The sequence below is a fragment of the Sarcophilus harrisii genome, chromosome 1 (genome assembly GCF_902635505.1).
Source record: "Sarcophilus harrisii chromosome 1, mSarHar1.11, whole genome shotgun sequence".
Lineage (NCBI taxonomy): Eukaryota > Metazoa > Chordata > Mammalia > Dasyuromorphia > Dasyuridae > Sarcophilus > Sarcophilus harrisii.
The window spans coordinates 673,529,103-673,662,937 of NC_045426.1; the positions used below are offsets into that span (position 1 = coordinate 673,529,103).

The 133,835-nt window shown below is 42.2% G+C and overlaps 3 protein-coding genes across 5 annotated transcripts; 2 read left to right on the plus strand and 1 right to left on the minus strand.

Annotated features, from left to right (window-relative positions):
• The first annotated feature begins 322 nt into the window (after positions 1-322).
• On the plus strand, positions 323-63,116 carry LOC111719250 (rho guanine nucleotide exchange factor 18). Its single transcript, XM_031956960.1, has 12 exons — positions 323-1,738; positions 10,601-10,710; positions 14,046-14,380; positions 15,252-15,459; positions 18,351-18,465; positions 23,029-23,086; positions 24,466-24,510; positions 27,811-27,891; positions 28,259-28,364; positions 28,914-29,067; positions 57,587-57,659; positions 62,982-63,116. The coding sequence occupies exons 1-11, from the start codon at positions 1,663-1,665 to the stop codon at positions 57,601-57,603; spliced, it is 1,305 nt and encodes a 434-aa protein (XP_031812820.1). The 5' UTR covers positions 323-1,662; the 3' UTR covers positions 57,604-57,659; positions 62,982-63,116.
• LOC100929463 (rho guanine nucleotide exchange factor 18) lies at positions 60,900-93,334 on the plus strand. The gene is made up of 19 exons (XM_023496935.2): positions 60,900-63,126; positions 63,823-63,932; positions 64,080-64,220; positions 68,720-68,970; positions 69,957-70,082; positions 70,864-70,981; positions 71,411-71,659; positions 72,702-72,778; positions 77,392-77,570; positions 78,439-78,524; positions 79,740-79,934; positions 80,778-80,924; positions 81,462-81,586; positions 82,350-82,406; positions 85,246-85,293; positions 85,467-85,934; positions 87,173-87,497; positions 89,010-89,132; positions 89,232-93,334. Exons 1-19 carry the CDS (start codon positions 62,744-62,746, stop codon positions 89,393-89,395), a joined length of 3,372 nt encoding a protein of 1,123 aa, XP_023352703.2. The 5' UTR covers positions 60,900-62,743; the 3' UTR covers positions 89,396-93,334.
• A 3,825-nt stretch (positions 93,335-97,159) lies between these two features.
• On the minus strand, positions 97,160-102,618 carry LOC100929715 (ectoderm-neural cortex protein 1). 3 transcript variants are annotated; one of them, XM_012542312.3, is made up of 3 exons: positions 102,515-102,618; positions 99,021-100,825; positions 97,160-97,885 (listed from the first exon to the last, which is right to left on the minus strand). In XM_012542312.3, the coding sequence occupies exon 2, from the start codon at positions 100,818-100,820 to the stop codon at positions 99,051-99,053; it is 1,770 nt and encodes a 589-aa protein (XP_012397766.1). In that variant the 5' UTR covers positions 100,821-100,825; positions 102,515-102,618; the 3' UTR covers positions 97,160-97,885; positions 99,021-99,050. The 3 variants fall into 3 exon arrangements, with proteins under 3 accessions (XP_012397766.1, XP_003760960.1, XP_031812479.1); XM_003760912.4 differs by having other exon boundaries at positions 102,452-102,608; XM_031956619.1 differs by lacking the exon at positions 102,515-102,618 and adding an exon at positions 102,206-102,307.
• Positions 102,619-133,835: the final 31,217 nt, after the last annotated feature.

Sequence of the window (133,835 nt, forward strand, 5' to 3'; positions counted from 1 at the left end):
CCATCCTGAGATTCAGGTCCTTCTCAAAATCTTCCAACAACTGCCCAGTGAGAAAGTAGCAGCCTAGATCTGTTTCTATTTTCCTAGATTTTTTTTCTCCTAACAATAAGAGTCTCCAACTCTCCCTAGTTAATCAACCACCTCACTGCCAAAAGCTGACAATTGTGCTTCATCAGTTTTCTGGAATTGTGATTCATCTTTGCATTGATAAGAGTTCTTAAGTCTTTTACAGTTTCTTCTCCTTTTCTCCTCCTCCTCTTCCTCTTCTTCTTCTTCTTCCTCCTTCTCTTCCTTCTTCTTCTGCTGCTGCTTCTCCTCCTCCTCCTCTTCCTCTTCCTCCTCCTTTCTTTTAAATAGCCTCAGTCTAGTGATCTCTACCTATGGGACTGTATGAGTCACTAATTCTCAGACAAAAATGTTCTAATTTTTTTGCATCATGGACCCCTCTGGCAACCTGGTGCAGTCCATGAACACCTTCTCAGATTCATGTTTTTAAATGCATAAAAATCAAATACAAGGGATTGCAAAGGAAATCTATTTCTACTGAAACACAGTTATTAGAGGATTTTTTAAAAACCCAATTCCATGAGCTCCAAATTAAGAACCTCAGTTCCCAGGGCACTTTGAGCTCTGATGTCCACTAGCCAGTGATACTCAATAATTTAATTATTGGTAATGAATCCCAGAGAACATCTTCCTTCCAAATGGGACTTTCATCACCTTAATTGACCGGGGCGGGGGTGGGACTAATGGTGGAATATGAGGCCTTCCTTTGATACCAACATGGGCAAGCACCTGTGCTTCCTCTCAGAGAGTTGGCCCTTCTCATAGGCCCTTGGCCAAATGACGGGGCTGAGTCCCTTAGAGCTGGGGAACGTTTTAGGGCTTTTCTGCCACCAGGTGGCAGGACTGGACCAAAATACGAGGTCTGCCTCTTGGCTTGGTCAATGGTAAGACTCTAGGGGCCTTGAAGCAGCCCCTGCTTGTCACTGCCCATTGGGTCCTTAGAAATGGTTTACTCTAACCATTGGGTCCACTCCCCTTTTTAGATAAATGGAGGCACGGGGAAGGAAATTGTTTGGCCGAGGCCACCCAGAAGGTTAACTGGGGTCTAAGTCTTGGCCTGTCTATTCCCTATTACCAACCCCCCTCAACCCCCTGAGAATGAGGGAAGGCTTTTTCTGGGCTCCATTCCCAGGGTGGGAGGTACTCCTGGCTCCTGCCTTCCCCTAGCCCCTGTTTCTCAAGTCAGAAGACCAAGTGTGGGAAGCTGAGGTTCAGAGTGAGTGGTAGGGAATCCAGGGCAGGGTTGATGGAGGGTCATCCTTTGAAGGTCACTGTTGGCAGATTGAGGAACACTGAGTAGCCCAGGGCTCAGGGCCAGCTGGGGCCTCAGAGTAGCTCAGGTGGGAGCGTTCCCTCCCCCAGCATCTATCTGCCTCTGGCTTTGACTCCCATCAGCTGATCCAGGCGGGCTGAGCAGGCGGTGGCGTCTCCACCCCCCTACCCCCCTCTTGGCAGCCCCTGTTACAGGGCTGCAGCCCGAGCTAGAGCAGCCACTGTCTAGAGCTAGAGCCGGCACTGTCTACCGAGTCCTTTCAGTTTCTGCAGGCAGAAGTTGCTCTTAGCCTGGCCCCATCCCAGTCCCCAGGGGGAAGCCTGATGGCGGACTCTATGCTCAATCACTCCTGGCCCTCTTTCTCAAAGCTGTGGATGAAGAGATGGACCTTCAAGAGAGGTACGGGTTGGGGGAAAGGAGCCTGGTACTTGGGGCGTGAAGGAACACCCCATTAGTTTTGGTACAGACGCCAGCCTAGTACCCATGGATGGCAACGAGCATCTATTTGCTTGAATTGTGATTTCTTGTTCAGTGGGAACTTTGGGCTCCTTCATCTCTGGAAAAAGACATTGAGAAGGAAGAGCTCGGAATAGGCTAAGATCATTTGCCAAAGCCAGGCCAGGGTTGGTACACTTTCCTGGGTCCTTGTGCCCCCTTTGGACTTGGGTGGAAGAGGGGGATGGAAGGAAGAGCCCACAGAAGATCATCCACACTATGCATGTGTCCTTATCCCTGGCTTCCGGGGCAGACTAACTCCCATGTTGTAGTCTGAGGACCTCATCTGCTCTTTTGAGCTTGAGACCAAGCCCTAAGTCTCCCTAGGACTCTCTAGGCCTGTCCTAGTTGTGGCTGAGGTCGCAGCCTACTCACCCGTGAGGGAGGGTAGCAGAAAGGGTTGGATTTAAGCCAGAGGAACTGGTTTCAAATTCAGATCCTTGCTCAGACTATTTGTGTTTCCTCCAACGAGCTCAGGGCCATATCTTTTTCATCTGTAAAATGAAGTCATCATACAAGGTCTTTTCCAACTCTACACCTATGATTCTATGACTTGAGTCTGGCCAACCCCATTCCTCCCTCAGCGACACTGTCTTTTCTGGATTTCTTTTCAAGGGGTGGTGACTACTTTCCAGAATTATTCCTGGGAGCCTGATCCCAGATGTCATTTGGGCAAGTCACCGAGGTGGGGCAAGAGAGTGCAGTGGAGAGATCATTAGTCTGACTTACTGTGTGACCTTGTCAAATCTGTTTCCCATATGTAAAATAAAGCTATTGGGCTAGGTGACCTCTTGAAATTTATAAAATCATAGGTTTGGGAGCTAGAAGGAGCTCTAGAAATTATCTAACCCAACCTCTCTTAACTCTGACATCCTGTCTGTGAATCTTCAGGCACAGGACTTGAGCCCCTCCCCTGGTGGCTCAGCCAGAGCTTTCAAAGTATGTGCTCTGAACCCACATCCCGGGATGAGCTTTTCTGTCTCTGATTTGTACAAGACTTTCTATTCTAGCACAGAGGAAGTGTTTTATGAGATCTCCCCCCTCCCTGGCCAAACACTGACAGTATAAATCAGCAGGAGAAAATGAGGCACCTCTTTGGAGGTGTCCTTCGTCTGAGAGTCACATTATCAGGGAAAGGGCATAAGAAGGGGTTAAATACCTACTGTGTGCTGGACATTGTGGGGATCAGTTGGAGCAGGAGACAGAGGGCAGCACAGAAGGAGATAAGACAAGACAAGCGTTAGTTGTAACAGGAGTGCGAATGGTCAGTGGGAATGGGACAGGATGGGATGAAGGGAGTTAGTGGCTGGTGGGAAGGGGGATGGGACAGGACAAGAACAAGGTCAGTCAGAATAAGGGTGAGAAGTCACTGAGGAAGGGTTTAGGCCAGGCCAGAAAGGGGTCAGTTAGAGATAGGTTAGGAAACCCAGGCTAAGGTAATGCAGAAATAAACAGAGCTTCCTGGCACATGTTTTCCTCCTTAGTAATGCATTCCTTCCCCCTGGAGCAGGTCAGTGACTAATGCTGAGTCCCCCTGCCCCCTCCCCTCCACTTCCCGACAGCACCTTCCATCAGGCCCCAAGCCTGGCACGTCTGGTCCCGTCAGACCTTGCTGCGTTTACACCACCCATCCAGTCCTGTGCCCTTGTGTGAGAAGGAGAGAGGGAGGAGCAAGACTGATGTCACTCAAGGCTGTGACTTCATGGGCTTGCCAGTCCAGCAAAGTCTAAATGGTCGATCACCTAACGTGCTTCATTCTTTCACCTTAAGTTTGATCCCACAAGTAGGTCCCTGAGAGCCCTCACAAAAATACCTCAGAGAACAGAGCTGGAGTTGGAGACACACACTAGTGTCTCGGAGAGCATGGCTTTGTCTTTCTGGGCCTCAGTTTCCCTTTTTAGCAAAATGAAAAGGTGGTCCATGAGCCTTCTGCTTCAGTTGTGACAGGCAAAAAAGGAATCCCAGCACTTCCTCTTCCAGACCTGAGGAGCAGCTAATGGGGCAGAGGGTGACCAGACTAGTGATCAGAATGGATCTGGGAACTGGAATTGCATGAAGGTTGGAGATTAGATTTGGTGATAGATGGCGATGGAGTTGAGATTAGGAATAAGAGAGACTGGGGACACAGAATAGGGGACTAGGGTGGGCTAAGAAATGGAGATCAGAGATAAGATCAGAGATTTAGAGCCAGAAGGGAAGCTAGTAAATCCAACCTCATAAATTTATGGATTTATAAATTTATGGATGAGGAAACAGGGTTAAATGACTTGCCTTGGACCACACAGCTAGTACTTTGATTTGAACTCTGCTTTTCCTGACTCCAGCACTTTATCCACTGGGCCACCCAGCTCCTTCTTGAGAATGGGTTCTGGGGTATGGGAATGGTGATTGAGCTGACATCAAATGAGGTTAAGAATCGAGATGGAGATTGGGTTGAAGAATTAGAGATTGGGGTTAGAATGAGAATTGGATTGAGAATTGGGGAGTAGATAGGAAAAAATCAGAAAAGCATAGATTTTATTGGAACAGACCTTAGAAGTCATAGAATGTCATCCCCTCTCTTTACAGATGAGGAAACTGAGGCATAAAGAGGTTAAGTAACACATCTAATAAGTCTTTGAATTGGGAATTGAATCCATATCTTCCTGATCCAAGTCCAGTACCCTATCAATTATATTGTGTTGATTAAAATGATGTGGAGATTTGGAAAAGGGATTAAGAATTAGAATGAATCTGACAAGGATGGAGTAGGTAGATTGAGGCAGGATTAAGAATGAAAATGGAGACTGCATTGGACACGTGGTAATGAGGATTGGGTTGGGATAGAGGTGGACAGAGATGGAATTGGGGATAAGGATGGCTATAAACCAGGAGTAGGAATCAAGTATCACCATAGAGATATATCTTGCCCAGCTGCCCCCTTGATCCACAGCCCCCTTATTGTGTGCCTAGTGTCAAAGAGGAATTGGAAAAACCTTGACAATCCCCTCAGAGAGCATCTATTTCAGATATCTGTGTCCTTGATCCCATTTTGGCTTTGGGACTCAGCCTAGGACCAGGAAAAAAAAGAGGGAAATTTCCTGATACTACGAATATAGAACTATAATATTCTCTTTAAAATGTAATATTCTCTGTTGAGGTTTTCTTGAGGTCCCTGGAGGCAGCCTTCGTTTCAGTTCAGAGTAATCACCACATGAGTAGCCAGGGGTTAAAGTCCAAATCCTTGTCTCTTTCAAAGTTTTGTCTCCTTTCCTGGGGCCCAGTTAGCTTTCTTAGAGGCCTATCTCTCTCCTTAGTTCCGAGAGCTTGAGTTCCCACCTGCCTTTTCTGGCTTCTGAATCTCCCTGAATCCAAAGGTTTGTTCTTCAGCCTCCAGCCACCACAAAGGTGGACGATGGAATGAATCCGTCTCAGCCTCCGGGGAGCTTCTAGTGTGCCTGTGTGTCTGGCCCTGAGAACTTCTAGCTTATATGCTCTACAATCCAGTGATTCTCAAAGTGTGGTGCAGTGAATCCTGGAGGGTCTCTGAAATCCTTTCAGAGGGTCTACAAATTCAAAATCAGTTTTTTTCTATTTATGATAAATATCTATTATATAATCCATATAAACAAAAACTCTTTAGATATATTTTCAATAGTTGTTAATACCGTAAAGATACTGAGAAAAAGAGTTTGAGAACCACTGCCTACACTGACTATACTCCAATCATTATATCATTTAGAAACTTTTATTTGTTGTAGGATTAAATCAATGCTAAACTAGATTTAACCATTGTCTCCTCAATTCCACTTAGTACCTTATTTCAAGTTCTGCCCCATAACTTCTCCTTGTAGGAGTAAATCAATCATACTGAACCATGCTAAATTAGATAACTATTGTCTCTATCAATTCCACTGAATTAGTACCTTGTAAGAATCCTTTGTTTCAAGTTCAGATTCTGGCCTATAACATAGAACCTTGTATCTTTTCATTAAATACTGTGTTCTAACCATTGACCAAACCCTAGGTTGAGTTAGCAGCGTGTTGCAAAGGATTGCTTTAATGAATAGATAATGCTTTGTGGTATTCAGAGTCTGCTTTCTAAAGGACTTGGCCTTGTTTTTCTTCCCTGTTGTATTCAACCAGCCCTTCTCTAGCAACCAAGTGGATGACTTCTGCCCTAATCAGTGATGGGCTTTTGGTGTTGCCTAATGTAGTCCCACGATGGGAGGAAAAGGACCGCAATGGCCTCCCCCCAGCTCATTCTCCCTATGGCCCATTCTCCTTGCAGCCCATCTGATCCCCACCCCCCAGGCCTATCTACATTAGGGATTTAAAAGAAGCTCCCTCTCCAGGCCGGGGAATAGTTGTGTTAATCATAGCCATTTATGGTTTCCAGCAGCAAGTACACGCAGGGAGGTTAGGAAGGAAGCCTCCGTGGGGTGGCAAGGCTCCCTGGACTTTGGGAAGGAGTGGTAGGGTGAGGACATGGGTTTACGAAAGACAATGAGGATACGGGGGATATCTTTGTGAAGCTGAGGGAACAAAGTGGAGAACGGAGAAAACTCGGAGTCTGTTGTGGGGACAGTGGGGCAGGAATCAAAGTTAACTGGGTATCCAATAGTTGTGTTTTTTTTTTCTCTCCAGGCTCTGTCTCCCCACACACACATACCCCCATATCCTTACTCATCCCACCCGGGAGAAATTCACTCCCAGAATTCTTGGCTTTAATAGTTCTCACTGATGCTAATTTGAAGCACCCTTTCCTCCTTCATTCGAGTTCAGGGAGTTCAGTCAAGAAAGATCACTGTGTCTCCTCCCACCATGGTTCTGCCAGTGACCCTCTGGAGTCTACTCAAAGAAGGAATTCTAATAGGAAATGTCATGCCCAGTATACCTTAGCCTTCGCATCATACTTTGGAAATAGCCATTATGGTAAAAGGAAGGAGACCTTGGCTCAAATACTGACTGTGTCACTAATCTGCTGTATGTTCTCTCCCTGCAAAGTGGAGATAATAATGCTGGCTCTGTCTACTTCCTACTTCCCCTTGATTTGGGGAGGATTAAAGGAGGAAATGTCTGTAAAGCAAATTGTAAACTCTGGAGCCGTGTTACACTGCAGACATTATGATGTTGTTAGCTAGGACGGCGCCTGCTGAAGAGGGGAGGCAGCAGCTGCTGATGGAGGCTTTGCTCATCTCTCCGGAGCTGACTGGGCTCAGGATTCTGGGGTACCATATATGGGGCTTAGGTTAACTGTGAAGTCTTAGGGATGAGTTCTGAATCCCTGTGTGGGATTTTCTGGGCTGGGCTGGCCAGGGACAGTGGCCTCTCTCCATGGTCCTGCCCTGGGGACATCCTGGCTCCTCCCTTTCCTTAAACTGCTGAATCCAGTCTCAAGTTCTGTCCCCTGCCTGAAATTTCTTTCTTTCCATTTTTCCTCTCCTTCCCCAAAGTTCGCCTCTCTTTTGTCTCAGTCTTCCCTCATTTTCCCTAGCTCCCATTCCACTTTGTCTTTTTCTTTGTCCCCCTCCTTCCTGAGAATATTTTCACTAGGATCAGAGATGACTGTAACTGGGGGAGAATAAAGGTTTCGGTTTGAATCCAGGATCAGGAGTAGCAATTCAGATGGAACTGAATTCGAGTTTGGAGACAAAGTAAAACTGATAACCTCTATTCCTGCTCCCCAACTTGGAGATTTAAAAGCACAGATTTAACCTGGATCTCCTCCTCTGACCTCCATGACCACAGGATGCTGTGGATTCAAAGTGAGGGAGAATCCTAAAATCAATTAAAACCTGTGGAAGGATACCTCAGGTTAAAAAAAAAATTATCGGGAACCTGGGATCACTCCTATCTGAAGTTTTCTTTAATGAACTTTAATTAGTCCATAGCTCCCAAGAATAAACATTCTGGTACTGATTGGAACAAATTTGTCATCTAATTTCAACTAGATCCTCCTTATTATTTTATTCCTTCCTGATTGATTATTTCGAACCTTCTTTCCTCAAACCCTCTCCTTTTCCTAACTCCCTCTCAGAAGAGGATCCCACCTGAAACTTATTAAAAAAAAAAAAGTAAATCCAGAAGGCAGCTGCGTGGTGCAGTAGATAGAGCACAGCCCTGAAGTCAGGAGGACCTGAGTTCAAATCTGATCTCACACTTAACACTTCCTAGTTGTGCAACCCTGGGCAAGTCATTTAACTCCAATTGCCTCAACAACAACAAAACAAAAAGTAAATCCTTTACTTGCAAGCACCCTCTTCACCCCGGTTCTACGCCTCAAATCCCAACAACATCACTCCACCTCATTTTCTCTTCTTTTGTTAAGAGGTGACCCTTTTCCTTGCCAAGGCTGACCCCTCTACATTTTCCCTTGATCCTCATTCCTTTCCACCTCCAGCAGCTTGTCTCTTTAATTATTCCCAATTATTCAGCCTCTCCCTATCTACTGATTGTTTTCCTATACCCTAAAACTTGCTTTTAAAAATCATCACATGACCCTACCACCTGAAAAAATTTATTTCCCCTTCCTCACTTCCCACTCACCAACTGGCTAGACTTCTCCATAACATCCCAGAAGCCTTCCCACCCTGAAACATCTCTCCATCCCTTGTTGCCCTCTCCTCCAATTGCTAAATTACTTCCTAATCCTTCATTTTGAAGAAGTACCCAGTCCAGCTAGTCTTACTTTTTTGTTCCTCTCTATAATTTCTGGATTTACCTAACTCCACTTGGGTGTCTTCTCCATTTCGTCCCTTTTCAGTTCCTTTTTATGTGTTGTCTTCCTCCCATTAAAAGGTAAGCTGCTTAAGGTTAGGGATTCTCTTTTTTGCTTATATTTATATTCCCAGTGCTTAGCACAGAGCCTGGCTCGTAGTAAATATTTCATAAATGTTTGTTGACTTGACATGTTTGTTGAAATTGCTTTTGTTGGCAAATAGTAAGTCGGGCAAATGTATGTCTCATTTTGCATTTTCAGTCCATCACCTCAGCCTTCTTCACCTCATGGTTATCATTATTTTGATCAAAGTTCTAAAGTCTTTCAAGCTTTTATTTTTCTTTTTCATGTCAGCAAAAGATCTCTTTATTACTAAAGCCAATGGTCTTTTCTTAATCCTCTCAATCTCTCAGTAGGGTTTAACACCACACACTCCTGCTTCCTAATGAATTCTCTTTCCTACTGGGTTTTTGGTGACACTTCTCTTTGCCAGTTCTTTTCCTAACTCTCTGTCTGGCTACTCCTCTCAATCTCTTTTGAAATAATAGCACCCCAGCATGATAATTATGGAAATATATGTAGAAAAATTGCACATGTTTAACATATTGGATTACTTGCTATCTAAGGGAGAGGAAAGGAGAAGGGAAGGAAAAAAAAATTTGGAACACAAGGTTTTACAAGAGTGAATGTTGAAAACTATGCATATATTTTGAAAATAAAAAACTAAAAAAAGAAATAATAGCACCTACATCACTGTGAGTACACACGAGATTCTAAACTCTTTTCTCATATCTCTTTCCACACTCCCTATTAGTGATATCATCTGCCATGGCTACAGATTTTGTCTCTATCTAGATAACTCTGAAATCTACAGATCCAGTCTTCACACATCTTTCTCCTGGGCTTTGGTCTTTCATATCCAAATGTCATGTCCCATAGGCATTTTAAGTTCAATGTATACCCAAAATCTTGTGGTTCAGTTGTATTGAACTATCCTTGGTCCCACTTGGGCTTATCTTGGCAAAGATACTGGAGGGGTTTGCCATTTGCTTCTCCAGATCATTTTACAGATGAGGGTGAAGTGATCTGTCCAGGATCCCACAACTAATAAGTATCTAAGGCCAGATTTGAACTCTGGTATTCCTGATTCTGGGACTGGCACTCTATCCACTGGATCACTTAGTTGCCCCCAAATTAGAACACATTATCTTTCCCCCACAAACTCGCTTGTCTCTATTTCTGTCTGTGGTCTGTGATATGAAATAGGGAGGCACGTGTGGGAATAGAAAGAAAAAGCTGTTAAAAAAAAAAAAAAGCACCAGTCAGCACAATTGAGTAAACATTATTAAAAACTTAGTGCAAATGAGGCACTCTGAAATATAAAGAAAGAGGAGACATGGGCCCCGCTCTCCAGGAATTGAGGATTTTTTTCTTGGAAAAGGGAAGACAAAGACCCAGGAGAAACTTGATGTGGAAGAAGGACCAGATAGAGTTCTTAGCTCCAGAGGCATAATCAGGAGAAGGGATTGTAGGGAGATAGACTTCATCCAGATTAAATAGAGAAAAACTAGAACTCTTCAATATCAGAATGAGTCCTGTCTTGAGGTAGTGAGTTCTCCATCACTAAAAGATTTCAGCAGAAATTGAGATTTCTGCTCAGTTATAAAATGGATTAGATATCTTGTGTGATCCCATCCAATCCTGTGATTCTGTGGTTCTGAGCTGATAACTGAATAGGAAGGGGAAGGAAGACATATATCCAAATAACTGCAAAAAAAAAAAAAAATGAAGCTGATGGGAAATAATCAAGAGAGATTATAGGCCGGCAAGGAAGGGAGGCTTCCTGGAGGAGGTGGTACCTGAACTGGTCCTTGAAAGGAAAAAGGTAGGAAGAAGTATAGTTTAAGTTTAGGGGACAAGCTGTGTCAATGCACAGAGGCATAAAGAGAAAGCAAAAGGATCATTGATTTTAGAACCGAAAAGAGTCCTTAGACCAGAATTCCCCACCCTCTGTAGCCGTTCTTTCCTATTACTGACAAATTTCTTCTCTCTTTCTCGATTCACAGGCTCTGAGTGCAAGGCCTGTGACCCACCCTCAGATGGCAGCCCCCATTCCCTCCCAGGGTCCCTAAAAGCTGACAGCCATGTTCTCTTCTCTGCCATGGCTGGGGAACAGGCAAGTACTGGAGGGCGGAGGCTGAGATGTTGGTGACTCTGGGTCTCAGGGGATAAGGAAAAAGGCACAGGGATGAGTCTGGAGATAACTAGGATTAGGCGGAGGCTCTGAAAAGTTAGAGCTGGAGGAGCCAGGGGCTGACATGGCTGGAAAAGACCTGGAGCGGCTGGTGGCTGACAGGATGGGCGGTGGATGGGGTGGAGGCTTTGGGGGAGCAGGAGAGCGGGAGAAGCAGAGCTGAGGTGACTCTGGGCACTGCTCTGGTTACCCTGGGCTCTCTCTCCAATAGGGGTCACCCATAAGCCCTTAGTGCTGACCAGCATTTGGTCTCCTCTGAACCTAGACAGTGCCCCAGGACTGATGCAGGTCTTAGGGGCCAGGGCTTCGGGCAGGACGGAACTAGTGAATCAATACAATTTATCTCAACAAAAGCTTACCAAGCACCACTATGTGCCAAGAGAGCATCTTGCTAGTTGCTGGGTATGCAATACAATACAACAATAGCTCTTACCCATTGTACTGGACAATCACAGTCTCCCAGTGTTGGGAGGATCTTAGATGGAGTCCAGCTCTCCATTGTGCAAATGGAGGAAACAGAACCCCAGAAAAAGGCAAGCATGTATTTAGAGTCACAGAACAATCAAGAAGTATTTTTCAACTGTTACTCAATCAGTCAAATATCAAAGGATATATTAAGTATTTCCTAAGTCAACAATCATCTCTCAGGCACCTACTATGTGCCAGACACTGTGCTAAGCACTGAGGATTCTCACAGCAGGTGGGATTTTAGCTGAGACTTGAAGGAAGCCAGGGAAGCGGGGGGGGGGGGGGGGGGGGGGGGGGGGGGCAGAGATGAGGAGCTAGAGCATTCCAGGCCAAAGAAAATACCCAGAAATGGGAGATGGAGTGCAAGGTTCTGTGCTTAGTGTAAGGGCACAAATGTGAGAGAGACCTAGAGGGGCTGGGGGATAACGGGATGGATGGATAGTGAACAGAGAAACAAGCAGATGTTCAAGCAAGTCAGTAGGAGATGAGATTGCAATCCAGGTGTTCCGAATGCCAGTGTGGAACTGCCCTCCATTTTATACCTAGACCTCTTCATTTGGGAAAATTAGAGGCTAAGTGAGGTCAGAGGACTTGAGCTCCGAGGGCTAGGCTGAGCACAGAGTACTGGATTCTGGTTCTGAGCTCAGGGCTCTGGTCTGGCTGGAGATCTGGGCTCCAGGCTCTAGGCTTGGCTCTGTAGTCTATAGCTGATGCAGCCCAGACTGGAGGGTGGGAGGGAACCTGGGTCTGTTTGCTGCCAAAATTCTGGCCTCCAGCGAGGAGTTCACAATGTCCTGACATGTTTATGTTTCCAAGAAAATGAAAACCAGAGTAGAGAGGATTTGGGAAATCAGGAAACTGCTTGAGCCTCTGGTAATAAAAACAACAGCTTTGCATGGATGCACAGATACCCAGATGCAAACAGACATACAGACCTCACAAACCCACACATGCAGCAACAGGACCATATGCAAGCTCACATGTATGCAAGCTATCAACACACCTACATGTATGTGAACATACATGTGCCATTGTCGTGGATAGATAGATGCATGTGTATGCAATCATATGTGCATATCATGCATCTGTATTAATAGCTCACATTTGTCTCAGTGTTGTACTATAATCGCCTACACACATGCTATGAATATATGAATAAAAAAAGGCACTATGTAATAATATACAGGACAGTTAAGCATACAGTGGCTAGAACACCAGGCTTCTGAGAATCAGGGAGATCTGAGTTCAAATATGACTTCCAAATATTTACTAGCTGTGAGAACTTGGGTAAATCACTTCATCCTGCTTGCCTCAATTTCCTCATCTGCCAAATGAGGGGGTTAGACTCAATGTCCTCAAAGTTTCCTTTTAATTTTAAATCTGTGATCCAAAGAATCTGTGGGAGCTACTGATAACAACAATAATAATTGTTGTTAAATATTAATAAAAATAGCAACTCATAATAACTAGCATTTATATAGAATTTGCAGTTTCATGTGCAATTATCTTTTTTATTATACTATGTTATGGAATTGCTTGTTTTATTTCATAAATTAAAAATGTTTAAAGACTTTTAAAGTATGAACAGACCTATCTATAGATTTTATCCTAACAAATCTTGAAGGTAGGTAGTATTCTTAGCCCCATTTTATAGATGAGGAAAATGGCAAAGGCGATGAGACACCATATAGTTGCCTCATCTGCTCCTTGAAGGGGAAAATAAGATAGAGAATTTTAGTCTGAAGCTTGGGTGCTGGGGGACCCTCAGATCTGATATCAAGAGCCTTGGCAAGCAATCTTTGAAGGAAGGAAAGACGATGGCAGTCGTCCCGGCTGTGACTCTCGTACTGAGACTCAGTTTCCTTTTCTGTGAAGTGATGAGGAAGGTCCCTTCCAGCTCAGATGTTTGGCAGTTTGAGGATTCTCTGTCGGTGTTCTCTTCTTGGACCCCCTGAGTGATTTCATAGCTTTTTCTCCTATATAGACTGAAGAGTCTCCATTGTCCTGTCTGATTCCTCAGGATCTTACTTTCCTTCCCAGAATGATCTCTGATCAGGGAGCTTTTACAGCGACCTGTGACCAGAGACCTTCCCTCTCTGTCAGCTCCCAGGTACTGGTGGGGAATCCAGACCTGCACAGACTTATTGGGCGATGTCTATGCCCCCGTCCCTGGAGTTGGCAGCTGCCGACATAGCCTTGTGTGATACAGGAAGACCTCTGGATTTGGAGACAGACAGTATCAGTTAAACTCCCAGCTCTGCAGCCTGAGACAATTTCCTTACACTTTCTGAACTTTGGTTCCCTCATTTACTTGTATGTCATGGCATAATCTCCCTGATGCCATAGTGCTTCTCTTCAGGGACAAAGGACAAACTACAATCTCTCTGAGTAGAACTTCCCACTGGGAACACAACTGGAACTGGTCAATTGAGAAACTCTTTCTTTTCTTCCTTCCCTTCCTCCCTCCTTCCTTCCCTCTTACCTTCGTTCCCGCCTTCCTTCCTTTCCTCCATCTCTCCTTCTTTTCTTCCTTCCCTCTCTCCTTCCTTCCATCCTTCTTTCCTTCCTTTCTTCCCTTTCCTCTTTTCCTCTTTCCTTTCTTCCTTCCATCTACATAAGATATCATACCCTTAAGTGTGTATGTTCTTACAAAAGTTTTCCCCCCCAAAACCCTAGAATCCAGTACTGCTTCCAGACCAGAGATGAGGGTCTAGAATGGCTGGGAGGCTTGCCATAGGGACTGAGGGGCCCGGATGGTTTGTAATGGGATTCCTCTCTTTCTCCGGCAGGAGGCTGGCTCTGGGCTGGAGCTGGAAGATACCCACAGCAGCACCGAGGACCTCCTCTTGATAGACGCGGCTCTCCAGGGCACAGAATACTACAGGGACTTGGGCTATGTTCCACCTATGGAGACGACATCATGGTTCTCTCCGACCTCCTGGTCACAGGAGAAGCTTTCAGGGGAACTTGTAGGCCCACAATGCCAGGAACCTGGCTATTTTCTCCAGAGCCCCGATGGCCTCGCTGACAGAGCCACTGAGCCCTTCCCTGTGCTGGCCCATTCAATGACTACTCGGAGACACAGCTGGGAGAGGCCTCTGCCTCCCTTAGACACCAAAAGAAGGTCAGCAATTGCCAGAGTGAGGTCAAGCTGGAAGGGAAACCTTCACCTGGACTTTAGACACTGCCACCAGGCAGGAAGGGACTGAGAACACCTTGACCAATAATCCCACTATTAATTTCTTCTCCTCTGTTTCCTCTCTTCTATTGCCCTATTCCTTCTCTTCTTATTTTTTCCTTTCTTCTCTTCTCTCATCTACTATTCTTCCTTTTCTCCTCTCCCCTTTCTTTCTCTCTTCTCTTCTTCTTTCTTTCCTCATCTTTGTCCTTCCTTTCCCTTTCTCTTCCTTCTTCCCTCCCCTTTTCTTCATTTCCTTTCCTTTTCTTTCTTCCCCCTTCTCCCTTGCCTTCATCTCTTCATTTTTCTTTTTCTCCATTTCAATCCCCCATAATGAGCTAAGGCCTAAGTTGCCTTGAAGAATTTTTTTATTTTATGATGGAGAGAAGTCCAGACTTTTGTCTACTACTGGACATGTTGTCTCCCTCATGACTTATTCCTCATCCTCCTTAATTGTGCATTCTCTCCAAATAAAAATCTCAACCCCAAATCCTTATCTAGCCAGGCTCTGGCCATATTTCTGCTCCTAAACTTGGTCACATATTCCCATATGGGGTCAAGATGGGAATAACCTGACAGAATGTTCATGGTATAAACCGTGTTCATTTCCAAAAGGGTAGTGAGTCCGTGGGCAATCTCCTCCCTCCTTTCCCCACCTCCTCCATTCTTGACAAAGGTCATTCTACTTGTCCTGGCTATGGTTTGTGAGGCTTACCCCAGAAATCCTTAGTTGTAGCTCTGAAGGTGATAGCTATGCAGATACAGAGTAAAGAGTGCATCCATGACCCACCACAACTCACTGCCTTCTCTCCACCAGACTCAGCCTTGACATCTCTGACATGGGTAGTGATGAAGGGCAGAGCTTGCCCAGAACATTTGCCAGCCACTCTTTGAATCTGTCTGGAGGGGGCCTGCAGGCCTGGGCAGAGAGGACAGGTCACCGGACAACCTTCAGGGGGAGAGCCTCCCCTGAGCTACCCTACATAGCTGTGGAAGAGGCAAGAAATGATCCAATGAGACAGCAGGTAAGGAACCATTTGCTGCAATGTGAGCAACAAATTCTAGACAACCTTTCCTAGTTCTGGGTCAGAGACAAGACACAAAGTCAGGCCGTGATGCTTATTTCTTTTATTATTAAAGCTTTTTACTTACAAAACATATGCATGGGTAATTTTTCAGCATTGACCCTTGCAAAACCTTCCGCTCCAAATTTTCCTCTCCTTCCTCCCACCCTCCCCCCAGATGGCAGGTAGTCCAATACGTGTTAAACATGTTAAAATATATGTTAAATCTAATATATGTATAAATATTTATATTTATCTTGCTGCACATGAAAAATCATATCAAGAAGGAAAAAAAACCTGAGAAAAAAATAAAACGCAAGCAAACAACAACAGAAAGAGTGAGAATACTATGTTGTTGTTCATACTCAGTTCTCACAGTCTTCTCTCTGGGTGTAGATAGTTCTCTTCATCACTGAACAATTGGAACTGGTTTGAATCGTGATGCTTATTTCTGTTTGAGGCTAGATTTTGCAATCAGTGGTACCTTGATCTAGCCCAGCCCTTTTCAAAAATCTTCAATGTCTCCCTATTGCCTCAAAGATAAAATTAACAAAACTTTCAGCTTGTCATTTAAAGCTCTCCACAATATAGTTCCCATTTTCCAGCCTTTTAAAATTAAAATTTAATTTATTTTCTTTTGAACTTAAGAAATAAAAGAAATATTTCCATAAAATAGCTAATAGAACCTGGCTAATTTCCTATTACTCCTTTTTCAGAACTTTAGATTCTAACCAAACTGGCTTGCTCCCTATTCCTTAACTGGCATTCCATCTTCCATCTCCATAATTACCTCCAATGTCCAAAAGTCCATCTTCCTCATCTCTTCCCTACGGAATCACTAACTGCATGAGATGCAGAAAATATCTCCATTCCCAAGAAATGGGCCATGCATGATCATTTGATACTAACAACATTTGTTATATTTAATAACAGAAAATAGGTAATGCAGTAGTTAGAGAGCTGAACTTAAAGTCAGGAATTCGTATCTGGCCTCCCTTACTAGTGATCCTGGGCAAGTAACTTGAGCATAGGCTTAAGATGTGAATCTGGAGGTCAGGAGAGAGACTGGGGCTGAATATATATATATATATATATATATATATATATATATTCATATATATATATATGAGAGCCCGCTACATGGAGAGAACAATGAATCTGTGGGAACCAATGAAATCGCCCAAGTGATTTCAAGTGATTTTAAGTGAGAGAGCATGAAGAGATGAGAAGGCAGAGGACAAAGCCTTGAGGAGTAACCACAATTAGGGTATGTGGTATGGGTGGAAATCTGGCAAGAAGGGAAATGGAACAGTCAGACAGATGGAGGAAATCCAAGAAAGGATCCATAAATGAGAGGCCCAAGATAACCAAGGGAAGTAGGTGGGTAGTGTGCGGGGCCATGGAGGGATCAAGAAGAATGAGAATTAGGAAGAAGTCATTAGATGTGGCAATTAAGAGATTACAGGTAAATTTGGAAAGAGCAGTTTCAGTTGGATTACCCCGGGTTTAGAAGAGAGGAAGAAGAGAGGAAGTGGAGGCAGAGCAGAGAGGCAGATTTTAAAACCTTCCTAATAATTAGAGCTGTTTAAAAGTGGTCTGGGATACCTCCAGAGGGATTGGATTTCTGCTTCATTGGAGGTCTTCAGGCAGAGGAGGGATGGCCATTTATCAATTAAGTTATAAGAGAGATTATTTAGTTCTGGGGTGGACCAGCTGGCCTCCAACTCCAACTGTGAGATTCTATGATTCCCATGGGAGCTGACAGATTGAATTAAGGGCTCTGATATCCCTTTCAGCACTGATTCCTTCATCTCTCTCCCTTTGGATGCTTCCTCAGACCTCCCACTTCATTATATTTATTCTCTAGACTGTCAGTGATCAAGGAAATGAACTATGAATCTTTGGGTAAAATAACTGTCCCATGATTCCCTCAACCATTGTCTCCTATAGCAAGCTAGACTAGGAACTCCAAGAGAGTAGGGATGTGACTGATTTAGACTTTACATCTCCCCTAGTTTCACAGTGCATATTCCTGATTTGTGATTTGGCTAGTGACAACTTCCACCGAGGAAATTCCCTCTACCAGAGTTCCTCTCTTCCCTCACCCCCATTTACAGTCTTGGGGAGTTACCAAAGGGTACTGAAGGGTGAAAGCTTGTCCACATAGCCAGTATCAGTCACAGGCAAGACTTGAATCTAAGGCTGCTGACTCTATTCACTGAACCACATAATCTCTCTGTATATAAAAGGTACATAATAAATATTTATTAATAAGTGTATATATGTTTATTAATGATTATAGTAATTATAATGATCATCACAAATTTTCATAATTAGAAGAGACATTGAAACCAAGCTTTTCTTTCAATACAATTCTATTAAGTGCATATGTTGCATATTTCTTATGCTGGGAGGCTGGGCCAGGGTACTGGTGTTCAGTTTGGGTCTGGATCTACCCTTTCAGCAGGCTCTGGGTCAGGTCGGATCCTCTTTCCCACAAGATCTCTCCAGGTGGGCACCAGTCATGGAATATCATTGAGATCTTATGAATCTTTTCTAGACTGTAGCTCTAAAATGAGCCAGAAAGGGGTCTTGGAGAGCACAGGACCCTGCTGAATCAGCTATCCTTCTAGGAGCCTGGGATTTTACTCCAAAGATATCTGACAGATCCTCCAAGTAGTCTGGCCCAACCAGGAGACTCTGAGCAATCTATTCCCATCTCTGTTGGCCCTCAGTAACTAGAAGTTTGGGCTGGGTGATCTCTAACATTCTCCCTCTCTAAAGGCATTTTCTGTCCCAAGATTCTTTTTTCAGTCCCTGATTCTTCTCACTGGGATGCCTAATTCCTGCAGGAATTTAACAACTCTTGGAAGAGGCTGAGGTCAAGATCTGTTCCTCAAACTGGTGATATGCTTTCTCCCTCAAGAATCTCTCAGAACCTGCAGATTTCCATCCCAGATGCCCAAGGTTCGTTTTTGCACGACTGGGATTGGGGAGGGAGGAGGTGAGTCCCTCAGGGGACATTCTCTGCCGCATGGCCTTAACTCAGGCTTCCTTCCCTTTATCCACCAATCTGCAAACTGTCCATTGTCCATGGGTAAGACCAGAACGGGGAGCCCAAGGGACTTGACAAAGAGTAACAGTAAGGGCCCAGGTTTGTCCACCTCCTAGATCACTATTTTAAATTTTTTTTCCTTTTCTTTTTGACTTTATTTCTCCCCAGTTACATACAAAAACAAATTTTAACATTCACTTTTAAAACTTTGAGTTCCAAATTCTCTCTCTTTCTCCCTCCTCATCCTCCCCTCAAGCAATTTGATATAGATTATACATGTGTAGTCATGCATAAAACATTTCCATATTACTCACGTTATGAAAGAAAATATAGACCAAAAGAGAAAATAAAGTTTAAAAAGTATGCTTCAATTTGCATCCAGATACCATTATTTCTTTCTCTGGGTATGGATATCATTTTTCATCCTAAATCCTTTAGAGTTGTCTTGTATAATTGCATTGCTGAGAATAGCTGTCATTCACAGCTGATTATTTTACAATATTCCTGTTACTTTTTACATAGTGCATTTCACTCTGCCTCAGCTCCTGGAAGTCTTTCCAGATTTTTCAAAGAATATCTTGCTCATCACTTTTTATAGCACAATAATATTCCATCATAAGCCCATGCCACAATTTGTTCAACCGCTTTCCAATTGATGGGCATCTTCTCAATGCCCAATTCTAGAAAAGAGCTTCTATAAATATTTTTGTACCTATAGGTCTTCTTCCTTTTAAAAAAAAATCTCTTTTGGCATACAGACCTAGTAGTGGTATTGCTACATCAAAGACTATGAATCACCATTAAAAAATGATCTACCCTAGAAGAATATAGGAGGATTTACCCTCCTCAGTCCTTCCAGGAAACATTTACTTGCATTAGAAGGAGTGGGGGAATCCCATTCAGGGGTTCCTGATCAGAATCATGGAGTGTCCAGGGATCAGGTGGAGGGACTACCGGCTTGCTCACAAAGGAAAAAGGGATTGCCTTTTCTACTACCGTTGCTCCATCTCCCAGTATCCCAGGGGCATCTTCTACTTCAGTTGTACTGTGTGTGTGGTTGTCTCTGGGCACATTTAATCACTTTAAATAATTAGTCTGTAATTCTGCTTTCTGTCTTTCCCCCTTTTTCTAGCTTTCTTCATCTACATTTGTTTCTCTCCTTCTCCCTTTCTTTCCCTGTCTCTCTCTCTACATGTATATCTCTCATTCTGTCTGTCCTTTATGTTTGTGTGTGTCCATGTTTATGTGTCTCTGGTTTCTTTCTATGTGTATATTACTCTGTGCTTGTTTTTTGAAGAATGAGTAGGGAGGGGTGTGTGTGTGTGAGACACTTGTAGCACAACAGCCCAAGCTTTCCATGGACTGGACTCCATCTTGGAGGCAACTTGAAATTCTCATTCTCTTTGGTTCATTTTGTCCCAGAGCTCCCTATGGAAAATCTTACAGTGTACCCTAAAAATAGCTCACCTCTAAGTGTTCATAGATTTGGGTCTCAGGACTTCTACCAATACTCAAAGTAGCAATGGTTATATCAGGAATAAGACAGCGCTATTTCAATCTCTACCAAAAAAAAAAAAAGTGAAGAAAATACATAGAGGAATCATAGCAACCCATAAAAAGAATTCCATTCTCTCAGAGCCCCACCTCTTCCTGAGGTCTCAAATCCTCCAGACTCAGGAATTGTAGTTTGGATTCCCATGGGGTTGAAAGAGTGGAAATTCTCTTACATTCAGTAACTGGGAAGCTGATGATGGAGTCAAGAAGACCTATGTAGAATATTTCGTGATATGACTCTAAGCAAGTCATTTGATCTTTCTTGGCCTTAGTTTTCTCATCTATAAAATAGGGATGATAACAGTACCTCTCTACATGGATTTCTGTAAGGATTAAATAAGATAATATTTATAAAATGCTTTTCAAACTTTAAAAGGCAATATAGATATTGGTTATTGTCATTAGTATTTCAAGGAATCCTACTTTGATGGAAAATTCCTTTTTTTATAAACCAGCAATAATGAACCAAACCAACTAGTTCATCTTTGATCACAAACCTATATGGGTATGTTTTTCATGAAACTAAGAGTCTAGGGGTTAGGACCTGGACCTTTGATTTCATTGGGCTTAGAAAACTCTCAGGTGAAGAAATTCCCTCTTCTAATGCAGGCAATGCAATTTATAGTTTTAGAAAGTTGCCTGGGGCATTAAGAAATTAAGTATTACATTAAAGGTTACATAACCCATCAGAGATGATAGGTAAGGTATCAAAGTTAAGACGAATCCAGGTCCAAGGAAGGCTTGATTTAAAAAAAAAATACATCTTTATTTCTAGATATTTGGTTTTCCTTGTAATCCTATATACTATATGCATTTTTTAAATTATAATAACTTTTTATTGACAGAATCCATGCCAGGGTAATTTTTTTTTTACATTATCCCTTGCACTCACTTCTGTTCCGATTTTTCCCTCCTACCCTCCACCCCCTCCCCTAGATGGCAAGCAGTCCTATATATGTTGAATATGTCGTAGTATATCCTAGATACAATGTATATGTGCAGAACCAAACAGTTTTCTTGTTGCACAGGGAGAATTGGATTCAGAAGGTAGAAATAACCCGGGAAGAAAAACAAAAATGCAAACAGTTTACATTCATTTCCCAGTGTTTTTTCTTTGGGGGTAGCTGCTTCTGTCCATCATTAATCATTGAAACTGAGTTAGATCTTCTCTTTGTCAAATCCACTTCCATCAGATTACATCTTCATACAGTATCGTTGTTGAAGTACATAATGATCTCTTGGTTCTGCTCATTTCACTTAGCATCAGTTCATGTAAGTCTCTCCAAGCCTCTCTGTATTCATCCTGCTCGTCATTTCTTACAGAACAATAATATTCCATAACATTCATATACCACAATTTACCCAACCATTTTCCAACTGATGGGCATCCATTCATTTTCCAGTTTCTAGCCATTACAAACAGGGCTGCCACAAACATTTTGTTACATACAGGTTCCTTTCCCTTCTTTAGTATCTCCTTGGGGTATAAGCCCAGTAGTAGCACTGCTGGGTCAAAGGGTATGCACAGTTTGATAACTTTTTGGGCATAATTCCAGATTGCTCTCCAGAATGGTTGGATTCGTTCACAACTCCACCAACAATGCATCAGTGTCCCAGTTTTCCCGCATCCCCTCCAACAATCATCATTATTTTTTCCTGTCATCTTAGCCAATCTGACAGGTGTGTAGTGGTATCTCAGAGTTGTCTTAATTTGCATTTCTCTGATCAATAGTGATTTGGAACACTCTTTCATATGAGTGGTAATAGTTTCAATTTCATCATCTGAAAATTGTCTGTTCATATCCTTTGACCATTTGTTAACTGGAGAATGGCTTGGTTTCTTATAAATTAGAGCCAGTTCTCTATATATTTTGGAAATGAGGCCTTTATCAGAACCTTTAACTGTGAAGATATTTTCCCAGTTTGTTGCTTCCCTTCTAATCTTGTTTGTGTTAGTTTTGTTTGTACAGAAGCTTTTTAATTTGATGTAATCAAAATTTTCTATTTTGTGATCAATAATGGTCTCTAGTTTGTCTTTGGTCACAAATTTCTTCCTCCTCCACAAGTCTGAGAGATAAACTATCCTATGTTCCTCCAATTTATTTAAAATCTCGTTCTTTATGTCTAAATCATAGACCCATTTTGATGTTATCTTGGTATACGGTGTTAAGTGTGGGTCCATGCCTAATTTACTATGTGCATTTTTAAAAGCATGATTCTGCAAAGGGTGGCATAGATTTTACCAGACTGTCCATGGGGTCCATGACAAAAAAGAGAACTATCCTTTCTGGATAGGAAGGTCATAGGAAAAACTCCTAAACAAAGGTTCTCTGGTCTTATCAGATTGATCAGGGGACTCTCCTATATTCATCCACTGAGGTGCTCTGTCTCCCTCCTTAATTCATTTTGGGTCCCTTCCTTTTTCTCTGTCATTCCATCTGGTTCTGACTCTATACATCTTCTCTTCCTTTCCCACATGCCTCTGTTTCTCTGATTCCCCTCTCTCCTATTTGCTCTCATGTTTCACTTTTTCTCTTGGCTGGGACCCTTCAGATCACTGATCACTTATTTTCCCCCAATCTCATGACAAGAGTTGCTAAGCAGCCATCCCCTCTCCCAGGTGTTAGTGCTCCCTCACCTTGTATTTATTTACAAAAGCCTTAGAGTTAGGGCAGCTAGATGATAAAATGGAAATTGAATCAGGAACTCATCTTCAAGAGTTCAAATCCGGCTTCAGAGGTAAAATGTATCTATCCCTGCTGAAAGGGTAGAAAGGCACCCTTACCAAGAGCCAGCAACATTCAGTATTAGCACTACTTTGGCGGGTGGGAGGGAATGAGTGGTTCTGATGAGGTCTTGATCTTGGGAGCCTGAATCTTATTTTTTAATATTTGTCTCTATTTTTGTGGGGGTGCATCTAGGTATTGAACCCCCTACGCTGGAAAGAGCAGAAAAAGATCACGTATCCCCAGATCACGTGTGAGTACCCCTGATTTTGCAATAGTCCAAAGACAAGAAGGGAAAAGGAAGGTTGAACTGTGTGTTCTGCCTGCCAGAATGACAAGATAATTTGAGATGGGGAGAAAGGAGGTGGTGATATGATCAACCACTTATTGAGCAGTGAGCCTTCATAGCTATTCTTCCATTTTCTAATATGGTCACCTCTCTCATCATTCAGTCAGTCAACAAGCATTTTTGGTTTGTTTAATCTTCCATAAAGAAAGAATACTGCACTTGATAATCCCTATGGCTCTTTCCAATTCTAATATACCATGTACCATGAATCCCTGTCCTTTCCCTTATCACTCCACAGAGGAAGAAGCTTTTTTTTTTTAAACAGTCAAATATGGTGCTATACCAAAACCAGAAGAGCCAAAACGGTGAAAGGAAACTACGAACCAATTTCTCTAATGAATATTACTGCAAAATGTGGTAGTGTGGGAGGCTCAGGCAGACACCAGGGCAGTCCTAATGAAGTTAATGAAACCTGGCCCCTGAGACTTTAGACTCCAAGGATATGGGGGAAGAGACCATGAACACAGATACAAAGACAGGGATCCAGACACACATCCCTCACACCTGGTTCTCCAGCTCCTGTCTCTATGCCTTTGCACAAATAGTCTCCCATGCCTAGAATGCCCTCCCTGTTTTCTGGCAAAGCTCAACTCAAGGACTTTCTTGATGTCTTCATCCCCTCTTCCAGGTGTTAGTGCTCTCTCACCTTGTATTTATTTACAAAAGCTTTAGAGTTAGGGTTTCAAATCTGGTTTCAAACACTAGCTAGGTGACCTTAAGCAAGTCACTTAACCCTGAGGAAACAGGTCACCTGAGACCTGCACAGTGCAGCTCAGCTCAGTTTCTTTTATCTGCAAAATGAGCTAGAAAAAGAACTAGCAAACCATTCTAATATCTTTGCAAAAAAAAAAAAAAAAAAAAGATGATGGAGACAACTGAAATGACTCAACAATAACAACGTATTTTGCAAATATTCTTATTCCTCTGATAAAATGTAAGCTCTCTGAGGGTAGGGAGTGTTTCGTTATTTTTTTCTTTGTGTCTCCATCACCAGTACATAATCAATATCCATTGAATAGGTCAAGCAGAGGCAGTTAGGTGACCTACAGGATAACCAGTGGTGAAGTCAGGTCCTTCTGGACCTGAGTTCAAGTCTAGCCTCAGATACTTATTATCTGTGTGACCCCGGAGGCAAGTCAGTTGGCCCCAATTGCCTCAACAAAAAAGGGCAAGTGATATGATATCAATCAGATATGTGAAGTCATGCAAACAAACTGCCACATTAGACATGGGGGCATTATTTGGGATAAATGCTGTCACATTCTATCTCTATCTCCTTCTAGCTTGATTGTCCAGCAAGTCCTTCAGGAGCTCAAGCAGTATCATGGGTGAGTATGTCAATAATCTTAATCCCACAGACACTGGGCTAGTGCCCTGCTAGGTTTCTCCAAGGAGAAGATGACCTAGAATTTGGAGGTGACTTGACCATAGTTGGGACTTAGGACTTTTGGGGTTTTTTTGCTTTCTGAGCCATGGTTAGCAGAATGTAATGGAAAGGATGCTAAGGTTTGTTAGCCAAGAGACTTGAGGTTAAGTCTCATCTTCTTAGATCACCTACTAGTTCACTGTGTATACATGTGTGAGACAGAGAGAGAGAAAGTGTGTGTTTTTGTGTTCGTACATGAGTGTCCCTGAGCCCGCCTTGGTGCCTGGAGCCGCAGGGATCCAGACCAGGCTGGCCTTCTCACCACTGGCCACGGCACTCTGTGCTTCTGCTCACGCCTGTCACCCCACCTGGGATCTCTCCCTCGGTCCTCTCTCCCTCTTCAGAACTGCTCTCCTGCGCAGTGGAGCTCAGCTTTCCAGTCTCCCCTCCTCCACAAAGCCTTCCCAGAATGACTCCAGCTCAGCAACTGTCTTCCTAGGACCTACTGATACCACTTATTTAGAACTCACAGAGAACCTTGTAATATTCAGGTTTCTATAGATGTGTCTCCTGTCCTCAAACTACACTGTGAAGGTCATGAGAACAGATTTTGATTCTTCTACAGTCCTGGACCCCCAGGAAGCCCCTGGCATCTAATATGTGCCAGTCAATGTTTGTAAATGAGTGTCATTGGGTTCTAACCTCAGCTCTGAGCCTATCTCAATTCCTTCCTCTGGGCCTCACTCAGTTTTCCCATCTGCAAAATGGGAATGATCTCTACAGTCCCTTCCAGTTCTAAATTATTGTAATCCTATACAAAACAATTAGAGATCATTTGTAATGTACAATCAGAACTTAAGCTCTATGGGGTAGACTCAGAGATTTCAGAGAAGGGGGAAATGACTCCCTGCAGAATGAAGTCACAAGTCACATAGAAAGTCCTGGTAGGAAAGGCAGATTGAGGCAGAAAAGATCTTAGCCATCATCTGGCCCCATCCCTTCTTTTTACAGTTGAGCAAACTGAGGACCCTGCAGGTGAAGGGCAATAATGAGGATGATACATGTAGTAAGCAAGTGACAGAGCTGGAATCTGAACCCAGCATACCAACTCCAGTACTCTTTCAATAGCTCTAGAATAGCAAAACTGGAATTCAGTTCTATTCAACAATTTTCCTTTTTGAAAAAATATCTTTATTAATATCTTTTGTTTTTCTCTCTCCATAATTTTCCCAGTTATTGCCCCCTCCCACGTAGTCATGCCATATAATAAATAGTGTGAGGGTTTTTTTTGTTTGTTTGTTTGCTGAGGTAATTGGGGTTAAGTGACTCACCCAGAGTCACACAGCTAGGAAATATTTAAATGTCTGAGATCACATTTGAACTCAGGTCCTCCTGACTTCAGGACTGGTGCTCTATCTACTGCACTAACTAGCTGCCCCCAAATAGTGTTTTTAAAGAGAAAAAGAAAGAGGAAAATCAATATAACTGATCAATGCATCAAGAAAGTCCAAAAATTGTACAACATACAAGCTCTGTGGACCTCTTTCTACTGCTAAAGGGTAGATAGAAGTATCTTTTCATATTTTCATTTCTGAGTCATGCTTTTTCATTAGGGGATTTTTAAAGATGTTATTTTTTTATTTCCCTCCAATTATATGTAAAAACAATTAACATTTATTTTTCAAAATATTTTGAGTTCCAAATTCTCTCCCTCCCTCCCACATCTATCCCCAATTGAAAAGCAAGCAACTTGAAATAGATTATACATGTATAGTCATGCAAAACATATTTCCATGATAGTTCATTATGATATTGTCACATCCATTTTCAATTTTTAAATTTTCATTTCCATCTCAATAAATTTTTATTAAGTGCTACCTCTATACCCAAGCTTCTTGGCAGGTACTTGGGATATAGGGATGCCTTCTATGAGCTTAAGTTCCTTATGGGAGAAAGTCTGGCCCAAGGGAAAGTATACTGGGAACCAAGGAGAGATCCAAAGGACTGGGAACATTTGAGGAGAGAAAAAATTTGTCTTTAGCTGGCAAGAATCAGGGAAGGCTTCATGGAGGACATGGTACTCGAGCTGGGCCTTGAAGGAAGAGGGGCTTGGGTGGATAGGGGATTGGGAGATGAGGATGGAGTCCACAGCATGCATGGAACACAGCTTGAACAAATGCATGGGGTCTGGAAAAGGCAGAAAGAGATCCAGCCTGCCCAGAAGTCTCATATGGTGGAGAGATTTAGAGCTTTCCTGGAATGTAAGCCTAGAGAATTTAGAGTTTATCTAGCCCTAGGATTAAGAAGGAGGAAATAGGAGGAGCTGATGGGTCTGGAAGAATGAGTGGGGTCTTTTTAGGGGACTATCCCAGATAAAGGATCCTAGCGAACAGAACCATCTAGGGGATCTTAAAGGTCACTTGGTCCAACCTGGTCAATTTTACATCTGAGGAAATCAAGGGCCAGAAAAGTTGAACTACTTCCCTTAAAATCACATAGGTAGTATGTATCAAAACTGAAATTTGAACTCAGGCTACAATTCTGAGTTGCTTTCTCAGTTAGTGGCAGTCCAGATGCTGCATCAAAGGCATGGCAAGGCAAGGCAATAAGCATTTATTAAATGCTTACTGTGTGCCAGGTACTGAGCTAAGTAAGTGCTGGAGATAGAAATAGAAGCAAAAGGAAAGACCTCAAGGAGCTTACATTCTAATGGGAGAAAACACAGGATTGGGAGCTGACAAGGTGGGGAAAGTACCCCTCCATGGGGGCATGATATAGAAATCCAGAAAATCAGAAGTAGAGCTAGGAGGAGAATAAACATTGGCCAGTCTGGGCTCCTTCCCAAGATGGCAGCTTCTGGAAGGAATTCACCCATGGAAGAAAGAGCAGAGGGATGTTCAAGAGCAGAGAAATTCCTGGGCATTGAAGGATGTTCCAGGGTGAAAGACAGCAAAGTGAAAAGGGGCATGGTGATAAAGTCCAAGAGTCAGAAGCCGAGGTGGGAGGGTAAAGAAGGGCCCAGGCAGGGTGTCTCCAAATGGGGGAGTGGAGGAAGTATCAGAAAGCCCAGACCCAGACAAATTGCTTTATCTACTGGAAAGAGGTGGGCATCCCACCTGCTGGCAAAGGTTGCTGAAGATCTCGGAGGAAGTCTGTGTTTGGGCAGACAGGCAGCAGATCCAGAGAAATGCTGACCAGGGCCACACTGCCCAGGCTTTCCTTAAAAGGTGCTGAGATGAGCTATTCTATCTGACCTGCACAGGGCGAAGCAAAGGGCTCACTTAGGGGATGGCCCCAGGGATTCCCAGCAGAACATAACTTGGTTTGAGTTCCTGTCTAATGAGTGAGTATGTGCGGGGGTAGGGGGGAGCACCTGGCTTGGAAAGGACTCCAAGGAGGAGACCAGTGCTAATGGCTGGAGTTCACAGCTGGCTTTGCAGCATGGGGGGTCTGGGGGAGAATGTTCTTGGGGATGAGCCTGGTATTACAAGAAGTTCCAACCAAGGACAGGGGAAGTGGGAGTGAGACATCCACCAGCTCTAGGGAATAGGAATGTGCTGTTCTAATGGGCTCCAGTCCCAGAAGTTGGAAGTGGAGGAACTGACCCAGGCAAAGGTCTGAGAGGCAGAACTGACCCAAATCTCCCTGATCTGAGCCTTCTGGGCCTTTCTGATGCCCTAACCTGAATTCTGTTGGGGATCCCGCTTCAGGAAGGAAGATGATGGGAAGAATGAAAAAAGTGAAAAGGGAACCAAAGTGAAACGAACGCTGAGCTCCCTGAGAAATCGAGTGACTGGCTCCTGGCAGAAGGATAAGGTAAGGATGGGGGAGCCTGATTCCATCATTCTGGAACTGGGAGTCAGCTGGCGGTGTGCTGGCCAGGACTGGGCATGAGCCGTCCAGGTTCTGATGGGAGCTGGCCGGGATCAGGGAGGGCTGCCCAGGTCCTCACAAACCCTCACCCCAGGCCCCCTAGGTACCCCTATCCTCTCCAAAAAGCACCTCTGTCCTGTATTCTGCTAAGATATAAAGAGCTCTGGATTCAAATCCTGACTGCATTTTTAGACAAACCACAATCTCTGACTTTGTTTCCTCATCTGTAAAATGAAAGGGTAAAATGCAAGCCCCTCCTGATTAGCAATCTATGACACAACATGAAATTATATGGTATATATATGACTCAGGATGACATAAAAGGGCTCTTTCCATAAACTTGACCCAGGTCTTCCTGACTCCAGACTCAGTCCTCTCTCTCTGCTGCTCCATGGGCTTCCCTAGTTTTCCTCATCCATACATGGAAGATAGCTCAGCTCTAAAACTGTACTCCTATGACCAGTTCTAAGATCTTCCTTCCTTCTTTCTCAGGGTAAGAACAAAGAACAACAGAAAGGGATAGAGCCAAGGGAAAAAAGGAAAAGCATAAATGATGACGAGTTAGTGCCAGGGACTTTATCCAGCTGCATCAACTGCTCCCTGTGTGGCAAACCCCTGCTCAGGTGGAATGGGCTGCAGTGCTTAAGTGAGTACGGCTGGCTGGCTGGCCTTTCCTGACACAGGCTGCTTGCTTAGTGCCTTCCCTTGTCTGGGTCCCCACGCTCATCTCCTTGCCCCCAACTTGGGCAGCCCTTCCACGCTGCTCTCACTCCCTTCCCCTCCTATTTGTCCTTCTAACTTGTTCTCCACCACTCACCTTTCTGGCTGCTTTTCCCACCTGCCTTCTCTACCTGTGGGACCACCATTTGTACCACGGCCTGGGTGCTCCAGCTCACCGTTTTTCCCCTACAGTAGCCAACTCCCTCTTGCTTGTTGACCTGGGCACATCCTCTTTGTTTTCTCTAAAGGACTGACTTTGTGAGCTTCAAATGTCAGGGATAGGAGCTTAGTGAGAGAAGGCTGGATTTATAGAGATCTGTTTTGGATCCCAGATTAGCTCCTCACTCCCTTAGTAACCTTGGGCTGTTGGGTGGTACCATAGTGCATAAAGTGCTGGCCTGGAGTCAAGGAGACTTCCCGAGTTCAAATGCAGCCGCAGACACTTTGTAGCTGGGTTACCCTCTCCAAGTCACTTAACCCTGTTGCCTCAGTTCCCCCATCTATAAAATGAGTTGGAGAAGGAAATGGCAAACCGATCAGTATTTCTGCCAAAAAGACCCTAAATGGGGCCATGGATACAACTGAAAAATGACTGAAGACCATGTGTAGATCTGTAATACTTGTCCCTGAGGCACATTTTCATGGGTAAAACATGTGTCTCTGAGGGTCCGTCTAAGACCCCTGCCAGCTCTTGATCTGTCATGTCTGAATGTGATTACTTATGGAAATTTTGGTTGAGGGGTGGGGAGGAGATGTACTTTGGCAAATTTTCCCTAGTAGGGTAGGAAGCTAAGTACTGTGTGAGCTTGGAGCCCTAGAGGGCACGAGGCTGCAGGAGCTCCCAAACTCTTAGTTACTAAGTCTCAACCTGACCCTAGCTCCCAGACCAGGGATGATGGGACCTCATAGGCTCAGTCTGATGGATGGAAAGAGAAAGGGAGAACAGACAAGACAATTGCTTGGGTTCTGCCTTACATGTCCCTCCCTGGTTGCCCCAATGGCTGACAGCCACAGGTCATGTCCGACATTTCAAACATCCTTCCTGGCTGCCCCGGACTGGGTGTATAGCCCACCAGGTGAAGCCTGGGGCTAAGTTGATTGGATAGTTGGTTGGGGTTCAAAGTGAAGTTGTTTTCTGGTGCTAATGGAAAACATTGCCAGCTTGGAGGGCCCACAGCAGTTTTTGTTCTACCAGAACACTGGGCTCGCTTGGGCCATACAAACAATCTCTTGTCAATTTGATTCGGTGTTTTTGGCTCTGGAGGCTTATGGGAATTGGAGGTGAAAGGGTGTGTGTGTGTGTGTGTGTGTGTGTAGGAACAAGGCAATGAGAGAGGTAGAAAAAAGGGGAAATAGATCTGGTCCTAAGGGAGAGATGGAAGGAAGGTCCTACCGTTTTAGCGAGACCCATCACTGGAGCCTGAGAGGCCAAGTTATATGGGTGTTTATCTGCCTCGAGAGGCAGTGTGGTGTACTGGATAGAGCTTTTTAGTTGGGTGTTAAGAATTTCTGAATGCAAATCCTGTCTCAGCTCCTGGTTAGCCATGTAACTGCAGAAAAGTCATTTAACTCCTTTTTTAAAGGCTCACTTTCTACCTATCTCTTTTGAATTCATTCCCCTCCAGCTGCTTCTAGCCCCTCCCACTGGGGCCTGCCCTAGGTGCTATACTTAAATTAAATTAAGTCCTTGACATATGAACTAGCTTCTCCTATTTACATAAAGGCACGAGATGAATCCCAGGGCGTGCAGGTGGTGCTATTATCCCGGGCTCTCAACTGCGGGTATCACCAAAGAGTGAGCAGTAATTCCTTAAACAGACTTGTTGGAGGAGAGAGCAGCCTCCTGTCTTAGATCAAGCCTAGGCTCTGTCGGCGTGGGCTGGGGCTTTGTAGACAGACAGATCAAAGGGGCCTGCCCCTGAAAGGCAGCCCTGTTCCGTTACCAGGGTCCGGTACAGTGAGTTTGGAAAGCTCAAATCTGGACTCTAACACTAACTGGGTGACCCCATAGGCCACTCGGCCACACTCTGCCTCAGTTTCCTTATCTATAAAATAGGAATAATAATAGCACTTAAGTGCCAGGAGGGTGGGGGGAGGGAGGAAGGAAATAAATATTTATATAGCATCTACTATGAGCCAGACTCTTCTCCCCTCTTCTCCTTCCTTTTTTTCTTCCTTTCTCCCCTCCTTTCTTTCCTTTCCTTCCTTTTTCTTTTTCTTCTTTCTTTTTTTCCTCTTTTCCTTCCTTCATTTCTTCCTTTCTCTTTCCCTCCTTCCCTTCCTTTTTTTATTCCTTCATTCTCTCTTCATTCCTTCCTTCCTACCTCCCTTTTTCCCTTTCTTTCTCTTTTTTCTTTCCTTTCTTCCTTCTTTCTTTCCTTCTTTATCTTTTTCTCTCTTCCTTTTTTCTCTTTCTTACTTCTTTCCTTTTATTACTGTGAATTGCATCTGATCTGATTTTCGCAACAACCCTGGGAAAAAGGTGCTATTATTGCCTCATTTTCCATTTGAAGAAGCTAAAGCAGGCAGGGTTAAATGCCTGACCCAGGATCACACAGCCAGTAAATATCTGAGATCACATTTGAACTCAGGCTTTCCAGACTTCAGGCTGCATGCTCTAGCTTATGTTCGAGTCCATTAACTTGTTTTGTTTTAATATTTTGAGAACTGTATTTCAGTATAATTGGTTTTCTTTGTAATTCTATTTTATTTGATTCATTTAATATATGATACTGAGAGGGTTATAAGGTGCCATAAGGCAGACAGTCACCAGACTGACTGGCAAAGGGAGAGGCTGCATTTGATGATGTCTAAGGTCACTTCTGGCTCTAAATTGATGTTCCCATGACCTATCAGGTTCCTTCTCACTTTGGGACAACAGTAATCCAAAGGAAAAAAAAACCTGAATGGATTAAAAAAACAAAAACAAAAACAAAAAAAAAAACATGAGATTGGCTTGGAACTTTCTGAAATTCAAAGCTCTGGGTCATCTCTCTGAAAAATGAAGAGGAAGCTTTGACAATTTAACTGGGATAGCAGTGATAAACAAAACAGGAATTCCAGCTAGAATGGGAAATTGTGGGAAGGCCTCCAGGAAAGGAGAGGAGAAAACCTACAGAAGGTTTTGGACAGACTCCCAGGAAAGCCACCGGGATTCGTGGACAAGCAGTCCTGAAAAGGGAGCTGTCTTCAAGTCTGGCCCAGACCGCCTCCTACTTCTGTGAAGGCAGCCAGCTCTAGGTTTGGCTGTCTCCTTCTCATCCTTCCTCCCTTGTCATCCTCATTTCATTCTGGGCTTCCTCCGAACTTGGCTCAGCCCCTACCTGCCTCCAGGTGGGCTTTCTTGGCAAGCAGATGACTGTTTTTTTCCTACTATGAACCATTTTTTTTCTTGTGCAGCAGCTGGTGCATTACAAGAGAACCAACCAGTAGTTCCTCTTTAAGACATAGGATGTCACCTTCTCTTGGAAGGCCCTTTTCATGCCCAGTGGCCAGAGAACACAGCTCTAGACTTGGAAAGGACCTCAGAGTTCATTTAGACCAACCCCCTCATTTTATAAATGAGGAGACTAAACCCCAGGAAGGGAACTGAAGGGGACCTCAGAGGCTATCAGACATGGGCCAGTCCTTTACTATTGCCTTGGGGATTTGTCAGCGTTATGGGCCAGAAACAATATTTTCACACACACAAAAAAATCTGTTATGTTTTATTTAGCAAAGAATTGCCTGGAGTAGCTGCAAACATGTTTCAACTCCTTGTGTCAATAGGTGGCAGGCACAGCTCTATGTAAAACTATACCAGCCTGGTTGGTTTTATTATTGTTGCCCAGGATTGTCAAGGGAAGAAGGGAGGGGGAAGGGGAGCATAGAAAGAGAGGGGACAGAGGGAAGGGAGGAGAGAAAAGGGAGAGAGAAGACAAAAGAGAGAGGGAAAGAAGAGGAGAGGGCAGAGAAGGGAGGGAAAGAGGGAGAGAGGCAGAGACAGGAGGAGGAGGGAAGGGAGAAAGGAGTGAAACAGGGAGGGAGGGTGGTAAGAGAGACAGAGACTGAGACCCAAAGAGAGAGAGATACAAAAATAGAGAGAGAGAAGGGGGAGGAAGAGGGGGAGAGGAAAGAGAGGAAAGAAGGAAAAGGGGGAAGAAAAATGGAGGATATTCCCTCTCTTAGACATAACTATGGTCCAGGACCTAGTGGGAATGAGTTTTCATTCAGTTTAGTTTCAATTTCATTCAATCAATTTGAGAACCAGGCCAAAATCATTTAACCTCCTTATCTACAAAACAATAAAGTAGTGCCTAGATGGCTTCTGATGTCCCTTCCTGTGCTAAATCTAGACAATGAGATGGCACAGTGGATTAGATTCAGAAAGTTCTGTGTTTGGCTCCTGTCTCAGAGCCATACTAGCTGGGTGATTCTGGGCAAGGCCTTTAAACTCTGCCTCAGTTTTTCCATCTGTAAAATGAGAATAATAGTAGCACTTCCCTCCCAGAGTTGCTGTGAGATCAAAGGAAATGATATATGCAAAGGACATTTTCTAAATCTTAAAGTGTTACATAGATACTAGCTATTATGGCTCTAAGAATATTTCTTAAACATATACTATGTGTAAGTGCTATGCTATCCTGGGGGATACAAAAACAATGATGAAAGAGTCCTTGTCTCCAGAGGGCTTCCATTCTACTAGAATATAGATATATACTCAGCCAATCAACAGGCATTCATTAAGCTCCTGCTGTGTGCTAAACATCAGGATACAAATACAAAAATAAAACCAGCTGCCTTCATGGAGCTTACATTCTATTTTGGCAAAGTATTTTCAAGAGGGTGAAAAGTCCTAACAGCTCTGGGAATCAGAAAAAGCCTTGCAGAGCAGGTCTCCTTGATGGGTGCCTTCAGGAAGCTAGATAGAGATGAGAGATGAGGCCATTGGGGGTGGAGGTCATTTGGACATGAGTGCAAAGACACACAGGGTGGAGATGGAACGTGGTGCACGGGGAGTAGCCAGCAGGCCAGTTGGACTGGAATCGCACAGGGTATGAAGGGGCATACATAGTATGAAATAAGACTGGAAAAGCCAGATCATACACAGGCTTATAGTTGTGATAGCCCTAGGGCACAGGGCAGGGGAAAGTCCCCTGCAGAGTCAGCCTTCCTGCCTGCTTAGCTTTAGGAAGAAAAGGCAGCCTGATCCTGACTTCCAATAGAGTTGAGTTTTGTTGGTTTTTTAACTTCTTTTGGGTAATGGATGCTATTACTGGCAATCTACAAAAGAATGCTGTTTATCACAAAGAAAACCACCTATTAAAATATATTTATAAAAATAAGTTTGTGGGCCCCATTTAAAAAACCCAGGCTTGGAGAAATCTGTTATCTCTTATTAGATAGCAAAGGGTTGCTGCCTTCCTTCCAAAAAAGACTCCCCCAAAACAAACAAAACCCAAAGCAAGTTAATGACTGGTATATTCTTGTACACAAGCTTGAACGCTCATTTTGTGACTGAAGAAAATGCTTCCCTTTTGTGGGCCTCAGTTTCCCCAGAGTCACAGACTTCTTACTGGAAAGGATGTCAGAGGCCATAATGCATCCATGAAAGAAATTCCTATTGTAATATACCAAACAAATGGTCCATGAGTCTCTGCTTTCTTTTGACTTGGAAAATACTTCAAGGTCCCTATTGTATCTCCCCTGAGTCTTGTCTTCTTCAGGCTAAATATTTCTATTTCCTTCAACCGAGCCTCATATGAAATGGACTCAAGACCCTTGGTCATCTTTGTGGCCCTCCTGTTGATCCTCTCTAGCTTATCAACTTCCTTCTTAAATTGTATGCACAGAAATAAACATGAAATTCTTGCTGAGGCTTGAGAGCGTAACACAGTGGGACCGGCGTTCCCGTACTCTGGCATTCCTAGAAACTATACTTCCCAATGCAGCCCAAGCCCCAATTGAATGTTTCTGCATCACATTGATACTTTATGTTGAGCCTGAAGTCCACTGAGACCCCTAGATCTTTTAGACTAGTCATTGTCTAACTATGTCTCTCCAATCTTGTATTGTGAAGCTGATTTTTATACCCATTTACAAGACTTTATTTATATTTATGTCTTCTGAATGTCATTTTATTAGATTCAATTCAATGCTCTAGTTTGTTAATATCTTTTTGGATCCTATCATCCAATGTATTTGCTTTTCCCTCCCAGCTCTGGATTATCTGTAAATTTGATGAGTATAACATCTATGTTTTTACCTATATCACTGAACTATTAAAAAGCACCATTCGCTGGGGCACTCCACTGAAGAACTTCTGTCCGTTGGTTCATTAACAACTACTTGGCTATCTGGTCAGTTCTGGATCCATTTAATTATCATCTAGTCTAATTATCATCTAGTCTATCTTTTCATTTTCTCCACAAGAATAGAATGAGATCTTATTAAAAACTTTGCTGAAAATCTAGGTAAGCTCTATCAGGGATATAAGAGTTTTCACTTCATTTAGTATATTAAAAATTACACCATAAAAAATGAAATCAGGTTAATTTTACCTGGTCTTTGCTTGCATCTACCATCCTGGCTCTCCATAATTACTGCTTCCCTTTCTAGATGTTTCCAACCTTGTCTGTGATATTCAATTCTAGAATTTCCCCAGAAATTGAAGTCAAACTTAAAAGATTCTCTTTGCTATTTCTCTCCCTCTCTCTCCCTCTTTCTCCCTCTCTCTCCCTCTCTCTCCCTTTCTCTCCCTGTCATATTGGTACCTTTGCCCTTCTCCAATCTTGTGATTCCTCTCTCCATTTTCTAGATCTTCAGATGTCACCGTCAATGGCTCAGTTATCAGATCTACTCATTCTTTCCCGACATAAGGTTGGAGTATATCTGGGCTAGGTTCATCAAAGGTAGCTCAATTACCTCCTTACTCACCTCAGTAATCACCTTTCCTGTTGGTCATTTTCTAGTACAAAGGTCATATACGCTCCTTTGTGAAAAAATAGAAACACTGTAAAAGCAGAACAACTTTACATTCTTTCAGTTGAGTTATTATCCTCCTGCCCTCCTCAAGCAAAAATCCTATTTCTTTTTTGATCTTCTGTCCCTCACTTTTCTCTTTCCCTTTTTGTAATGTTCTCTCTAAAATGTAATGAGGATCTGAGAATCCAGGGTTCAAGTCCCTGTTTGGGCGCCAAAATGTAATGTTCTCTCTAAAATGTAATGGTCTCTATTGAGATTTTCTTGGGGTCTCTGGAGGCAGCCTTTGTTTCAGTTCAGTAATCACCACAAGACAGCCAGGTGTTAAAGCCCAAATCCTTTATTGTCTCCTTCAAAGTCTTATTAACTCCTTCACTTGGGGCTTGGCTAGTTTTCTGGGGGCCTTCTGGAGTCTTGGTTTCAGTGGAAAAGCAAAGGAGCAGAGCCTGCCACTAAGGTGGTGTGAGATGGGATGAATCTGTCTGAGTCCAAGGGCTTATGCTTCAGCCTCCAGCCTTCTGTCTGCTTGTCTGAATCTCTGAATCTCCCTGGCTGAGGCTTCTAGCTTATATGCTACACACTGAGTACAAACTAATCATTATATCACTAGGAAACCATTATTTGTTGTAGGATTAAATCCATGCTAAACTAGATTTAACCATTGTCTCCTTAATTCCACTTAATACCTTGTTTCAAGTTCTGGCCCATAACATCTCCTTGTAGGATTAAATCAACCATACTGAACCATGCTAAATTAGATAACTATTGTCTCTATCAATTCCCTTGACTTAGTATCTTGTTAGAATGCTTTGTTTCAAATTCAGAATTCTGGCCCATAATACCTCTTCTGTAAAATGGGAATTGGGAATGAAACTTTTTTTTTTCTATGCATAGCTCTGCTATTAGGACTGGGGATAATCATTATCACTGACATTTATGGCAAAATTGGCAAAAGTATCTTGCATTTATGATTTCATCTGAGCCTTGTATTACAGGTGAGGAAACTGAAAATCCTACAACTTAATCCATTTAACTTGGGAATTATAGTTGGATAGTAGTCTTTTTGAAAAACATTTGAAGATGTCTATAGACTACTTGCTAAATATGAGTACCATCTAGGAGATACGAAATCTGTGAAATCTGATGTCATCTTGGACTGCTTTAAGAGAGGAATGACATCAAGGTTTAAGGAAGTGATCATCCTGGTATTTTGTGCTATGGTCACAGCACATCTGAAATATCATGTTTAATTCTAAATATTAGAGGAAGGCAAACAGGACAATAAAGAATCTTGATGAGTCCCTCTTGTATAAATGCCAAATGAAGGAAATGTTTAATGTGTAGAGGAAAATACTTAGTGGGAGCAGATATCTATGAATTATTTGAAGGCTCTCATATAAAGCAAAGTCTCTTAAATTGTGGATTGTGACCCCTTATGTAATTGTGTAACTGAATGTAGGGATCTAAAAATTATGATTTATCATCAGTAACTGTTTGATTTGTATACTTATATGCCAGGATCTGCATGAAAATTTTTTGGGACAAAAAGGGGTCATGAGTGGAAAAAGTTTAAGAAGTTCTGATATAAAGGAGGTATTTAATTTGACTATTTAGAGGGCAGAAATAGGAGCAATGGGGAGAATTTTCAAAGATACTAATTTAGGGTTGATTGGGGGTGGGGAGGAAGCTTCTCAACCATTTCTATTTCAATCATGTCCAACTCCTTGTGACACCATCTGGAGTTTTCTTGGCAAAAATTCTGGAGAGGTTTGGCATTTCCTTCTCCCACTCATTTTACAGATGAGGAAACTGAGGCAAAAGGGTTTAAGTGACCTGCCCAGGGTCAAAAAAGCATGTTTGAGGCCAAATTTGTGCTCAGTTCTTCCTGAATCCAGGCCTAGAGTTCTATTAGCTATACTATGGAGCTGGCCAGGTCATAAAAGAGTGGATTTGCCTGGGAAGGTAGTGGATCTCCTTCCCTGTTGCATTAGTAATGAACTTCCCTTCATCTTAATTTTTTTCCTTTCCCACTTCTTCCATCTTCTTTTATTGAAATTTGGCTTGCCCAGATGACACTGCCTCTCTGGCCACCCTTTTCCAATACTGGTTGCATTTTTGCCCATATTTTGGACCCACTGGTCAAGATAGCGGAGTTAGAGTATTCTTTGTTCCCTGTTGTCACTTCCAGGTACTCTTCCTGGCCCTTCCTCCCTTTCCTGTCCTTTTATACTTTCTTGCCATGTTCTCTTCCATCCAATAACTCTGGCTGTTTGGCTGTTCCACAAACAAGACCCTCCATCTCTCAGCTCTGGGCATTTTCTCTGGCTGTCCCCCATGCCTGGAATGCTCTCTCTCCTGAATTCTGATTTCTGTGTTCCCTGGCTTCCTATGAATCCCATCTTTTACAGGAAGCTTTCCCCAACTCCTCTTAATTTTAGTGTCTTCTCTCTGTTATCTCTTGTTTGTACCTATTTGCTGGTTGTCTTCCACTTTAGATTGTAAGTTCCTTGAGGGCAAGAACTGTCTTTTGCCTGTTTTGGTAAGTATCCCTAGTGCTTAGACAGTGTCTACCACATAGTAGGTACTTATTGTTTACTGATTGACTGATTGCCCTGCCCAGTCTATTCTGCTACCCACTAGTTCATTAGAGATAGATCCTCATCTCAAATTACTAGATATGTACCTTGTATTTATTCATTTGTCTAAATATACCTTCCTTAGTTTTAATTTCCACAGATGAGAAGTCGGTAGGAATTTTAGAAGTCATTTTTTTTTTTTTTTTTTTTTACATTTTAGAGCTGAGTAAACTGAGGTCCAAGGGAGTGAAGTAACTTGTCCAATATAATGCAGCTAGTGGAGAGTTGAGTTTTGAACTTGGGTCCTCCAACTCCAAATCCAGAACTCTTTCTACCACAAAACACTTCCTCATTTCCTTCTTAGTTAAAATAAGCCCATTGATCCCCTCCAGCTCTAACATTCTGAGATCCAGTTCTAATCAATTCAATAAATATTGATGATGTGTTTATTGGGCACAAGGCTCTGTGCTAAGCTTGAGTTGAAAGAGATGGAAACACAGGGTACTCCACATATATGCACAGATGAGTAAATACCAGATAAATGCCAGGTAATTTGGGATGGGAATCTAGGACCTGTGATCTACTCTTAGTGGCAGACATTTCTCTCCCCATAGAACCCTGTCTGGGGCTGGGGGCTGGCATTGCCTCTAGTACTGAAGCCGCAACAGCAGCTCCTCCCTCTGACCTTTCAGCAAAGACGGTTCAGCCCAATTTATTACCATCTGCTACAGACAGAACATCATCAAATAGCCAGTTAAACTTAATATATAATTAATTAGTCACACGCAATGCCCCAAAGGATAATTCCCACAGATATGCAGCCACACTTATTGACATTCTTGTCTGGCACCTCATACCTATCATTAAGAGAGTGCCCAAGGCCCCACTTCACCACTGGGGGCATGGTGAGGTATTAATGAGTTAATAAATGAAAAACCATCTATTAAGTTTTAATTATGTGCTAAGGACTAGAGAGAGCATCAATGGAAAAGTGAGTCAATCCTTGCTCTTAAGGAGGTCATATTCTAATTGAAGAAGACCATAGGTATAGGAGGGTTTGGCTATAGAGCAGATGACGCCTGTAGATAGATGTTTCTTCCATACCATGAGGAAGCTATGATTCAATTCCACTTGTATGGCTACTCCCTCTACCTGTGCTGACCACAACCCCTCCATACCTCCTCATCCTAGGAGATTTCTGTTCTTTTTCTTATGTAAACCTGGCTTAGAGGAGGTCACCCAGACACTGAAAGCTCTCCTTGCTCTTTCATAATTTCATGGACACCAAGGGAGTACTTGGGAATGTCCATCCATGACTCCTTACTCTTGATAAATGAGTAGCCTATCTCCTTTTCTGTGCAGATATGTCTCTGCTGATACCTTTTATGCTACTTCTTGCTCCAGGTTAATTGTGTGTGTGTGTGTATGGAGTGTGTGTGTATACCTGCATCCATACACACACACACACACACACACACACACACTGCAACCTACTGACATGAATCTTTTCACTGACCTTTGAGTAACTGTTCACCTATGAGGACATGATTTCTCTAAACCTGATTCTTTCTCCAGCACCAAGCTCCATGCGCTGCACTGAATAAATATTAGATTGAATCAAAGAGGCAACTAGACGAAAGACTCATTTTCCTGAGTTCAAACCAGCCTCAGACACTATTTGTGTGACCCTGGTAAGTCACAATCCCATTTGCCTCAATTTCCTATCTGTGAAATGATTTGGAGAAGGAATGGCAAATTGCTCCAATCTCTTTGCCAAGAAAACCCCAAATGGAATCATGAAGAGTCAGGCATGACTAAACAACAAAAAAAGTTTAATCAAAAGCATTTCATTCCAAATACACAACTTTGATTCTAGATTAGCACAATGGCTAGAACACTTGAGATAGGGAGGACTGATTTCAAGTCCTGCCAAAGAGACTCACTCCTACTACATAAATAGCTAGCTTTTAGGCAGCACTTCAAGGGGCTCATACAAAGTGTTTTTATTCATATTAGCTCATTTCATCCTCAAAGTAATCCTGAAAGGGATGTGCTATAATATTCTCATTTTATTAAGAAAACTGAGATTAAGTGACTTACGCAAATGATAGAGCAGATGAGTGTCTGAGGCTGGATTTGGATTCTTCTCTCTTAACCCAAGTAAGTGCTCTATCCTCTGTGTCAGTTTACTCTCACAGTTCTAGATGCCCTAAAGGACAATGGAAATATTGATGTCAGTAGGATACAGAACATATGACACATATGTGCATGTGTGGATAATATGCTACATACGGTGTATCATGTGATCACATGCATGCTTTGCAATGTCAAAATAAGTTATATTGCAATACACATCAATGCATTGTGACGTGTGTGCACACATGACACATACATACAATGAATATACATGACGTGTTAATGTGTGTGATGCTGACACATATGTATGTGTATATGCGTGTATACATGTATTTTTAGATGTAACTTATACACAGGAAGTGGCACAAAAGAAGCCAGTAGGGACATTTCTGACCAGAAAAGAAGGTGGGCTGGTCACTTGCCAAAAGTTTGATCATAAATGGACATCCCAAGCAATTTCTTAGTCAATCAACCAATAGTTATAAGGGGCTATTATGCACCAGGATACAGAAAGAGGCAAAAGAGCTTCTTCTCTCAAAGAGCTCACAGTCTAAAGGGTCTCTCTGGGATCTATGAAATGGTGAAAGAGGAAGAGCAGAGGATTTTTTCTCTTTATCTCCACAAGGTGCCATTCCAGACCCCCTTTAATACCGATGCTTTCCCTCAATCCTAATTTAGTCAGTTATCTATTTTTGCTGTCCATGGCAGTTTGTATAGCCCCCTACCGCTACCCCTTAGGATTGTGGGAATTTAATTAGATGGTCAGCTCCTTTAAAGATATATATATATATATATATATATATATTTTTTTTTTTTTTTCCCTTTTGGCTTTTCTTTGCATCTCTAGCACATAGCGCCTGGGTCTTGGTAGGGGCTTAATAAATGTTGACTAATAACAGTAGAGTTCAACGTAAAACTTTTCCTTTAAAAATAGAGCTTCAAAGGTTTGAAAAATGCTTTATTTAGATAAAATATCTCATTGAAGGCTCGGCACAAATTCATCTTTACTCTTTTCTCCACCACTCTGGGCTCTGGGTGCTTGGGCCCCCCCTCCCCCTACCTTGGCTACCCCTCCCCCAACCTTGGCTACCCCTCCCCCAACCTTGGCTGTGCCCCTCCCCCCGGTTTAGTCTTCGCGTTCTGGAGCCTTCTGGGGGCCGGCTTCCGGAGTGAGAGTGTAAGCGCCCTGAGGGCAGGGTCCCCCGGCCGGGATTGCCTCGGCTCCGCCCGCTCCTCCCCAGCCCAGTCCGTGGTTCTGTCCGGGTCCGACTCCTCCCGACTCGGCCTTTGGGGTCTCTGGGCAGAGGGCTCCGAGGGCTCCGCTCCCTCCTTCCGCGGGCCAAGGCGGAGATTACGGGAAGGTCCTACGGCTGGGGAGGCTCGAATCCGAACCCGGGTCCGGGGCTCTGGTGCTTTACAGTGTGCAAAGGAATGGATGCGGCCCGTTCCCTCGCGGGGCCGCAGGGGGCGTCGGGGGCGCCCGAGCGCGGGGCCGCGGGACTCACTTCCTCGCCCTGTCTCCGCGTCGGGAGGGGGAAGGGAAGGGGGCCCAAACTCGGACCTCGTGTCCGGTCCCGGGAAGGGAGCGCGCGCGGGGGGGGAGGGGAGCGCGCGGGGGGGGGCGGGCCTGGAAGACTCGGTGGGCGTTCCCTCCCCTCCCCTCCCCTCGAAGGGGCGGCTCCGAGCTCTCTGACCCGGGGCTACGGACTGGCGCGAGCCTGCCTCCCCCGCCCCAGGGCGCCGGGACTCCGGAGGTCACGTGGGGCGGGTCCCGCCCCCCCTCCGCGGGGCGGGCGCCTGCGCAGAGCGCGCGGCTCAGCGTCCCCTTCCGGCTCCGAGCCCACAGGCGCTCAGTGTACCGAGTTTTGCGGCGCTTGCGGCTCCTTGGGGCGCTTAAGGGACGCGGCGGCGGCGTGGCCCGGTGAGTCCCTCTGGGTGACCAGCGGCGGCGGCCGGGAGGCGGCGGCCCGGGACTCGCGGCGCGCAGGGGACTGCGGGTGCGGAGGGGCTGGGGCCTAAGGTTAGGGGGCTGGGGTGCAGAGGGGCTGGGCCCGAGGTCCAGGGGATGCTCAGAGGCCGGAGCTCGAGGGGCTGGGGCGCACAGGGCCTGGGGCCCGGATTTAGGGGGCCGGGGCCCAAGTTCCTGAGGGGCTGGGGCCCCCGGGATGCAGGAGCGCTGGGGCCCAGGTTCACGGAGGTTAGGGGCGCACAGGGGCTGGGGCCCGGATTTAGGGGGCCGGGGCGCACGGGGGCCGGGGCCCAAGTTCCTGAGGGGCTGGGGCCCCCGGGATGCAGAAGCGCTGGGGCCCAGGTTCACGGAGTTAGGGGCGCACAGGGGCTGGGGCCCGGATTTAGGGGGCCGGGGCGCACGGGGGCCGGGGCCCAAGTTCCTGAGGGGCTGGGGCCCCCGGGATGCAGGAGCGCTGGGGCCCAGGTTCACGGAGTTAGGGGCGCACAGGGGCTGGGGCGCTGGGTTTGGGGGCGCACAGGGGCTGGGGCCCGGATTTAGGGGGCCGGGGCCCAAGTTCCTGAGGGGCTGGGGCCCCCGGGATGCAGGAGCGCTGGGGCCCAGGTTCACGGAGGTTAGGGGCGCACAGGGGCTGGGGCCCTGGGTTTGGGGGCGCACAGGGGCCGGGGCGCTGGTCAGAGCGCTAGGCCATGGGGTTTCGGGGAGCTGGGGTGCAGGGGCTGCAGAAAGGGGAGCGCACCAAGCCCGCAGTGCAGGCCCAGGTGAGCAGGGGCAGTGGGAGGGGTGGTACCTGCGCTCCAGGCTCAGGGAGGCGTTGGAGCCGAAGCCCCTCGGAGCCGGCTGGGCAAGAGCCCGGACGCTCCGGGCCCGGGAGGTGGCGAGGGCCAGGCTGGCGGCAGGGAGCAGGGATGTGGAGGGCGCTCTGAGGAATCGGGCAAACGGGTTACGTCCGGGACGCCCGGGAAGGCTGAAGCCCGAGTCCTGTTGCGGCCTGGGAGGAGGGGCAAGCGCACCCTTGCAGAAGGTGGGCGCTGAGGGAGGCGTCCCAGGCCCGGGGCGTCCCGAGGTGGAGCTTGTGCAGTTGTGGAGGGGCTGAGACTGGGCAAGTAGCTTCCGAGAGAGACAGGGGTGTGGACAGAAGAGATAAGCGAGGCGGCCTGTCTGGGACTTCTGGGGCTTTAAGAGCGGAAGAGGACGGGAAGTCTCTGCCTGCGAGGTGAGCATGCAGAGCCCTGGGAAGCTGGGGTGAGACCGCGGGCCCCGAGCGCTCTGGGTGGAGGACAGGATTCCCGGGGCTGTGGAATAAGGAAGGGGGCGGGCGGGGCCGCCCAGAAAGAAAGGGTGAAAAGTTGGGGGAGGAGTTCGGGGGGAGAATGTGGGTCTGTCATCCCAGAAGTATTTATTAAGCACCTACTGAGTGTGTGACACTGATAAAAAGGAAACAGTCCTTACCCTCAAAGAGCTTAGATTGGATCTGGAAAAGCAGCTTGTATGCCCACAAGTAAGTGCAGATCATCCGGGTGGGGAGAGATCCTGAGAGGCCGCCCTGGAGTGGAGCCGGGGATGGATGCTTGGGGTGAAGGGGAGGGGAGCCAGACAGTCCCTGGGTCTAAGGGGGATGGGGAGAGCCATGTTCCACTCACCTGAGTACAATTTTCTCTGCATCAAGGAGTTTTGGGTGAATGAAAAAAAATGGCCTCAAGGTTAATTAGAACCTCTCATTGAAATGTTTGGTTTGAAAAGTAGGGAGAAATAGTGAATGTGGTCTGTGTGATGTTGGGATTGGGAAAAAATGAGGGAAAAAAATAGGATTGCTCCTATCTGCCCTCTCCTTTCTCCCTCATAGTCTTTCAGTCAATATTTTATAGACATATATTTTTTCCCTCATTTTTATTTCCTCCCTCTGAATGTTGGCAGGGAAGTTTAACAGTCTTTAATATGAATAGTGAGTCTTCTGCCTGAAGGTACAGTATTTAGAAGTGGGTCGGATGTGTTACTGCTACTGCTTCCACTAGTTTGGTCACAGCAGTGGGAGCTGCCCCTTCTGTCCTTTCCTCTTTCCTCCTCCCCACACCGAGCTGGCTGTTTGGCGCACAGTTTATCCTGTGTCAGCACCACCTGTTTGGGACTCTGATATGTTTTGATGTATTTGGTGGAGACTTGAAAAATGAATGTGGGGCTAGCTGGTTGTCCCTGGTTTTGAGGAAACTAGGCAGTTTAGGATTAATCTGCTGTTTTGACAGATTAGTTTGATTAGGAAGAACTTGTAATTAAAAAAAAAAACCCAACTCCATCAGAAGAAACTTGGAAAGTTTCAAAACAAATTCCTGTGCCAGGCAGGAGGTTGAAACAAGTGACCTCTAAAGTACTTTCCACAATCTTGGATTCAAGGACTTTTTTTTTAAGTTAAGGTGTGTGTGTGTGTGTGTGTGTGTGTGTTTGAAAGTTGCATTGGTTTTTCCAGGAATATATTTGATTCTCAGAATGATGGAATCCATAGTTTTGTTACTAGAACTACCTCTGCAGGGAAAAAAATGTCAGTTCCTAGGGCCTACTGAGTGATCTAAGCAACAGTGACAGACTTAGATGCCTCCACGTACTATAGAGTGAACAAAGAGGGCATTTTCAGTCTTGACTAAAAGATTTCTGAATATGTAATGGGACTTTGACAGATTCTTTGGATTTTTCAACCTGGGTTTCCCCCAATCTCAAATTTAGACAATTTACACTTGAACCTAGGATTCCTGACTCCCTGGTCAATGTACTTTCTGCTGTATTCTGTTCTTTCTTATCTAAGGTCATAAGATTTAGAAACCTGACATATCCTCTATTTTATTACTTTCATTTTAAATATGAGGAAACTGAAGCTCAGAGAGGTTTAAAATGGCTTGTTATGATGCCATATAATTAGCAAAATCGAACTAAAGTCTCAATCCAGGTGCTCTAACTATATATTGCAGTTATTTTTGTGATTTCTTCCTAGTCTGTCCCCCTCCTTTTAATGAGTTCCTAATAAAATCTTTCCTTGTAACATGGTAACCACAGTTATCCCATCCACATCAGGACTGTGCCCATCCTGGTTTTGATATATTTCAGATTGGCATTAAAAATTAAATAGAAGTTTTTGGGAGAGTTTCATGGAAGCTGCAACATGAGACAGCCAGCAAACAGATGTAGAAAAAGTTTAGAAACTAAGAAATGCTCAAAATATATGCATAGCATTATAAAGTGTAAGCATTTTATCTTCTAATGCCATAACAGTTCAGATTTCCCTGCTATGAAGGGAAGGCCAGAACATTGTACTTGGATTTTCCAGATACCATTAGCTCCTTGCCCCAAGCTCAAGATGTGAAGGGATAGCTATAGTCAGGTGAAGCAAGCCTTCCCCTCCCATCTTGGCTATGTAGGAAAGTGTGCGCTTCCTTCTGCTGCCTCTGGCAGGATGATTCAGAGATAGGGACACCAGGGCTTCACTCTCACCTCAGTTCCCAGCTGTGATCCTGGGCAGGTAGCTAGGTCCTGCTCTTCTGTCCTTTAGATCCCACTCCAGGGTCAGGTATTCTTCCAATCTTCTGGCCATTCCAAGAGTCTCTAGGCTCTGGACAGTTTCTCTGCCTTTACCCCTTGCTTGCAAGGCTCTCCCTTTTTTTTTTTTTTCCTGAGACAATTGGGGTCAAGTGACTTGCCCAGGGTCACACAGCTAGGAAAGTATTAAGTGTCTGAGACCAGACTTGAATTCAGGTCCTCCTGACTTCTAGGGTTCTCCTTTCTTATCTCTGCCTTTTGGCTTCCATGGTTTCCTTCCAAGTTTGTGCTAAGATGAGTGTTACCTATACAGGAAGCCTTTCCCAGCCACTCTGGTACCTCCCATCTCTCATTTACTTCCTATTTATCTTGTATTCTGCTTCTCTAAACATAATTGTTTGCTTGTTTTCTCATTAGATTGGAAATTTTGGAAGAGCAGGGACTCCCTGTCTTTGCCTCTTGTACCCAGAGCTTTGCCTAGTGCCTGACCTGTAGTGCACTTAATGTTATGGAGTGACTTAACATCTCTGTGCCTCAGTTTACTTATCTAAGAGAGTTGGACTTGGTGGCCAATGATGTGCTTTCCCAGCTTTAATACCTATGATTCTGTGATCTTTCTGCCAGAACATGAAAGACATACTTCACAATCAAGTCCTTGGAAGCCTTGGTTTGTTGTGTCTATCATAATCTCAGGTCTTTGTTTTGCATCACTAATGGCCTTAGGTAAATGGTACTCCTGTTCTGCTCTAATGAAGGTCAGATCTCCCCAAGTTTAAGGTATGATAGTATACGATTACATTTATATCGACGGTTTATTTTCAGCTGTTAGCCAAGTCAGCAAGTACTCATTTTGTTTCTAGTTCTGGCTGTAACAGAAATGCTACCACAAATATTTTTGCCTATGTGCTGGAGCTTCCTGGGAGTCATGCTCCCCAGTGGAAGAGCATTTGCGCATAAGTGACTCTTGTTAGTTTGGGTCTGTGGCTCTGAAGTCCAAGGGCCTAGGTTCAGCTCCTGGCTCCACCGCTTTCCAAATTGTTATCCAGAACAACTGGACCGATTCCATTGATGGGGGAGCTGATCTCTGTGTCCTCTGACCCATCCAACCTTTGTCTAGCCTCTTTAGTATTTGATAGGCATGAACCCCCCTTGCTCCTTCTGTCCTGCTGCCCTGCCTTTTCCTTTGCTCTGTTCTCATATGGGTTTTGTGGTGGTGGTTTGGTTGGGAAGTGACTTGTCCATTGTCAAGTCTCAAGAATACAAGAGGCTGAATTTTAACCCAGGTCCTCCTGACTCTGGGGTAGTTTTCTATCACTGTGCCACCAAGGATGAGACTAGATGAGTAATGGGCTGTGGGGGTTGTCGGGCTTCTAAGTGCAGGGTTAATGCATCCGGTCCATTTTTCCTGAGCTCCTGTGTACTTGGCACAGAGCTTTGAAGGCATCTTTCTGATTTATCCTTTCCCCTTTATGTGATTGGGCACCAGGGACTTGGTGCTTTTCTTGGCAGTAGAGAGGGACCATGGCTTATGTTGGCATGATTTTGCAGATAATGGTAAATGTTTCCTTGGTAAGCAGCGGTCCCTTAGCTAGCATTGTAGCAGTAAGTCACTTTGCAGCAGCATCAACTCATGCCCATTCTACAGATGAGGTTTCTGAGATGGTTGGAGGGGGGCAGTGGTGTTGGGGGTTTTATTTCCTCATTAGAGGGTCATGTGAGCTTCTGCCCAGGAAGCCCACCTGCGTCCAATTCTGCGGGCATATGTGCTAGTGGCATTTTCTTTCTGAGTGAGGAATGGCAGTTTTGGCTAGGACAGCGTCAACAGTTGTCAGGACAAGAGCCATCCAACTGCGTGCTGCACAGGCCTGGAATGTTCACCCGTCACATGGCTGGCGTGCCTTTGGTACTGACGCACAGCTGCGACTTCAGTGCTTGGGGGAATCTCTCTTTTCTTGGTTTTCAGTGCAGTTTTTGCAGCTCTCATGTTCTCTCTCATGTTTGTGAATTAGATATTTTGATTTGTGTCTTAAGTGATAAAAATGGGGAAGCCATTGTTATTTCAGATCAAATGAGCTAGTGTGTGTAAAATACCGTATATGTGTGAGTTATATTTAAGAAAAGGAGCAACTAGGAGGGACGGTGGATAGTGCCAGGCCTGGAGTCAGGGAGATAAATCTTGTGATCCTGACACTTGTGATCCTGGTCAGCTCACTTAACCCTGTTTCCCACAGTTAGGAAACTAAAACGAGCTGGAGAAGAAAATGGCAAACTTCAGTATCTTTGCCAAGATAGGGGTCATGAAGAGTCAGACATGCCTGAAGTGACTGAACAGTAACAACGTGATTAAGAAAAACCTCTGAGAATGTCAGCTTTGCTGCTTTGTTGTGAAAGCTGGGTTGTTTCCAGGAATTAGCGAAGAGCAGCGCTATTGAATTGGAACCCAATTTTCTTTTACAGAACAATTTGGTAGCAGCTCTAGGTCTACCAGGTGGAATATGGTAGGTAAAGGGCAGCTATCCCTGGACTTGAGAGATTTTAGTGAAGCATCTCCCACTTCCTCCATGCCCTGGGGCCAAGCCATCTCTTGCAGGAGTTCACTTTCCTCTCGTCAATCTAAATGAGGTTTAATTCTTTGTCTTGAAGGTCCCTGAATAATATTTTCTATGACTGCTTCTTTCAGACTTATTTGCATTTCATACAATCGCATCAAAATATAAAAGTTGGAACCCATTATCAGGCCAGGTTATGTTTCTGGTTTTGTTCATAGTTAGAGTAGGAAACGTAAGACTCTCCAGAGCATGGTTTAAAGCCAGAAGCAACCTTAGAGGTTATCTAGGTCAGGGGTCAGATTTTCTTAAGGGTGGAGGACCATGTTCTATAACATTCTTAGAATACAACTTTTTGCAAAGCCCCATTATGTATGCTTTCCTGGATATGTAATTTCATTGTTGTTGGTACTTTCATTTGGTTAAGATTGCAACACTTCTGCACCTTCCTATCTTATTTTTTTGGTCCATGTTGTTCCATAAGATCATTGAGCCACTTTGAAAGATCAGAGACCAGAAGGGATGACCCAAGACATATTTCCCCAAAAGGCAAGAGTGGAATCTACAAAATAGCTTTACTGTGTTACTAAAATGGTTAGTGAACTTCAAGGAAAGGAAGTAGTAATGATCCTAGAGTCGGCGTGGCTTCGTCAGGAACAGGTCATGCCAGATGAACCTCATTTTCTTTTTGCATGGTTGCTAGGCTAGTTGAATTGCTGTAGAAATGCTATAGATAACAGTTTATTTTTGCAAAGCATTTGATAATCTCATGCTGCACTTGTGGAAACATTTGAAAGGACAGGGCTAAACAGTATTTAGGCAAGGGCTGTCCAGAACAGAATGAAAGACCATATCCAAAGAGAAGGCTTCAGTGGTTAGCTATCATCCGCTCTCAGCTGCAGAACCAGCAGATTTAGTGGTCACCAAGTCTCCAGTGAGCAGATAGGGAAATCAGGCCTAGAGAGATTGGCCTAAAGGTTTGAAGTCCTCTGACGCTAAGCCAGTGATGTGGTTGTCATCTCTGAAAGAGCTGCTGAAGGCTCTGTGCTTGTCCCTGTGACTGGCTCAGTGCAGTTGGGGTGCTTCCCAGGCTTGTAAATGAGACCGAGCTGGGAAGGGGAGAGAACAGGCTAGATGGCCGATCCAGAAAGGTCTTTGCAAATTAGAACATTCGAGGGACCAAGCAGTTGGAATGTTGAGATCATGGCGGATCAGCTGGAGCATTAGGGAGATTTGGTACAGAGTGAAGACTGAGAGGATGGGAGTGTTAAAGAAAGAGACTGACACATCTGAGAGGGATAACAAATGTTCTCTTTGGCCCCTGAAGTCAGACCAAGGGACAGTGGTTAGAGGTTGCAAAGATGCAGATTGATCACACACTGGGCTCACTGAGCTCACTGTCCACTAATCCACAGGTCTTTTTTCACACAAACTGTCCAGTGAGGAATTTGAGTAGGGCTAGATTGTGGAGGGGCCTAGGGAGAATGTGGATTCTCATAGGAAAGAGGGAGCTATTGATAGTATTTGAGTAGAAGAACTATATGATAAAAGTACTCTGTACTAATACTAGATTAACTTTTGTTAAGATTTGGAGAGAGTTAATACTAGAATCAGGGAATATTAAAAAAAGGGGGGGGGAGGAGATTTATAGCAATTTAGGTGTGGAATGGTAATTTTTGAGCCAAGGTGCCAACTATGCCCCCAAAGCTAACAACACTGGGGAGTTGGGGAGAAACCAGTTAAAATGTAATTGGAAATTAAAATAAAAATTCAATAAAACCGACTATGGACCACTGATCTTTATGTATGAATTCGTAGCCCCTTTTTTATGAGAATTTGACAGCATTGGGGCAGAGTGATGGTTAGAGAAAATGAAATGTGAGAGATGTAAAAAGAACTGGAGTCTTCCACTTTATTCCACCCTCCACACTGCTACTAATTCATTTAAATTTTTCAACATTGCTTTCGTCACATTCTCCACATTGACTGCAGTAGTTCCCCAGGTTAATTAATTGCTTTTGAATTTGAAATCTTGATGAGGCCAATAAGTATGGTTTCTTGATGTTGAAAGCCAGAGGTGGACAATAGATGATATCCTCCATTGGATAAAAGTTGGGTTGAGAAAATGTTGGATCAGAATAGAGGAAATAGGTATTTTTATTTCACCAAAATACTTTGACTGTTTAATTCCATATTGAATATTTTAGGGCAGAGTGTCAAAATTCCCTGAGGCCCAAATAGAACTCTCTGGCTTTTACATTTTAAATGACAATAAAATGGTCAATATTGACAATAAAATAAATTAAATGGCAATAAAACATGCGTGGGGGGCCCGAGTTTACGATCCCTATTTTAGGAGGCCCCAAACTGCTAGCATCAAATTTCTTACAGAAATCTTATTAAAGTTTTGTCTTATAGTTGTGTCTTTGGATATCTCCCCAGTTGTAATTGCAAGGCTTTTGGGCAGGCTCTGGGCTAAATTTATCTTTGATCCCCAACATCAAATGAAGTCACTTTGGCTTTAGTAAGTGGTTAGTAAATGTTGCATTAGGTTGTGTTTGCATCCTTCTGATGCATATTCTACCAAGTTAGCCCGGGAAATCCGGGACTAGTGGGGAAAGTTCTTATTCTTCTGCCTGGCCTGGAAGGGCCCCTGCACACTGGCCCCAGGCCCTACCCTAATTGAGCTATCTGCAGGCCTCTGCTTCCCTTCCCTTGGTTGCCCTGCCTTGCCCTTTGCCCTTGGCCCTTCCTTGAAGTCTTCACCTGCCAGCCAGTAAGGAGTGTTTTCTTCCTCCTCTGAGCTCAGGCATTCTTTGTATAACTCCACTTGAGAGGTAACCTTGAAGAGTTTATAAGTTAAAGAAATAAAATAATAAGTTAAATAAGGAAAGAAAGAAACAAACATTGCTGGACTTGGAATCTGAGGTTAAAAACCTGCCTCTTCTAACCAGCTTTGTGACTCCAGGAATATCATTTAATCTTCTAAACCTCAGTTTCTTCATCGGTGAAATGAGGATAGTATCAGTATCTCCTTCCCTGGGCTTTGTTAGGATCGAATGAGAATGTGCAGAGCAATATGTAAATGTCTTCCAGAACTGCTGCATTATTTGACAGATTAAGCCTACTCTAATAGAGATTGAAATGACTTGCTGTGGGTTACATGTTGATTTTTATCACTTTGTGCTTTTGTCTCTGAGGCCGTTAGAATCAAGGACTATTTATCCCCACAGCCCCTAGGATAGTGTTCTTATTTTTATTTTAAATTATTTGTGGAGTCGTCAGACTCAATTTTTTTTTTAATTTATAATAATTTTTTATTGACAGAACTGTCAGACTCAATTTAAACCAGAACAAAAGAAAATGGGCTAAATTCTCGGCAAGGAAAAGTTTAGACTAGATACCAGTAATTTTCTCAGTGATAATAGTGTATTTCTATTGCTTGACTAGGTAAGCTGAATTCTCTATTTCTAAAGATGTTTTTGTTTTGTTTTTTTAAATAAATAGAATTGGTTTTTCTGGGCTGTTTTTATTGTTGAAAATACCTTCTCATCTTCACTATCTTCTCACCGAACTATCTTTTCTAGTTCTATAATTTGGTGACATTACAGCTGCCTTAGACCATAAATGTGAGACTTGTGTGAAAGCAATTTGAAAGGTATAAATTTTATTAAAATAAAAGTTGGTAGCATTAAAGTATTGACAAGTTCTATGTCTGGAGAACCTTCAGTGTCTGGAAGGAGAGAACAATTTAATACCCAGATTATTAAAGTACATTTTAACAAATGGTTTAAAATATTTGAAAGCAAATCTTTGTTGAAGGGTGTATAATTATTTGATTTCATCTCCATCTTGGGGAATGAGGACAGTGTCATGCATTGAAAGTTGATATTGGTTTTAAACTGGCTGTTAGAAACTCTTAAAAATTCAAAGGTATATTCTAACTGTATTGTAATGTAAGTGGTTTTCCACTAGCCATGGAGATGAAGTAGTTTAAACATATTTATACTCAAAAATAATACCATTTCAGAAGGAATACTGGCAAATTTTGGAAAATTCTCATTTTCTTTGTACAGAAACATGCTGACTTCTTTAAATTAGAGCCAGTATTGCTTGGAAGCATTGAAAACTTGAGATAATCTAAGAATAGGCTTTACACAGTTAACATACTCGATTAAAGTTGTAAGCTTTGTTTTCCTCACTGGAAAGAGCACTACTGACAGGCATGCTTTATTTACATTCTGGGCCTACCTGTGGAATGGGGTCTAAAAGAGTCGGGTTGCTCTGGCAAGTGATCCCCATTAATAGGGTTCAGATTTGTTTGGAATACAGGAGGGAATAGTCAATAGTCAGGTCTAATGTTCTGTAAAAGAACTAAAGTTTATTTTCTATTGTAGCTTGATGTTTTAGAAAAATTAATGTCTATCCTTGGGCAGGAATTTTCAGACATTGCCTTCCGTTAGTAGGTCTTTGTTGATTTCACTGACCTTAATACCATTTCAGGTTTCCTTTTACACAAATGCAGTGTCCTTGAATAATTTCCCTAATACATTTAAGACAAACAGGTTTTCTTCTGGCTTTGTATATATGTGTTTTCCTCTTCTAACTTGGTTTTTTAACAATGTGCTTTTGTTGTTGGAAAAGAAATTAGTTTCTGTTTGGTATTTTCTGGGAGATTTTTGTAGATATGGAAAGGCTGGCTATAAGAATTATTCTTTACCAGTAATCTCTTCAATTGAGGTAGACTGTAAGAGATTGAGTACAATTGAATTCAAACTGGATGTTTTTCAGTAAAATCACTTATTTTTTTACCTATCATAATGCCTAATTATTTTAAATTATGTCGATCATTTAATTGATGCAAATAGTTCAAAGTTCTGGGTCTTTTTCTTCTATACTTGATATATACAGACTCTGATATTAAAAAAGGACATTTTAATCCAGTGGCCTATCCCTCAGAGCACAAAGTATATATGCCACTCCACTTTGAAGTGATCTCTTTGCTGCCCTAGGAACTATTGTGAACATATTTAGAACCAAAAGTAGAAAAAGCAGGAGTGATTTCATGGAGCTTCCCTGGCTTGCAGGATATGTGTCTTTCCCTAAATGCCTCCCTGTGTCCAGAATTTTACCTGTGAAGGGTTCATTTGATGGGAGGAGTCTTCTCATATTCAAGCCTGAATGTGAGTGATTTACTTGAAGTGTTTTCCTCTTAACCTTTAGTTGAGCTCACTTCTGGAAGAAGTGTTTTGATTGTAATGGAAGAAATGAAATAGGAAGAAATAAAAAAGTGATTTTAGAGTTTTAGAGCAGAGTCCTTTACTCCCCCAAGAATTCTTGGTTAATAAGATTTTCATAGAGTTGATGTTTATGCCCAATCATATGATTCTTGTCTGTGTTGGGGGAAATATTGTTATCTTTATTCCTTGACCCTCAGAGGAAAATGTGTCAGAAAATCTTAATCTTTTGGGGGGAAGGGTAAAAGAGCAATCTTAAATAATATAATACAGAGGTAACCTTTTGGAAAAGAGATTTGTGATCTTGCACAAGGGTCATTATTTTTATCACCTAGGAATCCTTGTATGTGAAGAATGAGTTTGTACCTGATTTGTACTTTGGGGTCATGTTATATGACGGGTTTCCTGCCAAGAATGTTGTTCTTTGTTCTTTGAGTGGCCCAGCCAGTAACATTGCTTTATAAATCCTTATCTTTGGTGAATAAGATTGTGGGGTTTGACTTAAAACTCGACTTTTCTTTCTCTTAATTTTGAAGAATACCATCTGTTTCCTTTATGGACTGATATTATGGAATAATTTAGACTTTTTTAAAAATTTCAGACTGTGCAGTGAATGTTCATAAGAATTGTAAGAATTTACTGGCCGACTGCAGTTATAGCAATAAACTCAAGGTAGGTTTTTAAACCCAGCTTTCTTTTCCCAAGAAAGTAATTGACAAGAGATTCTCAGTTTAAACATTGCATGTAACTTAAACTGTTAGAATAATACATGGGAATTAGAATAGGATTTGATGTCTGGTTCCATCATTTTTTCCTGTCTTTAAAATTTGAAGCATATTCTCTAGCTAGCATCTCAGTTGTAAGAGATTTTGGGACTGTTTTACTCAATATCTGAGAAATGGCCATCTAAGCTCCATTTGAAGACCATTGTTGATGGGGAATAGCCCATTCTACTGTTGAGACAGATCTGATTATTAGGAAGTATATCCTTAAATGTAGTCCAAATCTGTTTTTTTCTGCAACTCTTGTTTCTTAGTTTCTGTAACCACTTGCTCTAATTATGGTTTTGATCTCTGAAGTCAGTCAGTCCCTCTTCCTATACAAAGTCAGAGCTATCCCATCTCCCCCTTAAGTTTCTCTTCCTTCATTTGACCCATCAAATTAGAGGATACAGTCTTCTATATACCCTTATTATTCTGCTTGTTCTGCAATCCAGCTTGTCAGTGGCCTTCCCTAAGATTTGATTCTGAGACCTGATAGCAGGACTCTAGATGTGGTCTGACTAGGACAGCTTAAAGTGTTCCTTAGGTCCAAGGTTGTTATTGTCTCACCCTGATGACTCTGGGAGCTTACAGGGCTCTTTAAGATCACCAGATAATTTTCACGGGGAACAAATCAGCTGGTTATCTACTATCTTAAGCTTGTACTGCTGCTTCTTCCCCCCTCTCCACACACATACACTTAATAGTATTTTATTTTTTTCCAATTACATATAAAGATACTTTTTAACGTTCATTTTTCTGTAAGATTTTGAATTCCAATTTTTTTCCCCTCCTTTCCTAAGATAGCAAACAGTCTCATACAGGTTGTGCGTGTGCAGTCATTTTAAAATCTACTTCCATATTATTCATATTGTGAAAGAAAAATCAGAACAAAAGGGAAAAACTACAAGAAAGAAAAAGCAAACCAAAAAAAAGATGAAAATGGTATGCTTCAATCCACATTCGGTCTCCTTAGTTTATGCTGGATGCTGATGGTGTTTTCCTTTCCAACTCTATTGGAATTGTCTTGAATCACTGTATTGCGGAGAAGAACTAAATCTGTTATAGCTGATCATCACAAAATCTTGCTGCTACTGTGTACAGTGTTCTTTTTATGCTCACTTTACTCGGCATCAGTTCATGGAAGTCTTTCCAGGCTTTTCTGAAATCAGCCTGCTCATCATTTCTTATAGCACAGTATTATTCTATTACATTCATATAATACCTCAGTTTGAGCCATTCCCCAATTAATGAGCATTCCCTGAATTTTCATTTCCTTGCCACTACAAAAAGAGCTACAGCTGATTCTTTCAACTTGAATGTAGAATTTTATGATCATCTCTTATTTGATTTGTCTCCTCATCCTAACCTGTCCAGATGAATACTTGGAGATCTTGCTTTTATCATCCAGTGTGTTGGCTTAACACACTGAAAATGAGGTAGCCCTCATTTCTGTGTCACTCAGATCTGGTGAGAATGCCATCGATGTCTTTATCCAAGATGAAGAATATAGGATCTCTAGAGCACTCCCGTAGCACCTTCCCTTTAAGTTAAGATTGATCCATTAATGACTGCTTATGTAAAGAATGATATTAAGATGAATGAGTAAATATTTAAAAAGATATTTCAATTCCTGATCTAAAATAAGACTTATCTTTAATCAAAGCATTTTATCACAGTTTCCACTAGTGGTGTTCCATGTCATGAAATGGAACATGTCATGTTCTATGTCATGAAATAGACCTATATTTTATTTATCTATTTTAGGATGTTCATCCCTAAAAGAAGTGGGTTCTGATGTCAAGCATGGATCATTCCTACCTTAGGCTTGGATTGTAAATCCTCCATATTCACCAGAATAGCAAGAGGTGGCTGTTAAAAAACAGCATTTACTTGTACAAAGCAACATTTGGTGTTTCTTTGGTTTGCAGTTTTATAAGTACACTTACTTTTAACTAGTGAGAGTAAGATTTTGAATTTTCAGTTTAATTTTTTAAAAAGAGTGCTTGTTATACACAAACTTCTGTAGGAGATAACAGGTACTCTTAGGATAGCCCCTGCTGTTTTTACTACTTTCAGCCGGGAAAATTGAAATTAAAATTATTTTTCTGGCTAAATCCAAATTAGCCATAACATTCAGTTGTTGTGAAATTCCCCAACTATTTCTCTTGTTAAATTTTGGGTTTTAATTTTTTTCAGGCCTTTTTCCAAGCTATGATTTTTTTTCTTCCAACAAAGATTAGTGTTCTTGGTGTACTTTTGGCTTCATTTGAAATGATTATCTAGTTGGGATAAATCAGTGATTCAAATACTTAGAAATCAATTTCAACTCTTTACTTGCGGAAGCAACTATGTATGAAGTTTATATGGGATTGCTTTCACTAGTAAACTCAGGTACTTGGGGGGAAGAGTGAAGAGTCTTTGTAGCTCCTCCATTACTGCAAATGTTATCAGTGGTGTCTTGACTAGTTATTTGAATTCAGTTTTTTTGAATTCAAATACTGGTTGGCAAATGATAAATGTGAAGAAAGTGAAATTTTAAAACAAACTAGCTTGAAACTGGTTTAAATATCATTGAAGTTGGGGAAAAGGTATGGAGCTTTGAACCTTTACATTTTGAGCTTCAAAAATATTTGTAGAAAATGATGCAATGATGATACATGGTAATAGGATAAAACTCAAAATTTGTGCCCAAAGTAATTTCTGTTCTTACTTGTCTTCTTTTTCGATAACAGAAAGATTTCCAGCATAAACCTCAAGGATCTCCACAGAATTCAGCACAAAATTCAGTCCAGAGTCTTTATCAAGGTTTGTTCTTAAAATATCATTTCTCAGTTTTAAAAGTTTTAAAAAGTCAAATTTAACTTTTAAAATTTCAGTTGTGTTTCAGAAGGGGCAGTGTTTCTGGTTTACAAATTACAAATTAAAAGCAAGGTACCATTTTCTTCCTGTAGCAAGGATGAAGAATGGATGGGATTTTTGATTTTTACTTTTTCACTTGGTTATTTTTTTTCTATGACGCCTTCTTGCTGTGTAACATCAAAATGAGGTAGTTAAGAGAAATCAATGTTTTAGCTTCTCATTGATTACATCTATTCTCAGACCTTGGAAAAGACTAGAACTGTGAGCTGAAAATTTCTTTTTACATCATTTTCCTGATTGTCTATTTAAAACTTATTTGTAACTGAAGCTTGCTAGAATTCTCCAGAGACAATAGATATTCTCAGTCTGATAGAAAAATCTTCATTGAAATGAAGAATGATCTGGAAGGATTAGAAATTGTACAAAGTGACAGCGGGACAGTTCTTTCTGAAGGGGAGATAGTGCTTCTAAAGTGGCTTCTTGCTGCCATGTCCAGGATGATCCTGCTTTCAGAGGCAGCACTCCAATAGGCTATTTTTGGGAGGACTTTTTGATGAGATGGACACAGTGGAGAAATTTTTGCCATCAGTGCAAATGAGCACATTTAATGCGTGCGTGCATGTGTGTGTGTTTTTCATATCTGTTGGGAGTCTGTGCATTTAGTATGTAAAATGCTTTCTTTAGAATTGGTATTTTGCAGAGCTAACATAAAAATGATTTATTTAGAAATATGTGTGACAAACTGTTTATAGTTTATCAAAGAGCTTGCTTCATATTTTTCCTTTTTGGAAGTAGGCTTTCTCCAAGTTTACCTTTAAGTATAGGTTAATGACACCAGTGACCTTTATTAATGTTTTGTCTTTTTACATGTGAGTCTCTCAAGATTTAACATGTAAAATGAGATTCTGTAAAGAGTTCATTATAAATTGTCTTCAAGTGGATAAAATCAGGTTGCTTGTTAGAGTGCCATTGTATTTGTTTGGGGCCAGGTAAGGTACTGAGCTGAGGTTATGGCGAGGCAACTAGTACTTCGGCTATAACTGTCAGATAGTCTCACCTGAGACCTTTTTAATAAGCAAGGAAACTGAGGTAACACCCAGGGCATTTGTTGTGATTGAGACAAGACTGCTGCTATTGCCAAGAGCCGTCTCGTCACTTTTGCCTTAAGGCAGACAACTTCTTCCATTTTCACTGTTCTTCACTTGTTATTTTAGTATCTGTTCCTTCCCTAAGACTCCCATAAAACAGCTCTGTGGTACGCACAGTCTAGTTGTCTGTGATAGGTTGACAGCAATCAATATGAAATCTCAGCAGTGTGCAGACGGTGCTAATTAAACGCCAGAGATGTCGTTTGTGTTAGGGAAGATACTGTTTGGCAGTCATGGTGTACTTCACCTTGTGACCAATAGAGCACAACTCCAAGAAATAAATTACTTCTGACTCCTTGGATTTTTGTTTTAGAGAAACATCTGATTCTGAATATGTGTTTTTATTACTTCTCTTGGAGCCAAAAGCCCATCTTTACAGATTAAATTTGTCATCTTTTAGATGGGGGGTAGCACTTTCTAAGAAATTCTGTTTTGTGTGGTTATCCTCAATTTGAGCTAGGAAAAAATTCTACCTGACATTTGGAGGCTTAGAAGCCCAGATTGGCAGTCTGCTGCGGAGGCATGCCCTCTGCTCTCTTTATATTACTGGAAATATTTGCCTATTCCTGATAGTTTTAATTTTAAAAGTTAAAATAAAGTAGAATGGTCCTGATAAAAATTTTTTATTAGATTACATTGAAGGATTTTGGTTGGTAAACTTTTTTCTAGGAAATAAATGTTTGAAAGAGAAGTAGTACATATCTGTTGTGTACCTTTTGTTTACAAAAGCAACAGCTTATGTTTATATCTGTTAAGATTTATATAGCACTTTCCGCCGTAATCATATGAGACAGTCAAATCAGCAAGTATTTGTTAAGTGCCTACTGTGTGCCAGACATTGGGTTAAATTTGGGGATAAAAGCAAGGCAGTCTCTGTTCTCAAGGACTTCACAGTCTGGTGCAGATAGTATTAAAGAAAAATGTCTATGATCATGGGGTAAGGAAATGTGAGGGGTGAAATACTAACTCCTATCTCCTGACTGTCAAGCCTTATGTTCTTTCACTAAGCCATAGTAATTTTTACATGTGTTTATTCTAATTAATCTTTTCTGGGGGGTGGAGGAAGGAGGCAGTCATGATTAAGTAACTTGTACATGGTCAATCAGCTAAATATTTACGGTCGATTTTGAATTCAGGTCCTCCTGATTCCTAATATTTACGGTCGATTTTGAATTCAGGTCCTCCTGATTCCAAAGCTCTATCCACTGAGCCACCTAGTTTATTCTGGTCCTAATAATCTTGAGATTCAACGAAATCTTGAAATGCCATTTTAATTATTAGAGGCAGATGCAATGATTTCACTTATAGATTTAATGTAGTATTGTAGTTCATTATGGATAAAATAATTCATGTATGGTAACTTTTTATTGACTGGAGTGTTTGGTCATTTGAAAGTTCAATCAATGAATATTTGTTGGTTGCTTTTTCTGGGCATGACAGTTCAAAAACCATTTTATTCAGTATCTCTGACATACAAAAATACAAAAATAAAAACATTTTATGTTGTGCAGGATGGCACAGATAAGTAAATGCAAGAAAATTTGGGGAAGCAAGCACAAAAAACTGGGGAGAGAAGTCCTGAAGGGGTGGCATCTGAACCAACCTTAAAAGGCTAGTAAGACAGGCTGGACAAATGTGTGGCATTGGAAGCTGGAGTCCCAACAGTGAAAAACAGCACTACTTTGACAAAGGGAATATATTAAACAAAAAGGAAAACATTAAACTGGAGAAGTAGTAGCAAAATCTGCATTGTTACTATTGTTTTTGGGGGGGGGAGGAATGAAAGGGGGGGGGAAAGAATAAAGTAAAAAGTGCGCAGCAGAGAGCAAAAGAATAACCTGCAAGGAAGCAAAGAAGAGATGGACAGAGGTGAATATATAATCTCTTCTATTATATGCTTTCTTGAAGTGGAAATTTGTTAAATCTTTTGAATTCTCCCTGATACTCTGCTGGGCACATGACAATGTTTTGTTTTTTATTTGTCTTTTCTATTTTTTTCTATTTTGCTTTTTCTTATTTTGTATTTAGTTTTAAATATATGACTAAAAGAAAAGAGAGAGAAAAGCAGTTAAGAGTCAGAGATGGTAGGCTTACAAATGTCAGTCTGAGGAGTTTGTATTTTATTGTAGAGTTTATAAGAAAACAAGTAAAGTGCTTTTTTGTTTGTTTTAAGCAGGTGGAAGAGTTTGAATTCTGACTGGGTTTATGATCTCTAATCTAGCGGGAGCTCCATGAGGCCAGACATTGTTGCTTTTTTGCCTCTGTGTCCTCAGTGCCCGCCTGTGTAGTCAGGCACACAGTGGAAATTTAATAAGTACTAAGTGATTGGCTGTGACATCATTTAACCTCTCTGGGCTTCTCTGTAAAATGAAGGGCTTGGATTAGATTTTTAAAGGACCTCTTCTAGCTTAAAATCTGTGATCCTTCAAACTCCCTCATCTTTCTTAATGTCATAGGCTTGATATCAATTCTGGCTGTTTTATTTCCTTATGGACATATTGAATCCAAATTTAATGAGATTGTTGCCTCTGTAGACCTTGGACTCGGGTGACATTTTGAGTCACCTCCCACCTCTGATCCTCACTTGCATGGCACCTACCATCCCCTGTCAAATAGATGTTATTACCAGTAGTCCTTAGCTCATTGTGCTGTATTGTGTATAAACTGACAGATAAAGATGAGTTACTTTTGTGGCCATTGCTCCATTATTTTTTTAAGCCATGGTTTAGGTATTATGTCACTTCACCTGAATCATAGACTTTAAATGCTAATATTACTTGCAAACTCTTTTATTCTTCATCACTGCTCTATCAGAAATTTTATGTTTGGAATACCCTGTGTCTTTATCTCTCTATAAAAGAAGTACAGCTATGATTACTCTTAAATGCTAATCCATATTAATCTTGCCCTAGGACCTGAATTCTAATCTCAGTTTGGAAATGAAGTAGTCTTAAATATAGATTAGCTAACTCTTCCTTTTCTGGAATTGCTTCATGCTAAAAGTACCAGTTTGTAGATAGACTGCTGAGAACTAATGGATTTACTGCTTTCCCTTCAGCTGACCTGTAGGTGGATTTTCCAGTTTAAGGCAAATGGTAGCAGACAGCCTGCTAAAGCCAGCCACTGGACAGATTTATTTTAATCCTTCGTATATATGCCTCCTTGTATGGAACAAGCTCTAAAATGCTTTATTTTTATTTATTTAATTGTTTTTATGGTAAGAACCAAATTAATTCTCAAGCCTTTTTTAGTCAGGTTTTGCTTGGAGACAGTATTTTGACTGGAGAGAAAATTTTTAGCATAATTTCATCATATCATTTGAATCTATAAATTAACTAACATGGAACGAACTGTTAATATCTATTGCATTTTAATTGAGTATATATCATTTAATACTAATGACTATTAACTTTTAATACTAAAGTTTTAATATGAAAGTTCTGTTTGTTGTGTTTGACCATGATGTAGCCAAATATTATACTTTGCAATCCCTTCAAGTTCAAAAATTATCCTGATTTCATGTAATTAAGCACTAGATATGATTGTTAGTCACTGTTGTGCTAATATAATGTAATTTGCATCATAGGAAAAAGCACTGGCTTTTCTGATCTGGTTACTTGCATTGGATGTAAAATGATCCTTTGCTTTCTATCATCTGTGAACAGTGATGGGCTCTGGTGTTTCATAAATGGAGAAAATACTTTTCAGTTTCCACACTAAATGGGCACAGTAGGGACCAATTTCCTGCCCTTCAGACCTGCTGATTTAGCCAATACAGTAAGTTAAGTGGAGCTTTACATTTCTAGAAGGATCACACGGTACTATAAAGCCAGTGCCTCTCTGATCCTCACACTGCTTGGTTGGAGAGACCCAGGTGTCAACATGGGCAATGCAAACTCCAAAAGCAGCAGCCGAAACAGCTCCATCCCGGGTCATCCCGAGCTGTCTTTGTATGGCTCTTTTTCTAGGAAATGGAATGAGAATGTCTTTTTGGATAATGAACTCCTAACATCCAAGATTTTGTCAGCGCTTCGACCACATTCTAAAAGGGGCTTAAGGACGGGAAATCTTCAATGTCCTGCTCGTTTTCTGAGTACCAACTCTGTGTTTGCATCCGTAGCATCCTCTTTGAAGGAGCAGCCTCGCAGCACCCTCTTGGGATCTAATGGCACCCCAGTTCTACCCAGGAATGTAGGGATGACTATCTCCACCAAGGCAAGTCTTCAGGCAGCATTAAACACGGCTGGAACTCTGAATAGATTTGGGTAAGTTGGCCTTTTTCATAAAGCATCTTGATTTCCTGTCTGTTTAAATGTGATTAATTAGGTGTATTTTGTGCTAAATTTTTACTTCATTTTAAAATGTTCTGTAGAAAGATGATTCCGATACTGAAATTTGTAAGACTGCCAGCTGCCTTTTCTTCAGTTAATGAACGAAATCCTAAGTAACACCTGGCTTTTAGCTCCCCAGCTTGTTCATTGTCTTTCTGAAAATTCTTAGGACTCTGTGGTTTCTTGCTGTGTTCACCTTTTTTCTTATTCATTATGCTAATGCTTATCTTTATCTTATCAAGTCTTTTGATTCAGATTCCCCAGACAGTTGCTGGGAGTATTTACATTTGTGTTCATAGGATGAGAGGTCTATCATTCCACTCTTTACTTCAAGGAGTGCTAAAAGTGTGGGACTAATACTAGATTGATCCTACAGATTAGAATAAGTTCCAAAGGATCACACATGACTTATCATCAAGATTTGGTTTTTCCCCCCATTTGTTGTAATGAAATATGTCTTGGTGATTCAAATTGACCGACGAATTTGAGTCAGTGTTCCGTAATTTTTATCCTTATGATAAAGAGAAAGTGTATGTGGAAATCCTATAAAAAGGAGAGCACCACACATCTCTAATTAGTTACTAATCTAATTGGCCAGATGAGAATGATATTTTTTTTTCCCCTATTTAGACCAGGTACAGGAGAGATGGATGAAACCGATGCTGGATTAGTAAAATTCAAGCAGTTAACAGATGATTCTCTTTCACTTGCATCAACTACTGAATCTATTTTCGTGGAAGGTATAAAAGTCTTTTTTATTCTTGTAAAGATTTCAAATTTCTTTGCAGCAAATGCTTTTGTTAGCATATTAAAAGACATAAAAAAGGGTGATTATGGAGTAGGACATGTCATTTAATGAGTCAGAATATTTGTGCTTTTTAAATTAGATTCCTACTCTGCCTCACTAAAAAGTGAAATAGAAGCTGATGGCCAGGAGTTTGAGGCTGAGTCCTGGAGTCTTTCTGTGGAACTGCCATATGCAAAGAAACAAAAAAAGGAAGTACTGAAGAGGCAAGATGTCATCTATGGTAAGATCTGTTGCTTTCCAGTTGTTCTTTAGCAGTATCCTCCAGTTACTGATTTTTCCGGGTGTTAGGAAAGAGCTTATTTTTAGTAAAGTGTTAGTCATCATGTGCCATTTCTTCCAGGCTGAATCTGGAGCCGGAAACAGTAGACCAGGTGTTGTCCCAGCTCTAGCCCTTTTTTATTTCATTGCCTATCAATTCACGAAGCTGTTTCCTCTGCTATAAAATGGAAATTCTACCTCTCTAGTCTTATCTCATTATTGTTTTTATATTGTAAATATAAATTGATAGTGATATTTGGTTTGGACCCGAGTGCATTGATGTAGGGCATTGCTGGCACTAAAACTCCTTCCATTGATACAGAGGAACAACTTTTTGCTAATGTGGTAGCTTAGAGTTCTGAGAGGGTCATATAACTAGTGGATTGATAGTGATAGGTCTATGCCTGGGAATAAATGTATATATCTCTACATCAGAGGCAGAGAGGATCTGAACCAAGGCCTTCTTTCCTCTTCCAAGGCTAACCTTTCTGCATCCACAGTGCCACCCTAAAAGCATTTTTATTGCCAGGGTACAGTGTTTTCTGCAGAATAGCCATTTAAGAAATGCTTGATGAATTGAAGAATCAATTTTATTTTCACAGAAAGCCAGCCAGCTCATTATTTCTTATTGGACTCCAGGCCTAAAGAGGTGTGCAGTCACTTAGGGTCTCGATGGCCAGTCTGTTGATTTAAACTGTGAGCTGTATTTTGGTGGAGACTTGGATCCTTTCCAGGATCTCATATGAATATTATTTTTACTAATCATTGGCATACAGAAGCATGTGTTTTTTTCTCAGATGTGAGACAAGATCCCTCTAATGCAGCTGGTGAGACAGTTGGGGCAAAGGGAGAGAACCATATTAGTAATCTTACTTGTCAGATTATTTGCTACTTTCAGGTATGTTGTTTATATTGTCTGTGTCTACTAGTTACTTACTTCAGCAGAATAGAATGAGCTGAATTGATATAGGTATGCCTGTGAAGTTATTATATCTTGGGCTGGCAAGGGCAGACCTGGCCTACTGTCTCCAGGGATTTGTCATCTTTAGTTTACAAAATTTTAAAGGCCACGGCAACAGCTGCCTGTACTTTGTGTATCACCCCCACCCTGAGGTGACCTAACCATAAGTGTGAGATGAACTGTTCCCAGAACTTAGGTCGTTCCAAGTTTTGTTATTCCATGGGTTGAGAAAAATCAGTCTTTTTTTTTTTTTTTTTTTTTTAACCTTTACCCATTTTTCAGGGCACAGCTCCAGACCAGCCACCTCTATCAATCATTCCATGACTGCTACAGTCCACTATCAAACTTTCCTCTTCTGCAGTATTTCCTATTTACCATGCAAGAGCAAATTTGCATTGTTAATAGTATCTTGTCCATTCATTACCTAGCTATTTCTTATAAAGGTACTCAGAAAATTGAGTTTAAAAAGTATTATTACCTTTTAGTTTTATATCACTTTTGTTTCCAAATATATTCTTCACTATCTAGGGATGGCTTCATCCCTCATGATAAAAAAAATTTTTTTTTAAAAAGCAGGTTAGCAAAACTCACTAAGACTTCAGGTCTCAGTTTATATATGCTTCCGTGCCCATACTTCCCAATACTACAAGCAAAGGAGGGAGTCATGTTTTCTTACCTTTTCTTTTGAGCCGTACTTAGTCATTGAAATTGCAATGTTCAGTTTTGATTTTTTGTTCTTTCTGGTTACGATATTGTCATATTTTTTCTGGTTTTGCTTGCTTCATACTTTGTATCCATTTAGATGAGTCTTCTGAATTCATAATCATTGTTTCTTAGACTATAATATTTCATTACATTCTTGTACCATAATAGGCATTTACTTTTTTTCAGTTCTTTGCTACCACAAAACAAATTTACTATATATATTTTGGTGTATGTGGAACCTTTATTTAACCTCCTTAAATAAGGTATATGCTTGTCAGTGGGATCTCTAGGTTTAACAGATTATGAATTTTTTAGTCAATTTTTTGCATAATTCCAAATTGCTTTTTCGATTGGTTTACCAATTCTGTCAAGAGCTAGCTGTCTTATCTTCTCTGTGTCTTCAATATAGTCAACAAAATGTAGTTGATTGAGAATGAGTTCTTAATTACTTTTTCTGAGTTCAAGAACATTGCCTTTGCTATTACTGTTGTGGAAGAACCTACTAGTATAGCTTTCTCTGTTGATTACTTCAAAAAATACAGCAACCCGTCAGTTTTCTTCATATTGTATTTTCTTTTAGAGAGAGTCTTGTGTACTAAAGGCCTATAAATTCCTGATAGGAAAATACTTTTTTTAAAAGTTGAAATTATGTATAGCAGGGTAGAATCCTCCCCCCCCCCCCTCACCCCCACCCCGCAAAAAAAAAAAAAATGTCTTAAAAGTTTGCTTGTGCAATTAACTGATATTCAACTTTTATAGAAATTGTTACAGCTGTCATATATAATAAATCTATATAATTGCCCTGAACAGTAGGTAGCATTTTAAAGCATATTATATATCAAACCAAGGCAATAGGATGATCGTGAATTCTATCTAGTATCATGCAACCTTTGTTTTGAGACCTTAGATCATCTGATACTTCAATAGGATTTTCCCCCTTTTACAATGTCCCCAACTTCTTTGAAGACCTATAGTGATTTTTTTTTCCTTTTCCACATCCTGTGCTTAATTATCATTTACACTGCTATTGTCATTTTCCTTTTCTTTTAAAAATAAATGTAAGATTTACCTTTCTCACTTTTGTATTTCCTTTTGGTAGATCCAGAACATCTTTTTAGTCTATTAAGATCTATTAGAATCTAGATTTTTTTAATTTTTTAATTGTTTGTTATCCTTCCCAGCTTTGTGATATCCCAAAAAACCAAGAACATGTTCTCTTTCTCTATTCAGTTTATTATTTTAAAAAAAGTTGAATATTCATAGGACCAAAGACAGACCCATAAGGGCACTCATCTTGAGACTGACCACAGTCCTTTCAACAGTCTTTGGCTGGATTTTAGTGAGTTTAACTTCATGTTCCCTTACTTAACTCTGTTATGTCCAGACTGGCCCTTATTAATGCCTTTTTGCCTTTTTAAATACTCAAAAACTGCGTTGATTAAGGTATTCTGAGACTTTGATGTGAATTGTTCTTCTCTCTCTCCCCACCTCCACAGCATTCATTGCACAAGTGCTGGAATTCACTGTGGATGTCTTGCCCCAAACACTTTTGGGCACCTTTTTTAGGAATCACCTTTGGAGCTAGCAAACCAGCTGCAAGAAAAGCCAGTTTGTTGTAGGATTTAAGAGTTAAAAAGGACTGGAAAGATGATCTAGACCAGCCTCTGTCCTTTTTCTACATGAGGAAAGTGAGGTCCTGAGAGGTGGAATCTCTTGTCTGGGGCCTTGCAGATAATATATAAGAGAGCTAGAATTTGAACCCAAGTATTTGGATTCCAGATTGTTTTTCCACCATCTCACTCTAATCAGACTCTTCCGCCCTCATTCTGCTTCTCTTGCCTTCACTGTGGGGTGGGGTTGGTCAAATAAGGCCTGAAAAAATCAATCAACTGCAGGTAATGATGAGGTGAAAGCTGGCACAACAAGCTCCTGCTGCTTGAGTTCTATAAGTTGATAATTTTGTATGGCTCACAAATGATGTTAGAAATGTCCAATGACCCTGGGCAGAAAAAAGATTCCCTAGCCCTGGTCTATATCAAGAGGATTAGTGCGGTGGCCTGACAGGCAATAGATTGCTGGGATATCTGTAAATAATTCTTGTGATTTTTGCTTAGGATTATTCTTTGGGGAACCCTCAGCAAACATCCTTCCCAGGCTTATTGGGCTCCATGAGCCAATTCACATATAGGAAGCATTTTGAAAACTGTATTAACTAGTGGTTAGAATCATGAACAGGCATTTAATAAGCACCCAGCTGGGTATAAGGCACTGTGCTAAACAGAGAATAGAAAAACAAAAACCAAAAAAAAAAAAGCATTCCCTACTCATAAGAACCTTTTAGTATGTTGAAAAGTTGTAATCTGGACACAGATAAGTACATTTTATTGTTTTTCGATTGTGTCTGACTCTTCACCCTATTTAGGGTTTTCTTAGTAGTGATAGTGGAGAGGTTTGACATTTCCTTCTCCAGCTCATTTCACAGATGAGGAAACTGAGGCACACAGGTCACCCAGCTAGTAAGTGTCTGAGGCCAGGTTTGAACTCAGAAGATGAGTCTTCCTGCCCCCAGGCCTGGCCCTCTCTCTACTGACCTATATAGCATCCCTGAAGAGGAAGAAAATACTGATCATTGGGATTTATCATCTTTAAGGAGGTGGTACCAGAGCCGCTGCACCTGGAAGAAAGCAGGATTCTGAGAGATGGAGACATGGGGTCCTGGACAGGTGTGTGGGCACCTGAGTTGGATTGTGATTTTGCTGCTTCTTCTAAGTGTCAGCGCTTTGTGTCCCCTCCAGAGTTAATGCAGACTGAAGTGCATCATGTCCGAACCCTAAAAATAATGTTGAAAGTCTACTCCAAAGCACTGAAGGAAGAGATGCAGTTTAGTAGCAGAATCATCAACCGCATCTTCCCATGTGTGGATGACTTGTTGGAGATGCACGGGCAGTTTTTGCACCGCTTGAAGGAGCGACGCAGAGAATCCCTGGCAGAAGGCAGTGATCAGAATTATGTGATCCAGAAAATTGGAGACCTCTTGGTACAACAGGTGAGAACTCTAGAAATTGGGGAGGCTCAGTATAAAGTAGGCATCCCAGTATCTTTGAGTAGAGTGACTTGTGGTCTGAGACCACACAGCCCATTGGACATAACAGAGCCATTACGCGGCTGTTTTGGTCTCAGGCTTCTGGATAGGTTTGTTCTCCTCAGAGAAATTCATGTGAGGGGGGCTGAGAACTACCAGGGGTACAGGTGATTTGGGTCACTTGTAAAATGACAAGCAGAATCCAGAAAGAGCATTATGGGACTGAATGTGGATCATAACATATAATTTTCACCTTTTTTTAATTGCTGTTTGCTTTTTTTTCTTTCTCATTTTTTCTCATTTTTTTTTTCCTTTTTGATCTAAGTTTTCTTTTTATCATGATAGATATGGAAATATGTATAGAAGAATTGCACATGCTAAACCTATATTGGATTGTTTGCTGACTGGGGGAGGAAGAGAAATTTGGAACACAAGATTTTGAAGGGGTTGATGTTGAAAACTTATCTTTGCATGTATTTTGAAAATAAAAAGCTTTTTTTTTTTAAGGAAAAGTAAAGTGAAAAAAGTTTTAATCTGAAAGAAATAAAATGACTAGCATAAACTTCTGAGCAGAGCAGCAAATCTCTTGATCCTAGAATTCATTCTTGAATCAGTTTCTAAACTGTTATTTTGTACTCTTGATAAGAAGAATGTTTATTACAGCAATCCTCATTACATATTTTCTGAATTTTAAAAATGTGTTATCACTCTGGCTTAAGGGTTATCAAATTATTAACTTCTGCAGCTTGTTAAAGCCCTTGGCTTAGTATATTGTAAATCTGAGCATTGTGCCTCCAAGTTTCTTTCTCTCTCTCTCTCTCTCTTTTTAAGAGGAGAAACTGAAAACATAAGTAAACAGGACAGTCTGAAGCCTGAAGAAATGAATTCAGATAGATTCTGGTGGTTGCAAACAGACTTTCCATGATTGTTTTCTGTGTCTTCTATATTAGTTTTCAGGTGAAAATGGAGAAAGAATGAAAGAAAAATATGGTATCTTCTGTTGTGGTCACAATGAAGCTGTCAGTCACTATAAAGAACTGCTTCAGCAAAACAAGAAATTCCAAAATATGATTAAGGTAAAAAGAAGTAAGACCCTTCTAGCTGTAAGAACTGGAAGCCCTTCTATGTTCCCTGACGCTTTTGTTCTTGAGCAGGAGAAGCATAAATGGTTTACAAGGAGGATTTATTTTTAAAAGTACAACAATCTAGTTTAGTCTAGAAGGAAGCAAACTGAATTGGAAAGGAAAGGGGAGAACACCTGGAGGACATGTGCCCTGTCTGATAAGCTGTGCTGGACGCTGTCTCATGCTTAGAGAACCAGAACAATGTCCAAGAGAAAAATTTTGACCAAATTGGGGGAGGGGTAAGCTAATGTGCAACATTGTCATATGGGTTGTCCAGAACCAGAGGTCAAGGCCACATTCTCAGCTGTTTTTTGAATTGGTGACTTTGGAGTTCTGCCAGCTTTTTTTTTTTTTTTTTTTGAAACAATTTCAAGCTTTGGAAGCATAAAAGGATAACTGACACTATGCTCAGAAGAATAAAACTTGTTCTCTCTCCCTCCCAGTGGCAAGGATGGGCTAGTTTCCAACCTGGCTTAGTTACTACTCCTTTGTCCTGCCTAAGAGGTGTACTGTCCCTTCTCTCCTCCCTCCCCTCTCCCCTCCCCCTTGGCTTTTACAAATTGAAAATTATATTTCCAAAGGCACAGGCAACCTGGTATCCAAGGCCAGGTATTTCTGATCAGAAAATGGAGACATAAAAAGCAGATTGATTTGTTAATTGGTCTGGGTAGAGGACTGCAATCTAGTTGGTCAAGAGTTAATATGTGTAAGCTTTGGTTTTTTCTTCCCATAGAAAATTGGCAACTTCTCCATTGTTAGACGGCTTGGTGTTCAGGAGTGCATCCTTCTCGTTACTCAGCGTATTACCAAGTACCCTGTGCTGGTCGAGCGCATTATTCAGAATACTGAAGGTACTTAAGTCTTTCTCTATGGTCATCAAAGTACTGCTTGATAAATAAAATACTGTGGATCATTTAACTTTTGTCTCACATACTGTCTTCCTGTTATCCAAATATGATCCTCTTTTTGCCCTTGAGTTGTATACTTGTAAATTCCATACAGGATTCCCCCTCCCCCCCAAGACTTGATCCATGAAGAGTATTTTGGGGTCACTTTAGCTGCACTTATTTTGATGCATTAAAAATGAGAATCTTTACATTGGCACAAAAAGTAGTTTTGTTTTGGGGAGCCATATGAGATTTTAAAATTTGATCGAGAATCCCTGGGTTGCTGTACTTATAGCAGCTGGGGGTAAGACCATCCATTTCTTGTGTTTACTGAGCTTTAAAAAAAAAAAAAAAAAAAAAAAAAAAAGCAACTAATTCTGCTGTCCATGGTAGCTGGTACTGAAGATTATGAAGACTTGAACCAGGCTCTAGGACTCATAAAAGACATCATCATGCAAGTTGATGCCAAAGTGAATGAATGTGAGAAGGGGCAACGCCTCAAAGAGATTGTTGGCAAGATGGACCTCAAGTCCTCCGGCAAGCTCAAAAATGGGCTGACCTTCCGGAAAGAGGATATGCTCCACAGGCAGCTCTATGTCGATGGAATGCTTTGCTGGAAAACTGCATCAGGGCGTCTGAAAGGTAAGCCTCTCCACAAGAGAAAGGAGGTGGAAGGGGGGGTGCCTTTGGTTTGTCATAGAAAGCTATATTATGACCAGCTATGCACCTAGGAACAAAGCACTTGGGTACAAAGAAAGGCAACTACGAGTTTGACTGCTTATATAAGCTAAGTTTGGAACATTATGGTTCAGAAAGATGATGTGAGATAACTGTACAAATCATTTCTTTCTCTGATTTGCTATTCTATTTGGGAATATATTTAGGCTACTTATAGTATGTTCCATTCTTTTGTGAGTGCTTCATGGGCTCTCTTCCATGAAAATACATTATTCTGAGAGACTCGTGCTTTGCAGTCGAGAAAATAACATCAACCCATGTCATGTCAATCCCATGACACTTTTTTGTCCACAAAAGATCAGGGCAAGAAGCAAGGCTGTCTTAAAAAGCTGACATTCTTCAGGTTTCCATAACAAGCCTACCTTCAAGCCAGCTCCTTTCCTTCCAGTGTCCGCAACTTGGAGTCCCTGTATTCTTGGTGTTACTGTAGTGAATCTTTATAGATGTGCTCCTTTCAGGGCACGTTATCTATTGTGCAGAAATTTTTCTTGTCAAATTTGTACAAAAATGTCACAAAAATGACATTTTCATGTCAAAGATTATAATGGGTCTTTTCTTTGTTTCAAGACTGTATAGCATATTCATTAGCTTATTGCTGGGTTTACTTGTGATTGAAATGGGAAAGCACCCCACTTCCTTTTTCTCAAATACAAAAATCAAGGAAGGTTAGGAATTTATCTTCCTCAGGCCAAGGGTTTTAGATTCTGGAGAATATAATTATGGCACTTAAAAGTCTGTCTCCATACTATGTGAACAGACTTAGGAGATTTCTGGGACCCAGAGATCATTTCATTCAGTTCCTTCAATTACAGTCCTAATGACGTAAAATGACTTGTCTGGGATGATATGGGCAGAAAGTGGCATTGAGGACCAGGCCTCTCTGACTCAGATCCTTCTCAGTCATCTACTGATAGCATTTGATGTTTTCATTCTTCTTTCTTGATAGATGTTCTTGCTGTCCTACTGACTGATGTGCTTCTGCTGCTACAAGAAAAGGACCAGAAATATGTCTTTGCATCTGTGGTAGGTACTTTGTGTACTCCTCCCTATAAGTGACACTTTGGCCAGGCCTTCCTTGACAGAGCCTGGCATTAGGGTCCTGGGCTGCTGCCTATGTGCAGACATGTGTGCACACAAGGGTATCAAGGCATCTATGCTGCTCGTGTTTGAGTGAACTTGCCAGGAGTTGGCCAGGAGGTGAAGGATGTGAGGCTCTGAACTTTTTTTAAAGGATAGGTTTGAGAAAGAAGAGAGAAGGCATAAATATCTGAGAGGGGAATAGTAGTGGTTAATAACTTTGAGCTATACTAACAGACAAATTATTAGTGTCCAGAGCAGCGAGTCCTGATAAGGACTTCAGAAGGGTGAGAAGAATGTTAGAAAGAATAAAGAGCGGGCCCTTGGACAGACTGACCCACTGAGCTTGTGCAGAGTGAAAGCCTAGCATGCTGATGTACATTAAGGAGGTCTGTTGTGGGAAGGAATAACTTTGTTTCTGCCTTTTATGGTTGCCATATTTTGTATGCACTCACCTATGGTTCCAAGATAGAAAATGGAAGTTTGACAATTATTGATGGCAACTTTTGTCTGGAAACTTCTGGGGCACTCCTGGCTTAATCTGATAAAGCTCCTCTCATTTGTATTCAGGACAGCACAGAGAGCAGGTCTGTTTTTAAAGCAAAGATCTTTGCTTGGTGCTGTTTGTTAGCAATGGGGCCTACATAGGGACTCAAATTGTTCCAGAAGCCATTTTTCCCAGGTTTAATCCATTTCCTATCAGTGCTAATCAGTGAGATTGAAGATGAATTGATTAGTGTAGTATTGTGTAATAAATTGTATATAGGATTACCATATACACATTGAGAAAATTGCATTTGCTTTTGAATTTTATTTTTATTTTGATATATATACATATTTTTAATAGTATTTTTCCTGTTAGATTTTTATACTATTTTTGAGTTTCAAATTTTGTTTGTACCCTCCTCTCTCCTGAAAATGATAGGTAATTATTGTACATGTATAATCATGTACATTGTTCCATATTAGTCACAGTTGTGAAAAGATCAAAAGGAGAATAAAAAAACATGAAAACTAAGTGGGGGGGAAATGCAAATTACAAAGTAATATGTATTTTTGTAAATATTCATCAAATTTGCTTGGATTGTCAGATTTATTGACACATAACTGCAAAATATTTCCTAATTAAGGCTTTAATTTCTTCATTGATGGTAATTTTAATTACTTTTTACGTTTGATACTGAATATTTGGTTTTCTTTATTTTAATCAAATTAACCAGTGGTTTAGCTTATTGATTTTTTTTTTCCATAAAACCATCCCCTAAATTTATTGATTAGCTGAAGTTTTTTTTACTCTATCAGTCTTATTAATTTCTCCTTTAATTTTTCAGGATTTCTAATTTGGTACTCAATTGAAGATTTTTTTTTTCTGCTAGTTTTTTTTAGTGGCATTCCCAATGTTTCAATCTGTTCTTTTTCTATTTTGTTGATGTAATAATTTAGAGAAATGCATTTTCCCCTAAGTACTACTTTGGCTGCATCCCATAAATTTTGATGTATTGTTGAAGTGCATTTTAAAAAACTTCACTCAGCAAATGAGGCAAGTGACACAGTTCAATATTAATGCAGAGGTAAAAATAGAAAACAAAGTGAAGTTTCAATGAGTTCAGGAGTTTAGTACCTTTAAAATGTGAAGAGTTTTGTTAACTGCAAAAGGAATCGGCCCTTCTTTTTTCAGTATTTTTGTTTACTGCATTTTTCCATTTCACGAGCATGGAGAATGCATAGCCTCAGATATTGATCCTGGAATCCTGTTTCATGAACTCTCTTATTAGTAGCATGTTAATTCGGGGGCCTGATTGGGAGGAGGGGGATTAGACCAACTATTTCACCCTGGAAAACAGTACACTACATTCTGCCTTTAATCTGTGGCCATGGTAACCAAGAACCAACTTGATGTTGGAAGATCAGGAGAGCTTTCTTCGAGCAGTTTTAAGGAACTACAAATCCAAATGGAATTGCTGTAGGACACTTAACTGTTGGACTTCCAGGTGCAAGGCCCATCTTTATTTTGGATTCCATTTAGTGACTGCTTGGCTCAGTAGAATTACTTGCTGGTTGGTACTGTCCTTCTGAATGGCACTGAAAGGCCCAGCTGCTTGCTTTACTGTGCAGATTGGGGGTGGGGGTGGGGGTGGGGGTGGGAGAGATAGGGGTAGATTTTGGTGCTCTCTGACAAAGCAGGTGCCTATTACTTTTCTCAGAGATTCAGAAGGATTCCCTACATCGGGATTTGCATCAGCTTCTATCTGTAGGCTATTCTAACCATATACTGAGTTGTCTGTGATAGGAACCTATCCTTTCCACACCATCACATCTAAAGAGACTCTTCCAGTGGAGCCCAGCCCCAGGGTAGAGCTTAGAGAGTTGGCTCCTTCACCAGTCTTGCCCACAGCATCCTGGGGTGGACCTGCCACTCTCTGGGAGTGGAAGGGACCCTCGGTCTTGGTCTAAGCCTCATCTCGGAATGGCACCAGAAACACAGATGAGGGAGTGTGATATGGCAGTAACCCCAAAGGCCGTCGGGGCCATCCCATCATGCTGACTGCAGGGCGAGGTCACATAGTCAATAGGGAAATAGAATAAAACAGATTTTGGCCATGTCTGGAACTGAGAGCTAGACGAGACTTCCCTTTGAATGAGGGAAGAAAGAGAGAACCAGAAGGGGAACACGTGTGGTCCTGTAGGCAGGAAGTATTAGAACTGATGTTTGAACCTGGAGCCTTTGGCTCTGGACTTGATGTCCACTGAAGCTGAATTGGTGATGCCAGCAAGAAGTTAATTTCCACAAAATTTTATTAAATGCCTTCTTTGGGCACTTTCAGGATGGAAGGGCTAGGGAGAGTTGCGGGGATGGTGGCGCTTGAGCTGGGAGATGGAAGTATGTGGAGAACCTGAACCAAGATGAGAAGTAGATCAATAAGGAGAAAGGGGATGGATGAGTATAAGACATGAAGTAAAGTTGGTGGCCAGTTCTGGCAGCTTGTTGAAAATAGGGGGCGAAAATGAAAAGCCGAGTATATACCAAGGATCTGAACCGTCATGATGGTAGACTCAGTAGTTCTCTTGACAAAAATTGGGCCCTCACTGCAATGAGGTGTCTCTGTACTTTCCCCAACTCACCCCCATCAGCTTTATTAGGCCTTTGCATCCCTCCTTAGACTTCCTTCCCAACCTCTCGGTTGAGGTATTTAGCTGAAAAATTTGAAGCCATTTACAGGGAACTTTTGTTTTTTTCCCCATTCCACATCTCACATCACTCAGATACCTTCTGCTACTATCTTCTTAATCTTTATTTTCACAGGAAGAGATGAAAAAGGGCAATGGAAATAGGCATTTCTATAAAGATCTGTCATGTGCTCTTGGTCCCATTTCATTTGAGGAAACTTAAGACAAATAAGTGACTTGTCCAGAATCACAAAGCAGTGTCTGAAGCCAAATTTGAATTCAGGTCTTCCTCCTCCAGGCTCAGTGTTCTATCCACTGTATTACCTAGCTAGTTGCTAGTTAAGTGACCTTTCTTGCTAGAGCAAACCTCTCTATTGTACAAGGGATCCCATTCCATTCTTTCTTTTTCAGACAATTATTTCCCCCACATAATTCTAACTCATCAGCCTCTCCCTTTCTGCTGGCTGCTTTGTCCGTATCTTCCCCATCCTCAAAATATACTCCCTTGATTCATCCATCCATTCCTGCTAATAAGGTTCAGGACAGAAGAATGGGAATGAATGGGAGGGAATGGAAGTAAGGACTTTTTTTATTAGCATATCACTAGGTATATTGAAATTCCTAAATGTGAGGACAAGAGTTGGAGTGACAGGAAGACGAAGACTGTCTTAGACACTGAACTCCTTAACAGGAGGATAAACTAGAGATTAGTAAGGGATGGCCACAAGGATCTAAACAGAGTATTGGGGATAGAGGGAATCAATCTCAGAGAAGAAAAGGTGGCTGCTAATGTCAGCAGAGCATGAGATGTTCAACTTAGTAAATTTAGTAAACATTTATTGAATTGAATTGAATCCAGTCCCTCAAAGTGGTTAGAGGGGATTGAGCAAAGGCTGGTGATGAGGTCCAGAGGAGTTGTGAGCACAGTTGCCTGATGGGAGGACTCTGGGGACAGGCTGGTGCCGGCAGCATCTGCTACAGATGAGCTTTTATGAAGACACTTTCCTCAGAAGGTCAGCTATGAAGGAGCAAGGAGATAGATGGTAGTTTGGGTACTGTGATTGGCCAAATGCAAATAACTAAAAACTGGGAAATATATCTTCTTTGTCTCATTCTTGCATTAGCCAGTGAAAATAGTGTCCCCATGGTGTTAAAAAACATTCATTGCTTTGCCATTACCTTTCCTGTACAAGCTTGCTGGCAGCATTTAATTCTGTGTATAATTGGTTTCTTATAACTTAGGTTGAAAATGCACAGGGGCACATTCCTTCCTCCTTTAAATAGGCTGCTGCTAAGGAGAGGAATACTCAGTTGGTGTGTGAGGAGGTGATGGCAAAAAAATAATAATAATACTAACACCTTCCTCTCCCCCATCTGGTTTTGTTTTTCAGGACTCAAAACCACCTGTTATTTCATTACAAAAGCTAATTGTGAGGGAGGTAGCAAATGAGGAAAAAGCAATGTTTCTGATCAGTGCCTCCCTGAAAGGCCCAGAAATGTATGAAATTTATACCTGCTCCAAAGAAGAGAGAAATTCATGGATGGACCAGATCCGCAGAGCTGTGGAGAGGTAAATAAAAACTTTGGAAGGATTTTCTTTCCCATTTGTACATTTACATTCAGGGTAAATATTTTACCTTCATGATCAAAAGAAAGTTAACTTTCTTCTAGTTCTTAGTAGCACTACATAGAGATTATTTAATAAAAACTAAACCACTGATGTGGGTTCTGTAAGGAGGGAGTATGGAGAGTTAATTCTCTTGTGGTAGATTCTAGATTTCCATATTCCAGACAGAACAAGTTGTTTGCACACTTCTTATCTGCTTTTACTTGGGGGCCCTTCAGTCCTGTTATGTACAACCTGGCTTTTAGCTAGCTTTGGATGGGCAGACCTACATTGTGCCCTAGAAAAACTTGGCTTCCTTGGAGGGTTTCTGAGTCCTGTTCCCTCTTTGCGGAATGCTTTTCCTTTTCTCTCTGCCAAAAGGTTTCCTAGGCTAATCTTGTCCAGATTTTCTCATTCCAGCAATCCATCAGTGTTGCATATGGTTGGGGCTAAGTGTCGATAGTCTGGAGCCTTCAGATAAATGTTGACTGACTTTCTTTCTGTTGTGTTCTTATATAGCCTGCCTATGTTGTCCCCTTCTTAAATTGTGAGTTCTCTGTTGTTACAGGTTGTGAACATGCTTTCCTTTTTGACTGATACACTCTGTGCAGATAATCTTCCCCAGATGTCGGCTCATTTATTTCTTCCAGCTCCTCCTGCCTTTTTTTTTTTTTTAAACTAGTGATAAACAAATTTTATTCAATTAAAAAATTCTTAGCGTCCCTCTCTGTCAGATGACTCAGAAGAGCAGTGTCTTTTTTTAAGAAACCAGAGAATGGTGCAGGAAAAGCACAAAGTCAGCTCACAGCAGTGTCCTCCCTTCTTCCCCCAGCTGCCCTGATAGGGAGGAGGAGCCATTCAGTGAGGCTGAAGAAAAAATGGCCGAAGCCCGAGCTGCCAGATTAAAAGAATTCCAAGGTAAACGGACCGGAAACAAATTCTGAACCTCCTAGGATGTGTAAATGTGTGTGTGTGTGTGTCTGTCTGTCTGTATGTATCTGTGTTTATTGTGTGTGTCTGTGTGTGAATTCTTGACCATGTCCTGGGAGAGCCGCCAGCAGCAGAAAACCCCTGGAGGGACGTGGGGCCAGGGCACAGAGGCTGGCAGGTCTGGTCCAGTTCCCCCAGCAGCTTGGGGTTTAGTTTCAGTTCAGAACATGAGGAAAGAGATAGACATGGTTGTTCCTCTCCCAGGGTCCTCAGACAGTTTGGTGGGAGTCAGGGAGAAGGAGGAAGGGTTCAGAGAAGCCAGGAATCAGAAAGGACCAGGTAGCTGTCACCAGTAGTGAAGCTGGGCCCATTACTTTGTAGCACCAAGTAAACTCGCCAGTGTCCTGGGGCTGTGAATGCGCCTCTCCAGTGAGCTGGGGAAGTAGTTCCTGCTCTAAGTGGAAGGGCCGCTATCTGCACAGTGAGGAGATCACATGGTGTTCTGGTGTGGAATGTCAGGGAGGATGCTGCATGTGGGTTGGACCCATGTGTCCTGACTCTGAGAGCCTTGCCACTAGGACAGCATAGCTAGTACAGCATGGTAGAAAGAACTAATTGTTTCATTGTCGTTTGAAGAGATTGTTTAGATTTTTGTACTCCTTAGGGACTGGGACCCTTGGCCCTTTAGGGAGACAACTTGGTGTAGTAAAAGTAGAGTGCCAAACTGGGCCTCAATCCAGCCTCAGAAATTTGTTACTTCACTTCTAAAACAAACATAATATTTGGCAAGCTTGAGCTCCGTACATGTGAGTGGTTCTCCCTGACCTAAATCACAAGTCGGCTCTTTAGGCGGCCAGCCTATGAGTTCAGTCATATGCTATTCTCAAAGATGAATCATTGACTGGCGCATGGGAAGTCAGTTAATAGAACTGGACACAAAGCTAGATTTTTGGAGTGTCCTAAAGATTTTAAAAACAGTAATGCTTTTTAATTAAGTATTCCAGCCTAGCCTCATGCTTGTGTCTGAAACATTCTCTTGTCAGAAAAACCTAGTCTAGCCTAGGTAACTTTAATGTTGACACTTACTCATTTTGGCCCCAGCACCAATGGCACTTGAGAGGTTTCTATTCTAAAAGTCATAAATTAACATAGAAGAGACTGACACATTTTTAATTTGACTCCCTTTTTTTTTTCCCCCTTTAGAACGTTTAAGCAAGAAAGATGAGCTGATTGCTCAAAGTCTCAGTGAGAAACAGCAGATTTATTTGGAAATGTTTGAGATTAACAGCTTTGAAGATCTTCCTCCCGGCTCCCAGTCCAGGTTCTTTTTCCGAGGAGGGGAACCCTCAGAGAACAGCCTGCAAGGCGAGATGATTCTGAAGTCGGCAGTATCTGAAGGTAGGTGGCACAAAACCCTTTCAGATGGTCACATGATGACCCCTTGTGACTAGGAAAATATTCCTTAGAAACACAGGACATAGTACTTGACAGGGAGTCATTGACCACCTAGTTCAAAGCCTTCATTATCCAGAAGGTCACAGCTGTGAGGTGGTAGTGCTAGATTGAGAATATTATAAATCTGACACACTGACTCATCCCACAAACGTGCACTTATTGCAACCATGTGAATGAGCCCCTTTTATCTGAGTTAAAAAGTGGAAGAGACCTGCCTTATCTGTCCTTTGGCAAGGGGGCTGGCCGTTGGGGATGCCTTCGCTTTTAGGTTCACTTGACAAAGTTATTTCTCCTTGATTATTCTCTCTGAATTCATATTTCAGAAAATGTAACTTGCTTGCATTGATAGATGGAATCTATGGCTAATTGGCACTGTGTTCATGGAGATATCCCTGGATCAGATTTCATTGTGGATTATTTTGCTTTGTCTCTTCCATGGTCACAGCCTGAACCTTGGCCTGCCACCTTGCCAGTGTGTGCTCTTAAGCATTGAGCAAGAGAGCTTGGCTTATTTCAGTGTAAATCTGTCAGCACTACTCTAAACACAGCTCAGGATATGGAATATCCTGGTGATAGTTAGTGGTCATCTTCAAAGGGAAACAAATTAGAGAGTACATGAGGTGACTCCTCCTTGCTGAGACATTGGCAGAATTAGCAGGGACGGGTTTCATCAGATGCCCAAATTAAAGTCCCTGCATCAGCGTGAGGTTGCAAGTTTCTTTCCTAATAGCTGACCACCTTGTTCTATGGCAGCAATAATTCTGTGCTCTCTCTTCCTTTCGCTAGTTGAGAATATGCTTCACCTGGTGCATGCACATATGTATAAACAGCTGAGAAATGACAGCGAAGACGGTGGGGCTGGGGATGATCTCTCATTGCCCAGGAGAGCAGAGACCTTCGGGGGCTTTGACAACAATACAAACCCAAACAAAAGTAAGCAGCTGGACGTGGTTGGGGGCAGGGGGGGAGAACTGGTCCACTCTAAAGATGATCCGGTATGCCCCTGGTCCTTACTCTGTCTGATCGTTAAACCGCATCCTTGAGAATACTCTACTCCCCAGAGTACATGGGCTTTTATCTTTTGGCTCCTTTGTTCTACTGGTGTTCTCCAAGCTTCCTGATCGGGCAAAGTGCTGCCACACTTTCAGACCCAGGAAAGCCCTTTCATGGTAACTTTTCCTCTTATGCACTTCCCAGGAGCTGTTTCCAAAAGGATTCTCAGATCCATCTCCAGTTGTCTTCTCCATTCTGTCCCTCCTTAGCCCATCTTGACGGGGCTCTTCTCAGTGTTAATGCCATTGTCTTGACTGACAGACGCTTCAGCCCCTGTGCCCTGTAAAAGTAAAAGCGGAAACTCCAAAAACTAAACTCACACTCTTGGCGTTCAGAATTCTGCTTAATCACTGGTTTTGTCCTGTGTGCTTATTGAGCCTGTCTTAGGAAGGACTCTTTTTCTGGTCTGTTTTTAAGATGCTAGCTTTAAGAAGAAGGCCTGCAATTGCGATGCCTGGCTTAAAGACCGGAGAATTCCTTTTGCCAGTTCGGACTCACAGCTTGGTGACCTTTCAGGAGACTCTGAAGAAGGATCACAGACAGTAGGTTTTTCTTCATTATAATTCTATGTTTTAAAATTGAGTTTATAATGATGGAGCATATAATCCTCATTCAGAGAAAGAACTAATTTTGTTTGAATATAGACTAAAGCGTAAGTCCAGCAACATGGGAATGGGGAGCATAGAGTATACAAACCACTGTGTCATCACCCTCACCTCCAACTCCCTCAAGACCAGCACATCACCTGGTGGGAGTGAAGGTATAACTAGTAATGGAAAGGGGACCAGGTCTCAATGAAAGCCTGCAATGGAAAGAGTGAGGAAGGAAAAGCTTTAAGATGAAAGCAAGCTTCTTAACTGAGGAGCAGATCCTGCAGAAAGTACAGGGAAGGAGTGGGACATTGGAAGAGATAGAAGTGAGGGATGAGGGAAAGGAAGGGAGTAAATAGGATTGGATAGGAGATTGAGTCTACTCAAGGGCCTCCCTCAAAGTCCGGCCTTGTGGCCAGTGATGATGAGTCTAGGAGACCTACCTACCAGTGCGACCTCAGACTTCGGCATTTTTAACCTCAAATTCCTTAGCAGCTAAGGCCAGGACTTTTTCAATTACCCTGTGCTTCTTAATTATAAATTTAAAATTATGTGATGTCATTTACTCTATAATCACTTAATGATATTAACTGTAAAATAAGATATTCTCTACTAAATATAATTATATATTATGTATAATGCTACATTTTTATTAACAATGTGATTATTTTCTATGTAATAGAAACTAATTTGTATCCTTCTGTGGTTCTTTCAGGCTGAGTTAACCCACATGGACTGGAACAACAGTGCACCAGCCACAATGGAATCTGAGGTGCTCCCCCTGAGCAAAGACCCTCTTTGCTTTCTCAGGCTCACTCTGTTGGGTTCAGCTCAGCCCAGTATTTACTGGGCTGCTTGACGTCCTTTCCTAATTCTGCAGTTGATTTTTTCCACCTTCACCACCCAGGGTCTCCCCCAGCCCTAGTGAAGCTGCTTTCTCAGAGGTCACGGCCATCTCACTGACAAAGAATGGCTTTTTCTCTTCCTAGCCACCTTGTCTTTTTTGTAGTCCCTACCTGGCTGCTTTTTGGTTAGGGTTAACCTGATTCCTGGTCTTTTTTCTGAGTTGTGGATGCGAATTTTCACACAAAAGCCTTTTTTTCTATGTTCTCTCCTTAAACAGTCTTTTTAAATCTCAGGACTTTAACTTCTAGCTCTGTGGCCATAATTTCTATACCTTTCTCATCTTGACCCTTCTTCTGAATTCCAACCTTCATTTCATCTCCTGACAGAAAACTGAGAAGTATTTTGGATGTAGCCAATGTGTACCTCTGCTTTGCTTTACTATGTTGTTTCTCAGTCATGTCCAACTCTTCTTGACCCCATTTGGGATTTTCTTGGCAAAGGTACTGGAGTGGTTTGCGATTTCCTTCTCCAGCTTATTTTATAGATGAGGAATCTGAGGCAGACAGGGTTAAGTGCCTTGCCCTTAGTAAGTGTCTAAGGCCAGATTTAAAGTTAGGAAGATGTCGCCTTAGAGGCTGCCCTTGCTTCATTATTCATGTTTGTCATAAGGTTTTTTCTTTTTGTAGAGAAGGAGAGTGAGTAGGAAAAAATAAATGTTAATTTAAAAGGGTTTTAAAACAATATTTTTTTTTCTAGCTCTATAAAGTAAAAATCTTGACATTTTGATATGGCACTGAATAAGTAGATTAATTTAGGTAGAATTGCCTTTTTTAAATATTAGCTCAGCCTACCCATGAGCACTTGATATTCTTCCATTTGTTTAAATCTAACTTTATTTGTGTGAAAAGTGTTTTTTAATTGTGTTTTTACAGTTGCTGGTTTTGTCTTGGCTGATAGACTCCCAAATATTTTATGCTATCTACAGTTACTTTAAATGGGATTTCTCTATTTCTTACAGCTGGACTTTGTCAGTAATATATAGAAATGCTGATGCTAATGAAGATTTATATCTTGCAACTTTGCTAAAATTGTTGTTTCTGGTAGTTTTTTAGTTGATTCTCTAGGATTCTCTAAATATATCATTTCATTTTCAAAGAGTAATAGGTTGTTTCTTTATTACCTACTTTAATTCCTTTCATTTCTTTTTCTTCTCTTATTGCTAAAGCTAACATTTCTTTTTTATTATCAGAGCTTTTTATTGACAAAACATATGCATGGGTAATTTTTCAACATTGATCCTTGCAGACACTTCTGTTCTAAATTTTCCCCTCCTTCCCTCCACCCCTTCCCCTAGATGGCAGGCAGCCCCATAGGTGTTAAAACATGTTAAAGTATATATTAAGTACAATATATGTATACATATTTATACAGTTACTTGTTGCACAAGAAAAATTGGATTTAGAAAGAAGGTAAAAATAACCTGGGAAGAAAAACAAAAATGCAAGCAAACAACAACAGAAAGAGTGCAGATGCTATGTTGTGGTCCACACTCATTTCCCCGTGTTCTTATGCTGGGTGTAGCTGCTTCTATTCATCACTGATCAATTGGAACTGATTTGGATCCTCTCATTGTTGAAGAGAGCCACTTCCATCAGAATTGATCATCATGTAGTATTATTGTTGAAGTATATAAATGATCTCCTGGTTCTGCTCATTTCACTTAGCATCAGTTCATGTAAGTCTCTCCAAGCCTCTCTGTATTCATCCTGTAAAGCTAACATTTCTAGTACAATATTGAATAATAGTGGTGATAGTGGGCAATCTGGTTTCATCCCTGATCTTACTGGGAACGCTTCTAAGCTGTTCCCCATTACCTATAATGCTTGCTGATGATTTTAGATAGACACTACTTATCAATTTTAAGAAAAACTCCATTTATTCCTATGCTCTCTCTAGTGTTGGTTTAAAAATTTCTTGTAAGATTTTTCTTCATCTACTAGGATGTTCTAAACCAAACTTAAATTTATTTCTCCCTCCTATCACCGTTTCTGTTAGATACGTCTGTTCACCCAGTTTCCCATTTTTTTGCCTTCTGATTTCATTGCCACAGCATGCTCGGCATCATCCCTGTGCTCCCACCCTAGTTAGTACAAGTCCTTATTATCAGCCACCTGAGCTACTACTTCCCATCTCCCCTTCATCTGTGCTACAGCCCAGCCTTTCTCCATATCCCAGAAGCATCTCCTTATGCCCAAATCTCATTACTCTGATAATGGCTGCACTCGGTTCCAGCTTTTGTGCCGAATAAGCAAAGCTTTCTATCCTGTAGCATCCACCATTCTCTCTTTCCAGCTTTGCTTTCTATTACTCTTTCTCACACTCTGCTTCCCCTTAAAACTGGACTTGAGTCTAAATATGAAAATATGCATAGTACTCTCCCAGGTGCCTCGAGTTCTTGTACCTGTAATGCTTGCCATCTTCATCTGGCCCATGTCAACTGCCACCTCTTTTATATACCTTCCCTGATCCCTTTGATCAGTGATGACTTCACCATATCACTAAGGGTACTTAGACTTTCATGGGGCAGTGGATGACTTATTTTTCTGCTAGACTTAGCTCCATTAGCTAAATTTTGTAGCGTCACCAACAGCTAGCAATAGTGACTTGATAAATGTTCATTGTTGTTTCTCCTCCCCTACTTAAATACAGATTCAAGCCAATGACGTTTTCTTCTAAAAACCTTTCTTTTCTTCTTTTTTCCGCAGCTTTTAAAGAGAATACACACACTATCAAAGCTGCTTTCCAATCTTCAGGTAAACATAGATATTTTAAAAAGGCATAATTAACTGCTTGTTTTTATATAACTTGTAATCTAAGAGAGGCCATAGTTTTCCATCGTTTTTTGGTGACAGAAACCCTATCTTGTTTAGCGGAGGCCCCTATGGTCCTGAGTCTCTCTAACAGTACTTTGTGCTGGGTCTTTCAGGCAGTGGTTGCTCAGCAGGACAGCTACATTGAAATGCAGAGGGCCACGATCCTTGACCGAGAAAAGCAATGTAGATTGCAGTCAACACGTGGAAACTTCCTGTTAGAACAAGAGAAACAGCGAAACTTTGAGAAGCAGAGAGAAGAACTGGCCAATGTACAGAAGCTTCAGAACCAACTCAAGCAGGAACAGCAACGCTGGGAGCGTGAGCGCAGCCGACAGCAGAAAGAACTGGAATACACTGAAGCCCGGCTGCAGGAGAGGGAGAGTGAGTCCCAGCAATTCAGGGAGCGGCTGACCCAGGACAAAGAAGAGCTGGACCGGCAGCGCGAGGCCTACCAGCATGACCTGGAGAGGCTCCGTGAGTCCCAGCGAGCTGTGGAGAAGGAAAAGGAGAGGCTTGAACTTCTGAAAAAATTAAAGAAGCAGAACACCTTGCCTGGCACAGTACTTCCCGAAGGGCTGGAGGTGAGGCACTCATGTTCTTTTAGAGGGTTTGGTTTTGAGAGGACTTGGGAAGAGGTAATTCTTCATACTATTCTTTGGCTGAATTTGAACTTTTTCTCATCAGGTACAGATAGAAATTTCTGGTTTTGACAATAGATCTGGTAGAAGGAAGTACTAAAACTGAATCTATTATGAAATTCAAAAAGGATAACTGAAAAATCATACTAAATGTATATTTAAAAAGGCCAATTGCACAACTTCAAGATAGACTAATTGCTATTTCCCATTGTTGACTCATTGATCTTTTGATGTAGGCTAGTTTTTAATTCCTTACCCTGTCATCCAGTGTGTCAGCCAATCCTTCCAGCTTTTTGTCATGTATATATATATCTGATGTGACTTTGTTCAAATTGTTGATAAAAATATTAAATAGCATATATCCTTGGGCCACACCACTGGAAACCACCTTCCAATAAAACTCTTTGGGCCTAGCCACTCAGCCAATTCCAAATCCATATACTTGTATCATCATTTACTTTGCTAAATGTCCAATCATACTGTAACTGCTACATTCCCTTGTTTTATCACTTTAATAACAGTGGGATACAAGGAAGTAGGTTGTTCTGCTCTAAGGGGAAACACTTGGCTGCCCACCTTTCTTTCAGGAGCAGAGCAAGCTTAGTGGGGATCTGCCACACTGCTTCTTTGTGACCACACTTTCCTTTTCTAAATGTATACTAACTGTCAAATTAATGTGATGTAGAATTTTATCATTGATTTTGTTGTTTGGCAGACTTTTTTTAACATGTTAAGGCCCTTTCTAGCTCAGGATCAGTATGGTTTCATGATTGAAAATCTGGCTTAAGAAAGAAGTTCTAAGTAATAAGAGATTTAGAAAATTAATCACAGTCTTAAAGTTTGTTAGTCAACAATTATTGAAGTGAACCAGAGCATAATCTGGATGTCCTGAAGAATCCTAGGGGAAAATTCTCTTATCCAAAATTTTGGAGTGTCTAGGCTCTGGAAGATAAGGAAGGGTACAAATCTTGATCCCTGCCCATTGTTCCATTTAGTACAGAAAAGAGGCCATATACTCTAGAAGCTGTACTACCAGGTATTAGATGGAGAGGTTAACTGCCACTTGGAAGAGCTGCAGGGCTTTGGGGTTCTGCCTCGAGGCAGCCTTCCCTGATGGGCTGGGGAGGCAGCGGGGATGGCCCTGATTGCTCAGGCTGAGTCAGCAGACTTTTCTCTTGTAGGGCCACACCCTTAGTACCTCCTCGAGTTTCAACGGCGAGGGCCTCGAGGGGGCCGTGCAGCTGGCCAAGCCCCTGGTGAGGACCAGCACCCTGCTGTGCGGCCCTGACTACGCGGAGCGCCCCGAGGTGGCTCGTCGGGACAGCACGGCCACGGAGGGCCGCCTGGTGAAGAGCGACGTGCCCATCCAGCTCCTGAGCGCCACCAACCAGATCCAGAAGCAAGCTGCCGTCCAGCAGCAGATCCCCACCAAGCTGGCCGTGCTCACAAAAGGGAGCAAGGAGAAGGGAGGGAAGAGCAAAGCCTCCCAGCGCTCTGACAGCTCCAGTGAGTGTTGGTTCCCCCTCAGTGCTCTCAGAATGTACAGAGCACAAAGCCCTTTGGACAGTCTGGGCAGCCAGGGGGGAGGGCGGTTGGGCTCCCTGTTGGTGACCCCAGCTAGTGACTAATGCCCTGTGACCACTTCCCTCACTGAACCTGAGGAGGCTCATTGGCCATTTTCCTGGGATAGAAGAGGAACCAGTCACTAGTGGGCAGGGAAGTAGCCTGGAGAGGAATTGAAAGTCATTGTGGTTGTTGAATATAGTTAATTGGGGAATTCGATCAGTAAAGATTGAAACAGGCTTATTCTTTAAAAGAAGAGCTTTGAAGAAAAAGGGAATCTTTTAACCTGGAACCCTCCTAGGTCACTCATTTAGAGACATCTCTTTTTTCTGTCTTGGTCACTGAGAAGGAGGGGGAGATATCTGTAAGAGTGGGAAGTCCTCAGATGAGTTAACCTAAGTCTCAGGCACTGAATCAGCTTTTACAGTTGTAAAAATAAAAACTAAAGCTATATTTGTCCCTGGGATTTAATTTAAGGTTGTGATCTCTGCCAGTGAGAGGCAAGACTAAAGCCACAATGTGGCTTTCACAATGTGAAAGCCTCTTCTTAGAATTCCTCCTTAGCTGTGCTACAGACAGGCCGGCTCGGGGGGCCGCCCTCTCTGTGGCCGCAGAGCCGAGTGACGCCTCGGCTCCCGGCCGCGGTCGCGCCCTAAGTGTGGCTGGGCAGCTGCAGCCCTTGTTTTGTGGTTCCCCGAGCAGACCCGGATTTAGTGAGTCCGGCTCACAGCCTGAGCTTCCCTCCCCTCAGGAGCCAGGCTTGAAGCTGTGGTGGAGGGGAGGGGTATCCTGCGGAGGAAGCCCAGCTCATACCTTCTTGTTCCTAAGGCTTTTATCTCGTTTGAGACACGCATAGGGTAGATTGTCAGGTACAGTTACTGCTGGGAGGGAGGAGAGTCATGGCGGGACCGTGTCCCACAGAAGTCAGTATTGAAAGACTACAACAGGCAAGCCAGGGGGAGCAGTGGGTAGAGCACCAGACCTGAAGTTGGGAGGACCCGAGTTCAAATGTGACCTCAGACACTTAACATGGCCAGGAACTTAGGTCTCAGACACTTAATACTTCCTGGCTGTGTGACCCTGGGCAAGTCACTTAAGCCTGATTGCTTGGGGGGGGGGAGGGAGGGGAAGAGACTACAACAGCCACCGGTAGGTTCCAGCACAGAACTCTAGACCAGGGAGCCTCTGTATGCTTTGTCTTACTTGCATGTGAATTTGCGATGGAGACAGATTCAGGAGGGGCTTCCAAGGTGGGGAAGTGACTCCTGACTTGGCCTGGTGGCATATGGCCACATGTGCTCCCTCTCTCCCATCTCGGCTTGGGTATTGGCAGAGTCATTGAAAGGGTTTCTGTCCAGAAACTGGTGTCTTCATGGAGCCCCGGCCATGGGAGGCCAGGGAGGGCAGAGATCATCTGAAAGAGCCCCTGCAAATCCCTCTCCTTTTTCCCCCCAGCCTCCTTTGACCTAAAACAGCAGCTGATGCTCAGCAAGTTTATGGGCAAAGACGAAAACACTATGAAAGCCCGCCAGGCCCCGGGTCCTGCCCTGACAGGCCAGAGCATCATTGTGCATCAGGGTAAGGCCTTGGCAGGGAGCGGCCGAGGGCTGATGAAGGTTTTCGGGGGGGGCTCCTGGGACAGAGGTGACTGCTGACTCGGGATCCGGTGTTTTTCAGAGTCGTGTGTCCCAGCAGACATCCAGACCTCAGAGATCTCTCCTCTGGGCTCAGGAAACATGTTCAGGCCGAGCAGCGCCCCGCACCTCTCGCCCCCGGCCCAGCCGCCCCTGCGGCCCGCTTCTGAAGACGACGCCAACAAGGAAGATGTTATCTTTTTCTGAACTGCTGTTGTGCAGGATGCACCTGGTGCCAATTCCCTTGGAGAAGGTTTCCATGGAGTCTCCAGGAAAACAGAGGGCCAGTGCTGATTGCCATCTCTTGTCTCTTCCAGAATGACATCCCCTTCAGATGGGCTCTTCAGATGGAGCTAGGTTTTCCTTCACATGGTCAGCGCCCTCCTGGGGACTCCAAGGGGTCATTGAGACAATGTGGGCACCCGCTTGTCTCTTTTTCAGGCATAACCACTATGGACTCAAACATGGCCTGGGTGTCTCAATTCCAAATCTATGGATATGTTGCCATCTACCATAATATGCTCTTTTTGGTGAATTTGCAGTGATTCCCTGATAAAGTTTTTAATATCTTTTTAGAAAAAAGTTTTAATTGGAAGTTGAACTATAAATGAACTAAGGAGCTATTCTAAATAATAGGACCCCGTTTGGGTAAGAGAGAAATCTATTTTCAATCTGGTTTTACAGAGCTGTGGCCGTTAGATGTAGTTTGAGAAAGCAGTTAGGTCCTGGGGTTCTCGGCCTGTGTGTGAGCTGGCAGGCGGACTTGGAATACAGGAGGCCAAGTAATAGTTTTAAGGCCCAGAGGCCAACTTAGGAAATGTGTCCATTCTGGGGGAGGTGGTGCTAGCAGCCCACCTTGGCTGTCCAGACTGGCCATCAGTGCTGTCCATCTTCAGAAAAGGAGCCTTAAGCTCATCTCCGCTTCTGAGGCTTTGCTGGGTGTGGTGCAGATTCCCAAAGCAAATTATTTGTTGGTTCATAGTGAACCTAAGATTGGGATATTTTCCTGATCATTGATGAAGATGCTAAATCTAAAAAAAGTTATTAGCAAGGTTGAGAGTGCAATAGGTTACCGTCTTCGATAATCCTTCTGTAACGTAGTCCAGGTTGTTACAGCGGGCGCCCTGCCAGCGGAGGCATTTATTATCATGCAGGTGGCTGTCGAGGTCCTGATGTCTCCACAGATGAGCATGGAGACACATGTAACAAAATGGAGTTCTCATTGGCAAACCGTTGTATTATTACTTTGGAATCTCCTCTTTCTGAATTTGATATGGTGAAGAAAATGAACTTGGCTGTTCAGACAGAAGTATCTTTATGTGACTTTATGGCAGCTTTGTGCCCAATCCTTGTGGGGGCTTCTTATTATCACGGACCCCACGGTAGGGGAAAGTGCTTCTGCAGATGAATGCCTGGGGGTTTACCTGAGGCGGAGCTTGATGTTGTCGGGGGATCTGTAGAAACTGCAGGCCCTCAGCAGGTGGCATAAGGCAACCTGGGGAAACCAAACTATCGGGCCATGAAGCTGCTTCTTAGCAACAGCAACTTCCTCTTTGTGTGCCCCATTCCCTGCCATTGCCCCCTGGAGAAGCAGAATGTTGGGTTGTATACCGGGCTAGTCACCCTCAGGAAGTGACCCGGTGTGGCTCTGAAAGGGGGACAAATGCTTTTTTTTTTTTTTTTTTTTAGGTATTAGTCTTAGAATATTGTCATTAAAAATTAATATTTAGTAATAGCTAAACAAAGCAGCAGAAACTGAAGAAACATTTTGTGTTGATTCTCAGTGGTTAAGGAGCATGTAACCAATACATACTCTCATCTGTCTAAAAGAGCTGGCAAATGATTTGAAGTTTCCTGTAGAGAGAATCACCTGGGTGGTTGGGTGCCAGGAAAGTGTTAGTGGCTAGCACAAAACAGAAGCTATTGGGAAAGGTGATTTACAGTAAAGTGTTGTTGGTGTGAAGTTTTCTCCTCTCTCCTCCCTTCAGTTTGGGGGTAGTTTTGTAGTTTATAACTGGAAGTGACCAGAGACACATTAGCTCAATAACCTCACCAGTGAGGAAACTGCAGCCAACATTGGGAGGAAATAGCAGAGGCTAGATTTGAATCAAGTCTTTCTCTAAATTAATCCCAGCCCAGTGTCATGGAAATGAAGTTGTTTGCCTATGGTTCTTTTGGACACCTGGGGGGAAAATAACTTTAAAATCCAATGTTAGGGGGGTGGTTAAACATCATTTCTGTCTGCTTCCATCTATAGCCATATCACAGCTTTGGCTCAAACTCTGGACTTGCAGATGCCTCCTTGGAGGGTTCTGGTGTGGGACTTATTGGGCTGATGGCCGGCTGTTCCAAGTTTGGGGGGTTTGGACTGTAACCTGTCATACCCAGGGAAGAATCCCAACTCATTTCCCCAAACCTCCAATTTAAGGACAACTGAAGAGTTTAAGCACTGTAATCATCAGCCCACAATAAAAGTTATAGGCCCTATCGCAGGAACTCAATTCATCTCTGGAATAGGTATGTTTCCAGCAAGTCCACAGTCTGCAGGCCACGTAAAAGTCTCCTGTCTCCTTATTATCAACCCATACTCACAGGGAAATCCAGCCCCAAACACACATGCACATGGGTTCCACAATAGATTTGTCAGTGGAGCTGGGAGAGATTTTTTAGTTCTTTGAATCAAAATCGGATTCAGTAGTTCAGTTGTTCAAAGCCAGACAGGCAAGACAATAGGAAAGGAAGTTGCTTCCAAAAGGGGCTCCTTCCAGGGCCTATGCGGGGACCTCTGTCTCCTTACTACAAGGGGGACGTGGCCAGGTGCCTGCTTTCCAAGTCCTGTCCTGATTGAGAGGTTCTGCCATTGATGCTGCATCTAGGCCCAGTGGAAGGTGGGGAGAGAATGGGCCAGAGAAAGGAGAGCTCGAGCTCTTGGTGCCAGAGTGAGGTAGTCTGTCTTTCTTAAAGCGTCCTGTGATCGGAGTCCCTTTTGTAGTCCCTTTTGTTCCCTGTGGTTCTGTGGACATGTCTTCCATCCCCCATCCCCCCACATAAAGACTGATGGCCCTTGTCTTGCTGCATCCGCCAGCATGGCACCTGGTGAAGAGATCTTCCCACAGCACACCTGAGCTTTACTTGAGTGGGCAGGACAGGCCAGGTTCTGCTTTTGCTAAAACTTTTCCCATATGAACTTGCAGAAGGGACCAAAAGCAGAAACCTTCCTTCTCACCTTCACTCTAATAAGGGAAACCTTTCTGGCACTTGGAACATTGTTTGCTGTCAGCCCAGAAACGAGTCCCTAACACTTGGGACCTTGTGTCTCCCTATCTCCTCTCTCCCCACCCCCATCCTCTCCTTGAAGGAACGATTATACAATCATGAGTCAGCATTGATTTCAGTTTCTGTTATGGTGGTAGGTCCTGCCCAGCAAGCAAAGTTCTGAGAGAAAAACTGTTTTTACCATTTTTAAAAACCCTTTCCATCAGTGATTCTCGTTGCCCTTTGAAATACATGTACTACACATTAAATTTCATTGTGCCATGTTTATAATCAGTGTTTTATATTTTTGTACTGAAGTATCGGAGCACTTTAGAAATGTTTACTTTAAATTTGTTTGATTTTGGAAGGAAAATGACTTGTCTGTAATTCTATTGCTGCGCTCACGTAATAATTCTTTACTGAGCTGTGATAGTTTGATGCTGTTTAGTTTTAGTTCTAGTCCAGTGACTTTGTGATCTCGTGAATAATCATGATAGGAGGTTCAGGGGATTTCAATCCAAACCTCCAAGAGGATTGTCTTCTTCCCTGAAGTTGAGGAGATTTCTCAGTTCTGCTAGAAGGCACGGTTGTAAATAGTCATGTCCCTGCCAATGGTATCCCCATCACTTCTTGTTAGTATCTAATTTTATTTGTAAAATTGATGGATAAGCACATGTTAATACATCTGTTGACTCGTGCACTTCGTTAATTGTATTGTGATCTTAGGTTCACTTCCTGGTTTGTTGTTTTGTTTTGGGGTTTTTGTGGTTTTTTTGGTTTTGTTTGTTTTTTTTTTAATAATTTTTTTATGCTGGCTCTCGACAGCACGATTTCAGAACAACCTTGGAACCCAAGTACTGATTTCTAGCAATAAAAAAATTACTAAAATAAGCTCTGTGTCTCAAGTTAAATTGTGTCTGAGTATCAGTTTCATATTGCTCTGAAAGACTAGCTTTGCCAAGGGATGGTTGGTCTTGTGGTCTCAACTGGATTTAGCTGGGTAGAGAGCTGACTGCTCACTCTCATGGTGCTGTGTGCTGCCTCCAGCTTGTCCATCCTCCATTCCCTCCCTGTCTGGAGGGGGATGCATTTATGATCAGTGTAGTTTTCTTTTGAGAGGCTATTTTAAGGTAGAATGCTGCACCTCCGAACTTGGACAAACTTATTTCAGCTTTAGGCTTTTTTTTTTTAATTTGGTTGGTTTTAATTTTTTCTCCTTTTCGATTAACAAAAAATTCTTTCATCTACACACACCCCAGGGGGGAAAAAAAAACTTAAGAAAGCAGGCAAAACAAATTTCCACCTTGAGCCTCATTCTGTGTTATGGGTGTGTCTATGACCTGTGTCGGGAGGTGAGCAGCAGACTTCTTCAGTTCTCTGAAAACACTTGATTGTTGTATTGATTAGAGTTCTTAAGTCTTTCAAATTTGTTTTTCTTTGCACTGCTATTTTCTAAATGTTCTTTAAAAATCATTTATTGATCGCCTTCTGTTGGGACTGTACAGGGAACCCTAAGGTATGACCTCTGCTACCATACATGTGACAATTACATAATGGGATACTTAAATAGATCCATGAATTTGGGGACTGGGAATTTCTTCACCACCCACCCATATTTTATTCTGTGAAGTTTGTCCTTCCAAAACCTCTTCCCAGTTTAGTGGCACTGAAAGTCTCCGGGGCTTTATGATGAATATGAATATTCCATGAGCCATCACTGTGCTATTCAAGCCTGATTGAATTCTAATGGTGCTCCCACGTTAGGCCACTTTGATGGGAAGATTTTATCTTGGATTAGGTGAAATTCAATAAAAGTGAAATAACTACTGTACTATGATAATAAAAGCTGGTGTTTGTGTTTTACAAACTGCTTGATATTCACTCATTAATTGATGTATGTACATCAATTATGCTCTGGCAATATTTGAGCATCATGGTCCCCATTTTCTTTAGTATTCGGCATCATTTATTTAAATATCTTTTTTATGCTTTTATAAACTTTAGTACTGCTCATTTTGTAAGTCTGCTTTCAGTTCATTTTAAAGCGTTTCAAACATTTAAACATCAAACATTTTTACAAGTACATTTATAAAGAAATCATTTTAAAATGAGATTCATATGCAAAACTCGGCCATCAAGAAAAATAAATGACAAAACCAAAACACTGTGGCTCATTCACAAGTAGTACATGTCAGTGCTCAATTACAGTTCCTAGTAGGATATAGTTCATAGTTCAGTTGGTATGTCTTGTTTAAAACTTCTAATTGGTTCAGTGTGTCACGTGATGAAATAATAAGAAAAATCAATGTTGCGTTTGGATTTGTGATTCTAGAAACGATCACTTATTTACTTGCCCTTCTAGCATTCTTTGACACTTCAAGCCTCTCAGCTTTAAAGAAGGAAAATAAGACTCGGGGCCCTGACCTCAATTGGGGGATTGCCACACATAAGCACAACTACATAATAAAATCAATGACAGCATTGGATGGGAAGTAGCTAAAATGAAAGCAGTTTGTTTAGGGAAGGAAGGCTAATAAATTGAAGAAACACTTTTCGGAAAGCCAGCCCAGCACCTTTAAATGGGAAGGACAGGTTGAGTAATGTATTTATTTCTGTCGTGTGGGGCTCAGCAAGGGGTGTTAGATCTTACATCTTAGCCAGATGTTAATGACCTCGTGAGGGAAAGCATGAGGGACCGGGCATAAAAGGCAAAAGGAAGGTACCATGCCCGTGACTCTTGCTAGTGGGTCCTTTTAAGGGGGGAAGACTTTAATTGGTCTTTATGCTATAAAGGAAGCTTGTGTGAGCCAGAGAGGACCAATCTTCCCAGGGAAGATGGTTTGTTCAGGCCAGGAACAAAGCACAGAACCCACCAAAAGGCCCAGGAACCCCTGCATTACCCTCTCAGGGAAGCAGCCCATCCATTGTGTTCTGGAATGACCCGTAGGCTGGACCAGGTCCGAGAAGCCATTTAGTGCTCTCCTGTTTGAGACAAGGTTCTGATAAAACATGGGAGTTTATAACATGAAGCACAGCCTCACTTTCCCCCTCTGTAGAGTGGAGGGGGTTAGAGCTGTATGTGTAAATGTCGGCTGATGATTAAGGAAGGCGACTAGGAACATGTGGCCCCTGTGTGGGCAGCAGGCTGGGCCCAGTGCCTTCAGCCATGGGGACTGCTCTGAAGTGCCTCCCCTCTAAAACCAGGAGCTTGTTATTACCTTTTGATTGCAGGTAGTGCTTTCAGCACCATTCTTCTCCCTGGAATATTTAAGGTTTACAAAGCATCTCGGTGTCAGATGCTGCAATTATCCCCATTTCTACAGGTTTGATAACTGAGAATCAAAACATGTATAACCTCTCTGTGATTACTTATTGTCTCAGAGAGGGGGGTTTGGAGGGAAGATAGAATTAGAAATTCAAAATCTGGATTTCAGAGAGGCCCGGAGAAAGTTATATGAACTGATGTTAAGTGAAATGAGCAGAACCAGGAGTGAAATGAGCAGAACCAGGAGATCATCATACATGGCAACAGAATTATACAATGATCAATTCTGCTGGACATGGCTCTCTTCAACAATGATGATTCAGACCAGTTCCAGTAATCTTGTGATAGAGAGCCATCTGCACCCAGAGAGAGGATGAGGGAACTGAGCGTGGATCACAACAGCATTTTCACTTTTTGTTGTTTGCTTGAATTTTATTTTTTCTCTCATTTCCTTTTTGATCTGATTCTTCTTGTGCAGCAAGATAATTGCATACATATGCCTATATTGGATTTACAAATATTTTTTGCCATATTTAACACATATAGAAAAAATATTGGGAAAAAAAATAACTGAGTGCTCAGAGGTTGTTTGTCCTGGGGACCCAAAGTTATCAAGTTGTGAGGTGAGATTCAAACCCAGGACCAGGCCTCCGATTCCCTATGCCATTACACTTGCTGGGAGTTGAGTTTCTTAAGAGCAGTGGTTGTGGACTGAAGCACATTTAGTTTCTAAATGGGCATCGTGCGCACACAGGAATGGCTGAGGTGTCTTCACACTGCCCTCACCTATCCATCTATACCAGGAGAGGAAGGGCCGTCTCCAAGACACATTCCAGCTTTAAAAGTCTTTACACCAACCAGAGTGGAGTGACTGTCACTTTATCATAGAAACGTCTTTCCTTCTGAGCTGTGGGTGTGCCAATCTGACCAGCTTTGCTGAGTGATCTCAGGTGAGTCCATGTATGTTTGTCTGCAAATCTCAGAGAAGAGTGTGAAAGTCCTAGGGATTTTAAGACTGACTCTTGGAGAACTAGTTAGGCCTCTCATTCCAATCAGTTGAGTGAGTTCACTTGGGACTCGGTCCTCGACAGCCATGTTGTGCTGAAAGGCGGTCGGGACTAAGGGAACATGAAGAGAAGTGCCAGCCCTCTTTTTCTCTTAAGACTTAAGGCAACTTTGAACTTGATAAAAAGATAAAAAAAAACAACTACAGACTAAAAACAGATGTTTTAAAATTTTAAATAAATGACAAAAATTTTTGACAAAAATTTTTGACAAAAATTTTTAAATAAATGATGCAATTAATAATTAAATGTTAATACTAAATGATGCAATTAATAATTAAATGTTAATACAAGAATAAAAACTCCACAAATTAAAGAAAATATTACAAGTCAAAGAATTAAAGATAGAAGATTGTCAGGGAAGACTTCTTTTTTCTTAAACAATGCCTGATCTTGGAAAGCCACACAGATTCTAAAGATGCTTCTAGTGGAGATCTCTGGGAACTGCTGCTAATTTTCATGTCCCTGAAGTCAGCTGTCATTTCACAGCCCCGTCTCATTTTGGGTCTAAAATGGGACTCTTCAGCCTTGTCATTCACCACATTGACCAGGAGGCTCGATGCTGGTTGGCATTCTTCACTGTCCAAAATCCACCAACGTGGATAATAAACATGTCACAACTGGCAAAGCAGATTGTGAAAAGGCCAGGGCGGGCCCCTGAGAGCAGAACTGTAATCAGGACAACAGTGACTACCACCTCCGCTTGGGCAGGAAGGTGTGAATATGTTGCTTAAAAAGTCCTCTCTGCTTGACCTACTGCCCCCTCCTCACCTTTAACAGGAGGGAACAATCGGTGACAATTTTCCACCACCTTCCACCATCTTCCAGAGGCTGTGATCACTGCCACAGGGGTCTCTTCTTCCCTCCATTCACCCAATTGGGCTCACTGTATCTGTCCCAAGTCTATATAACCAGCATCAATGAAATCGCTTGCTCACTGGGGGGCAGACCCCCTTTGTCCCTGTGATCCCAGAAGCCACATCTGTAACAGATGTCACCCTGCCAACCGCCAGGCAGGACTCGGGTGTGGACGGGACATTACAAGGGCAGACAGCACTTGGCTGCCGAAGAGGATCCTCTGCAGCAAGAAAATGAAAGCAGAGCCCAAGTCTCCTGTTGAGAATAAAAGAAGGCATCATGGTTAATGGCTGCTGAGTGATGAGAGGTTATAAGGGGAAGCAGGAGAGAAGGAACCAACGTTACCTTAAGTTAGAGTCTACAGGCAGAACAAACCGCAGTTAGGATTAAAGGACTGGCCTTTCTTCTTTTAGTAGGTGTAGGTAGGTGTTTTCAACTCAAAAAGCAATGATTAGGTGCACAGCATGCAGGTATTAAGATATACAGAAAATGGCCTGGCTCCATCCTTTCCTTTTCAAGGAAAAAACTTTCATGGTTTTCAAAAGAAAATTAAAAATAATTGCCTTTGGCCCTGAGAAGATCGGGTCTCATCCTGCTCTGACATAAAATAATTCATTTATGTATTATATGCTGGAAGCATATTAACTTTCTCTAATGCAATTCGTGGCTCATTAAGTAGTGGGAGATTCTACAAGGTTTTGTAAGGGTGAATGTTGAAAATTGCCCGTGTATATATTTTGAAAATAAAAAGCTTTTTTTTAATTAAAGTTGGAGGTTCTGAGACATGAGTAAGAATCACTTCAAAGTTTTAAGACCAGTGTAAGTGAACCCCTGAACTATGAAAAAGCCAGAGTCTCAGGGGTGCCCGAGGGCTATGTCCAAGAAAAGCCACTTTAAGGCCACAATGGCAGTGGACAAGTTCTGGTTATCACTGTGGCTGACCCAGACGGAATCTCAGTTTCCATTTTTTACCATCCAAGTCTCTGCCTCCCCTCAGAATTCTCCACTATCTCCCATTACTTTTCACTGCCTGAGCCTTACGGTATTACTGAGGTTTCCTCTAAGGCAGATTTAGTCTCTCCTGAACCTGAAGACACGTTGCAATATGATGAGATAAGTTTGTTTTGGAGGAAGGCAGCTTCTACGTGTGCAGTTTTACAAAGTGGCCTGAGTTACTGATGACATTTAATCTCAAACCACACTTCAAAAACCCATAGCTAAGGAGAGCTAAATATAGTTTGGCAAACTTAAGTGAAAGCAAAACCACAGCAGAGATTGAGAAAGTAGCAATTTGGGGAGAGCCTGGCAGCAGAAAGCGCCCATGTTGCCATCTTATTACGGGCCTGGAGGACGAGGGGGAGTTCTAACCGACACTTAACCTCGTTTTTACCTTCCTCCTTCCTCTCTGCCAGGGTGCGCTTCAGATCGACAGATACTTCCAGGTGCTGACGAATGCCGTGGGGATGAGGGAGTAAGGCACGGTTGTGATGCTGCTCCAGGTGTCGGAGGAGGGATCGTAGCAGTCGAGGGTTTTGCAGCGCTGAGTCCCACAGTAGCCCCCCACCACAAAGAGTTTATTTCCACAGGTGACTGCTCGGCAGCTAATCCTCCGGGCCGTCACATCCCCAAACTTGGACCACTGGAAGGTGTCGCTGTGGAAGCGGTAGGCAGAACTGGCTGAGAACTCCGTGTCGCCCCCAATCACAATCACCTGGCTGCCCAGCACAGCAGCTGCGGTGTATCTCCACGCTTGGGGACAGGTGGTGGGCGCCGTCCAGCGGTTCTGACAGGGATCGAAGCACTGCACTTTGGGCAAGTGAATCTGGTTAACGCTGGTGCCCCCAAAAACAAAAAGCTTCTTCTTTGCCCCGACCACGGCAGCATTGCAGACCCCTTCCCTAAGAGGAGCCACCAAAGTCCATTTGTTAGTCTGCGGGTCGTAGTGTTCCACCTGCTTAAGGGAGACGGAGGGGGAGGCTGGGAAGGAGCCACTCACGGCCGTGTGGCCCCCGACCACATAGAGAGAATGCGCCAGCTCTGCCGAACCGTGGCCAAACCTGGCCACCAGCATTGGGGCAGCCTTGGCCCACTCGTCGTGGAGGGTGTCGTAGACCCACACGTCTTTGGAGGCACTGTTCTCGGAGCCCCGGCCCCCGGTGACGTAGACTTTGCAGCCGATGGCACAAGCGCTGCACTCTTTGCGGGGACTAGGAATGTCTGTCCTGGGAATGATGTCGCTGGTGGTCTGGTCGATGGTGTAAATCTTGTCACACATGAACGTCTGCCCCCCGAGCAGCAGCAGAGCCTGGCTGACCTTCCGGGGCCGGGCGCAGAAGCCCGTCACCAGCCCATCGTTCTGCAAGAGCCTCATTTTACAGCGCACGGCGTCTGCCACGATCTCCCCTCCCAGTTTGTGGTTTGTCACCACCTCTTCCAGAGCCACCTGGTTCTTCAGGTAAGCCTCGGGCAAAAGAGCCAGGCGCACTGAACGCAGAAGCTCTGGCAAGTCATCGTGGCGGACAGACAGGTCGTACTTGATCCATCCAATGACTGCTTCGTATACCAGGCTCTCCTCCTCCACCTCCAAGTCTTCGCTCTGCACAAGCTCCAGCAGCCTGCTTTTGGGGAGTTTTAGGAAATCATCAGACTTGTACAAAGAAGCAAAGTTGGCCAAAGCCATTCTCCAGGACAGCTCAAACAGCCGGTCGCAATTAAAAGTGTCAGACAGGGCCAGCATATTCAGACAGTTGGTGGGGTGCAGATTCTTCTCCAGGAAGGCTGCAGCCGCGTCCCGGATGTCATGGAACTGCAGCATGTCCCCGGCCTCCAGAAGAGACTCCGCGTTCTCTTCGTTGATGAGCACCCTGGCTGAGTAGGCGTAGTCGAGCAACAGCTCCAACACCTCCGGGTGCAGCCGGTCTCCGAAGTCCACGTGGCCCTCTCGGCTCTCCTTCAGGCCCCCCCCAAACATGGCCTCGAAGTAGTAGCTGCAAGAAGCCAGCACAGCTCGGTGGCAGTGGAACACGCCGCTCCCGGCCCTGAGTACCACGTCGGTGAAGAGGCACTTCTGGCGCAGCAAGTTCAGATGGGTCAGCAGGCTGTCCGCGTGGCCCGGCTTGTGGAAGATCTGTATGTTCATGGAGCCAGAGCTGGAGCGAGACTTCCGGGTCTCGTGGCTGGTGACCGACATTGTCTCTAAGACAGGGGAAGAGCAGACTGGGAGTTAGCCCCAGACCAGGAGGAGGAGGGGGGAGGACACAGAACAGGAGCCCTTTTTCTCTCCACAAAGTATTCTGTGACCGTTTCTCAGCTACTCGCTTGGATTATAAGCCCGTTACCACACAACCGCACCTAATAAATGTTTGCTGACTGGCCTGACTATATGACCATTCTATCCCTGGGCCGGACTAAATGACATAACGTTTACAGGACACTCCGGAATGCCTTGTACATATACATATGACTCCTTTGATCCTCCCCAGCCCTGGGGGTAAGTACTGCAGTGGTCTCCATTTTGCAAAGGGTCCTACAACTACAGAGTCTGAGGCAGGAGGCAATCTCCAGCTTCCCCGACTCTGTATCAAACGGACAAGGCCGCCTCCAAGAGAGGCTTCCAATTCTACAGCTTAACGCTCTTCCGGGAGATGGAGGAACATCCTGGGCCACCGAGGCAGGGCCAGAGCCAGCCGACAAGGGGGATTCAGCTCGCTGGCCCCGCAGGCGCTGACCCAGCCCCAGGGGGAGGGGGGCAAAGCCCAGGAACCCAAAGACAAGCGCCGCGGAGCCCCGCCAAGAGAGGTGGGTCCAGGTAATAATTAACTCCCTCTTCAGGGGGAGCAGCCTTTGAAGTGGAGGCCCTGCCCCTCCCTAGCCTTAAAAGGAAAGGAAGCCAAACACCGCCGGCCAAGAGGGAAGAGCCGGCAGAGCCAGGTTTCCAAGTCTCCCTCCCGTTCCCGCCCCGCCCCCATCCAGGCCGGCTCGGCCTGGGCCCCAAGCTCAGCAGGGCATCCCCTTCTCCCAGGAGTGGTGGTCTGCCGCCCGCCCCCTCTCGTCGGCGCCCTCAGATCCCGGCCGTCCCCCCAGAAGGTCAAACCCCCAAGCTCCTCAGCCGCCCTCCTGCGAGGCCCCCAGCCTCCTCAGTCAGCCCTCCCACAGCCCCTCAGCCGCCCTCCCGCAACGCCCCCGTCTCCTCGGTCAGCCCTCCCACAACCCCTCAGCCGCCTCCCAGCCCCTCAGCCGCCCTCCCGCAGCCCCTCAGCCGCCCTCCCACAGCCCCTCAGCCGCCCTCCCACAGCCCCTCAGCCGCCCTCCCACAGCCCCTCAGCCGCCCTCCCGCAACGCCCCCGTCTCCTCGGTCAGCCCTCCCACAACCCCTCAGCCGCCCTCCCACAGCCCCTCAGCCGCCCTCCCGCAGCCCCTCAGCCGCCCTCCCACAGCCCCTCAGCCGCCCTCCCACAGCCCCTCAGCCGCCCTCCCGCAACGCCCCCGTCTCCTCGGTCAGAGCCCCGTGGATGCTCAGGCCCTGTCAGATCTCCCCACATCCTCTCTCAGAGCCCCGCATAGTCCCCCAGGCACCTCTTTCCAGGTCCCTCCAAAGATTCTCTGCCACTCACACACACCGGCCCCCGGCCCCCTGCCGGCCGCTGCTAGAGCCGCCCCCAGCCTCTTCTCAGACCCGGTGTACAGTCAGCCTGCGGCGCTCAGAGGAGAGCCGGCTCCCGGCCCCTCCCAGGGCTCTTCTCCTTACCCCTCCCCCACTAAGCATCCTCAGACACCAGCCCCCCACCCCCCCGGGTCCCCTCCCCTCCCCCTTACTCTCACCGCACACACGTGGCCCGGCCCGGCCCGAGGACTCCCTTTCCCCGCCGCTGCCCAGGTACCCACCGAAAGTGCGCGCTCGCTCCCAAGCTTTACTCGAGCCAACGACTCTCGACTCCAGATCTCGGCCCTGACCACACCTCCTCCGAGGCTGTCCCGCCCCCCCGCGGTAGAGACCTATGGCGGCCTGAGTCCTCCAGTATTGGTTTCGTTCCCTGATCCGTATTGACCAATCACGGACCACAAGCGCCCTCGCCCCTTACGTCATCAGTCTTGTACTAAAAAGACCAATCACGGAGGGGTAACTCGACCCTTGGTGAGAGTGACCAATCACGGAACAGATATCCAGGAGCTAATGTCCCTTTTGGCTCTGGATCCTCTCGCAGAACCTCACGAGGTTCCGTCCGCGCCGGTTCTGTCTCTGTGTCCTGGGGGTCTGTGGATCCGCTCCCCGGAGGTGGGAGGCGTCCGCGGCAGGGGAAGGGGACTTGCCCATCGCCCTGAGGTGGCCGGGTGTAGGATGCCAGAGCTAATTTACGACTCCCGTCACCCACACTGCTACCTCAGGAGAGAGAGCGCGGCTGGGGCAGGACTCGAACTCAGATCTTTGTGACTCCCGAGCCGGGGCTGTCCCCTGCACCACCTCAGCAGCAACGTAGGGATTTTCTGGAAGAGGAAACCCACGAATATGGTCTAAAGGAGGACTACACAGGGATAGGGACCACGAAGCATTAAAAAAAAAAAGCCTAGAATGCTTAGAAAAGGAAGAAAATTCACGAAGAGAGCGAAAAATCCCCCTCCCTTTTTTTTTTTTTTAAAGAAAAAGGTGCAGAAAATGAAAACAAAATAAAACAACCTGTCTTCCTAATAATAATAGCGCGCATTTACGGTGTGCAAAAACACTTATATACATTTTCTTATTAGAGCCATAGCACTAGTCTGTGAAATAGGTGTTATTTACAAATAGGAAAACAAATTAAGAGGAAATTCGGTAACTGTCCGGGCTCATACTGCTATTATAGATCTGAATCAGGATTTGAACTCAAGCCTTTGTGACGCTAAATACTGAATTAACCACTGAAGATTCTATTATATCTGCCGCCTCTAGAAGATCTTGGTTAGGGACCATGGAGCACACCCAAAAGCATCCCCTGAAGACCTTTTTTTTCTCTCTCAATCCATCTTTTTTTTGCTAGAATGTTAGTTTCTTGAGATAAAAGACTCTGTAACCCTAGCAACAGCCTAATGCCTAGCACTCTTAAAAATGTGTTAATTGATTCCTCTTTGTCCCTTACCTTCTTTTCTTTCATTTCCCGTTTCCTTTTTCTCCCAGTCTCCCAGTCTCTCTGTCTCTTGTCTACTTCATCCCCTTTCCCCCTTGTCTCCCCATCTCTTTGGACTTCTGTCCCCCTAATTCTCTTTGGTATTATCCCTCATCCGCATCTGGTCCTCTTCCTGTTCCTCATCCCAAGCTTCTTATCTGTCTCATTCTTGGCCCCTTATTCTTTTGTCAATATTTATTGAATGCTTGCTATGTATATCAGGTTAGTACCTGATATACAAATGTATACAAGCAGTAGGGACAGAAAAGCATGGGGAGGGGGGGGTAGAGTTAAATACTCATATCTGCTCTCAAAATGTGGTACAGATTAACATCCACACCTCACTTCAGTCCCCATGTCAGGGAATACTAATAATAGACTGGCATCTTCTACTATCTATTATCTATCTGTCTGTCTGTCTATCTAAGCTTTAAGGTTTGCAGAATGTTTTCCATATATTATTTCATTTGAACCTTACAACAATCCTATGAGATGGGTACTTCAAGTATCATCATCCACATTTTATAGACAAAACAGGTTCAGAAAAGTTAAGTGATTTATACATGGTTATGCCGTTATATCCAAGACTAGATCTTCTGAATCCCAGTCCTACATTCCAACCACCACACCACAAAGAAATAGGGACAACCAGTATTTGGAAGAAAAATGGGGAATGCTTAGATTCTCTTCAGAATTTTCAGTGGGTTCCTGGCCTGGGGTTTCCTGGATGTTTGCTTTTAATCTGGGAGAACCTGGGTGTGACCCTACCTGTGAAGTTCAAAATCCTGTCCACACCCAGGTAGGATTACCCAACCCAGTGGGATTAATTATTTTTTATACATTATAAGAATATTATATTATAATGTTCTGTTATAAGAAACCAGAGGGAAAAAAAACCACCGTCTCTAATGGCCTTCTCAAGTCAAGTGGCCTCTGTCCATTGAATTGTTTGCTCCTTCACAAATTGGCCCCCCTCTGCCTTTCCAATCTCACTCTCATTCCATCCAACAAGCATTAAGTGTCTACTGTCTGCCAGACACTGTATAGAGCTTTAGGGATACAGAGACAAAAATGAGACACTTCCTGCCCTAAAGGAGTTTACATTCCTTTGAGAGAAAGCAATATAAACAGATGTAGAAACAAAGAATTTGAGATGAAAGGAATAGCGGCAGCCATCTAGTCCCATCCAGCCCAGAAAAAAACCCCAAGATTTATAAGATCAATTCACAAATCCAGAAGGGATCTAAGAGGTCATCTCATTTAATCCTTTCATTTTGCACTTTAGGAACTGAATCCCTGAGAAGTTAAGTCACTTGTCTTAGTTCATGTGTGCCAAATAAGTATGAAAGCTGGGATTTGCCCCTAGGTTTTCTCCCTCCAGGTTCAGGGTCTTTCCACTGAGACATGTTACCTACTACAGCAAAACAACTTGTAGAAATAAATGAAAGCTTGATTAATAATTTTACATGGATAACAACAACAACAATACTAGCTAAGGGAACACAAAGAAAGGCAAAAGACTCTCAAGGAGTTTAACAATCTAAAAGGGAAGACAAATGCAAATGGTTATATACAAACTTTAGACTAGATAAACCAAGGAGTAGTCTCAGAGGGAAGGCCCTACTGATAAAAAGGATTGGGAAAAGTAGGAAGAAGGATTCCACTGAGAGAAAAAAAAAAAAAAAAGGAAATTACATAAAGTAAATGGAATCAAGAAAAAACAATAAGTCACATAAAATTCCAAAATCAGAGTAAGAAGGGGACTTAAAGGTCATAGAATCCAATCCCTTCATTATACAAATAAGGAAACGGATTTTATTAGGTGCCATAGACTGTGCTGAATGCTTTATAGTTATGATCTCACTGGATCCTCACAACACCTTGGGAAGAGGGTTCATTACCTTTTATTTTACTTGACATCCAAACTGGACTGGGTTGTCCATTTGTGTTCAATTGTGAGACTATCTGTCAGGCTTGGGATCTGCTCCCTTCTCAGCTCTAACTTTTGGTTCTACGTCTTCCTGATGGGACCCTTCCTCCATCCCCTGGAATAAAAAGTGTTTCTGCCTACTCAGGTTTTCTAACAGCACTTTACCAGAATATCTCAAAAATCCCTATCACATTTTATCTTGTCTTATTCTTATTCACATGCTCATCATATGTGGAAGATGCTTCCTTTTTCTTATTTTATTTATTTTGGAAGGTGAATAGATATTGTTTTTGTTTATATATGTTGTTTGTATATATATATACACTTTGAAGAGAAACAGAGTGTTGAAGAAAAAGGCAACCCCTTGTAAAAAAGAGTTTTGAGGAGAGACTCAAAATTCTGAGAGGACTGGAGTGAAAGCATGCTTCTCAGAGGCCAAAGTACTGAGCTATTATAAAAGTGATTAATGCAGTTTCCCAATAGCTAATTTACAGAGGATTTAATTTATTTTATTTTATTTTTATTGTTAGGAAACTTTGAAAGAACTATTTTGGACCCTGAGACTATATTATGTATTAATTCTTTGTAGCACATCTGACAGAAATGTAGATTTGGAATTTTTTTTACTTATGATTAGAGGCTCTGATTTGAGGTTTAAAAAGATAGAGAAACTGGTGAGAGTAAATGCTTACAAAAATTGAAGACAAAATACAGAAACCAATAGAGCTGAAAAAAAGTCAAGATTAGATGACTAAAGGCAGGCAATGTCTGCATTGGTACCTGGAGCTGATCTGATTGCAGAACTTCATTGATGATAGGGGCTGACTGAGAAAGCTTGATCCTATGTTGTTTGAAGAACTGGCCTTGTCTTTTCAGTTAGTAAAAGTCCCGTGCTTAAGAGTTAATGGTACCACAAAACAAATGAAATTGAATGTGGCAAAATTATGAAGAACATAGTTGGCCCCAACAAGAAACAAGAAGTCACTTTTCCCTGCTCCTTTGCTAAAGTCAATGTTCCATGGGTGTAGAGTGTTACATAGGTCAGATTTTGTCAATGTGTTGATTGATCTTAATGAATTTTTTTCTTTCAAGTCTGTTATAAGGGATGCCTCAGAGAGGGGAAGGAGAAATGGTACATGGAGATATTTAGCTGAGTAAAAACAGAAGATATTAATAAAAATCTTTTTTTTTCAAAAAGTGTTCATTGTTTCTTTATGACTAATTTGTATAAGTAAGAGATCTCAGTAGGAATTCAAAAGCCACAGTTCTAAGTGTAATGATGTATTTCCTCTACACCAGGATTGATCTTAGGACCATGTTGCTATGGCATGGCATCCATGGCTATCTCCTCCACTGGTCAGAACACCTTCCATACTCGTCAGTCTGAGTGGTAATTTGGGAGAATATCATCCCAGACAGAGAGAATATAAATGAAGTACCTTTAGATGCCTGAAATACACATATATAGGAACATATTCCTCCCTTCCCTCTCTAGTAGACTATAACCCCCTTGAGGGCAGGAACTGTATCACTTAAAAAAAAAATGCTGGCACCTAACACAGTCTTGCATTTAGCAGGCACTACTGAACTGAAAAAAGATCCCATTGAACACAAAAAAAAAACACCTGTATACTAGAGTATTTGACAAAGTGCCTTTAGTTGAGTTTCCCCCTGGGTATTTTGGCCAATTTCACTCAAGACACAGTTCGACAAGCTATATCATGCCCAGTCTGTGAGGACCTTGGAGAGCCTTTCCCATGTGAAAACACTTGGGTTAGTTAGACTGGCTGCTTCCAAACAGGTAATATGATTGTGGTAGGAACTTTCTCAAATACTTTTGCACCTAGAACCCTATTTCAGAGGCCAACAGGGAGCGCAAAAGAAGTGGGAATAAGGCTGCCTTCAGAATGAAATTCAAACTCCAGGGTCTGCCATTTGAAATCTACCTCAATCTACATCCAACCCACTTTGCTTTGTTTTTTTTTTCTTCCAAACATATTTCCACATTTATCATGCTATGCAAGAAAAATCAAACCAAAAGAGAAAAAAATGAGAAAGAAAAAAAACAAACAAACAAACAAGCAAACAAACAACAGCAAAAGTGAAAATACATTCAGTATCCATAGTCCCATCTCTGGATGCAGATAGCTCTTTCCATCACAACTGTATTGGAACTGCCTTCAATCATTTGGTTTGGTTTTTAAAATAATTTTTATGTTTTTTTATTCTGTACTAAACAAACATCAAATAAAAAAAGTCTTTCCATATACAAAGCATATTTCCATATTATTTCCATAGAAATTGGAGGACTAGATATAAAGTTGTAAATCTATTTATATATCTTGCTTTTCCTTTTAATATGTTAAGTATGGTATGTATATATATTCAGTGAATGATATAACAAATGTAATATCAAAAATTAGATATATAACTTTCAAAGATATCCTGCTTATCTATATTTCTTCTTGAGAGGAAAGGAGAGTGAAGAGATGAATTTTTTAACTCTAGGGCCAGGATTAGGAAGGAAAGAAAATTAAATTCAAAGAACAGTATCATGAGAAAGTCCTGAATGGTGATGACAGCTAGGTGGTACAATGAATGGAACAACAGCTCTGTAATCAGGAGGAGGACCTGAATTCAGATCTACCCTCAGACATTTACTAGTTGTGTGATCCTGGACAAGTCACTTAATCCCAGTGACTTAAAAAAGGTACTGAAGAGGTTGAAGGTAGGCCGAGTACAAGATAGTTTTAGGAGGGGGTAAGGGACAGAGAGAGATAGAATGATAAGTTATAGTCAGAGAAATGTCAGGTCTTTGATGGAGGAAGCAGAATACTTATGGGTAATGGTGAGGTCCAGAATGTGACTGTTCCAATGTATGACTGATGGTAGGATAGAGGATCAGTTGATCAGATCGGCAGAAGTGGAAGATTGGAATGGGAAGGGACATCATCATAAAAGTTAAAGAAGAGTAGAAACTGAGGAGAGGATGATGAGCCAGGTTAAGGGACTTTCCCTAAATTCTTTTAGATTCCCCATCTTTTTTTTTGGTCATTGTTATATTGTCTATTCTCTTCCCTTGTAATCACCTCTTGCCTTGCTGTACCTGCATCACACCAGGGCTATAAGTAACAGATTGAATAAAATCCAACTGGATAAAATCATTTTGAAGGGTTTTTCCCAGAGTCTGGAATTTCCTGAAGAGGATCCAGGCCATCACAAAAGATCAATGGAGGGTGATTTGACCAAGATCTCCAATTGAATGAAGCTACTTAACTTGGAAAAGGCTTGTCTGGGTATTATGGGCTAGAATTCTTTACTTGAAACAAAGGATTCTTACAAGGTACTAAGTCAGTAGAATTGATAGAGACAATAGTTAAATAATTTAGTATGTTCAGTATGATTGATTTATTCCTACAAGGAGATGTTATGGGCCAGAACTTGAAACAAGTGGAATTGAGGAGACAATGGTTAGTTAAATCTAGTTTAGCATTGATTTAATTGTACAATAAATAATGTTTCTTAGTGATACAATGATTGGTTTATACTCAGTGTGGGGCATATAAGCTAGAAACCTCAGCCAGGATTCAGTCAGGGAGATTCAGAAGCCAGAGAAGGCAGGCGGGAGCTCAAGCTCTTGGAGCCAAGGCCAGAATGAAAGGCTCTCCAGAAAGCTGCCCAGCCCCAAGAAGGAGATAATAAAGGATCTGGACTATAAGAAAGCTAACCGGGTCCCAGGAAAGGAGACAAGACTTGGAAAGAGACAATAAAGGATTTAGACTTTAATCCCTGGCTACTCGTGTGGTGATTACTGAACTGAAACGAAGGCTGCTCCCAGAGACCCCAAGAAAACCCCAACAAGAGAATATTACATCTGGGAAAGTATGCTTTTCCCCAGACTTTTCTGAGTCTGAGACCCCGAATCTAGTTTCAGGGTTCACTCCCATCATAAGGAATTCACAGTTCGGAGGACTCTTTACAATCCAAGTCAGCATTATCTCTGAAATTTACAATCTTAGAGAACTGTTTAAAGCACTGAGACGTTAAGTGATTTGTCCAGCATCACACAGTCAGTGTCAGAGGAGAAAGTTGAACCCTGATATTCCTAGTTTCCAAAGACAGTTCTCTATTCACTCCACATACTGCCTATAAATTTAATTTATTGTTATTCAATCACATCTGACTCTTTGGGACTCCATGAACCATACTGTTTTCTTGGCAAAAATATTGGAGAGGTTTGTCATTTTCTTTTTCTAGGGGATTAAGGCAAACAGGGTTAAGTGACTTGCCCAGAGTCCTACACAGTTACTGTGTCCGAGGCTGGACTTGACTTCAGATCTTCCTAATTCCCACTCATTGCTCTCTTCACCGAGCTACCTACTTGACTCTCAAATCTAATGCATACTTAAACACACACACACACACACACACACACACACACACACTACTGAAGATGTTTCATATATAATACTTTCTTTTTTTTATAGATTGAAATATTTATGCCAGTTGATGTTTGCTAAATTTATAGTTTAAAAACAAAAGAAATGTACAAAGGGAATGGATAGGAACTGGAGCTATGGTTTTGGTGAAAACACTTCTTTGAGCCATTCAGCTCAGTGGCAGCTTCTCTGAAACTTAAAGGCTTAGAGAGTTGTTCATAGACCCCTGAGAGACTGATTCACTTGTCATTAGTCACATAGCCAATATATATTTGAAGCAAGACTTTAACGTAGGTTTTCCTGGCTTTGAGAGAGAGAAAGAGGGAAGGATTCTGGATGGACCAGCCTCTTTCCTGCCCTCCTACAAGTAGTGAAACATTCTTGCCAAAAAGAGTAATAATCCTATTGGCAACTCTGTGGCCACCCCCTGTGCTGGAAACAAAGAGAAAACAATTCTTACCCCTGGATTGTCTCTTCCTTGCTATGGGAAAGACAATATGTACATATATACAAAAGTAGAAGAGTAACTGTCTGTCTATGTGTGTGTGTGTATATGCACATATACAAGCACATATGCACATATACTACAAAAGCTATAATATGTATGTATAGTGTAAATATGTTTATACACATGTGTGTAAATATACAGATATAATAATCAAACATCATATATATGTGTATATATATACCTACACACACACATATATATGGCCCAAAAATAGATTTAAAATGATTAAGATGAAGAATCAGGAAAGGCTAACTGATGTCTCTTTGTCTGATGTAATTCAAATGTAAGCTCAGGAGAGCAGGAGCCAAAGTCTTGGCCACTTCTGTTAACCTGGAAGCCCAAAGCTAATCCAATTCCTAGTCAGCCATCCCTGAGCTGAAGAGTGAATGGAATGGAGGTGAAGGGTTATCCCGGCTCTGTTGCCCAGAGAGGTTGCTCCATATCTAGAGCTGACTCTTGTTTCCACTTAGAGTCATTCTTTTTTTTTTTATGGGTGATTACCTTCTCAGGACTCCTGGACTACTCCCAGATCTCTGTTTAACCTTACAGTATGGTTGTTATGCAACACAGTACAGAGAATGATCTGATACAGGACGAGGTTTTATGGTCTCATCAGAGTTAAACTTTTACCCTAATTTAGATATTTCCTGGAAGATCAAAGTTAATGACACTGCAGGACCTGACTGGCTAGTTTTCTCAAGATTGAATCTTTGACAGATCTTGATGAAAGGATCTCAGATTGTGGCAGTTCCCCCTTTTACTCATAATCATTCCATCATCCTTATGACTGGAATTACCTCCTCATCTCCCCTCCATTTTGTAGCACTTCTAGTTTCCTTTATAAAACGCAATTTAAAACACCAAATGAGTCATTTCCTGCTCCCTCCCCTCCCCAGACAATCTCATTGTTCTCCCCCTCCCATCCCCAGAAATGACATGAAGTTTGATCCCTTTCATTAGAGCATGTGCTCTGGCTCCTTGCTGAAGGACATGTCCAAGGAAAAAGTCCAGAGTGTTTGCCCGATTCCTTGGAAAGTTCCCTACCCCCCACTCATCCCCATCACTTGTGTATATAGTACCTATTTATGTACCTATCATCTTCCCAGCAATGTATAAGCTCTTTGGGTGCAAGGAACTGTTTTTTTTTTTACTTTTACTTTTTACTTGGATCTTCTGTATCCCCCATGATCTAACAGAGCCCCTGGCATATAGTGTTGAATAAATTCATATTGATTTACCAGTTGATTCACTTCCTTAATTACACATCCACAAACTAGGGTCAAAGTCCTTTTCTCCAGCTTTATCCCAACTCTTTTTTTGTCTCTAACCTTACCCAATTCTTCCTTGCCCCCAAACAGTTTGAAATTTCAAGTGTTTTTCTTCTATACTTTAGCCAAGGTGGACTAACTATGCTTTTTCTCCATTTCTCATCCTGCCAACCTCCCCTGGGAGACTTGGTGAGCCTGCTTCTGGGAATTGAGAATAAAGGACTCTATCCTCTACTTCAAAAGATACAATAGACATTCAGTAACTGCTTCCTTAGGATGTGATGAAAGACTTTTTATTGGATGCTAAACTGGAAGTGAGTGTGTATATAAATGGTTCCAATTTAAGAATTTAATCTCTTACTTCCCTTGTGGTGAAAGAGGAAGAATTGCTATAAACTTCCAGGTGGGGTAGGAACAGCAACTCTAACTGTGCCCTATGTCCTCCTCACCACCCCCAAACCCAGACCTGCCATGAATGGATGGCCCTGCTGTTTCTTCTGTCTTGTCATGTTTATGTGAAGGACTATTGGAGATAGGGTGACCATGGAAGCTTTAAAAAGATGGGAGACAAAGAGATCTTAAAGGAAGGAAAGGGACCCACATGTGCAAAAAATGTTTGTGGCAGCCCTTTTTGTAGTAGCAACAAACTGGAAACTGAGTGGATGCCCGTCAGCTGGAGAATGGCTTAATAAGTTATGGTATATGAATGCTATGGAATAGCATTTGGTAAGAAACAAGCAGCAAGATGATTTCAGAGAGGCCTGGAGAGACTTACATGAACTGATGCTGAGTGAAATGAGCAGAACCAGGAGATCATTGTACACGGCAACAACAAGATTATACGATGATCAGTTTTAATAGACATGGCTCTTTCCAATAATGAAATGATTGATGCTAATTCCAATGATCTTGTAATGAAGAGAGCCATCCACGCTCACAGAGAGAACTGTGGGCACTGAATGTGGATCACACATAACATTCTCATTCTATTTGATGTTGTTCAGCTGCATTTTGTTTTCTTACTCATTTTCTTTCCTTTTTGATCCGATTTTTCTTGTGCAGCAAGAGAATCGTATACATATGTTTATGCATATTGGATTTGACATACATTTTAACATGCATAACATATTTTGGATTGCTTGACATCTAGAAAAATTGGAACACAAAGTTCTGTAAGGGTCAATGTTGAAAAATGATCTGCGCATATGTTTTGAAAATAAAAAGCTCTTAAAAAAAGAGAAAGACAGGAGAGACACTAGAAATCCAGTGATGAGAACAAATTACCATAGCTATCTTAGGTGAGCTATGATGAGAAGCCAGCACAACCCCAAGGAGTGAACTTCATAAGCCATCTAAATAGTGAATTAACCCAGAAGCTGAGACACCACGCGCAGAAAACAAAGGAGCAACTCACCCATTGTCTATGGCAATGCCAGTGTGACAATACCACACTGGGACTGAATTTGATAGGAGGAATATCTGTAGCTGTTACTTCAAGTTTAAGCCTACTGTACCCAGAGCCTGAGGTGTAGACCAAAATATATGTCTCAATTTGAAGGTTACAGTAAACATCCCTTTAAAAAGGCTAATTTACTTTCATTGCTCATTGATTATACCATGGAGACATCAACCCAATTGGTTAAGTGATATTAGGGAGAGACTCAAACTGGCAAATGATATTGGGGCAGAAATCACTGGTGATCAATACTGGGAGTAAAACTGGGGGGTTAGGGAAAATGAACCAATAGCATTAGAAGGGTCTCACTGTTCCTCAGGGTTACCACTAAACCCTGAAAGAGAGATCAGGCCAGTTTTGCTCTGGGACCTAAGCGAGGTAACCAGTATGAATTGGAAGAATAAGCCCAGAGTTTTCCTTCAGCTTAAGTTCATTGATTACATTATCATATCTATCTCTATATTCTAAGGATTAACAGTAGAAGAGTGGGGCAAAGTCTTATAAGTTTGTAGATCGAGCTAATTATCTAGCCTATCTGTTCATTGTACATATGAGGAAACTGAGGCTCATAGAGCCTCCATGCTTAATTGATATCTCTGAAATATTGGACACAGTGTTGGAGCTCCCTGCTTCTTTTGGACCCTCTTTCACTCAGCTTTTGAGGTACCCCCTCATTCAAGGATCTCCTGCAATTCTCCTTGCTGGCTCCAAGTCCATGTCCAAGACTTACTCCTCACCCGTGGGTGGCCCCCAAGGCTCTGTCCCAAGTTCTTTTCTCTCTCATAGAAATCTCACAATAGCCAGATTCTGTTATCACCTTCAGGTGGAATAATGATGGGGACTGGATCTATGATTTCACTGGCATGAGGAACTCTCAGGTGGGGAAATGCCCTCTGCCAAGGCAGGTCGAGGCTTCTGCAATATGTGGTATCAGAGTCACCTGGAGACTGAGACGTCAGTGCTTGTTAGCTAGTGTTCCTCAGAGGGGGACAAAAATAAAAGCTTGACTGGCTTCCAGAGCAGCTAGTCATGTGCCCTTCTAGGCCCAGATGACTGTGTGTGTGTGTGTGTGTGTGCTTTCCTGAATTCAAATCCAACCTCAAACACTTACTAGCTGTGTAACCCTGGGTAAGCCACATAACCCTACTTGCTTCAGTTTCCTCATTTGTAAAATGAGCTGAAGAAATGGCAAACCACTCCAGTATCTCCAGAAGGGGCCATGAAGTCAGACATGACTGAAAAACAGCTAAACAACTCTTTCTCTGTCTCTCTATATCTATAGCTATCGATCATCTCTCTTATTTTACTCTGTGTATATTTGTCTATCTCTACATACACACACATAAACACACATGCACTTGGCAAACCTTAAAGGATTTTATCCATGTTGGCTACTGTTTTTATTTACTCACCCAGAATGTCCTCTCCCTCTCAATTCAAGTTAGTTGGAGATAAGTCACTGGAATTCAGAAGAAGGATGAGGTTTATTTGCATATAGATGTGTGTGTGTGTATAAAGTTTATATATATAGTCTCATTTGATTCTCACACTAACCTTGTGAGATAGGTCCTATCACTAGTCCCATTTCACAGGTGAGGAAACCAAAATAGAAAGGTTAAGTAGCTTGCCAAGCTTTTTTTTTTTTTTTTTTCTTTCTATCTCTTATTTTTTATTATTATTATAGCTTTTTACTGACAGAACCTATGCATGGGTGATTTTCCAACACTGCCCCTTGCAAACGCTTCTGATCCAACTTTCCCCCTCCTTCCCTCCGCAGCTCCCCCCCATGGCTTTCACGGTTAGTAGTTATAGGTCTTTCTGACTCTCAGGAGAACACCCCAGAACAATTCAATGGCCCAGAGTGTTTCCTAACAGGGATCACCCCCTCCTTGGCAGAGGGGCATGTCGGGAACAAGGTCAGAATGAAGCCTCAGGAGGGCAAGCGCTGGGGCCACGGACAGGCCGTTCCTGGTTCAGTCGGACCGAATGACTCCTGCTTGTCCTGGGATGACTTCCCCAGTTACCAGGAGCCCTGCAGCAACCTAAATGTGCGGAAAGGGCCCTGCGGCCCCGGGGAGGGCTGGGCTATCAACTCCCGCAGCTACTGCTTGTTGCAGAAAGGGATGGGGTTAGCGATCAATCAAAACTACTGAAAAGCAGGATGAGGATGTTTCCAATTTGGGTCTTAAACCAGCTAAGAGATGGAGGCCAGCAGTTTTCCTGGGGACAGCACCACCCAGGGTTACCGTGACCTGGACCGGACCGCCTTGGGGCCGGAGTTCAGCTGGGCTGAGTCATCGGTAAGCGGCCCATTCCCCTGTCCCTCCCTCCTCCACCACGGTTAGCTTGGAATTGTTGTCCTGCCCTCTTCTGGTCACAGCTAAGAAGGTTTCTATTTTCTGACTCCCTGGGATCCCCCTGTTAAAATCTGCTACTAATGGGGCAGCTAGGTATCCCAATGGATACAGCACCAGCCCTGAAGTCAGGCGGACCGGAGTTCAAATATGACCTCAGACACTTAACACTTCTAGCCGTGTGATCCTGGGCAAGTCACTGAACCCCGGTTACCTCAGCAAAAAGTAAAAAATAAAAGATGCTACTAGTTAGGAATCTATGAGCGTGAAATGTTAAATATCCTCTACAACACTGTGGACAAATGGATTGGTTTTTCTGAATTGTTTTTGTTGTTGTTCTTTTTCTTTAGAGGTATGGTTCTCTAGGTAGGGCAGATAGATGGGAGGGATATACTGGAATTGAAAACAAACATGATATAAAAAGAAATAATATCAATACACATTTTAAAATGATTTTTCAAAATTCTGTTAGCCAATATTACCACAAAGTAAAAGAAAATTTTAATCAACTTCTCACACACTATGTGTCTTTCCCTCTTTCCTCTTAGCCTTTTCTTCATGAAAGCTCCTTCATCCTTCAAAGTTCAGCTCATGTCCCACATCTTCTATGAAGCCCTCTTAAGATGGCTACAACTCATCTCTTTGACCTCTGAACACCCACTAGTCATAGACTCGGTATTGCAGGTTAGGGTTTTTTTTTCTCTCAACAGTATTTTATTTTCCAGATACATGTGAAGATAGTTTTCAACATTCTTATAAGGTTTTATATTCCAAGTTTTTCTCCTTCCTTCTTTTACTGCCCTCCTCTCCAAGACAGCAAGCAACCTGATATAGATCAAATATGTACAATTCATGTTTACTTTGGCAGCACATATACTAAATATGTACAATTCTTTTAAACATATTTCCATATTTATTATGTTCTGCAAGAAAAATCAGACCAAAAGGGGGAAAAAAAATCATAAAAAAAAAAGCAAACAAATACCCACCAAAAAAGGTGATCCACATTCAATCTCCATAGTTCTTTCTCTAGATATGGATGGTATTTTCCATCCCAAGTCTATTGGAATTGTCCTGAATCATTGTATTGCTGAGAAGAGCCAAGTCCATCACAGTTGATCATCACATAATCTGGCTGTTACTATGTACAATTTTCTTTTGATTCTGCTTACTTCACTCAACATCAGTTCATATAAGTCTTTCCAGATTTTTCTGAAATCACCCTGCTCATCATTTCTTATAGAACAATAATATTCCAGCCATTCCCAAACTTATGAGCATCCAATCAATTTCCAGTTCCTTGACACTACAAAAAAGAGCTGCTACACACTTTTTTTTTTTGCAAACGTGGGTCCTTTTTCCTCTTTCAGGATCTTTTTGGGTTGCAAACCCAGTGACAGTGCACAGTTTTCAGTTTTATAGCCCTTTGAACATAGTTTTAAATTTCTCTCCAGAATGGTTGACTCATTTCACAATTCCACCAACCATACATTAGTGTCCCAGTTTTCCCACATCCCCTCCAACATTTATCATTATCTTTTCCTCAGGTTAGTTTTAATTGTCCTTGGACCATTTTATTTGTGTCTGGCTGGGCTTGTGCTTGTACTTCATTTATTTTCCTTATAATGTTAACTAAGCCCAAGGCTTGGTAGGTAAGACTCCTTGCATCTCAATTTTTTCTTTAGAGATTATGTTTTGAAACTTCAAGTTAGTATGGATTTTATCCAACCCTCATCAGACTAGGAAGCATATATATTAATATATTCAAATCAGTTATGTCAATATCAATGATAAACAATTAACATCAATTAGATTTAATAAAGGGATATTTACCCAGGAAATATACCAAGGGCAAAAGTATAAATATTATTAAAAAGTATAAACATAAAACTATAAATATTCCCCTCACCTCAACTGGAGAGAACCCTGATACTACCTTGGTCCCTGGGAAGAACAGACTCAAACTTAAAGGAACTTCTACAAATATTCCTCTTTCCATATTAACTTCTGAATATGGCAGAGTCAATGGATGAGCCATCTTCTTATTTTCAAAACATGGTATCTCTCTGCTCTGCCAGTTCAATACCTTCTTGGGGTAAGTCAAACAAGTTGCTTTTCAAGGAAATGTTAGCTCAACTACTGTGGCTGTGGCACATTCTGCTACAGATGCACTTACTCAACTCCAACAAAGCTTGCAAGATCATGACCTGGTCCACTCCAACTCTAACATTCATTTGCCCAAAATCAGGAGAAAACATGAATCAAAGAAAAGGAGGAACCATGTGTGGAGGACCATTTGGCCCCAGTAGAAGAGAAATCATGAGGATTCCTTGACCCATGTGGGGTCCCTTAACAGTCCTTCCCCTCCCAACTCAATAGATGCCAAGGGGACATAGAGGTCAAGTATCTCCACTGGAGCCTTTTGTCAGCATACTCGGTTCAACTTTAGCAGCCAATTAAAAGGCTTTTCCTAATTATCCAGTAAGCATATGAAATACATTCATAAAATACCTGTGTCTGCTCTAAAATGGATCCTTCCATCATGTGTCAAAAAAATTCTTTTTTAAAGCTTTTTATTTTCAAAACATATGCACAGATAATTTGACAATACTGACCCTTGCATAGCCTTGTGTTTCAGATTTTCTCCTCCTTCCCCCACCCCTTCCCCTAGAAGGCAAGCAATCCAATATATGTTAAACATGTTAAAATATATGTTAAACCCAATACGTATAAACATATTTATACAATTCTTTTGCTATACAAGAAAAATCACATCAAAAAAAAAAAAAGAAAATAAATGAGTAAGAAAACAAAATGCAAGCAAGCAACAATAAAAAGTGAGAATACTAAATGTGTGATTCACACTCAGTTCCCACTGTCTTCTCTCTGGATGTAGATGGCTCTCTTTGTCAACGATCATTGGAGCTGGCATCAGTCATCTCATTGTTGGAAAGGGTCACGTTCATCAGAATTGATTGCCATATAATCTTGTTGTTGCTGGGTACAATGATCTCCTGGTTCTGCTCATTTCACTTAGTATCAGTTCACATAAGTCTTCAAGGAAAAAATAATTCACTAAGCTTTCATGTTATGCTCCAGGCTCCTGCCTCTGGGATAATGGGAAAAATGGCATTCAATCAGGCATTATTCTCCCCCTGAACCTCTTTGCTCCTCTTCACTCAAACATCTTCTGGATTTCAAGAAACATTTCTGGCTCATCCTAGACCTTCCTTCAATGCCTGGAGTCTTTTTATCTTGGAATAGCCTACAACTGCCACAACTTGCTCATCATGAAATATACCATTGCAAGACTTGCTCTGCCTCCACTTTTTCCATTAGTAAGTTTTTCCTATAACCTTCTTTTTGTTGAGGTCATCTCACAGCCCTGTTCCTATTTTCTTTTGGACTTTAAAACCATGTCTACATACCTTCATCCTCCCTTTTTCTTTTCAGTTTTCTTTTGTGAATTGTAAAAATTTCTCTCTTTAGAATGTTAGCTCATTCTGAGGCAAAGCCAATGTGGGGGAGTAGCAGAAAAAAGCACAGTAAGCTCCCCTCTCTCCCAAACTCCTCCAAAAAGACTGCTCCCAAAAACAATTTGGTATTAGGTAAGAAATAGAGAGATTGATCACTGTAACATTATGCACACAATATTCAGAAGCAAATGAGCATAGTAACCTAGTGTTCAATAAATGTAAAAATCCCAGCTACTGGAAGCAAGAACTCACAAACTGATGGGAAAACTAGAAAGCAGTCTAAAAAATGAAAAAAACAAATTAAGCATAGACCACCATCTTACATTGTATACCAAGATAAGCTCAAAATGGGTACATGATTGAAACATAAAGACTCATATCAATTGTGAAACATGGAAGAAGTTATCTGTTAGATCTATGGATAGGCAAAGAGTTTTTAAACAAACAAGAGGTAGGAAGGATTACTGGATGTAAAATGCATAATTTTGATTACATAACCTTTAAAAGTTTTGTTACAAACAAAACCTATGCAGCTAAAATGAGAAGAAAAGCAGGAAACTGAAAGGAAAAAAAAATCTTTGCAATAAGTTTTCTGATAAAGATCTCATTTCTAAAATAGGTAACTGAATAAAATTTAAATTAAATGCTAATTGATCAATGGTCAAAGGATATGAACAAGTCATTTTCAGAGGAAAACATCCAAGCTATCAATAGCTGTATTTTATTTTTTTAATCTATTTATTTTAATAACTTTTTATTGACAGAGCCCATGCCTGGGTAATTTTTTACATTATCCTTTGCACTCACTTCTGTTCCGATTTTTCCCCTCCCTCCCTCCACTCCTCCCCCAGATGCAAGCAGTCCTATACATTACAGTATATCTTAGATACAATATATATGTGCAGAAAATAGCCATATTTTAAAGAAAATTCTCTAAATGATTAACAATGAAAGAAATGCAAATCAAAACAACTCTGTAGTAACATCTTTCACTCATTTGTTTAGTTAAAATGAAAAGAGGGGAAAATGGCAAATGCTGGAAAAGATATGAGAAATTTCACTGTTCATGGGGCTCTTTTGGAAACTAATTTGGAACAAAAGTTAAAAAAAAAATAAGTTATTAAATTGGACATACCCTTTGACCCAATGACACTACTCCTAATTATCATCAAAGAAATCAAATAAAGAGGAAAAGGGCTCACATATAAAAAGATAGTTACGGTCATTCTTAGGAAACTAAGATATAATAATTTCACCTAAAAGAGGGGCACAAGGACGCTCTTTTATAACGGGGAGGGGAAGGGAGGAGTAGCCTGGTGGGCAATATTCGAACCTTACTCTCATCAGAATTAATTCAAAGAGGGAGGGATAGGTACGCGTAGACACATTGGATCTAGAATTTCATCTTACTCGAGAAGGAAGAAGGAAATAATAGAGCGCGCAGCAGGAGATGGTAAAAGGAAGAACTGATTAAGGAGGGAAGACTTTGGATAGAAAAGGCCATCTGTTTCTAGAGAGAGAACTACAGAGAATCGGTCCGTGTTCGCTTCCCCGCCTTGTTCTTCTAGCCCCGAGGAGAGCCGAGGCTTTCTTAGCTGACCATCGCGCCGAGTCGGCCATCTTGCTATCACCGCGTACGCCGCGCTCCTGATTCCGTAGGGGGCACGATTTCAGTCCTTCTCTCCCCACAAACTCTCAGTCCCTCTCGCATGTGTCTCCCCTCCCCCCCCCCCCCCCCCCCCTCCCCCCGCCGGGGCCAGTCTGGAGTCAGTCTCCCAACGTGATTCATAGAGAAATGAGCACTCTAAAACGAACGTAACTATCTTTTTACGTGTGAGCCTTTTCCTCTTTGTCTCCTCCCTTCACAACAGGAGGACCGTAAGAGCAAATGCTGTACTGAGGAACCTCGCTTCCAGGAACAGGAAGATGGTCGCCCGCCCCACGCGTCACACTCTGACCTTGTCAGGGCTCACGGAAGCGCTGCTTCCGGACATCACAGTCAAGAAGGACATCGCGGCCCAAAGTAGAGTCACGCGGCTGGCCAAGTCGAGTCTGGGTTACGAATAAGGCGCTGATTGGTTCCTTGGTTTTGAGCCCTGTGATTGGTTTTGTTCGCGTTCTCAAAGCGTTGATTGGCCTTCCGCCTAGATCCCGCCTCCCGAGCATGCTCAGTCACGCTAAACTGAAATTAATTGGTCGCAGGCCCGGTAGGAGGGACATAGGGAGTCGGAAAAGAATAAGAAGTGCACTGCATCTCCTCTTATGACTGATTCACTTCATCCAGTCGCGTTTGGCTTGTGTGGGTCTCGTCAAGGGCTTCTTTGGGAAATGGCGTCGGTTGACTGGGAATTCTGGGAGTCGTAGTCCTTTGTCTGAGGAAGAAAGGGGCGGGGCCGGAGACACTGGAATTATGGAAAAGAAGGCGTGGTTATTATGTGAAGGGGGCGAGGCCAGAGTGTCGAGGAGGGGTTAAAAGGGAAGGGAGGGGCCCGAGGAGATTAAACTGTAGGCAGGGGGCGGGGCCAGAGACAGGCAATAAACACATGTTTAGAACATTCTGCGTGCCAGGTCAGAGAGGATGGGAAAAGGCAAAGCTAAAAAAAACTCCAAGTATTTATTGAGCGCCTACTGTATGCTACACACTGGGAGTTACAAAGAAAAGCTCTCTCCTCCCCCAAAAAGTTCCCGCCCTAGAGAGCTCGGTTTAATGAAAGGAGAGGGAGCAGGTTAGGAAGGGCTTTAAAAGCCATTTATATTTGATGCTGGAGATGACAGGAAGCCCACTGGAGGGCATTGAGAAAGGACTGTGTGACGTCATCCGTGCTTTAGAAAGATTCGTTTGAATCGGGACCCTCAGGCTCTATCCTGGGTCCTGCTATGCTGCTTCCCTTGGATTGAATGACCGTCTCTTCTGGGATGATTCCCAAATCTACCCTTTTTGCCTCGACCTCTCTACCGACCCCAATATTGCGTCTCCAGCCTCCTTTCAGAAAGGGATGTCCAGTAGACAGTTTAAACTCAACATGTCCAAAACAGAACTCATCTTTTCCTCTAAAGAGGCGCTCTCTCCGCATTAGCTTCCCTCTTACTGTAGAGAGCAACAACATCCTTCTAGCCCCTCACAACCTGTGACTCATCCCAGACTCCTCGCTATCTCACGTTCCCCTATCCGAGCTGTTGCCAAGGTCTGCTTTCACCTCTGCAACATCTCTGGAACACCCCCTTCTTTCCTCTGAAACTATTATCTCCCATCTAGATTACCGCAATTGCCTGCCGGCGGGTCTGCCTGTCTCGTGTCTCTCCCCACTCCAATCCATCCTTTATTCAGCCCAAAGTGACTTTCCTAAAGCATACCACCTTCCTTCTCCAACTTCCACAATGCTCCCTACATTCAGTAAACTCCAGTGGCTCCCCATTGCTTCCAGGATCAAATATGAAATGCTCTGTGTGCCATTCAAAGCCCTTTATAACCTTCCTTGCTGCTCTTTTTTTTTTTTTTTTAAGAATTTTATTTTTCTCTAATTACATTTTTAACATTCGTTTTTAAAACGTGGAGTTAAATTCTTTCTTCCTCCATCTCCAGTCCCCCTCATTGAGAAGGCAAGCAGTTCCATATAGGGTATACATGTAAAGTCATGCAAAACATTTCCATAATAGTAATATAAAAGGCAACATAGACCAAAAAAACCCAAAGGAAAATAAAATTTAAATAAGTATGCTCCAATCTGTATTCAGACATTATCGGTTCTTTCTCTGGGGATGGATTTTTCCCCATATTTTCTTCTTTTTTTTTTTTAATAGCCATATTTTCATCATATTGCTGAGAATCCTTGTTGGTCCTCCTCCACCTTACCCCTCTATACACACTCTTAAATCAAGTGACAAAGACTGTTCCATGAAGAAGATACTCCATCTCTCAGTGCCAGGCATTTTCTCTGGCTATTTCCCATGTCTGGAATGCTCTTCCTTCTTTGTTCCAACTATTGAGCTCCTTTAAATCCCCACTAAAATCCCTTCTTGTACAGAAAGTCTTTCCCAATGCCTTTTAATTCTAGTGCCTTCCTCTTTTATTTTTTCCTGTATTTAGTTTGTACATATTTGTTTGCTTATTGTCTCCTTCACTAGATTATAAACTCCTAAAAGGAACTGCATTACACCCAGTTCATGCCTATATAGCCATTGGTTCAACTATTATTTATAAGCACCTACAATGTACAAAGCATTTATAGTACAGGCTCAGGGGTTGGAGCTATGAGGAATGAAAAGTTGAATAAAAAATAGTCAGATACCTGCCACTTTTTCTCAGGGAGTCCTTTTTATCTCTCAATCCCAGGTAAATCCCCCACTACTGGTGATGGCTTCTTCCTGTGCCTACTTTAATGTAGGAGCAGTATGTTATGTTAAGCATAGTCATAAATGTGCTTGACACATAGTAGGCAATGATTATACATTTATTGACTAATTGACTGATACTAAGGAGAGGATAGATTGTAGAAGGGATATACCCATGGCAGGGAGACCTATCAGCAGGCTGTTTCAATAATCCAGATGTGGTAGCAGTGTTAAAGGAGAGACGTGAACATATAGATCTTACAAAGGTAAAATCAATAGGATATGGCAGCAAATTGAATAGGGTTTGGTTGGATGGAAGAGTGGATTCAAGACTGATGCCTGGGTTGTGAGGTGACCAGAAGATGGTGGTAGCCCAGCAGTAACAAGAAATATAGGAAGAGGGGAGGGCTTGGGGAAAAGATAATGAGTTGGGTTTGGGAATGTGGAATTCCCTTTGAGATGTCTTAACAGACAGCTGGAGATTCAAGCTTATATATTGGGGGAAAGATTAGAGCTAGATGGGTAGATCTGAGGATTATTTGCACAGAAATGATACTTGAAATCATGGGGAATGTTGTTTAATGAAATTATCAGATAAAAAAAATTAGTGGAAGACGAGATGAAATCTCAAGACAGAGCCCCAAGGAATGGGCACCTTTAGTGGGCAAAGGAAACTGAAGAGCAATCATCGTTGCTTCATTAGTTCTTGAAGAGTAGTCAAAGAGATAGAAGGAGAAAGCATGTTGAAGGCTGAGGTCAAGGATAACAATTGAAAAAGGATCAGGTTAGGAGAGAGAGTGTTGCATGCAGAATAGCACATAGACCATTGTAGCTGATCATGGACAACGTGGAGGAGAATAAAGAGGAAGAAGACTGAAAGGACCAGTGTGAAAAATTTTAAATGCCAAACAGTGGAACTTATTATATTTGGTTCTGGAGGTAATAAGGAACTCCTAGAGTTGTAGAGTTTGGAGATTCAGTTCATAGTATATGGGCTTTTCAAGTAATCGGGGCTTTTCCCCCTCTTTTTCTTTTCTTATCATAACCATAACTTTAAGTAAAATATAAAACATTATAGCCTCTTAATGGAGATACTTTTTTAAAATTTGTTTTGTTGCTCAGCTATATAGTGAGCTTTATTCTGGTTTGTGGTTCTCAATTTTATTTCAAAACTCATGTTCTTCTCATTATATTTTCTCACATCTTCTTTTCTCTCTAGGCAATGTCCTCAAATCTCCAATTTCTAAGAATGGACCAGTGGGAACTGCAGCAGCACTTCTATATTTGTGTCTTCTCATGCAACTAAGCTAACTGTAAGATATCTCTTTCTGTTCTCTTAGGGAGCTGTATCCTTCCTGCTGATTCTGACGTGCTTGTGACCATGGTGCTCCTTGCTAGAATATGGACATGTTCAGCCTTGTGCTGAAGGAGACTGGCTTCATGGGGATGGTACAGATTTGAATCCCAAAGTGAAGCTCCCTCCTGGAAGGATAGTCCTGAAAATATTGAGGGCCACCTTCCCAAGTCTGAAATTTTATCTAGGTAGGAAAAAAAACAGGATTCTGAGGGTGATCAGAAAAATATTAAAGGAGCAAAGAGACCTGATCTTTAACTTTTACCACAGAACTTTACTTGCAAGATCCAGAAGGAGCCAGGTCCCCTGAGGCTTTGAGTCCAGCTACTTCCAAGTAGCAGCAGCTCCTGAAGCTGCTGGTATCGGACAATATGTGACCATCCTGCCCAGGAAGATGGAAATTGGGTGAACTCTCAATATCCCCCAAATACCAACAAATGGTATCCAATCTTAGTGAAAGATTTGGCCCATTTGTTTGAAGAAGGTGAGATTCACAGATGGCTGTAAGGGAAAGGGAGGTCTCTTTAATCTAAGAGAGAGGAAAATGCTCTTAAGGAAAGTTTGGGAGAACATAGGATGAATGGAGAAAGTTGTTTGTAAGCCGTATTTGGGCCATCCATATCAATTTGTCTAGTCCAAAACCCATCTTTCACCCCTTCTGTGTGAACAGACATGGCATGAAGCCATGGAGAGTCTAAATATTACCCAATGGTTGTTTCTGTAAATAAAAGAAGAGAGGGATACAGTCCAGTGATATCCTTAGAATCCTTAGAAGTCTTTCATTTAGTGGTTTGTGTCTTTCCCACATCTAAACTGAGCAAGGCAATACCCACCTTAAGTTGATGTTATTTTTTAAATTTTCCCAATTACCCTAAAAGATAGCTAGGAAAGATATAGTTATCTCCTGTTTCTAGTGAGGAAACTAGGGTAGAAGGAGACTAGAACTATCCCAGGTCCAGAGCCTGGGGTTTCTGGCTAGGGCCATTCCAAGCCTAGGGCCCAAAGGTCCTGGCTAGAACCATTCTGGACCTAGATCCCTGGCTTTCATCTTGTCCTCTTGTCATGAGCCTGAGGATCTGGAAAGTGTGATAGAGCACCTAAGTATCCCTATCTCAAATAAAGTGAGCACCAACCCTGGAATCAGGAAGACCTGAGTTCAGATGTTACCTTTTACTAGCTGTGAGTGTGGGTAAGTCACTTAACCCTGAGTGCTATGAGGCAGTCAAAAAAATTTGAAAAGAAGAAAGAGAAAAAGAAAGAAAGAAAGAGAGAGAAAGAGAAAAAGAGAAAGAAAGAAAGAAGGAAGGAAGGAAAGAAAGAAAGAAAGAAAGAAAGAAAGAAAGAAAGAAAGAAAGAAAGAAAGAAAGAAAGAAAGAAAGAAAGAAAGAAAGAAAGAAAGAAAGGAAGGAAGGAAGGAAGGAAGGAAAAAATCAAGCAAGCAAGAAAGAAAGTGTAGAGGGAGGAACTTTGGAGAAGCATACTTGAAACAAGGTGTTAACCCAGTGGAACTGATGAGACAATGATTATCTAGTTTACATATACTTAGTACTTAGCATGGTGATTTAATGGTTCTACAAGTTCACACATATTTAGTATGATGTAACGATGTCATTGTAATGGAGTATTTAAGAGGTCAGAGTCAGACAAAAGGCAGACTGGCAGAAGAAAGAAAGAAAGACTTCCGGTAGGATAGAAGAATCCTAAAGGTTGGTTCTTTGCAAGCCCAATTTGCTGTTGACACATACCAAATCAAATAAATATTCTGCAACAAAAAAAGAGATGAGAAGAAAAATCTTCACAAAGAAAAACCAACAAAGAAATGGAAAAACTAAATAAAAGAAAAATTCTAATACAGTAAAGAAATATCATGGGCTAAAAAGAAGTGAGAAATTCAGATTAAGAAAGGACTAAATCTTCGATACGTCTAGAACTGTCCCCAGCCCCTAACCCCTATGGCTGAAGATCTTGTTGAGATAATTAAAGGGTGTGACACAAAGGTCTGAGACTAAACAAGAGAAACAGGCCAGGTACAGTCCCAATGGGAGGAATGTCTGGTCTTGGGAGGAGGGGAAGTGCTTATGTTAATTGAGGAGAAAGGAACCTTGGAAAGATGTTCTGGAAGAATAATATTACCAGCAGATGTTTCTTGAGCTCTAAGGTTTGCAAAGCATTTACAAATATTGTTCATTTGAGCCTCCCAACAACTCTATGTGGTAAGTACTCGAGGCATTGTCATCCCCCATTTTGTTGTTCGATTGTTTCAGTTGTGTCCAACTCTTTATGACGCCATTTGGGGTTCTCTTGGTAAAGATACTGGGAGTATTTTTGCCATTTCCTTCACCAGCTCATTTTACAGATGAGGAAACTGAGGCAAATAGGGTGAAGTGAATTACCCAGGGTCACATAACTCATAAGAATCTGAGGCCAGATTTGACCTCAGGAAGATGAGTCTTCCTGACTCCAGGCTTAATGTTCTCTATTCATTATGATGCCATCTGGCTGACCATCCCCCATTTTACAGATGAGGAAACTGAGGCTCAGAGATGGAATGACTAGGCCATTACCACAGTGCTAGGAAGTGTAAGAGAAAGTCGATCCAAGATCTCTCGCTCCAAACCAATCTCTCTCTCTACTCCACCACTCTCTTAAGAACACTTATTGGTTACAACCAATGGGGAAAGATAGAGTTGGGCTTACAGTGAAGGGAGGCTGCATTAGTCTGGTTCTGGATCTCAAGGAACAAAGCCCAACCATATCTGGCTATGGTAATTACCAATAGCATACAAACCACCAATTCTACCTAGAGTGATTATCAATAGCTTGTAAACCATCAGTGGAATATCCATATGAAAAAGCTAGAAGCGGGGCAGTGAGAGGGGGCAGTGGATAGAGCCCTGGCCCTGAAGTCAGGAGGACCTGAGCTCAAATCTGGCATCAGACACTTAACACTTCCTGGCTGTGTGATGTGGTGTTCTTCTTTTCTAAAATATAATCGTTCTCTGGGAGCAGATTTCTTGGGGGGCTTCTGGAGACAGCCTTAGTTTCACTTCAGATCAATAATCACCTCAAATGCAGCCAGCTGTTAAAAGTTCAAATCCTTTATTGTCTCTTCCAAAATAGCCCGGTTAGCTTTCTTAGAGGCTTCTCTGATTGGTTCCAAGAGCTCTTGCTGCTTGTCCTTTGCCTCTGCCAGCTTCAGCCTCCATCTCTCTCTGAATCTTGGTTCTCAATCTCCTCCAGACTGAATTCTGGCTCTGTCAATCTCCCGAACTGACTCCTCCACTGACTGACTCCTGACTGAGGCTCTAAGAGCTTCTTATATATGATCTCTTAAAGGTATGAACCCAAAGGTTGACTCCTCCTCTGAGAGAGTGGGACTGTGGGAGGTATAACTTTGTGAATCTCCCATACTTGTGAACTCTAATGTGTGAACTCTCAAAGGTGTAAACTTAAACATTGTTTCTATCAATTCCAGTGAGTTAACACTTTGTAAGGATTCTAACTGTGATCTTGGGCGAGTCACTTAACCCCAATTGCCTCAGGAAAAAAAGAAAGAAAAAGGTACAATGAAAGATGTACTTCTATTCCACCATCATCTTTGGGTCCCAGTCTTGGTCTTGATTATAGAAAATAAAACCACATAGAATTCTTCAATCATCCACCCGATGGACTGGTTCATAGAGGTTAAAGTTAGTTCATGGGTGGGTGGAATCTTTTACAAATGCACTGACCTTGGGTTAAGCAATCAATTAATCAAACAAGTATTTCACATCCCTTCTATGTGCTAGGTACTGAAGAAATCCAGTACCTGCCCTCAAGCATTTTATATTCCAGTGAAATAGAGAACAGAAAAATTTATACAAAGTCAAAAGTTTATGCAAAAGCATGAGAAATGTGGAAATATGTTTAGAAGAACTGCACATGTTTAAACTATATTGGATTATTTGGTGTCTAGGGGAAGGGAAAGAGGAAGAGGGAGGGAGAAAAATTTGGAATCCAAAGGTAAATGTTAAAAACTATCTTTGCATATATTTTGAAAATAAAGAGATATCATAAATTTAAAAAATAAATAAATAAAATGGAGACAATTAAAAAAAAAACTTTATGCAAAGCAGATGCAAAGTAACAGGGAAAGGCTGCAGCACATAAAGGACCTATTTCTCTGCCCCATTTCCAGCTGGTTCACTCACGACAGAGCAACATAGCTGTTTTTATGCTTCCACCTAGTGGCTTCATGCAGGTATCGCACATGCTTGAATGGGGACAAAAGGGAGAAAATTGCCTCTGTATCTCCACTAAACTACATCACCTGGGAGAGATGAGCAGTGGAGAAACTCAGGAATTCCCAGAAGACAAAATCCAGAAAAACAAACAACAGAACAAAAATGTTCTCAAATGTCTAAACACAAATAAACCAAGTTTAGGCAGCAAAATTAACTAGAGGTCCTAATATAAAGAAGTATGAAACTTCATGGCTGGCCCAAGACTTGAAGGATGATGAGATGGATGATTGGTCCATGGCTCTGGATTGGGAAAGTGGAGTCAGAAGTTCAAACCTGGCCCTAGATACTTCCTAGCTCCGTACTTGTTTCCTTGTCTGTCATGCTGGGATAATAGCAAGACCAGCCTCCCAGCCGTGTTATAAGGGTTAAATAGGTCAGCATGTGTAAAGCATTTTGCAAACCTCAAAGTGCTATATAAATGCTCATTATTATATGTTATTTAAAAGAAATGGGACAGGTAAAAGACAGGGATTTGGAATCCCACTGCATATTAAGAAGGTGAGACCAAAAAGTGATTGATCATAGGGGCATCAATTTAGAGCTAGAGAGAACTCTCAGTCATCTAATCTAACCCAACCCTTACAAATGAAAAACTGAGGCTCAAAGCATCAAAATAACTTGGTTACTCAGGGTCATGGGGTCCTATAACCTAGGTCTTATCATGCTAAATTAATTTTTCTTTCCACTGTCTCACATGTCAGAAAGGAAGCATGATGTAGAGCAGTAGCTCTCAAAATTCAGTCCACAGAACCCTATAGGTCCCCTAGATACTTTCAAGAGGTCCTCGAAGTAAAAACTGTTTTCTTATACTATTAAGAAATTATTTGCCTATTAAAATAATCCTCTATTTTCTAACTACTCATCTGTATGAAACCAGATTGTCTTTATGTACTTCAACCAAAAAATAATATTACAACATATTGAATACAGACTCAGGAGAATCTTTCAACCGTCTTCTATTAGACTATACAGTAAAGAGATTTGAAAAAATATGTAAGAACAATGCTACTCTTCTCATAAATTTTTTCTTATTTTGGAAAAGATGGTTATTTTTCATAAAAAATATTATTTATTAATATTAATCCCAATCAATAATTAAATAACTACTAATCATCCATTTATTAATATTAATATGTCATCATGTAATGGGTTTATTACTTTATTGAGTTAATAGAATATTTTAAAATGTATCATTTTAATTTATACTATGGAATTATATAATATGTATCAATAAATACAATCCACATAAACAAAAGCTCTTTAGGATACTCAATAATTTTTAGGAAAATAAAGGAATCCTGAACCAAAAAGTTTGAGAACCAAGTATAGAGCTCTGGGGTGAAGATCAGTGGAGAGAGAAACTCAAATAATTTTATCATGAAAATATACAACAGATCAGATGGAAGAAATAAAAGAGTAGCTTGGGAAATTGATCATAAACCTGATAGAGACATCATCTAATAATGAGGGGGATTTGTGAGATTGGGAAAGTCATTTAACCTGTCTGTGCCTTAATTTCTTTATCTGTAAAATATGGATGGTCTCCATGGCTCTAAGATCCTTTCTTGCTCTAAATCTGTGGCTTCAATTAGCTAGACATCTGATGGAGCTGTCAATTGAAGAGCAGTCACAATTTCATGGTTGGCTTTGATAATAATATCCTTCAAAAAATGGAAAAATTAACTAGGGGAATTTTTCTTTATTATTAAAGCTTTTTATTTACAAAACATATGCATGGGTAATTTTTCCAACATTGATCCTTGCAAAACCTTTTCGTCCAACTTTTCCCCTCCTTCCCTCTACCCCCTTCCTTAGCTGGCAGGTAGTCCAATACATGTTAAATATGTTGAAATACATGTTAAATCCAATATATGCATACATATTTATAGTTATCTGGCTGCACAAGAAAAATCAGATCAAGAAGGAAGAAAAAGAAAAACTGAAAAAGAAAACAAAATGCAAGCAAATAACAGAGAGAATGAGAATGCTATGTTGTGTTCTACACTCAGTTCCCGGTCTTCTCTCTGAGTATAGATGGCTCTCTTCATCCCTGAACAATTGGAACTGGTTTGAATCATCTCATTGCTGGAGATGGCCATGTCCATCAGAATTGATCATCGTATAGTCTTATTGTTGCCATGTATAATGATCTCCTGCTTCTGCTCATTTCACTCAGCATCAGTTCATGTAAGTCTCTCCAGGCCTTTCTGAAATCATCCTGCTGATCATTTCTTACAGAACAATAATATTCCATCACATTCATATACCACAATTTATTCAGCCATTCTCCAACTGATGGGCATCCACTCAGTTTCCAGTTTCTGGCCACTACAACAAGGGCTGCCACAAACATTTTGGCACATACAGGTCCATTTCCTTTCTTTAAAATCTCTTTGGGGTATAAGCCCAGTAGTAACACTGCTGGATCAAAGGGTATGCAGTTTGATAACTTTTTGAGCATAGTTCCAAACAGCTCTCCAGAATGGTTGATGTATTCACAATTCTACCAACAATGTATCAGTGTCCCAGTTTTCCCACATCCCTCCAACATTCCTCGTTATTGTCATTTTAGTCAATCTGACAGGTGTGTAGTGGTATCTCAAAGTTGTCTTAATTTGCATTTCTCTGATCAATAGTGATTTGGAGCACCTTTTCATGTAGCTACAAATAGTTTCAGTTTCTTCATCTGAAAATTGTCTGTTCATATCCTTTGATCATTTATCAATTGGAGAATGACTTGAACTGTTATAAATCTGAGTCAAGGCTCTATATATTTTAGAAATGAGATTTTTATCAGATCCTTTGGATGTAAAAGTGTTTTCCCAGTTTATTGTGGGAATTCCTTTTCTACAATCAATTCTTAGCAATGGGGAGATGCCTCTTAGGCTTTATTAGAAGAGGGAAGAAAAAGAAAGCTGGATATAGTCTAGCATAAACCATAGCTTTAGGAAGAACTGCTCTGGATTAACAGGGAACTCATCTTCATCCTGAGAAGCAGTAGAGGGAACAGTACGTCACCCTCTGGCTCATTTTGGTCCAGAGTAGAATGCCAGGAACAGTTTCTACAATCAAATCTAGTTAAGGCTATCCCCATAAAGGGGGCCAACAGGGTCCCTTCTAGAAAAAGTACTCACATAGACACTAAACATAGACAGCTAGGGGTGACAGTGGTGAGAGAGCTGGAGTCAGAAAGACTGGGATTTAAATTCAGCCTCAGACACTTTCCAGCTGTTTGACCCTGGGTAAGATTTTAACTTCAGCTTTCTTACCTGTAAAACGGGGATAATAATAACACCCACCAATAAAAAAATAAAATAAAAACAATAGCACTTCCTAACAGGTGATATTTGTAAAGCACTCTGCACACTTTAAAGTGCCATATAAATGCTGGCTATTATTATGAAAGCATAAGGATAAGGATAAGCTTCCTTCCTTCTAATCTGTACAAAAGGGGAGGATTTTGTAGGACTGCTAACTAGAGCTTTCACTTTCACTTCAGGCTCATATTTGTGGAAGGGTTGCATCTTGTAGCCATTAGACATTACTCTTTGTCTTTTTAGGTTTAGGATGACATGGTCCCTGGTCATCTCCAATAAGCAGTGAAATCTCCAGAAGCTCTGACTCTGAGCCCCAGCTCTTGACCTCATGTGTAAACTAGAAATGTTCATCTTTCATGGTTTGCCCATCACAGACCTGGGAAGACTCAAGGAAGAAACAGAAAGGCAAGAAAGGAGAGTCAGAAGCTCTGGTTAATCCAGGCAAGCAGAGGTTTTTCTCTCATTGTAGTAGTCAGTGCTTGGAAAGCACCATCCTCTCCCTTCTCTGAACCTCAGTTTTCTCATGTACATAAGGAAGGCCTTGGGTTAGTTGGTCTCTGAGTCTCACCCACCTTTAAGTCTTTTATTTCTATGAGAATTTGCTTCAAGAATAAGGTTTGATTTGGGCCTGAAGAAGTAACGCATGGCAAAGACAAGAGCAAAAGTAACTAATAGAGATACTGTTTTGTCAGATTCTGGGGTCACAGAAAGCAACAGAAGGCTGGACAGGTCACCAAAGGGGAACAGGACGGGCATGAGAGCAGCTCATCTTCCTGGGATCTGCTCCAGATGAGTCCAAATACCAAACATGTCCACTTTCAGACCCGCATCTGAGTTAGAATCTTGTCTCCACCAGTCTGGGAGCCATTCTCCCCTTGGTGGAACTGAAAGGTTTTTGTAACAGGAAGGAGAGTGAGAAGATGACTCTGGGCTCCCTTTGAGTGAGTAGGTATCGTAACCCTTCCCAAATCTCTCCCCCCATCCAAGCTCCAAATCTGAGAATCCAGGGACAGATAAAGGCACATGTGTATCTCTAGTTCTTCAACTGGAACCATACAGAGGGAGGGATGATGATATCTGCTACATTTCTATTCTTTCCTTCAGTGCTTAGAAGGACATGGAAGGGCTCTGAACTCAACAAATCTCCTCTTTCCTGATTTGAGAACAAATAAAGAACAAGCACAATACTTGGCACAAAAGGGGGAATTTAACAAATGTTTGTTGATCAAGTGAATGAACTGTGTTATTCTTTGACACTTGCAGTGGAGAGAGCATTCTTTTTTTTTTTTAATAACTTTTTATTGACAGAACCCATGCCTGGGTAATTTTTTACAACATTATCCCTTGC

Coding starts and splice junctions, on each gene's coding strand:
- LOC111719250 (XM_031956960.1), top strand. CDS start 1,663: ATGGCGGACTCTATGCTCAATCACTCCTGGCCCTCTTTCTCAAAGCTG. Junction 18,466..23,028: donor TTCCATCCCAGATGCCCAAG/GTTCGTTTTTGC, acceptor GGGTGCATCTAG/GTATTGAACCCCCTACGCTG. Junction 28,365..28,913: donor GCTCCTGGCAGAAGGATAAG/GTAAGGATGGGG, acceptor CTTCTTTCTCAG/GGTAAGAACAAAGAACAACA.
- LOC100929715 (XM_012542312.3), bottom strand. CDS start 100,820: ATGTCGGTCACCAGCCACGAGACCCGGAAGTCTCGCTCCAGCTCTGGC.
- LOC100929463 (XM_023496935.2), top strand. CDS start 62,744: ATGGGCAATGCAAACTCCAAAAGCAGCAGCCGAAACAGCTCCATCCCG. Junction 72,779..77,391: donor AATATGTCTTTGCATCTGTG/GTAGGTACTTTG, acceptor TTTGTTTTTCAG/GACTCAAAACCACCTGTTAT. Junction 85,935..87,172: donor TACTTCCCGAAGGGCTGGAG/GTGAGGCACTCA, acceptor TTTCTCTTGTAG/GGCCACACCCTTAGTACCTC.